General features: G+C 36.1%; 12 protein-coding genes across 15 annotated transcripts; 6 read left to right on the top strand and 6 right to left on the bottom strand.

Moving 5' to 3' along the window:
• Positions 1-10,266: 10,266 nt before the first annotated feature.
• LOC133872471 (protein DETOXIFICATION 53) lies at positions 10,267-14,486 on the bottom strand. Its single transcript, XM_062309977.1, has 3 exons — positions 14,360-14,486; positions 13,907-14,101; positions 10,267-11,846 (listed from the first exon to the last, which is right to left on the bottom strand). Exons 2-3 carry the CDS (start codon positions 14,078-14,080, stop codon positions 10,443-10,445), a joined length of 1,578 nt encoding a protein of 525 aa, XP_062165961.1. The 5' UTR covers positions 14,081-14,101; positions 14,360-14,486; the 3' UTR covers positions 10,267-10,442.
• Positions 14,487-23,233: 8,747 nt separating this feature from the next.
• On the top strand, positions 23,234-25,267 carry LOC133873456 (uncharacterized). The gene is made up of 3 exons (XM_062311155.1): positions 23,234-23,673; positions 23,865-24,326; positions 24,958-25,267. The coding sequence occupies exons 1-3, from the start codon at positions 23,234-23,236 to the stop codon at positions 25,265-25,267; spliced, it is 1,212 nt and encodes a 403-aa protein (XP_062167139.1).
• A 10,130-nt stretch (positions 25,268-35,397) lies between these two features.
• Positions 35,398-36,033, top strand: LOC133873455 (uncharacterized). Its single transcript, XM_062311154.1, has one exon. It carries the CDS (start codon positions 35,398-35,400, stop codon positions 36,031-36,033), a length of 636 nt encoding a protein of 211 aa, XP_062167138.1.
• Positions 36,034-45,770: 9,737 nt separating this feature from the next.
• Positions 45,771-46,115, bottom strand: LOC133873453 (auxin-responsive protein SAUR19-like). The gene has a single exon (XM_062311153.1). It carries the CDS (start codon positions 46,113-46,115, stop codon positions 45,771-45,773), a length of 345 nt encoding a protein of 114 aa, XP_062167137.1.
• Positions 46,116-48,013: 1,898 nt separating this feature from the next.
• LOC133872227 (uncharacterized) lies at positions 48,014-52,318 on the bottom strand. The gene is made up of 9 exons (XM_062309674.1): positions 52,128-52,318; positions 51,949-52,011; positions 51,799-51,854; positions 51,608-51,701; positions 51,028-51,088; positions 49,631-49,712; positions 48,891-48,946; positions 48,665-48,728; positions 48,014-48,489 (listed from the first exon to the last, which is right to left on the bottom strand). The coding sequence occupies exons 1-9, from the start codon at positions 52,263-52,265 to the stop codon at positions 48,426-48,428; spliced, it is 678 nt and encodes a 225-aa protein (XP_062165658.1). The 5' UTR covers positions 52,266-52,318; the 3' UTR covers positions 48,014-48,425.
• Positions 52,319-54,258: 1,940 nt separating this feature from the next.
• On the top strand, positions 54,259-61,133 carry LOC133872675 (uncharacterized). Its single transcript, XM_062310252.1, has 9 exons — positions 54,259-54,871; positions 56,111-56,296; positions 57,133-57,225; positions 57,802-57,984; positions 58,060-58,162; positions 58,242-58,427; positions 58,708-59,945; positions 60,133-60,593; positions 60,686-61,133. The coding sequence occupies exons 1-9, from the start codon at positions 54,683-54,685 to the stop codon at positions 60,744-60,746; spliced, it is 2,700 nt and encodes an 899-aa protein (XP_062166236.1). The 5' UTR covers positions 54,259-54,682; the 3' UTR covers positions 60,747-61,133.
• Positions 61,134-65,256: 4,123 nt separating this feature from the next.
• LOC133872744 (probable serine/threonine-protein kinase WNK5) lies at positions 65,257-70,028 on the top strand. Of its 2 annotated transcripts, none has more exons than XM_062310336.1 (7): positions 65,257-66,088; positions 67,348-67,613; positions 67,736-67,959; positions 68,259-68,416; positions 68,522-68,825; positions 69,012-69,368; positions 69,460-70,028. In XM_062310336.1, exons 1-7 carry the CDS (start codon positions 65,999-66,001, stop codon positions 69,807-69,809), a joined length of 1,749 nt encoding a protein of 582 aa, XP_062166320.1. In that variant the 5' UTR covers positions 65,257-65,998; the 3' UTR covers positions 69,810-70,028. The 2 variants fall into 2 exon arrangements, with proteins under 2 accessions (XP_062166320.1, XP_062166319.1); XM_062310335.1 differs by having other exon boundaries at positions 65,258-66,088; positions 69,457-70,028.
• A 1,223-nt stretch (positions 70,029-71,251) lies between these two features.
• LOC133874002 (uncharacterized) lies at positions 71,252-77,252 on the top strand. Of its 3 annotated transcripts, XM_062311823.1 has the most exons (4): positions 71,256-71,852; positions 73,993-74,314; positions 74,820-74,955; positions 77,134-77,252. In XM_062311823.1, coding segments are annotated over exons 1-4 (918 nt in total). In that variant the 5' UTR covers positions 71,256-71,394; the 3' UTR covers positions 77,136-77,252. The 3 variants fall into 3 exon arrangements, with proteins under 3 accessions (XP_062167806.1, XP_062167807.1, XP_062167804.1); XM_062311822.1 differs by lacking the exon at positions 77,134-77,252 and having other exon boundaries at positions 71,252-71,837; positions 74,820-75,189; XM_062311820.1 differs by lacking the exon at positions 77,134-77,252 and having other exon boundaries at positions 74,820-75,189.
• Positions 77,253-84,350: 7,098 nt separating this feature from the next.
• LOC133873090 (transcription repressor OFP1) lies at positions 84,351-85,623 on the bottom strand. The gene has a single exon (XM_062310811.1). It carries the CDS (start codon positions 85,481-85,483, stop codon positions 84,422-84,424), a length of 1,062 nt encoding a protein of 353 aa, XP_062166795.1. The 5' UTR covers positions 85,484-85,623; the 3' UTR covers positions 84,351-84,421.
• A 13,101-nt stretch (positions 85,624-98,724) lies between these two features.
• On the bottom strand, positions 98,725-101,060 carry LOC133872597 (U-box domain-containing protein 16). The gene has a single exon (XM_062310152.1). It carries the CDS (start codon positions 100,896-100,898, stop codon positions 98,841-98,843), a length of 2,058 nt encoding a protein of 685 aa, XP_062166136.1. The 5' UTR covers positions 100,899-101,060; the 3' UTR covers positions 98,725-98,840.
• Positions 101,061-118,153: 17,093 nt separating this feature from the next.
• On the top strand, positions 118,154-119,860 carry LOC133872553 (CBL-interacting serine/threonine-protein kinase 14-like). The gene has a single exon (XM_062310111.1). It carries the CDS (start codon positions 118,424-118,426, stop codon positions 119,732-119,734), a length of 1,311 nt encoding a protein of 436 aa, XP_062166095.1. The 5' UTR covers positions 118,154-118,423; the 3' UTR covers positions 119,735-119,860.
• Positions 119,861-126,235: 6,375 nt separating this feature from the next.
• On the bottom strand, positions 126,236-128,294 carry LOC133872381 (adenine/guanine permease AZG1-like). The gene has a single exon (XM_062309879.1). It carries the CDS (start codon positions 128,147-128,149, stop codon positions 126,413-126,415), a length of 1,737 nt encoding a protein of 578 aa, XP_062165863.1. The 5' UTR covers positions 128,150-128,294; the 3' UTR covers positions 126,236-126,412.
• Between the last annotated feature and the right edge of the window lie 8,997 nt (positions 128,295-137,291).

Raw genomic sequence — 137,291 nt, 5'->3', positions numbered from 1 at the left:
ACATTTTGGGTGTTCGATTTTTTAAAATTTAAATTTAACTATAATTTACTGTGTAAATTTTGAAGTAAAATAAAATTCAAAAAGATGTTTGGATAGTTTAATTTCCTGAGACAAAATTAAAAAAAAATTTGATAAAATCTTATTTGTTTTTAAAAAATTACAAATACCAATAAAATTTGTTTTTAAAAAAACAATGCACTCAAACCTTCAACTTAGTCTATTAAAGTCACATGTATCAAAAGAATAATGTGATTTAGTAAATTATTACACAAATGTCATTTAACTTGATAATTTGGTAGTAAAAATTAACATTTGTAGCAAAAATAAAAAATTAAAAGCTGATTTTTACTATCAAATTATTGAAGTTATATGAGAGTCGAATATAAGTATACTATATAGCATTACTTTTAGAGAAAAATTCTTATCATATTTTTGTAATAAGTTCAGCTCTGTTTATTAATGTGTTTTAATTTTTTTTAATTTTTTTTTTAAAGTCTTTTAATATTACCTCAAGGTAAAAAGTGTTTTACATTATTTGTTAACATTTTATTTTAAAAATAACAAATTTAACAAATGGGGCCAATTTTCAACCTCCAAGATTTTTCAACATTGAACTTCTTTTGACCATAGTTTTGGCTTTCTCTTATTTTTTATTTTTATAGATGGCTTTCTCTTATTTTTTTAATATCCATACCCTAACCTTGCGCCTGGGATGGTAATATCAGCTCATTTGTTTTTTTTTACTAGGGTGAAAACAACTTGAGTAATTAGTTAATTGTTTCCTGGTCCTTAGTTTGACCGATGGGGTAAATAAAAACAGAATGTACAACAGAGCGAAAATACAGGCAGATAATAATTGTCTGTAATTGTTATCCGTTATTTACATGTGCTTGTCCGTATGTGATTATTAAAATCAATTCTTTACATATATGGATAGCGATTTTAAGATATGGAAATACGTTTAATAATTACATTTGCATTTCCTTTATGTATAATATATATTTAATTAAATTCACTAAAACGATACCATTTCAAAATTTGGTAAGTTTATGACCTTTAGATTATATTAGGTTTTTTTTCAATATCATCTCAAAGTTGTATCTCACTACATTTATTTTTCTTTTCTTTTTTTTCATTTATTTGAGTAATCAAAATCTCGATTACTCTATAAGACAATGATCATTTATGGTTGATAATTGTGAATTGTGTAACAAGTAAAATCTTAATTTATTTAGGTTTGCACATAATAATAACAGCATTATTTAACACTGCACATAGATTTAGATAGTAATTTAAAACACTCATTACCTCATTTGATTACCGCAATAATCGTGTGAATGTGTATATATGGATGCGAATACTTAAAAGCTATAAATGCATTATGTGGATGCAGATGCGGATATTGTAGCAATCGCATCCATATTTTCACCCCAAAATTGTACAATAAATTTGAAGTTCAATTTCACCCCTCATATTCTTCTGTATTTTTATTTATTTATTTTTTTCTTGACCCCTCATATTCAACATTGAGTTGCTTTGACTATTGTTTTAATAACCATACCATTAGATTATAACTATGGCACGATGTACTCCACTATGTGACTTGGTGAAAACAACTTTAGTAATTACTATTATATATTATTATTATTATAAGTAATACAGAGCAAGAACAACTAAAAAAGGGGGTCCCAACTTTAGTAATTAATATGAATTGTCTTCTGACCTTTAATTTTGACCAATGTGGAGTGAATGGACTGCGGCTTTGGCCAAAAACAGGATTTGGTTTAGCAGCCGTAAAAAAAAACAAAAACAAAAACAATTTTTTTATTTTTTAGTTTTAGTTTTTTTTTCCAATAGTTTAGATTTAATTTTAAAATTTTTATAAAAAAGAGAATGAGAATGCAATATGAAACATTAAAAAAATTACAGAATATCTAAATCCAAACAACTAGATAACAAGTGCTTAAGGAATTAAGCCTTTGTATATTTGCTAATGGTTTTAAGAGATTATTATTATTATTATTATTATTTTTGAAAAAAGTGTTTTAATGTGACGTAAAGATGAAAATAGTTTTTAAGTAATTTGTATTTTTTTTCTTGCTTGTTAATATTTTTGCTTTAACATAAGAAAGCAAACGAAACAATGAAAAAATAAATGTTATCAAACAAAGCCTGAAAATATTTAAAATACTACAATTTTATTATAATTTTTTTTTAAAAAAAATCATGTGACAATTTACATGAGTGTGAATTAACACTCTATAAGTAAAAAATTAGAGATCAACATTTGACTTATAGAACTAATTATTTTTAATCAATAATCTATGCCATTAATTTAATTGGTAGGAAGGGTATGGCAAAAAAACTGCAAAAGTTGGTGGTGCCAAACCGAAGGAAATAAAAAGTAATTCTTGCTTTTTGAAAGGAAATAAAACAAAAAATAGGACAAAGCAAAATGAAGAACGAAAAAATGTTATCAAATAAAGCCCAAAAATATTTGGAATAATATAAGTTTTTATTATAATTTTCATATAAATTAAAGTGACTTTTTACATTAATGTCAATTAACACTCTACGAGTGAAAAAAATTAGAGAACAAAATTTAACTTTGAAAATTATAATGGGTAAGTAACTAAGTATCACATCGTCAATAATATGTGTCATTAATTTAATTTGAAGGAGAAAGAAAAAGAAAAAGAAGTAATTCTTGCTTTTTGACAAGAAATAAATATCAGAACTTTTAGGAAGAAGTGTGGCTTATGCCACGTGACCATATTGCATAGGTGGAAAAGTTGAAGAGTAGGTTAATACTGGGGACCACCTATGTAGGGTTCATTGTCGTGTTCCACTGATTTTTCCGATCTTTAAGTAGATATATTTGTGGTGACCCTAGAAGGCTAGAAGGCTAGAAGTTCCGTCGCCATCTGAATAAGACTTGAGGGGTGAATCTTTTGACATTCAGATGATACGTGTGACGACCTCCATTAATGCACACTCACACTATTCACCACCAAAGACTTTTATAGAGTTATTTCTCATAAATAATAATAATAATAATTAAAAAACAAAAACAAAAAAAAACCCAATCTCTCTTAAAACCTTAAAGTTCTCTCTCCAACACGTGTCACGTGACCCTTTGCAAACTTTCATACTCAACAGTCGACCTACAATTGCAACACGCAAACCACATCGAAACGTCAAACCTCAACAATATATACAATATTTACGCTTTTATATATCTTCAAACCACAAACTATAGCCTCAAACAACAACATATATGATCATACGAACAACATCACATAACCATAATCCACAATAAAACACTTCAAATTTGAAATTTAAAAAAATAAGGTTGTAAAAAGTTTTAAAGTTAAATATATTTTAACCCCCTCAACTATGAGCCGACGACCTTTTTTTTATATGGTGCGCCTTTCTTTTCATTTGACAACTAGCATCATGAAGCCTACTTTAGCTATTTCACATTTGCTCGTATTCTTCTACTATCGTTTCGGTATGTCTAAGTGGAAGATAAATGCTACTCTTTCATTTTTTTAGTGTTTTTTCATTCATTTTTATCTCCGGAGACCAGAGTCTTACATATTTAATGCTAAATTTTTTGAAAAAATATGGGGGGAGATAGATCGGAAAATGTTAGGAAATTAAGGGACGGCATTTCTCAAGTTGAAAATGAATGTTTTGGCCTAGAATCTCTGTCCAACCCTTTTTTTTAAATAAAAAAAATAAATAAAATTGTCTTCCTTTTAATTGTTAATATTATAATTATTTTAATGGTCAATATTAGAATATAAATTTTATATTTTCTATCGACTTTAACTTTTAAGATAATTGGTCATCTAACATAACATTAAGACAAAAGTCATAAGTTTAAATTTTAAATTCATTTTAAATTTTTGTATTAAGTCTCACTTGTTGATGAAGAGTTTGAGTCTAAGTACGTACGTACGATGAAAAATTTTAAAATATAAATTAAATTATTAAATTTATAATTTATAATTTCCTCTCGAGTATCAACCTAAACTTTTCATACAACTAATGATTTGACAGTAAAAGTTGATTAGTCTCCATCCACCCGGCCACTTAATTGCTTCTTTTTCTTCTTCTTCTTCTTCTTCTTTTTTTTTTTTTTTTTTCCATGATTGAGCTCATACTAAAAAGTATTGTCCCTTTATATTAGCTAGTGAAAATAAATGCGCATATCATTATGTGACATTTCATAATTAGTCTAAAATTAATCAAAAGGGGAGCAACATATCATTCGCACATAAATGTCTTATAATTTGGTAATAACATATTTATAGTGGATATTTACAATTTTACGTTCTAAGAAGTTCGATATTATTATTTATTTCAAAAACTTAAAGGAAGAAAAAAAATGAACTTCAAATAATTCAACTGTTATTTATCTAATAAATTCACGTTAATCAAATTTAATCATATAATCTATATTTTAATAAAATTGATATAAACGATAATTTGTGTACTGAAGCCTTCATATACTTTTTAAATTATAATTCTTTGATATGTTTTTCTTTGCTGATTTAATAATTTGGAAGATCAAAATTGAACTTTGTTGATTAGAATGGCCAACAAATTTGGAAGATATGATACATTATTACTTCAAAACACAATTCTTGATCACCTTTACTCACGTGGCACCTTTTAATTTAATTTAATTTTTTTTAAAAAAAAGAAATTAAAATTAGCTAGGGGACCACCTCACCATATATATAAACAAGGCGGTCAAAAATTGTATTTTAAAATGACAAAAGATCATATCTTCCTTGTAGAATAGAATAATATTAGAAGAAGAAAGATTGAGAAACTTGATAGTTGTCAGGACGACAGGGTATCAATTACCTTCATTCTACACAATTTCTCAAATGAAGTGGATGAGACCCAGGTTAACTTTATGGCGCTGATTAAATCATTGGTGTTCAAGAGTTTTATAATTAGGATTTAGTCCATAATTAGTCACATGGGTTAATTAGGTCTTAAGCAATACACCCATAGAAAGTTCATAATTTACGAAACACCATCATCTCTCAATTTCAAGTGAAATAAATAATAACTATTTGATGGTTCAAAATAAATTAAATTTGAATTAATAATTTTTTATATCAACTCGCTTAACCCACATGTCACTCGCACAACTTGTATAAATATATATATATATATATTTTTTTTAAAAAAACCATTAAAAAATTAAAACCCTAAAGCATAAATTTGAGTAGACATGTAATATTATTTTCTTTTATTGCTACATGCTTGTTTATGTAGATGATCTTTATTGAACTATAATATTATTTTGATCAGATATTATGTTGAGAAGTTAAATTATGTTTATTAATTACAATTATGATTAATTGGATATCGATTGTCATGAACCTAATTGTGTGCGTCTATAATTGACACAATTTATGCTTACAAAAAATAAAATTATGTTAATCAGGCATTACCAAGCACGTTGGTCAATTTAACTCATTTATAATAAATAGGTCGAAACGGTTTGAAATGAATTGTTTTTGGGTTAACCCAATATGACATGTTTATTAAACAGACTATGTGAATTGAGTCATGTTATCCATTTATTTAAATGGGTGATCATATCAAAGTTGAGAGTTTTGTTGAATTTGATTAATGGGTCAAATTCGGCTTAACCCATGTAATATTATATCAATGACTTAACAGGATACTATTCCGCAATTTTCATTTGCTCTAAATGTTTTGAAAAACTTGCAAGCACTGCTTCCCAGGCGTTTCTAACCTTCTTCTAACTTTACCTTTGGTCTGAAAGTTGGAAGGGGTTCTGAGTCCTGACCTGACCTTAAAAAGGAAAGGAGTGAATTTCAAAAAAAAAAAAAAAAAAAGGAAAGGAGTGAATGGTTATCGCTTTGGTGGTCGTGCCGGATACTTGATGCTCGGCTCCCGCATGGCTTGGGAGTAGCGTAACTGCCAAATTGGTCTGAGGCCAACACCTTTGCTTTCTGTACTGGGCTATCTGCATGTGGCTAAGGTCCGTTCGAGCCAGAGCCATGCTACAAGCCTACTTACGTACAGTTGGTGTTGGACTCGAGTCGATCGACCCCATCTCGCTTAAATACTTTTCTAAATTAAGAAGGAAGCCACGTGTGCGGGGCGACAAATGATGATAAAAGTAATTATGTGGCTCTCCGATTGCGGTGGGATAAGGTGGTTGGTTCGGAAGCGACTAGACGCACGGCTAAGTCTTGAGGAGGAGACGCCGGGTGGTTGCTATCTAGTGGAAGACATGTCGGCAAACCTACTTCTGATGTGACCATGAGTCATGACCATCCCGGCAGAGAAAACGTGGGCCTTTGTTTATTTAAGCAAATTATATATGTCTAGTTGCATGGTTTGTTCGATCAGGGAAAAAAATATATAAATAAATGAAAGGTAATTGGGTCCCAGAAAGAAAGGAGGTCGTGCAGCTGAAGTGGCTCAGAGCCGGGGTTGATGGGGGAAGCTGGTACAAAGGCACCAGAGAATATTTTATAAGCAGAGAGTACTTTATACGTGAGTGCTGATTTGAGAATTGAGATCAATGGGATTCAACCTGATCCCATTAACTTGGCTTGCTTTCTAGTGGGAGAATCTCTCTCTCACTTCTTCTACGGGGGAACTGGGAAGAGTTTCCTTTTTTCTTTTTTCTTTTTCTTCAGACCCTCCATCACTTCCTTTTTAAGTGACTGGCAAGGGAGGAGGAGGAAAGAGTGATCTTTCATCTTCTCCACCTTTCTATTTATTTATTTATAAAAAAAAAAAAAAAAATTGGGCTGGACCATTCTATACCCATTTTCAATTATTTGTTTTTTTTTTTTTTTTTTTTTTTTCTCAAGCACTGTATTTTCTGTTTTAGGCTTTTTTTGTTTGGGCGCCCTCATTCTCTTGTTTTTTTAAGTTTAATGTTGCATTAAAAAAAAAAAAAATCGATCCCACTAATATTTTTTTTAATAATGTTAGGATATAGGGAGTTTTCCAATTTATGCTCCGTTTGTTTCGGCGTAAAATGATTTCCGGAAAATGATTTCGGTATTTTACGGTGTTTGGTAGGGGCGAAAATAACGGTCAACGAAAATCATTTTCGGTTTGACCGTAAAACCTTCTTTAATTTTTGGAAAACGATTTACGGTTTTTAAAACCGTAAATCGTTTTCCAAAATTATATTCTTCGTCCTTGCACGCACGTTTGATATCTGACTGTCCAAATCCTACAATAGTCAGTCGTTCGAAAATAGGCAGCACCGGTATCCGGCATCATCAAGTCACTGGAATAATGCCGGCGTCGAAATCCGACCACCGGAATCCTGCCGGCTGCCGGAATCCTGTTGCCGGAATACCGCCAGCCACCGGAATCCGGCTGCCGGAATCCGGTTGCCGGAATACTGCCGGCTGCCGGAATCCGGCCATGGACAGAAACCTGCCGAAACCCGGCCTGATCTGACCGGATCCGGCCGGATCTGGCCGAAATGGCCGGGATCCGGCCGGATCTGACCGGATCCGTCCACTGACCCCGCAGGATCCGGCCAGAATGCCCGGAATCCGGCGGGATTTGACTGGATCCGGCTACTAATCCGGCCGGATCTGGCCCAAATGGCCGGAATCCGGCGGGATCTGACCGGATCCGGCCACTGATCCTGCCGAGATCCGGCCAAAATGACCGGATCAGGCCGGATCTGACCGGTCCAGGAGGTGTCCTGCCGGAATCCGGCAATTTTGGCCGGATCCGGCCAAACATGTTCGCCGGATTCCGGCGACGGCGACCGGTCGTCGCCGGATTCCGGCGACAGTTGCATTTTCCCTTTTCGTAATTTTTTCGTGCGAACCAAACGCCGAAAAATATTTTCGAGAAAATAATTTCTTTTGAAATTGATTTCGTCGAAAATATTTTACGACGGAAACTATTTTACGTCGAAACAAACGGAGCATTAGTTTTGATTTGATTTCCTTCTTTTTAGTATTTATCACAGTTTTGTATTTCGATTTGATTAATTTCTTTTTGTATTTTCTCTACCTACCTACTCCAATTCCCCTAAAGTATGTTCATCAAGTTGAATAAGAGTTAAATGTACTCCTTTGGGATTCTTTCTTAGCGGTGGATGTAAGCCTATAAAGCTGAATCACCCTAAATCCTTGGTCTCTCTTTTCCTTCCGCGCGCTATTTTGTGATATATTCTCTTTAATTTTACATTAATTTATACATAGTATCAAAGCCGCTTTTATGTGGCCTTCAGTAAACTTCTTCTTTGGGCTTTGCCTCTCTCTCTCTCTCTCTCTCTCTCTCTCTCTCGGCGTTTTGTCTAATCATCTCGCAGCGATTCCAAGTGTTGTTTTGAGTCGGTGACCACACCAATCAAAAGCTCAGAAGCTAACCTATCTAATGCTACCGGAATCAGTCCAATATGAGCTTCTACAAGCTCTCATTAGCCACGTAAAGACTATGGGCTCGTTTGGATGTGTAATTTTTTTTTTATTATTATATTTTACTATTCTTTATTATATTTAAAATTATTGAATATTAAATAAATTTGTTTTTTGAAATGAGAAGTTGAGATAAAATTGAAAAAAGTTGAATAAAATTTGATTAGAATTTGAATTTAAAAAACCTACTCAAATATGTTTTTAAAAAATAATCAAAAACAAAATGCTACCTAAACATGCCCTTAACTTTTCAGAATTTTTAGGCCTCATTTGTTAAAAAGTAAAAAAAAATCTACCCAAACATATTTTTTTAAAATATAATAAAAAAATAGAATGCTACCCAAACACATCCTATGTCATTTCAGCCATGAGCCCCACGTGCTGCTGCCGTCGCTGTAAGTTCTTTCCTAACCGTCTCCCTCGAAGTCAAGCATGTGAGCCTCACAACCCTCTCGCTATGAGATTTAACAACTAGAGCACCTAAGTGGAGAATATTTTTATCCTGCCCAAAGAAGAGTGAGTGGGAGTAAGAGGAGGGATCTATAATTGTAAGGGATCCATGTCCTATAAACTTATGAACTCTACTACCAAGAAATTTGACTAATTGGACGGTTGATAGCACACATGATGTTTAAAAAGCATTAACGATTCGAGTTTGAACTTATCACCGAGCAAGAAAATCTGTTTAAGCTCAATTCATTTTTTTTTTGAATGAACTCGAATTTATTCACGAGCTACTCAATTAACTTATTCATTTATATTATATATAAATGACATGATTGTTTTTTTTTTTTTTTTTGCAAATTCATACTAATTATTAGTTATTTAATTAATATTAAGATTTATTATTTGAGTAATTAGATAAATCAACTCGAATCTTAAACAATCTAATATTGAGTTTATATGTATATATTCATCATACATACACACACAGTCATAAATTCACTCATATACACACAAACACACATATATCTATATCAAGACTTACAATTATAATAATTCAAAGTATATCTATTATATTACGAAGATAATTTATTTTTATCTTTTTGAATACTTAACATGTTTTAATTACAAACATAAAAAATAATATTATGCAAATAATAAAAATGAAGTTATACGAACTTATATGAATTGTTGTTCAAGCCATGTTTGTTTAATAAACGAAATGATCCCGAGCCTCTTTGTGAATACCTTAACCATAACAACAACCCGTATGATGTATTAAAAATAAAAAAAAAACCCTGCCAAACATAACTCAATATTACAGTCGTGGGTTAAATGTTAAATGTTACAAAAACCTTCAGCCAAAAGAATGCTCGGTTGAATAGGAAAAAAAGAAAAAAAAAAGAAAAAAGAAAAAGAAAAAGGAATGATCGGTTGACGGTTCTACAATGTGTCCAAAAATGTTTGTGAGATGGCCAGCCCTCGTATGAGAAAATTTCCAAACCAATCCCCTAGGCCCGAAGCAGCATCCTTGGGCTTCTTTTTAGGGCCCGAAGCATCCATCCTAAAGCATGACTTTGCGGGCTTGGACGATTTTCCATTGCTTCTTTTTCACGGCCGCTTGAAGGGCTAATCCGGATAAACTGTAGTGATCAGAAGGGTGCCGCCGTGCCGGTGTGGGATGAGATGGAGACTAAACTGCCATAAAATTGGTTTGTGAAGGAAAAATGCACGGCGAAAATATTAAAGGGAAAGAAATCAAAGGCTGTGTGTGTGTGTGTGTGTGTGTTTTATCAGATTGGAGGGAAAGCATTTTGTGCTGGCTCTGATCGGATCCGTATACAAAGATGAACAGATAGAACTATGAAGTGAAAGAATTTGCTTCCTAGACAACGAATTAAGTAGCATTTGATGATACAAAACAGATGGGGTTTAATTTTTGGTTACTGTTCAATGTCAAGAATGTATACAACCCTGAGTTTCTTGACCAAGGTATATAATTTTGTACTCAAGTTATGTATCGTATAATATCGTTGAGACTCAGATATCAGTAGTCAGTAGGCCGCTTTCCAAATCATCCCTCTCTGTCTTCCCTTCTGCAGCATGAGTCAGCTCCTCAGCCTTTTTACTTTGGTGCTTCCAATCTGTTTGAAACAATGTGTAGCCCATCATAGACAAGCAAGAAAACTGTGCTGCTAGCAGCCCAAACCATATACCTAGGAAGCCAATCTTGAAAACGAAAGAAGTGACAATAACCACCGGCAATCCAACGAGGTAAAATGCATACAAATTTATCCGGGCACCCAGTTTAGGACGCGCTGTGCCTGTTAAGACACCGCACGCAACTGTTTGGGGAGAGTTGCCGAGTTCGCATAAACCCAATACTGGAAGAGCAGCTGAAACCAATTCGAGAATATGTGATTCGTCTGTGAACAACTTCCCCCACACTGATCTCAACGCCGTCATGAAGATGAAGGATGCGAATCCAAAAGCAAATGCAACAGTAAGTCCAATGATTGCTGTCGATTGCGCACGGGTTGGCTGACCAGCGCCCAAGGCGTGGCCGACGCGGGTTGTTAAGCCTGCGCTTAAAGAGATTGGAACAATATATAGCAAGCCTGTTGTCTGAATAAGGATGCCCATTGCCGCCAAACTAGCCTGCGGATTACTAAACAATCCGCAGAGAAACAGCATTATTTCATACCACCACCACTCCAAGCACACTGAAACAGCGCTAGGCAGTGCTAAGCTTAGCAATGGCCCCCAGCCTCGAAAGGCTGAGATTATCGTCAATCCATGCCAAGGTTTTAGAGGTTTTTTTGATACAGCCAGATATATTATCAAGCCCAAGTTTAAGTTAAACGTGTTAAAAGCAAAACCCAATGCAATACCTTTGACACCTAATTTCAAATACGTGACAAAAAAGTAGTTAATCGGAAGGTGAAGGATGGCGGCGACGGTGGCAGCCATTGTCAGTGGGGTGGTTAAGCCTTGGGTTCTTAAGAAGCTCCTTAGGGGGTAGAGGTGAGCTTGAGCTAGCAATTCAGGAATGGAGAAAGCCATATAAACCTTAGCAACTTTTGTGATGTCCGGGTCCTGACCCAACCATTGAAAGATGGGATCAATGTTCAGCCACAAGAGTGAAATGGGTATGGAAACAAGGAGGAGGAGACACAGCGTTTTCTGAAAGGTTTGGCTGAGCACCGACCATCTCTTGGCTCCATAGGCTTGGCAACAGATTGGGTCCATCCCCGTTGACAGTCCCCTGAGGATTGAGTTGCCGGTGATATTTCCGAACCCAATCGCCAGTGAGCCTCCGGCTAGTTCTGCTTTTCCAAGACGACCCAAGAAGAGCATGGAAATAACCGACCTCGAATATATAAGCATGGTTGTCATCACGATGGGCCCTGCAATCTTCCCCAATGCTTGTACTTCTTCTCCCATCTGCATCCATGGATCGACATTGTTAATGTATAACAAAAATTGCAAATCCTTCCGAAGTTTACAGGCCAAAAATATTTCCATGGGAAACTTTAATTAGATTGCCTTTCTTCTAGGAACAAGTCACAAGATCTATTTATTTATTTATTATTATTATTATTTCAGTTTATTGAGTTTGGTTCAAAGGAATTTGACAGGCGAAGTACATAACTGATAACGCGTGGCTCTATTAGTAACGTGTACAAATATATACATGTTAAGTGCACAAGTTCACTATAAGCAGCAAGAGTGTGCACAAGTTCAGTAGAAATACAGAATGCATGGCTTCATTAGAAACGTGTACAAATACATATAGAGTGCTGTTACGGTACTACAGTTATTATTATAAATCTCTTACAAATTAACGTTGTAGTTCACGTAGCACTCACGTAGAGTACTACATTAGGCGCAAGCAATTAAATTTGTCACTCATGTTACAGCTTTTTCAATGTCTCTCAAACTTTAAATATTTGTAATTCGGGTATTCGATGTATGAGGTCCGTTCAGTTCACCCTTCTAAAAAGTTTTTTTTTTTTTTTTTTTTTTTTTTAATAAAAAAATTATTTTATAAATAAGAATATTTTCAGTCAGCGGCAGGAGAACTGCAGAAGCACCAGCACCAGCACAAGGTAGCCCCCCAACATTTAAGGTCAGACCATGTGAGCATGGAATCACCAAAGCTGCAAACAAGCTTGGTGGCTTATGTAGGTCCCATGTCTCAACACCCCCACGATTCGCTCTAAAAGATGAAATTTGTACTTTTCCCTACTAGTAGTACAAAGGCAATTTGCATTCATCTGAAAAGGGCCACACACAGAGCAAGTTGCTGAGCAGTGAAGTGCAAATAAGTGTGCCAACTTTGGTGAAGTATCCGACAAACTTAATGACATTTTCAACAATTTTGTTGAGAGGATGGACCGTAATTTGGATAGTAAATGTGATAAAGTTCTTATAAAGTTTACTTATTCGAACAAGTTTTGAACATATTGTCTACTTATCTGGACGGATGAGTCTCATAAAAACTCTCTGAATTCAAACAGTTAATTACTGAAAATTTGAATCCTCAATAATTTTGTACTAGTATATTTTATTCTCTACAAAAATACAGCCAAATGGGGGTAGCATAACTACTTCTCGCCATTTAGGGTGGTTTGGCCAAAAGGGTGGCTCGGCCATTGCCTTCAATTCTTTTTTTATTGTTTTAATTAGGTGGTGGGAGGGAAGTAAAGTAATTCATATGATTCTTTTGAATATTTTGGAAGATGTTTGTGGCTGCCTTTAATTTGATGGCCACTTAACCATTAGTTGTCTTTACTCAAAAGGTCAAAACCATACCTAATAATGTACGATCAAGATTATTATAAGTAATATTATTTCCTTATTTTAATACTCCCTTAATTAAGTTGGATTAAGGTTTTGAATTTATATAGTCTATTCTAAAATATGTTGGTACCGGTACTATTGAGATCTTCAGAATTATAACAGTATCCTACCGTTGTACTGTGTAGATTTTCTCAAATTTTAATTATTTAATTAAATAATTTATTTTTTAATTACCATATCCTGTAATTTGGACGAAAATGGATTCACATGCAAGAATTCAGACATGCCGTTTGCAAAAAACAATACAATTTCAATAGTGGAGCTACACTACACATGCTCAGTACTCCTCATGCATTCCCACCATATATATATATATATATATATATATTTTTAATTACATATGTTTTGGGTTTCATAATTTTTGTTGTATTCCCATTTTAAAATAAATCTGTATTAATTGTTAGTAATTCAAATAAATATTTTAAATTTAGTGTCAAATTAAATTGCTAGAAGCTCTATGATCCTTAACAAAACAGAAAGCTTATCCTCGTTTTCGTAATTCATCATATATTTTGAACGCAAAAGTCAAAAGCATTCGATCACTTAATTAGGAAAGAATATATCGTATTCAATCTATATATCATTAACGATGCATGATATTTTGGCTTCCTAATGGAAGAAGAGACGGAGAGATGAGTTACCTCTCTGAGCGGCATCGTCCGGAGAAGCCCAGTAAGCGGTAGCTGGCGCCGGAGAAACCCACTTCCGAATGTGCCTTCGCTTCTCTCTCTCATTGCGTCCTCATTGCAGCCTCCCTCCTTGGAAACCAAAGGGTCGCCATTTATAATTCCTCGAGATTCAGTAGTGACGCACATGTTATATACCCGAAAACAAACCTAAAAGAGAAAGTGGGAAAATTAACCGAGCGGGGTAGCTGCTGCAAATCGAATGGCCTGGGGCCGAGACTAAACAACTGAATTGACAAAGAAACACCCAGACGAAAACTTTAGGAACCAAATCCGAGCTTTTATACATGTAGCTTTATGTACATAAAAGTAGGTGTTTTTGAAGATGATGCGTATGATTGCGTATACTGAGAGATTTTTATTCTAGTTTGTTCTTAAAGATTTCATTTCACATAAAATAATCCAAACCTTAATCTTTACAAAGCCCACAAACCGTGTTGGGTCTCTTGTTGGTCGGCCATGGCACTGGAAGTGTTATTGCAGAGGAGAAGGACGGATTAATGGCAATTCGAAAAGATAAGCATCAACTTCACTTTTATAGGCCTTGATGATCAGTTGTGTGTGTGTGTGTATATATATATATATATATTATTTTTTTTTTTAATTTTTTTTTTTTTTATACTGTTCCTTATGTAATAGTTTAAGCAAACTTGTCTTATGTAATGTACGTCAATTTGCGATCAGTCACGGAAAAGGAAATTAGTAAATTAGTGGAGATAGCATTATGTTAATGCATGGTTAATGAAATTTAATTAAACATTTCTATTCCTTGGAGGGTTTGGGGAAGATCCAATAAAAATATGATATTAATTATGGATGCCTTCTTCATCTTTAATTATACTCAAGTAGATCATATATATCATGCTTTATATTTGAGTGGGAGTTGGTTAGATGTGTCTTAAAATTAAATACAAGGGCTTTGGGTTTGCTCGTGTTTTAGCATAATATACTCATGTGGTTAGTTAATTGCAGAAACCAAGTTCTATATTCTTTATCTTAGAGCATCAAAGTACAGTAGCTTTCTTTAAGTGTTTTTTTTTTTTTTTTTAAAACAATTTTAATAAAAAGAAAATCAAACTACTTTTTATTTATTTATTCAAATAAACTCTATAATATATAGTTTCTCGATCTTATCCTTTTCCTATGCCCTTTAAATATTTTTGAGTAATACTACATATCATCCCTTTATCCTCCCAAAATTGATGTGGCTCTTAAAATCACCATTGGATCAAAATTCAATAATGATCTATCATAAATTCAATGGTGATTTAAAGAGCCACATCAATTTTGGGGGGACAAAAGGAGGACAAAATGATGATATGTAGCATTACTCAATATTTTTTCAAACAAATGTTAGGGTAAAGAGAAAGGAAAAAGAAAGCATTTTTTTTAATAAATTAAATAGACTATTGATTCCCTCGGGGTTCCCTTGTTTTAGGGAATACCAAAGGAATATGTTGCAGTGGGTTTTTTTAAGAATTTTTCCTATATTTAGGAAATGAAATGAGATTGATGGAGTATGTTGCTGGTACTCGATTTTAGAGAAAAGGCCAAATTATCATGCTTAAATACATACATTTTGGCTTTAATTCAATTTTTAATGTGAAATTTGCATATATTTCGAACTCTTGACTTAGAGTAGTCACAATGGCTTATTTATTTTAGACTTTATGTAAAATAGCAACCAAAAGCCTAAAACACTTTTACTCCATTTTAATATTTTCTTTGTCCCACTTACATTTAATTTATCAGATTTTCCTTATTTTTAACCTTACATTTTTATTTTATTTTATTTTATTTTTGACTTTGAACTTGAATTTTTTCTTTTTGAGAAATGATTTTTTTTTTTTCATCAAGTGTACATTTGTTGTACATCTCTGTACAATATATATATTTTTGCAAATCATCAATTGAATTTGTAAGACCCATTAATGGTTTACAAAAGAGATAGACAACAAATGTATAAGGAATAGATGTACAGGTCTCTTTTGAAATTATGTGAATATTAGTTGACAAAAAAAGAATTTATAGAGTTCAATTATAGAATTGGATTATTAATTGAGAAATGTACATCATAAGTACTTGTTTGGTTTGACGGATTTAAAACGTATGATTTGAAAAAATACAAAATTCAAAACGTAGTTAATGAAACTATGATTTTTTAAAATGTAGTTAAATATTTAGTAAAATTGCAATTCGATCTTTAATGTGTACGTTTTTAAAAACATATTCATTTAAAAAATGATATTACATAGTTATTAGGAGTGCAAGTTGAGAGAGAAAGAAAGGGAAGTCACATGATTTACCCCCACAAAAGGAGTACCGTGGCTTTGCTCCATTTTAGGGTTCTTATGCTAGGCTGTTTCTTCGTATGTTGCACCATCTACGAAAAATATATATCTCCTAATTAAACAATCATACCTTCTTCTTCTTCTTCTTCTTCTTTTTATTTATTTTTTATTTATTTTTTCACTTATTATTCTAAAAGAGAGATCGAACATAATCATTTGATATAAGGTGGTTGGAATCAAAGGTACAATCTAAACTGATGGGAATGATTCTCCCACACACGCATTAAAAACGGGGTTACTTTGGCCTTTTCCACTGGACCATGTGAACCTTTCTTTCCCCGACAAAAGTAGTGTTATAATATATTAAGGTAATTAATATTTACACGAGAGTTCGAAGCATACAAGGAAGTGCTCGTGCAAATATAGTATAGAATACATATATCGAAATATAAAATTAATTTTTTACTCATCTCATTAAATCAAAATTACCTAATTGTGTAAACTATTAGAGCAATTCTTGGGACATTTTTCTCATAGGAACCAACGACCCTAACAGTTATCAAACGATTGAAATTGGATGAGGCCCTCTTGGTGCGAGAATGACATGCATACCTGTAAAATAGAAAAGCTGGTAGAAGGTTTAATTTCGGTTGGAATCGTAGACACTCAAATGTTTAAATTAGCATATTTGTTTATGGAGTGAAGCAGAATATAAAGAGAATGATTTTTTGTTATTAAGAGAATTGACCAGCTTGGAAAGACAGAGAGAGAGAGAGAGAGAGAGAGAGAGAGAGAGAGAGAGAGAGAGAGAGAGAGAGAGAGAGAAAGAGGAAAAGTCTTATTGTGCTGGGGTCCTTTCTTCCTATTTAACTATTTAAAGGGTCTTGTATCTTACCCATACATGTTGAAGATTAAGTGGGGTCCACGGTGGGAATGGTTGGTCACTCCCACCAAATCATCAGGGTTAGTCGCACCACCTCTTTGAGTTTTCAAGAGTGGTCGTGATCACGTCCCATGGGCGAGATTCGGGAGTTGTGACCACTCCACTTTTTGATCTAGTGCGGGATAGACCACACCATATTAGTTGTTCGAAACCAAGTTTGGCGTCCACGTCCACCCCCCGAAGTGGTTGGGGGTGGTGCCGATCAAAGTAGAGGGATCTAAGTTGTGCAATAAAAAAAACATATTGGTCAACTAACATGGCAGTATCATGTTGCACTGCCATAACAGCACGAAGACTAGTACATAAGTAGGCTTAAATGTTTTTTCTTTTTTTTGTTGTAGAAAAGCTCTGATACCATGCAGAAAACTATGTAAAAAAGTTCTAATACGATATATGTAGAAATATATATAAAATATAAAATAATAAAATATGAAAGAGAAAGAAAAAAGAGTGGAAGCATAATGAGACTTATGGGCTACATCTTGTATATTCACGATATTAAACAATATTACATAACTCTTTATTTATAGAAAGACGATGAGTAGTAAGCAAGAAACTCTAGACCAAATAAGTAGGAAATAAACTTACGAATGAAGTAGAATAAGGGAAATATAAAATATTCTAACAAACGGGAAAATACCGATAAACCTAATTAGAGAATATGTTCTACATATTCTAAGATATTCTAACAACTATCATAATAAAACTGATTATTTGCAGGCAAACAATTCAATTCTACTTACAATTAAGGATCAAAAGTTTGCCTACATTGCGATTTAAAAAAATAACGATTAATGATGGAACTTTCCTTTTGCCAATAGGGCAATATTACGTACCCAATTTTATTACCTCTTTAGATAAAGCCATTGTTAATGTGTTTCTTGCCTAACAGCTCATTTTGTTACTAAATTTATTTGAAATTTTTGGTCATGAACCACACTTGCTAGACTGCTCGAGCTTGAGCCTTTCCGGTCATTCTTTTTCTTTTCTTTCTTATTTTTCCCCCCTTATGGAATTATTTGTTTTTCTTTGTCCCTTTAGGTTGCTTTTTTCTTTTTCTTTCTTCTTTCTTCTTCTTCTTCTTTTTTTTTTTTTTTTTTTTTTAAAAAAAATAAAAATAAAAATTATTCAAAGACTATCCATGGTAGCTATTGCACCACAGGTTTAGAATCTATTATAATTAGGGATAATTATACTTAACCCCCCTAATTTATCCACGGTGTGGCGATTTACCCCCCAATGTACCAAAATTAGTACATGACCCCCCCGAACTTGCCAACGTGTGGCAAAATCAACCTTCCGTCCAATCGACCGTTTGTTTGGACGGAAAGTTGGTCACGTGCAAGTCACGTGACTGTTTAAGATAGAGACCCTCCCCAAGTCACGTGACTTGCACGTGACCGACTTTCCGTCCAAACGAACGGTCGATTGGACGGAAGGTTGATTTTGCCACACGTTAGCAAGTTCGGGGGGGTCATGTACCAATTTTGGTACATTGGGGGGTAAATCGCCACACCGTGGATAAATCAGGGGGGTTAAGTGTAATTATCCCTTATAATTAAGTACCCAAAAATAGTTTTTCAGGCAATGGCCTCTCTGGCCATAATTAGCTTAAGAGGGCTCGTCTCAAATCGGTATTATAGATAGGCTAAGCCCACAGAACCGGGCACAATGGTGTTGATAAGGCAACGCCCACAAAACATCCCAACCACAAAGAATTGGACTCAATCTGTTGAGGAAATTCTCTCAAGCACTGTTCAAAATAAAAAGGAAAAGTATTAGTGAAATAGGACTTCGGGACTGATTGACCAGTCAGAGGTCGAGACAGCAGTCGTTGGAGAAAGGGACAAAAAACATTAATAGCCAAAGATCGCTTCATTTATTGGAATCTTAGTAATTAATTGCCTGCCGTCATTAGGTTTGAAGAATAAGTACAATAGGGAGTGGATGATTGGATCCCCGACTCCGACTTGCTTCCAAATATAGGACAAGACATCAAAGGCAACATCAGATCTCCGCTACCGAAGTAACTTTTATGGAAAGGAATTAAGAAGATCCAAAATATCCGCAGACCTAAATGAAGGTACGGGAATACAGGTGATAAATTAAAAACACGTTTATGGAGGTAACAAAATAAAAATAAAAATAAAGGCTCACAAGCTTTCTCCTCTCTCTCTCTCTCTCCCTCTCTCCTAAGAACATTTGGAGCTGATTCCTCGTTAACTTGACCGTCGGAGGAGGTGCCGCCGGGACAACCCTGATGCACCTTTGTTTTGCAGGTCCCTGGAAGGAAGTTCAGCTTGGAGGTTTCGTTACACAAAACAACCACCCGCGAAAGTTTAGTCCGTAGCTGACACATCATCGTGAAAAATCCGACATCAACAATTGGCGCCGTCTGTGGGAACGACATGGTTATGTGTTCCTTGAAGAAATAGAGTAAAAACCCTAGATGGTGAGTACACGGTTAACTCGAAGAGGGATGGTAGAGGAAGGCGCTCGTGAAGTAGCAGGAACTTCGTATGATCCTTAGGTGGAGATAATTCGCTTGAATGAGAGAATAGCACAATCGGAAAAAGATTTGCAAGACCGAGATCAAACTGAGCAGCAAAAAACTGAAGAAGATCTTCTTCGCGATGGCCATATGAGCGCCAGAAATGAGGGTAGGCGCGTAGAGGAGATGGTAGAAGGCGAAAGCAGTGCTGATGGAGATGTGGAGCTCGCCAACTTGATAAGAGAAAATGAGAAGGAGAAGAAAGAATGGGTGGAAAAACAAACCAAACTAGAGCAACAGTATAACTACTTAATAGGTTCTACACAGTCGCGAGCTAAAGGGAAAGCCTCATTGGCTGACAGCTTATTTTCAACTACGACGTCTCCGTTTACAGAACAGATAATGTCATGCCGACTTCCAGATAAGTTCAAAATGCCTGAAATACCTGTTTACACTGGATTAGGCGACCCGATTGAGCATTTGGCAAGTTTCTGCGGGCATATAGTTTTGCATGCCACACCAGACTAAGTGGCATGCCAAGCCTTCCCCCTCACCTTGATGGGAGGAGCTTGGGAATGGTTTAGAACACTACAATCCCGCTCAGTTACGAGCTTTGAGAGTTTAGCTAAGAAGTTTGCGTCTCAATTTATGGCAGGTATTGTCCGGAAGAAACCAGCGCAGCAGTTGATGTATGATGAATGCCAAATATTGCATATGTGGACCCCTTAATTTGCATTTGTTAAACCTTAGTTTTGTTATTTTCTGATATTTTTTATTAGTTTTAGTATTTTAGTATCTTGCAGGACTTTGAGAGAAAATAACGGTTTCTACATGAAATTTGCAAAGTTGAAGAGAATTATATTTTGTGTTTTGTCTAGTGGAAGACACACATGCATCATAGGTGGACAAAGTGGGACACAAGTCTCCAAGGAAATTTCCAGTTCTACACGTAATTAATTTCCAGCACCCAATTCATGCAACTCATGCACAAACCAGCACCGAACGGGAAAAGAACGTGGACTTTGAAAGGCAGCAGCTGGAGCACCGAGAGATACATGATTTGTCTCCTATTTCTAAGCCGTGCATGAAGAGATTTCTTTCCATATATACCTGGGCACCGAATCGTGATTCTCAAAGTTGCGAGGCACCGAATTAGCACATGTTATTCTTTCTAGACCTGGGCAGATTCCTTCCATGCTAAAGAACTGAACACACACGGATATTTCCCATGCATGCACCGAAATTCTAAAGACCAATCCCATGCAGCACCAAAGCACACGTTGACATCTCCTTTCTAAAGCTGTACATGCATAAATTCTTTCCAAAACAGGTAGCAAGGCAGCGCCGAATGTAGGTTATTTCCATGCAAAGGCAGCAACGTGGAATGCGTATTTTCAGCCAAGACCTGTTTCTTTCCATAGCCGTGCATGTGTTCTTTCCAGAAATAGAAGCAGCTGAACAGCAACACACGTCTTAATCAAAAGGGACAGACCTGATTTCTTTCCACCTGAACAGCATCGACTCATTTGATTCTTTCCCAATCAGGAGAGTAACACGTCTCGTGCGGTAGAATTTTCCATAACAGATCAAGACCTACTCCAAGCAGGACACATACATTATTTTACAAGGCAAGAAAACATGATTCTTTCCAATTAAACCAAGCAGCCGAGACCCTACTTAGCACTATATATATGAGTCTTTTCTCTTGAGAAAAAGGTGTGTGAGGCTAGAGAATAATTTTGGTGTCTTCTTGCAACAATTTTTCTTGTAAGTTCTTTTAATTTTTAATGTTTTCAATTCAAGTTAGCATGTTATTTTTAGCCATGAAAGGCTAAACCTTCAACTAAGGTTGAGGATGAAGCCTCACTTATGATTAGCAACAATATTCTCATGTAATGCAATATTTTCCAATTTTAATGAGTTTAATTTTCAATTGTTTTACTTCAATTTAATTTTGTGGAATGATTCTTGGATATCTTTTGTGATTCAAGGATATATTTGATGATTTAAGATAGTTTCATAGAATTGATTGTGCTTGGTTTTCTTTGTTTAAAAAAAATTGGATATCCCTTGTGATTTATTCTACGGATACAATTGATGTTTTGATTTAAATTGGATATATTGCTGTGATTTACGGATACACTTGATGATTTAATTTAAATTGGATTTTTTTATGATTTGTGTAAAGAATGGATACATGGGATGGTTTTGATTAATTATTTGAAGCAAAAGTAAAACATACTTAAGATTTTATTATGAGAACTTTGAAAAATATTATTGATCATGAGAATATGTTGCTATGAGTTTGTGAGTGCGGATTCTGATACCTTAGTGCCTTTTTTATTTGATTACATTAACTCTAGTTAATTTTATTTATGCTTTTAATTTTTATTCACAAAAACAATCTCTTAATTTTTGGAACTAGGTTAGGATTAAATTAATTTAGATTTAAATTTTGTTTGCAAAAACGCAATCCCCTGTGGATATGATCTCGCACTTGCACATACACTATATTGCAAACGATTCGTGCGCTTGCGAGTATTAAAATTTGCACATCAATGTCTATCAAGCAAGGCCCACAAGAGTCCTTGAGAAGTTATTCGTTGCGTTTTAATTAAGAGAGGTTGGCCGCAGAAAGTCAAAGTGAGCAGTTTATTCACTGTGCTATATACCAAGGCATTAGAAAGGATGGGGCTTTCATGGCAGATTTGGCAAGAAGGCCGGCGGAGGGATTGCAGGAGTTCCTAGATCGAGCAGAAGAATTTGTAAATCAAGAGGAGACTCTTTGGGCATTCCGAGGAACTGAGGAAGTCTCAAGGAAGAACCCGATGATGGAAAAGAAGTCAAAGCAAAGAGGGGTCCCAATCGGGAAGGGAGTTATGGAGTGCTGACCAGTTAAAAGAGTGGAGGATTATAACTGGACTCTTATTAACGCCTCTGGGAAGGAAGTTCTTATGTAAATTAAGAAAGACCCAGATTACAAAGACCCACCTCCAATAAAGGGAAAGCCGCTCCCCCATAACCTTTATAAATACTGTCACTATCATGGCTCCTATGGTCATTGGACCAATTCTTGTGTAGCTTTGAGAGAAATGATTGAAAGGTACATTGCAGATGGTAAGCTGACTCGCTTCTTAGGGGAGCAGAAAGACTAGACAGGTGGACCCCCAGTGGGCCGAATACCCAGGAACCGTGATTCGTCTGGAGGCGGAGCGCGTTCAGATCATCGACCATACTATCGAGAAAGGAGATCGACCCAGATGCCGAGGACAGACTTACAAGCTAGGGAAATGGTCCAACGTGAGTGGAGTAGCAGCAAGGGATGCCCGGACAATACGAGAGATTTCCCTGAAATCTAGACCATTGCAGGGGGCTTTGGAGGGGGAGGCGAAACTCATTCAGCTCGTAAATCTTATGCGAAGGAGATGAGAGAGGCGTCCATCTATGCAGTCAGGAGACCGTTCAATACCGCAAGGCGTGAGAAGTTAGTTATTGGATTCTCGGACGAAGACTATGAAGGCATCTACCTTCCCCACTCGGATGCCCTCGTGGTAACGATGGTAATAGCTAATCATAAAATACATCGAGTTTTAGTGGATAATGGCAGTTCGGCTGATATTCTATATAAACCCGCTTTTGATTTGATGAAAATTGACAAAGAGAAGGTTCTTGCGGTTCAATATCCTTTAGTAGGGTTTGCAGGAGAGCAGGTGATGCCGTTGGGATCAATTGAATTACAAGTCACGATGGGCACACCCCTTACACAAAAGACAATTCCGGTAAGGTTCCTCGTCGTCGATAGATCCTCGGCATACAATGCAATCTTTAGTAGGACTGCGCAGGCAAAATTGAAAGCAGTAACGTCGATACCCCACCTTTGTGTGAAGTTTCCAACTGAAGATGGGGTTGGAGTCGTCCGAGGAGAACAAAGAGCAGCTCGGGAGTGTTATAACACTTCCCTAAAGAACTTCCCCGAGTGCGCATGTCTCGAGGAAGGGTCAAGATCAAATAATAAATAGCAATTACAAATTGGGGGCCCGGTCGGAGATTTTGAAGAGGTGGAGATCGGACCCAGGCCCGAAAGGTTTGAGTCGGTTCTCGACTTCCAACAACAGAAAGGGAAAGGTTAGTGGAATTTCTACAAGATCATATTGATGTTTTTGCTTGGGAACATGATGAAATGCATAGGATAGACCTTTCTATTATAGAGCATCGATTGAATGTTGATCTGAGTTGTAGGCCGGTGAAGCAACGGCGCAGAACCTTTGCCCCGGAGAGGAATCAGGCGATTCCCGACGAGGTACCGAAGTTGATGAAGGCTGGATTTATTAGGGAGGTTGATTATTCGAAATGGTTGGTGAATGTTGTACTGGTGAAGAATGCTAATGGAAAGTGGAGGATGTGCGTGGACTTCACTGACCTCAATAAAGCTTGTCCGAAAGATTGTTTCCCTCTGTCCAGAATAGATCAGCTTGTGGACTCGACCGCAAGACGTGAAGTGCTGAGCTTCATGGATGCATTCTCTGGTTACAATCAGATATATATGGCTAAATCTGATCAGGAGAAGACATCATTTATAGTCGATCGTGGGCTCTATTATTACACAATGATGCCCTTCGGGTTAAAAAACGCTGGGGCCACCTACCGAAGGTTAGTAAACAGAATGTTCCGAGCACAAATTGGACGCAATATGGAGGTCTATGTTTACGATATGCTTGTTAAAAGCTTGGAGGTCATGTTACAGATTTAGCAGAAACATTTGAGACTCTAAGAAGGTACCAGATGAAGTTGAATCCTTAAAAATGTGTTTTTGGTGTCGACTCCAGGAAATTTTTGGGATTCATGGTGTCACAGAGGGGGATTGAAGCAAATCCCGACAAAGTTAAGGCCATTCTAGAGATGCAACCTCCACGGATAATGAAATAGTTACAGCAGTTGACTGGGAGATTAGCAGCCTTAAACCGATTTCTTTCCCGATCCTCAGACAAATGTCTTCCTTTCTTTAAAATTTTAAAGAAAGCTTTCAGTTGGACAAAAGAATGCGAAAGAGCTTTCGAGGAATTAAAGAATTATTTGGCTAACCCCCCGCTCTTGAGTCGACTAGTAGAAGGGGAAATCCTGTATTTATATCTGGCAGTATCTCGATCTGCAGTCAGTTCAGTACTGGTAAGGGAGGAGTCAGGAAAGTAGAAGCCTATATACTTCACTAGCAAAGTTTTGTATGGGGTAGAGGAGCGCTATCCGCGCATTGAGAAATTGTCATTTGCTTTAGTTATTTCAGCTCGAAGATTGATGCCTTATTTTCAAGCACATGCAATAAGGGTATTGGCGGAATACCCCTCAGAAAGATACTCCAGAAGCTGGACCTGTCGGGGAGGCTTGTTAATTGGGCGGTAGAGTTGGGACAGTTTGATATTGAATTCCATCCCCGGATAGCAATAAAGGGGCAGGTTTTGGCGGATTTCTTAGTTGAGATGAATGGCGACGCGGAAGCCACGGAACTTCCCAGAGCATTGACCTGGATCGCCTATGTGGATGGCTCATCAGCAAGTGGGCAAAGTGGAGCAGGGGGTCGTGCTCTGAGGTCCTAACTAGGAGAAATTCGAATACGCTATCAAATTCGAGTTCGTCGCCACCACAATGAAGCTGAGTATGAAGCAGTACTTTCGGCGTTAACGATGGCACGAGAAATGGGGATAACGAACATAGAGATTCAGAGTGATTCACAAATTATCATTGGACAGATAAATGGCAGCTTTGCAGCACAAGGGGTATTGACTAAGATTATTTTGATAGAGTGGTATTGACTAAGATTCCTAGGGAGAAAAATAGTATAGAAGATGCTTTGTCGAGAATTGGCCGCTCCAGTTAATAATTACAAGACTCTGGTCAAGACACAGCCGACATTGTCTGCGACTACCGAAATGATGCAAGTAGATGAGATAGAGCCAAAGTGGGCTATTGGGATTATACGATACTTAAAATGTGGTGAACTCCCCCCAATTAAAGAAAAGGCCTGAGAGATTACAAGATGCTTGCCGCGTTATGTGCTAATCGGGGGAGTCTTGTACAGACGGGGATACTCTTTTCCTTTACTAAAGTGTTTGTCAAAAGCAGATGCTAGTTACGTCTTGAGGGAAATTCATGAAGAGGTGTGTGGAAATCATTCGGGAGCCAAAATGTTGCTAAAAAAAGTTATAAGGGCCGGGTATTATTGGCCGACTATGAATAAAGACGCAGCTGATGTAGTAAGGACCTGCGATGCTTGTCAAAGGTTTGCTTGTATCATGAAGAATCCTCTGGAGTATCTGCACCCGATCACATCACGGTGGCCATTTGCGAAATGGGGAGTGGATATAGTGGGCCCGATGCCACCTAGGAAGGGCAACAAGAAGTTCGTGGTGGTTGTTGTTGACTATTTCACTAAATGGGCCGAAGCAGAGGCACTTGCCGCGATAACGATTGATAATGTCACCAAGTTTCTTTGGAAGTCAATTGTGTGTAGGTTCGGTATACCGCATGCTTTGGTAACTGACAATGGGAAACAATTTGATTGTGCACATTTTCAGAAATGGTGTTCTGAACTTCGCATACGAAACAGTTATTCGACTCCTGCCTTTCCTCAATCCAATGGTCAAGTTGAAGCAACTAATAAGACATTGGTGCAGATTTTGAAGAAGAAGCTTGGCCAGAAGAAAGGACCTTGGGTAAAATACCTCCCTGAAGTACTATGGTCATATAGGACCACTGTTAGGACCCCTACAGGGGAAACCCCATTTGCTTTGACTTATGGTATGGAAGCTGTGATACCAGCCGAAGTAGGTTCGCCGAGCTTCAGAGTGGCTCGTTATAACCCTGGATTGAATGAAGAAGGGATAAATTTGAGCCTGGATTTATTACAAGAGCGTCGCAAAGATGCCCGCGTAGTGTGGACTGCTTATCAACGCCGAGTAGCCAGATATTTTGATAAAAAAGTTAAGTTCAAGGAATTTAAGATTGGTGATTGGGTATTAAGGAAGGTCAATTTGATAACTCTAGAACCTGTTGGTCGTAAGCTGGCCCAGAGATGGGAGGGACCTTACAGGATCGTTAGTACCAGCAAAAATGGCGCCTATCACTTAGTTACAAAGGAAGGAAAACCAGTGCCAAGAGCATGGAATGTAGAACATCTTAAAAAATATTACTTCTAACTCCTTGATGTTGTAGTATACTTTTGCTGTAGTAAGACAATATGTATAAATGGAATATTTTGCTTGGCATTGAAATGTCCGATCTCGGACAAGGACACCCCTCCTGCTGAGGACAGAGGGATGATAAGGAACCCACCCTTAAAAAAGGATTTATGGGGGAACGTCCGATCTCGGACAGGCACACCCCTCTTGCTGAGGACATGGGGGTGATAAGGAACCCACCCTTAAAAAGGGATTTATGGGAGAACGTCCGATCTCAGACAAGCACACCCCTACTGCTGAGGACAGTGGGATGATAAGGAACCCACCCTTAAAAAGAGATTTATGGGGGAACGTCCGATCTCGGATAGGCACACCCCTCCTGTTGAGGATAAAGGGGTAATAAGGAACCCACCCTTAAAAAGGGATTTATAGGGGAACGTCCTATCTCGGAAAAGGACACCCCTCCTGCTGAGGACAGGGGAGTGATAAGGAACCCACCCTTAAAAAGGGATTTATGGGGGAACTTCTGATCTCGGACAGGCACACCCCTTTTGCTGAGGACATGGGGTGATAAGGAACCCATCCTTAAAAAGGGATTTGTGGGGGAACGTCCGATCTAGGACAGGCACACCCCTCCTGCTGAGGACATGGGTGTGATACGGAACCCACCCTTTAAAACGGATTTCTCAGCGAACGTCCGATCTCGCCGGGGACCTATAAGAAGACCTCCGCCTGTGCCTTGGCTTAACTATTAATACAGCAAATCCCTTCAGTCCTCACTCAGACTGGACGCATTTGGGGGGGATAAGGCACTAGTTTGTCCAGAAAACATATGTTTGGGGAGGTAAATTTGGAAAGCAGAAAAACATATTAAGCTCCCAAGGGATTATATTCGGAGGAACCAGTGACAAGGAAGCATAATTTGGTTGTAAGTAATCCTTCTGCAGGATTTGCACGAGTCTTCCGAGGAACGAAAAACGCCTTCTGGATTCTCAGAAAAAGGTAAAAAGTGAAAAACGTCACTCTACATAGGAAATTGGTTTGGTGAAAATTGATGGGTTCGATCACTTGGAAATTATGTAAAAGAACCGAGATGGTTCATGAAACTTCGAAGATTATGAGATATGGAAAGTCTTTAACGCCTTCTTCTTCTCACATAGGGAGAATAGTAAGAGATTATGCACGTTCCGAAATTCTTGAGTTATCGCATGTGGCAATTGGGGCCTATTAATTGAAATCGGAAGGTGGTGGTCTGATGGTAGGTGTCTGACTAGTGAATGTTGGTTGCTCCCGGATGAGCGATTAAAAGGAATGAAAAAAGAGAAAAGAGGGTGAAGAGGCATCAGATTACAAAATTTATATTTTCAATTTGAGATAAAGTTCAATCAGAATGTCGCCAAAACGGTAAGAAAAGTAAATAGAAAACATCTACATATATGTATATGTATGTGTGTTACAAAGCATCAAGATCAGGTTACATCAACATTGGTATGGGAAGTTCCGATATTATAAAGACAGACCATGCAGGGTCAGAGGCTGATTTGAACGGTTGGGTTCCCATCCTTCCAGCATGGTTCCCAAGCCGAGGATGTTGGAGGAATTCCCAGATGGTGCTAAGTCAAGAAGGTTCGCTGACGCGCATCCCCTCTGCCAGTGTCTCCATCGGGAAATTCCGTAGGGAGCGCAGGCCTGCTTGTTGTGCATGAGAAGTGCCAGGGAATAAGGCCCAGGACGCTGCAATGTTCCTAACAGAAACAAGGCCCTTCCGGCGTAAAGCCGGAGGTCGCACCTCCCTTCGTAGTTAAAGCCGGAGATCGCACACCCAATTGAAGTGAAGTGAGGAATTGATGATCCAGGACCTAGTACCTTAGGGCCGGCACCGTTGTTGGCAAACTTGCAAATGAGTCGAGCCATAGAAATTGTTTGCAGATGAGTTAGAATAATGTGCAGGAGTGGGAATTTGAAGAATGAGCGAAATAGGAGGATTGGAAAGTTGGATGCGTTTTGGAGAAAAATGTGTCAATATATAGGCGAAAATCCATTAATGCATGCGCGATTTTCATGGCAACCGGTGCGCCTAACTCCTGGAAAGTCGAAACGGCAATAAATTTTTGGCTGATTGTCATAAATGTCCCAAATTTGTGCAGAACGACTTTTGAGGGAGACATTTGGCGTGAAATAAAGTGAGTAAGACAAAGGATGGGAATGCCCTTGACTGGGCTGAGATAGGAAAGTTATGTACCACTTTTCGAAAAAAAAAGAAAAAAAAAAGAAAAAGAAGAAGAGATTAATTTCCATTTCGGAAAGGACAACAAACTGAAACCCCTCATTTCTTGAAGAATGGGCAATATTGAGATCATACTTATAACATGCAAGAGTTACAAAAGGACCTATGAAGAGACCATATTGAATGGAAATTATTACAAGATAGATATCCTGCCAAAAAGAAAAAAGAAAGAAGTCAAGTTTTGCTAGGAGGACTCTTGAGGCCGGTGTCCGGGGTCTTACTTGAAGAAGACACCTCTTCTCTCTTATGTTTAGTACCGCTCTCCCCTTGAGAGGAACCCACTACGAATTCTTCGGGTGCGGATTTGGAATCAAGCTTCACAAGCATAAAATGCTGGGAGACCTTCTCTCTCCAGTCGGTCACGTGAGGAAATTGGCCAACTCCTAATCTAGCCAAGGTTTCAAGTGCTCCGGAATCTAGATGGAACCGATGTCAAGATCTTTGAAGGAATCATCGCTAGGCGAAGCACTCCTGGCCACACCCCGATAGTGCTTGAAGCCCCAATTATAACCTACGACCCATGATGAATCTCGGAGTTCAGCTACTTGGGAGAGCTCTTTAGTGAGTTCGACGACTTAGAGGTGAAGCTCTTCAATTCTTTCTACGGCCTCCCTCTTCTATTCAATCGCACTATCTTGGAGGCTGATGGCCCACTTTTTCTCATCGATGGCTTGCTCGAGCCTCGATACAGCCTGATCCCTAGCTGTGAGCGCACGCCCTTCTCGGATAGTGCTTGATCTCTCTCCTCCAAGGACCTCTCTTTGTCGGCAGTGGCCTTGTCCCTCTCTGCTTGAGCGAATAGGAGATCGAATTTCAATGTTGAGTTTTCAGATTGCAAAGACTGAATAGTCGCTCTCAGAGAGCATGCGGATTGGAGCTCGACTTCTAATTTGGCCTTTAACTTAGCCTTTTCAAATAGTGAAACCTTTAGCTAGGTTTAGGCTGCAGCCGCCTTTTATCCAGAAGCTCTATATCCTTGACCATTCTCTTGCCACTGTCCAAGACACTCTGTAATGTACTCTGTTTGAGTTCTGACAGCTTATGCAACTTGATGCTCTGTTTCTCAAATTCAGCGAGAGCCCGACCTTGTTCTCTTAGTGCATCCTCAAGCTCATTGATCCGAGCTTGGAAGGCCCTAGTAGGGTCAGGCTGGTTTTGCTCAAAGTCTTCAAAGTTCATCCAGGATGTGGCTATGTTGACAGCGAACTAGACAATAAAATATACACACGTAAATATATGAGTAAGACCAAGAATTAAATTGAAACAAGGTAGAACAAAGATTTGAAGATATCCGAAGGCCCATCTACTTAGAAAAACCGAATTTAGTATTTGGATAATTTTTCCGGTCTGATTCTAGGCGTACTCTCTCGTCGGGACTTGGCCGAACTCTACGGAGTGCCCCTGGGGAATAATGGAGTTAAGAGCTTCCAACGGGCAGCCCAACATCTCCTCCGTCTTGAAATTTGCTCGAGATTTAATATAAGGAGTGGAACTGGAGGGAGGTGGAATAAAAGTCCTGGGGTTGAGGCATGGACCTACTCGGGTATGAGACCCTGGATCTGTGGGTAAGGGAGAAATTGAGGAGACCCTTTCGAGAGCCTCCCTGTCAGAAGCTACCTTCGCTTGCATCTGGGCAAATTCGATTGAGAAATTGTCATGGCCTTCCTCGTGGGGAGAAGGAGCTAGGGGTTTTTCGCGAACTGCCTCTTCTTCTCCTGTGCTGTCAGTAATATGGATCAGTTCAGGCTCCGCCGTAATTATAGGAGGGCCTTGTGGTTGTAGCAGAGAGTCAAAAATTGGAGGAGGAATAATTGCAGAGGTAGTTTGTTGTGTTGGCGGGGCAAAGGCCTTAGCCATTGCCAAAATCCGACTAATCATGGAATAGCTGTCACGGTCTACACGTAGCTTTTTATACGCAGGGACTTCATCCTTGCCAGAAATGACCCCCTTTCCTTTATGCTTATGGGGTATTGCTTCAGGCCGAAGAACTAGACTCCGCTCGGATGTAGGGAACGACTCCGGAGGAAATTAAGAAGTAAGGGGATCCCTGACCCCTTCGGCGAGGGTAGCGATAACTTCTTCCTCGACAAAATCTTCAAAGGAAGGAGGAGGAGATCGATGGCTCCGAACAAGAGGAAAGGCCCCTTCATTGGGATCCGGAGGGAAGACTATCACAGTAGGAGAAGATTCTTCGTTGCCTCCTTTGGCTGAGGCTAGTGCAGCCTCGTCAATTTCTCTCATGATGCTGTCATCGAAATCATCTGATGACTCTTCATCTTGTACCTCTGGAGTGGTTTCGGAGGGCGGAAGGGTTGTGGTTGTTCGCTCAAAAACTCTAGAAGCTCTTGTCTTCCTCGACGGAAGTTTGGAAAACCCTCCGGAAGTACCGCTTTGCGCTGTCCCTTTTCGTGTGGCCTTTTTGGGAGCATTGCCAGGAATAGGCCGACCGGTAGTCAGGGTCCACCCGGGAATCGAAACTCCTTTCTTATCGAAGGCCACTTTGTGTTATGGAAGTCAATAACCGAAACAGTCATTCAAGCTTTGTATCGAGATGAGATTCTCAAAATCAATAGTTGCTCGGACCGATCGTACTGAAAAGGAGAGCATCTCGTTGACCTCCTTGATTTTGGGAACACTTAACCTAGGAAGGATTCTTAAATCATCCACCAAGGGCCTCCAATCCCTAGGAACTTTTTGTTCATCAGTGAGGACCGTGTCGGCGGGACATTCCCACTCCCCGGACACTCGAAATATCTATTGTCTCCAGCCCTTATTGTTCTCGTACTTGCGTTGGTAGAGGTAAATAAAAATCGAATCTTGACGGACCCGGAGTTCCATATCCCCATCTTTAATTGAAGGGTGATAAATGCTAAAGAATTGGGCCGCATCCATTTCTGCCCCAAGCACTTGGCGCCACAAAATAGATGAGGCAATGACAGATCTCCAACCGTTGGACGTGATTTGGCTAGGAGCAGCCCCTAGAAAAGTGCAAACTTCCCGGACGATCTTCGAAAACGGAAGCTTGACCCTGGCCATGAACATCCTTTCGGTCAAAGTCACCTCGCCTCCGGTAATCCCCAACAAACCAGGCTCTTAAAAAAAGAGATTGACAGAAGGGCCGATATCATAATCCCTTCTGAGGATTGCCTCATGACACGATAGCCAAGTTGATTCTTCCCTGTCCTCCGGAGGCACTAAGCGAGTGACCTCAGATTCCGGGTCTGAAGGAGGAACGATGGCTAGAGGAATGGGTTCATTAGCGACACCAAAGCGATTGCCGATGGATGATTCACTTCCGCGGGTGATGGCCATGAGATGGTTCTAGAAAAAGGAGATAACTTGGTAGAATCGAAGAATGAGGATTTTAGGAAGTGATACGGGATCACAACCGATGGAAGATATTTATAGCTGAAGTGACAGGTCTTGGAAGTCGAGAAGACGCATGGTTTCACGATTAATAGACAACAATCTAATTGTCGTCGACGTGCTAATTAGGAGGCGCACTAAGGCTAGCATTAATTTATTATAAAATTCTTTTGCCAGAAAATGAAATGAGGTGTTCGCGGTTAACACAAATGAAGCTTAAAAGACATTCTCTTTGGGTCACCAGAGTGAAATTTTTATTAATCAGAATAACATTTACATTCAGCTGAAATAAGGGGGAGGCCTCCAGAAGTCCGAACAATTGGCTCGGGAAGCTTGATTAAGCCCACGGCCATGCTAGCGGCAAGGAGGACACTGGAAAAAAAATGATGTCCCAGGAAAGTCTAGACCTTCATGAACTGTAGCCTAGGAGAACGGTACCAACCCATAACATAGGGACCTGGAAGGCATCAGAAGAAGAGGAGCAGAAGACGGTGTGCGTTGGGATGCATAAAGCCGAAGGTTGCATGCCCACATGAGGTCCCCCTGTATGCTCAAAGCGCCATAATCGAATATCTCCGGACCAGTCAAAATTGGGGCACGCCATGGGAGATGTGTGATCCAGAGAGGAAGTCCAAAATAAAGATTCATAAGTAAGGGTGACTTGAGTTCGAGAAAACAAGTTAGAAGGAGTCTAGACGAAGGAGAATTAGCAAGGAACACTTTTTTAGAATTCTCTTTACCTTTAACAGAAGGTAAGAGAATTAGAGGGTAATTGTTGAGGAAATTCCCTCAAGCACTGTTCAAAATAAAAAGGAAAAGTATTAGTGAAATAGGACTTTGGAATTGATGGACCAGTCAGAGGTCAAGACGGCAGTCATTGGAGAAAGGGACAAAAAATATTAATAGCCAAAGATCGCTTCAGTTATTGGAATCTTGGTAATTAATTGCCTGCCGTCATTAGGTTTGAAGAATAAGTACAATAGGGAGTGGATGATTGGATCCCCGACTTCGACTTGCTTCCAAATATAGGACAAGATGTCAAAGGCAACATCAGATCTCCGCTACCGAAGTAACTTTTATGGAAACGAATTAAGAAGAAGATCCAAAATATCCGCATACCATAAATGAAGGTACGGGAATACAGGTGATAAATAAAAAAACACGTTTATGGAGGTAACAAAAAAAAAAAAAAAAAGAGGCTCACAAGCTTTCTCTCTCTGTCTCTCTCTTTCTCTCTCTCTCCTAAGAACATTTGGAACCGATTCCTCGCTAACTTGACCATCGGAGGAGGCGTCGTCGGGACAACCCCGACGCACCTTTGTTTTGCAGGTCCCTAGAAGGAAGTTCAGCCTGGAGGTTTCGTTACACAAAACAACCACCGGCGAAAGTTTAGTCCGTAGCTGACACGTCATCGTGAAAAATCCGACATCAACACAATCAATTAAGAAGTACACATCATTCTTATCAAAATAATTTATGAATACTATAAGTTCATCACCTTAATTAGTTTAATTCTAACTTAAATATCGAAGTGTTTCACCTACGAAATCATTTTCTTCCTTAATCTTTGTTAGGAAATTATACTTTGAAATCATCGGACCGGGCCTTTGATGATAGACCGGTCCTATAGAGGAAAAGGATCAGCCCAGGCCCATTGACTGATGGGGTTTAATATGCCCGGGAATCCCTTTTTCGGGTTCATTTGTGCCGAGGATATAATGAAGCCATGGTCGAGTAGTAGAATATCCGATCAAGATGTTCGGAGAGGAAGAGGAGTTCATTTATGGCGAGCCATCCTCATTTATTAAGGATGATATCAGCCAGTCCAATCATGGCCGGTTACAGAAAGAATGGCAGCACCTCGTGCCACTGCTCAGACCAGTTCATCATGCTAGTGGTCAGAATACCATAAATAATTGCTGCACATGTCACATCCTACGCATACTTGCTCCGCCAGCGATAAAAAACTCACACGTGCGAATCCATAAAAGGAAGACAGTATAAATAATCTTCATAAATGGGTAACTCCTAACGTGATAGAAGCATTAATGATATTTTTTCTCTCTCTCTTTTGGCTCACCAGAAAAACGACATCTGACTTAACCGTTGAAGGAGGCGCCGCCGACCAACCCCTGGCGTGTCTTTTCTTGTTTTGCAGGTCAAAGCTCATTGACACATCCAACCTCTTCGGACCTTCATAGCAAAGAGTACAATTCAACGATCGACACGTTATCACCCGGAAACTGTACCAATAATATTTTGCAGGCTCATTTGATTAGAGAGTGAGCGAGCGAACAAGTGGTTCTTCACATTCATTCTTTTATTTTTGGATAAGTTCATTCTATGCAGGTTGCTTAGAAAAGAAGGTTCATAAATTCTACATGTTCTGCCGGTGAGACAAGTACGAGAAATGTTTTTAATAGCCTTTGCAATAAAAACAGGAAAACAGTCATCTATTAAAAACATTCTTTTATGTCCCCTGTTACCCCCGGATAAGATCATTTGGAATGGCACATCTTCAGGTTTATTTTCGGTTAAGAGTGCTTACCATTTGGCGTTAGAATTGTCAAGAAATAAGTTTGGGAAGTGCTCTTCTTTTCCGGGCAGTCATGTTTTCTAGAAGAAAATTTGGGCCATAAATGTTCCTAATGCTTCAAAAATTTTCTTGTGGAGAGCTTGTCAGAACATTTTACCAACTAAACAGAATCTGTTAAGAAAAGGTGTGGGTGTTGATGATTTATGTCCTTGTTGTATGTTAGAAATGGAGTCAGTGGTTTATGTATTATGGTGTTGTCCGGCCGCTCAAGACGTGTGGGGTTGTGGGTTTGCTCTTTTTCAAAAATGCCCCTCCTTTTTTCCGGACTTTCCAGAGCTTATTTCCTACTTATTGTCTAAGATGAATGCTGATTTGATGAGTTTATCTGTGCTTATTTTCCATAGAATCTGGCTGCGGAGAAATAGGCTAATATTTGAAGGGCAATTCTCTTCTCCCCTGAAGGTTTTCTCTGAGGCATCTTCTTTGTTTGATGACTTCAAAAGGTTCAATTCAAAGGATTCTATGGGGCTGGTTTCCTGTCCGGTTCGGCCTGATCTTGGCAAGCTATGGAAACCGCCAGCTACTGGTTCTCTTAAAATCAACTGGGATGCTTCTTTAAATGTTAATTCTGATTTGGTTGGTATGGGGTGTGTGATTAGAAATGGGGAGGGAATCGTTTTGGCTGCTAAATGCTGTTTTTGTAAGGCAGTGGTGGATCCAGTGTGTGCTGAAGCCATGGCTGCCTTGGCAGCTCTGGATTTTTGTTGTGATCTAGGTGTGGACAGCATTGAATGTGAAGGAGATTCATTGCAGATCATCAAAGCCGTTTCTTCCTCGGGTCATTCTTTGGACAGAATTGGACATTTTCTAGATGCTCTCAAACTTAAGGCAGCTTCACTATCAACTTGCAAATGGAATCACTGCTTAAGGGAGGCTAATGAAGTGGCTCATCTTCTAGCTAGAAGAGCTTCTTTAAGATGTTTCTCTCATGTATGAGTTGAGTCTATGCCTTTGTTTATAGCCTTAGCTTCTTTTAGAGACTTTAAGGGTCTTTAGACTGTAATGGTCTTTTATTAATGAGAAGTTTTCCCTTTGTTCAAAAAAAAAAAAAAAAAAAAAAGTACGAGAAATGGTTGGGGTGTAGGGACCCCATTGACAAAGCAGACCACAAGTGAAAAGAGGAATAATATTTATGCTTTCCCGGTTTCCCCAGTCTTTGTCCTCTTCAACTAACTTTTCTAAAATTCTGATTTAAAATCTAAAACTTTGATAATACTAACAAATTCAAAATGGTGATCGAGTGGAGCAGTCCTAATTATTATTATTATTTTTTTTTGACCTTTTGAACTGAACCTTCTTTCTTAATGTCAAATCATGTGATTAAGCTGGGCATGCGCACTGTGGCGGCAAATGAGGCGCACGAGGCGAAGGAAGTAGTTGTAACGATTTAAAAAACAAAACAAAAAAAAACCTACATCCATTTGCACTATTACCTCAAAAGATTCGGACTAGTCAATTTAAAGTCTTTTTAAAATTTTTTATAAAGCTCAGTTTTACCTAGTAACACTAAGTCATGTGATTTTGAAGCATTGCATAACGTGACCCTGAAGAGAACGTCAAAAGTTTTAGGGAGGGGTTTGCAATATTCCGAACTCATATTGAGAAGAGATAAATATGTCACATAAAGTGAGTGGTTTATATAAATATTTATGGGTACTAAGTTTCACATTACCTATTTACTAGATGAAACTAAGTTTTATAAGAAATTATAAAAGAACTCTAAATTGATTAATCTTTTAGGAGTGATAGTGCAGATGTGACTAACGATTTTCTATAAAATTAAAGAAGAAGCTTGTTGGTAGCGGAGGAAGCAAGTGGACAACAAAAAAAGACTGTTTCTTTACCGTTGGCGCTCGAAAAGAGTAAAGCTTACTACGAAGAAAAGTTTTATGGAGAGGGAAGAGAGAGTAGAGCTCTCTTTTGAAAGTTTTAGGTGATAGTCCCATCCCATCCCATCCCATCCCATTCCATGTGGTTGGTCTTTAATTTGGTAATTTAATTAAGGATATTATATCGATCAAGCCAATAAATGCCTTCTTGGACTCTTTACACTTTGGAGTGATAGCTTTAATTTGGTTCTAAATATTGGAATCATTATGTTGGCATAACTTTTCCGTTTTGGCAAAAGTGCCAAAGTGGTGCTTAGGACTGCGTTGTCTGTGCGTGTTCTGAAGCTCTAAACAAAGAGTGATGCTATATGCATGTACCATTCTTATCTGATTTTTATTTTACAATGCGAAAGTGGTCACGACCACCACCATATCAAAGAGAGATATATATATTGAATGCGACAACTAGCTACCAAAACAAGCGTCAGGAATGATGCAACCGCCTCAGAAAGTTCTATTGTATGTCTCGTACGTGGTCAGCCAGCCAGCCAGCCAGCCATGAAAGAGGCTGGACAAATTTGTGGAAGCTAGGAAGGGGGGCCAACGTGAAACAGTTACGTGGAGATCGAGTAAGGAATAGGAGTGATATATATGTGTGCGCGTGTGAAGAAGCTATGTATAAACAAATCAAAGTAATGGGGGACCAAGTACGTACGAATCAAGTTTTTGCAGTTTTTTCAATATAATCAACTTTTTCGTTTTTAATGGTTTTTGCAGCTCCAATTATTTGTGGTGGCGAAGCAAATTGATAGGTCGCCGTGCTCATGATGTCCCCTTTTTCCCCACACAAGCATCTGAGTCAATGTTAGGTTCAGAAGTCTCAGATTATTGAATGTCTTCGAAGCGACAGATTTCAGTACATCTTTGTCATTTGGTCCTCTGCTCTTGCTACATCATAAGCAACGACATGGATATACTTTCACTTACTGTCCAATAAGAAGCTGATGCCGCTGCTTAATTATACTCTCAGCATGCAGTTGCTAATTAATAACAACTTAATGCTGCTGCTTAATTATGATTTATGTTGTCATTGATATATGATATATATACACAATTTCTTAAAATTTTATGGAAGCATATTCTATGAAATTTGATCTGTGGATCGATGAAGAATATTGATGATAAGACAGCTAACAGCAAATTAATGCCTTTTCATATTCCATTTCTTCTAAATATGTGTTGTACGGATTGAAATATATATATATATATATATATTGTATAATACTTAAAGCATTCATATTGGCTTGTATAAAATTTTATCTAGAATAACTAATGAAAATCTACTTTTGTTAGTTTAACTAACCACTTTTTAACACCTTCCTCAATTAGCTTATTTAAACTTTTTATCTATTTTATTAAAATAATCAATTTTAATTTTAATCACATCTTCACCGCAAAATTTGCCGAACAGGACCAGGAAAATAACCATAACATTCGAGCCCCTCTGTTCAGTTCGATCCCAAGGGTTTCTTAGCGGATTGGAGGCATGATGGTGATCCGTGCTCATGGCGAGCCATCTCTTGTTCTCCGACAACAAGCTCACTAGAACACTTGGCTCTCTTACTCTCTTGCCTTGCAAAGATCTCTCTATTCTTGACCTCTCCTACAATCTCGTTTGGGGAGATACCCACTCGCTTCGTGAGTGACTCACCTGCTTCTCTTCTTTATCTGGATTTCTCCCACAACAATTTCTAGCTTCTCCACCCTTGATTTCGGCCGCTGCCCCAACCTCACTTCACTCTCTCTAGCTAACATCGCCCTTTTTTGCGACAACTTCTAGTTGAGCCTACAAGAGTGCCAAAAAATTCGCCGAACAGGAAAGCAAGGCCAAATCAAAGAAAAAAAAAAAGAAAAAAAAAAAGAAAAAAAGAAAAAGAAAAAAGGAGAAGGGTATGAGAGAGAGAGAGAGAGAGAGAGAGAGACACGCAAAGAATGACGAGAGAAAGAGGAAAACATGTGAAAGAAAGTGAGAGAAAGAAGAATAAAATAACGATAGATGTGTGAATAGTGTAACGCCTCATGTGGCGTTGCATTGTTCACAAATGCAAGCCAAATGTATTTTAGGTTTGCTTTAGAATCTGATGGAGCAAGATTTTAGGAGTTTTGTTACCTATTCTAGCAAAAAGTGAGTTTTACATAACCCACTGTAAATGCTCTTATAGTGATTCGGTCACATTGCAAAGGAGCAGAGGAAGAGGCTGTAGTGGATGTATAGAAGGTTAGGCAATTGTGTTGAAAATGAGATGCTATTTTTTTTTAGGTGATGTGGTAGCAGACGACTTTCAGCTACCCCTAGTAGTAGCCAACGGCGGCCGTCGATGACTTCAATGAACTCTGGTGGTGGCAGAGAATGAATTGTGGGAGAGAAAGAGAGAGTGTGTGCGAGAAGGAGAAATTCAAACTCGAAAAATGGTTTATGGTTTTAAAAAAGATAAACCATTTTACAAGGATTAATTAAAGAAGGTTTTTTTGGTCAACTGAAAATGTTTTCGATTTATGCTCCGTTTGTTTCGGCGTAAAATGATTTCTGGAAAATGATTTCAGTATTTTTCGGTGTTTGGTAGGAGTGAAAATAATAGTCAACTGAAAAATGATTTCTGTTTGATAAAAAATGCTTAGTAAATTTCGGAAAATGATTTACACTTTTTAAAAGTGTAAATCAAGTGTAAATCATTTTCCGAAGACGCCAGACACAGTCAATCTATTTTAAACGGCACAGTCGACCTTCACGTTCAAGCAGCCGACCATCATCGAAATATTGCCGGTATCGGAATCCAACATCCGGTTAATGTCGTCGGAATCTGGCAACGGAATCCGGCCACCTTCGCCAGAATCCGGTCAGCCAGATTCCGGCGACCAATTTGACCGGAATCCGGCCATCTGGCCGGATCTGGCCAGAGATCCGAATTCCGGCCGGTTGGCCGGACGGATCTGGCCAGATCCGGCCAGCCTGCCGAGATCCGGCCTTTTGTGCCGGAATCCGGCTATCCCAGATTCCGACGAAACTGTCCGGATTCTGGCCTTTATCTCGAATTCTGGCTATATTAGCCGGAATCAGGTAAAAATAGTCAGAATCTTGTTGATCAGTGACCGAATCTCGTCATCGATGATTTTTATATTATTTTACATTAATATTTTTATATTGTGAATAAAAATTGATTTTTATAAGTTAATATGATTGAATAAAAATATAAAAAAATATTTGCGATTTTCCGTACGCGCCAAACACCGGAAAATGCTTTCGACGGAAAATGGTTTCCTGAAAAATGACTTCCCTGAAACCATCTTACGATAGAAACCATTTTACGTCGAAACAAACGGAGCATTAATCACGATATTCGATGGTACCAAATACTAAAAAAATAAGTTTAACGTTTTTCAAAAAATATTATTTGAGAAAGGATATTAATGATCGATTATGGTGAATTCGAAGGGGGAAAAAGAGAGTAGAGATCCTTCAAATGCTATACAAATATTTCTATAATAACCTTTGAATGTTGGTTATTTTTCAATTGGAGAGTTATTGGTCGAGAAAGGATATATATTAACGACAAATATAAAAACTAAAGAACTACATAAAGTTAATCCTTACTAACAGGTATAAATTAATGTTAGCGATAGTTATCATTTCCTCCCTGAACAAATAAAATAAATTAGTGATTAGCACATACTCAAGTAACCGTGGTCCTTACTCTAGCCCTTTCAAGTGAAATGTGTTCTTACTAAACCCAAAACTAATTAAGCATATATAGGTATATACAGAGGAGGTAGATTCCTGCAACAAATATTCCTCCAATAATTGGCAGCAGTTATAACTATTTGTTGCACTTCCTTTACACTTTACCATTTGCGTTGAATATATACGTGTGAGTGAAAAATAATTAAATTTCATATTTGAATCATATCATAAGAATAAGTGGTTATATAGTATAACAAAATTAGGGCCAAACCCATTAGCTTATATGTTTGAATATGGTCTCATTCAAAGACCTCCCTTGGGAATTAATCTTTCCAACAGCTAGCGGTATCAGAGCCGATGGTTCGGTAAGGCGAGTATTGAACACAACATCCGTATGGCAGACTCGATTAGAAAAAAAAAAAATGGTTGCAGATGCGTCCAATAACGTAAGCTTTTGAGTTGAGTATTGTCTTAATATATTTTATTATAGTGTCCTCAAAGAACTCCGGCCCTTGAAAATAAATCTTTTTAATGATGGTATCAGAGCCGATGGTACGTAGACTCCCACGAGATTCTAACCCTAGCTGCTTGTACTACTTTAATGTGCTGATCAATGCCCTGCCTGCACTTTTAGATGTCTTTATCCTTGTATTTCCCTCTAATGGCGTTAACAAATTAAAGCATGCAAAGAACTGCCCAGGAAAAAGATAAAATGCAAAGAACAGGATGGCCGTACATAGGCGTGCTACCTTAATCCTGTGTCCACATGATCAGACAGTACGAAGATGCCAAATTTAAACTAACCAAAGCACACTCGATCATATGCATTCTTGCTGTTCGAAACTTTAGACCCCACTTATTAAATTGGAACTATATATAGAATTTATATATGCTTCTTTTTTCTTAGACTTAATTTATAATGGAGCTAGCTATATCATTCGATTTGTCCCTCTTTCATTTTTCATGACCTTAACACTCAAGTCCTACGTTGAAAAAATAAATAATTCATATAAAGAATTTTAAATTAACTCGTCTTTTTGAAGTGATAACGTTTTTCTTTAGGCCACTCAATCACATTTTATTTTATGCCCGGTTTCATATTGGTTCAGAAGAAGCTCGATCAGCCTATATATGTTTTGTGACAAGCTAGATGAAGCATCATTGTTGCCCTCGAAAAAGGTTGAAAACACATTATTTTTAAATCGCCATTGTTTTTTCCCAAAGAAAAGCATTATGGGTCGGTGCTTGAAATATTGTTCATTGCATATGTCCACTAACTAAAATACATTATCACATGAAATATAAAAACACTTCGTTGTTCGATCACATGATTAGGCTACGAAAACGGAAGAGTATTTGACATGATTAGGTTTTTCGTAAATTACGACGTTATTATAATTTTCTTTTTCCTCGATCGGAATAATAATGTTCTCTCACGTTGGTTTATATATATAATAATAATATATTGAAGACTCCGGACAGAAACTTTTTTAATCAGTAACTAGCTCGTAAAGGGATGTTTATGGTACGCGTTGTTAGTGGCTCTGTAATGATTCATATGAACCTTTGATTACGAAATTGTGCACCCCAAGATCCAGCAGAACAACAATATTATAAATAATCTTCTTTTATTTTTATACCATATCCTTAATTACCCTTTAAAGTCATTAGGGCAATAAATTATTCTTGTTGCTAAGTTTTTTTATTCGGAAAAGTACCATGAATCTCCATAGTGGTCGGGGACCAAGCAAGGTTTGAGTTGGGTCCAGCTTTAGTTGAAATTGAACTCGTAAGAATACGTATTTTAATCCCAACGAGTCCAGTTTTACCTGAAATCTCAATAAAACTTTATGAAAAAGTACAGTTTTGGGGCCTCCCATGTGCGATCAGAAATGTGATACACCTCTTTTAAACGTGATAAAGTTGTGAACTTTAGCTAATGGGTGCGTGAACTCACTACTAAAGTGACTACTTTGCAGTGGATCCTTACATACGGTACGGTATTTAATTTTATCCATAATTATTGTTACAATTATTATTAATTAGAACTATACTATATATTTTTTTTAAAAAAAATATTAATGATAATAATATCCAAACTTCAAATTTTCGACATACAGAATATTTTCAGCGATTTCAAGGAGTTTTAAAATAGTAATATTTTCTAATAATAAACTTATCAAATTTAATCTATTGAACTCGATTCTATCATTTACATAAAATGAACTCATGATATTTTTTTAAGAAATTGTTTTTGGTGCACACATCAAAACAGATTTATTTTTCTTTTCTGGTCCGATTAACCACTGAGAAAATATTCTAGAACCCTCATATATTCTTCTTCTTTTTTCGATTTTGCCTTTTAGACTTCTGTTTTTAATTAGGCCATTTTAAGACCACAATGATTTTAAATTTAAGACTTTAGTCTGGGCTTACTGTGACAACCCAAAATGAAGTTACCTAGTCCAATTGCAATCTGGTGCCCAAATCAAAGGGCTTAATGGGCTTAACCTACAGTTTTAGAATTTGATCTATTGGGCTGATAACTTACTAATAAAACCAAGAAATTCATTTGAAACATATTGATATTACATTTCTAATAAACTAAACTTTCTTCACAATAATGTCAAAAGTGCCTTTCAAAAATAATAATAATAATAATAATAATGTCAAAAGTGCTACGCTAATTAAGAGAAAAAGAAACTTGTAACTTAGACCGGTACGTGAAATTCTCCGAACTATGGGCGTTGTTTGGCAAGTGCATTACCCGAATGGAGTAGTGCCTTTGATTTTTTATTTTTTTATTTTTTTTCCACTTTTTCACATTTTCCAATAACAATCAACATTAAAACATTCTAATTTTTTTCACTTTTTATATCACATTTATAATTTTTTATTACTATTCAAATAAAAAAATTCACTACAATACAAATTTTTTTCATTTTTCTATACAAACATAACCATGAACCATGTAGACGAGCAGCAGGAGTTGGAATAGGATTAGGACTAGGTTTCCCTGTTATGGTAGAAGTTTAAATCGACTCTTCTCTAGCAGTTGTGTTGCCTATATATCCAATTAACTTTCTGTCTCCCACTTTCTCGTTAGGGTACGTTAGAAAACTTTGTCACAAACAATCTCAGGCTTCATCGATCAAATTCTCAAGTTTCTAACTATCATGTTTCTATCAATCGTGTTTCTAACAATCATTTTTTAATAATTTTTTTTTTTTTTTTTTTTTATGCTCTTGCTGATCGAAAAGTTAGAAGAAATAGAAAAATAGGAAGAAGAGGGAGAAGAAGAAGATTATTTCTTTCCAGAAGATTTATTTATGTCTATCATCTCGAAGATCGATTTCTTTTTTTCTGTCTTGTTCTCTCTGTTTCTGGATGATTTTTTATGGCGCAAGTTCTTTAGTTCAAATAGGGAGAATCTTGCTTAATTATTTCCATGTAGGCTTCACAGATCGAGGAAGGGAGGGGATGGCCAGTGCTATTGAATATTAATGAATATAGCTAGCTCTTCCCCTCTTTTGAAAATTTTATTTGTTGTAGTATATAAATATTAATCTTGGCCGGCCCTTGCTTAGGAAAAAAAGGCTTAGCCCATGGCCCTTGGGCCCTATTATAACAAAAATGTTTTTTTTTTTTTTTTTTGAAGGGACAAAAATATTTTTTTTTACCCAAACCTTAAATCACTCAAATTTATTATTAAAAAAATTAGGCATGAGCAATAGCTTGAAAATTAAAATATAAGGCGAAATTGGAGGCGGGGCCAATGGTGGGGGCATTGGAGAGGCTGAAGGTGGAGGCTGTGGAACGAGGACAACGAGCATAGAGAAAGAAACAAAAATTGAAGAGGAAGAAAAAGAAAGATATAGATAAAGAAGAGTGGAAAGAAAAGGAACAAGGATAAAAAAAGGAGATGAGTAAACCTGCAGAAAGACCAGAGGGGAACTCTCACGGGGCGAGCAGCTGGATCACCCTTGGGAGATGGAAAAAGACAGTGATTGTTGAAATATGTCCGCGAACATTTATGTACCTAAGTAGGGCGGGGTCGGTAAGAATATAAAAGACATGAAATTAGGGATAAAATCATCTCAAATTATTTGTCTGAATTTGAAAAAAATTAGGTAGATAATTGTGAGATGAGTAATGTTTCTTACACAACTTTTGTACAACTCTAACAACATTTTTTATGCCACATAGACAAAGTAATCAAGAGTTGTATTTTAAAGTAGCAAAAGATCATATTTCAATTAGATAAGTTGTTGGGCGCGTGCCCAGTTTTTATTTGATCAAATATTTGTGTCAACTCAATCAATTTACATTAGTAGTTTGATGGTCTACTCAATACGATTTGTTTATTAAACGGATCATACGATTCGTATCGTAGTATCCATGCATTTAGTTAAATAGGCTGTGTTAGAGTTAAAGGATTTGACACGAGTAATTAAATAAATTATACTTGTATCGACCCATATAGTTGTATCCTTTCTATACAACACGAATCCAAGCTGGCAACTTATAAACCCGAATGGTTATCACTCCGTACAGGGAGACAGTTTATATATATACTCATAGACAAATAAATAGGTAGTCTGGATTGGATATTGTTGTTGCTGTATGGTTATCCTTTTATGTGACATGCAATGTCGTTATCATATTGAATTAAGTAATAATGCAACTTAATTTAGATTCTTAAAAGAATCTGACAATTAAGGTTGATTGATAAGAATAGTGACAATGACAAGTTTTTGCGATCAACATGGCGGAGGAGAAAAAATAAAAAGCAAGAAGAAGCCAGTCAGCCACCTTGTCAGATTGCTTTTAAATTTTTAATAAAACTTAAATAAAAAAGAAAAAGAAAAATAAGAGTTCTTTCTAGCTTCTATATCAACGACCTAACATCCATCCCGCATCAACGACCAAATATGCTTTTAAAAAAAAAAAAAAAAAAAAAAAAAAGACCAAATATGAAAAACATGTTATTTAGGGGGCATGCAATCATCGTCCTGCTTTTTAACTACATGCCTCTCAAATTTGTCATTAACCGACCGTGAACCGTCTGTCTAGATCAACAATTACGCGGTCGTGAAGCAAAATCTTCATGCATGAGTCGTCGAGCAGTCGCGCTTCTCGGCAGCAACAAGATCCCGCACCCACTCAAACATCTGTGTGGAGCAAGACAACGTGATCGGCCCTTTTCTCTGAGCCAAAATCTCCTCCTCAAACTGATTAAGCAACGCTTGAAACATCGTGGAAGACAAATATGTGATGGGAACCATGTATCGTCTACGCTCTTCATCCACATCCACTGATAGTAAGAACCCACTGGGGACAAGCTTTTCTTCCTCCTTTTTCTCGATGATCATGGCGTCTGAGTCTCTGCTACAGTACTTCAACCCTAGCTTTGCCTTGACCCAACCAAGTCTTTCTCGAATCTTAGCCATCGATGATCGATCTATATCACCCGATCGAAGACGAAGACAAACTTGCAATCTATCTTAATTAGAATATTGTACGTGTATTTAGTAAGGAAGAATACAAGATGTTCGATCGAGTAGGACTAGGATTAGGTTTCCGTGTCATAGTAGTAGTGTTAATTAGATTAAGAATAGGTGTCTCAATGCCCACGTGTAAAATCACAACTTTCTAATTAAATCAAAGCTTATTCTTATGTTTATGCCTAGTCATAAATAAATCATTTGACAGTTAATTTTCTAGTACGTACGTACGTTTGTACGTACAACAATGTTTTAATTGGACGCCTGCGACGATAACAACGCGGCCAATCAAGAAAACTCTTCAAACCTAATTTTGTAGTAATCCCAACAGAACTAGAATACGTACGTTGTCCGCCAATCAAATAAGACTCCTACTTCCACTCAGATTAGACATGGTTGAAGTACTATTTAGGAAACCAGTAAGGTTCATATATAATTAATCAAGTCTCATTCTATCCCAGTATTCCATCTCTCGATGGTTCTCGTTAGCTAGGGTTCTTTTAAAAGCTTTGTCAGAGTCTCGATCAGGATTCAAACAATCATGCATTCTGTCAACTGGCTGTTCAAGTACTTAAATGGAATCCGTTCCAAGAATCGTTATGAACGGCTCACAAAGGCTGAGAACGCGGAGGCCGTTCGAGTTCCGAGAGGTCACGTACCACTATATGTGGGCAAAGAGGAGAAGAGGTACGAAGTTCCGGTGAAATATCTCTCCCTCTGGTCATTCAAAGAACTGTTCGCCGAGTCACAGCCTAACAAACTTGATATTTATAATGACAGCCCAATCGTGCTTGCGTACAGTACTGAGTTCTTCAATCGGTTACTTGGGGAGGCCAAAGTAGACTGCCGAATTAAGTTGTGCATGTTGATACCCTATCAGCTGTCATTTTATTCTTTTATTTCTTTCGGTAGCGTAACCTTTTGTTCTTTGTTTAATTGTTTGATTCGGTTGTTTTGGGGTTTTCAACTCTAATGTAAATTATTGGATCACAGTTCATAGAATTATTGGTTGATATGATCCATTTGTTCATGTTGGTTGAAGATTAATCATTTACTTTATAAGTTCATTTCTTTAATTTGGAGTGGGGAGGTAATTCAGTTGCAAGAATCAAAACCCCAATTCTTCTTTGCTTTTCTTTTTAGCTCGTTTCTTCTTTTTTTTTTCTTCTTTTTTTTTTGAAAAAAGAAAAAAGAAAAAGAGATGCACCTAAGCAATTTTTGGTTCTATGGCATCCATGAAGGTTCTTGGCTTTCAACTTAAATGCTGAATAAAATATTATCTGTCACTTTCACTTATGTCATCTCTTTTAACTTTTGGGTAAATATTTATCCCCGGAAATGAAGAGCTTATTTGGAAGCACACAATTTTCAACCTAATTTCGAACAAATCATATATATATATATATATATATATATATATATTTTCATTTTCTCTATAAACAAAATTAATGGATGAACTACGAGCCTACGATGAATAAGCTCAATCTCTTCGCTATTTTTTGTGTATTGTGACAATAGCTCCTGTGAATTATATATGCTATCACGTGGGCAGAGATGGTAGAATTTCTTATTAAAAGGTGTCGAAACATTAATAAAGGGTTAAGTCTAATTTTAATAAAGGTTACATTTAGTTTTTAGGGTTAAATAGTTCAGAGGTATTTGTGGTTATGCCCTAAATTTGTAAACTTGTTGATTTTGTGATACAAGTTGCCGATTGTGCAACAACCATCAGAAGATAAAGAGAGAGGAGAGGCCCCCAGAAAGATGTTCACAGCATAATGGCTTGACGAAAATTTTTGTTCCTTAGTAGACATAAACTTATATTATATTCATATATAGAAATCTGCCAAGAAAAAAAAATTGCTGCATACTATTAAACCCCTCGAGTGGGTAAATGTTCTTGAGGTACTGTTAAAGACTACACGTCGAATACAATCATTAGGCCAGTTAGAAGAAGTTGTAGAAAACCCAACTCTCTTTATTCAAAAAACAAAAAGAAGAAAACCTAACTCTCAACGACTAAATTGTCTACTGTCCACACTCCTGTGGATTTCAATTTCATGACTTGCTGGATTTGACATATAAATGTTTCGACATCAAGTGATATTGATCCTTGAGCAAAAAGAAAATTCTTGCACGGAAACGACTGCTGTTTGTGGGTTTGAGGGAAGATACCTTCCCCAAGAAATCTCAAGAACTTCTATAAGATTTATATTTGCACATATGGATGGTGTATTGACTCCTTTGGGGTTCACATTATTCAACCTTTGCCACTCCTCCTGCAGGCATGCTGCTTTCTGCAACAGTTTCCCTTACAAACCTGGAAAGAACAGAAGATACCCATTCTCAGGGAAATCGATGAAAGAGAAAAAAATCATAAGAATGATACTACTATGCTACCACAAATCTTTGTAGGCTAGCCCTTAAATTTAAGTCAAGTTGACTAGTTGACAGTAGAGTGACTGGCTTCATCATAATGGGAGCAAAAAGAATACCTTGCTAATTTTTCCCGTGACGATTGCAAGACGTAGATTGAGAGAATAAATGACAGCATAAGTCCTGATTTACGCATAAAGATGTTTAGTAGCAATAGTGAGAATAAAGGACCCGAGAGTCAAAGGACCCTTGATTGAGTTTACTCCCTCTAAAAATCATATATTCTGGCAATTCATTTTTTTTGCTAACACCAGACCTAATTCCTAATTGAGAATAAGTTTTTACCTGATCCAAACAAAACATAGAATCCAGAAGTAACATCTATCTCTGAATGCTCCTTCCTGTAATATATCAGAATACAGCCTTAAATTAAGTTTGTTATAATTTGCAGGAAACAAAAAGCCGGACTTCCAAAATGTTCATTGTACACTTGGTAAAAAGCATGATCAAGCAATGTATATGCCCTTTATTAAAAAAAAAAAGAAAAAAAAAAAAAGAAAGAAGAAAAACTTAATCCAACACTAAAGCAGATCCAACCAAGACTTTGCACCTTTCAACATATCCAAGAGTGTTTTGAAAACAACATTCACGCCTCACTGTAGTACAAAATAAAATAAAATAAAATGATCCACCAAAAGAAGGTGAGCATAGCCAAACAATTCCGCCCAATAAGAATGTCAATTACGGAATAGCAAAACTTAGGATTACATTAGCTAGAAAAATCTGATGCTAGTCAAGAATACAGCAAATAAGAACAAAGCGACAAGTCCACATTGCCATGCCATCAGAGCACATCTACATAGAATCCACTGTTGGTCAGTTAGCGGTAGGGCAGGTATAAGAACCTACCCATCAGACACTCAACAAATCAATCTAGGATTTTCATATTGTTACAGCACCATCAGGAACTGTTCGGCAAAACAGAGATAATGGTAACCACTAAAAACAAGAGCAACAAAATGAACCCGGTAACCAATACATATAATGTTTAAAACTTTAAAACATGTAACTCCCAGCAAACTGACCATGTATATCGAACAAGCACATGCTTTGGCCAATGTCCAAGATCCCAGAACTGCTTACGAATGTCTGGATGGATTTCAACATCTGTTAAAGACAGATATTTAAGATACAGGATTAAATTCCTTAAAAATCAGCAAAATGAATTAAAATTTTCTCAAAACACATAGGACCAACTATCCAGTGGGCACTTGTTGAGGCTTTTCATGGTATTCTAAAGTCAAGATAATAAAATATTTGTCTAAAATTCATAGCAAGGACGCCACAGTTCACAATTAAGTATCTGAACATCAATCTTGTCAGCAATATTTCTTCTATCACATACCAAGCATATCATCCACTAATTCTTAAAACATGATCTAACTGTCATAAGTTTAAGTTATGCTCTCTTATCCACTATAGAATAACTAGGACAAAAAAGCAACAACATGGGACAGTAATCCAAAATAGCTCTAGGCAAAGTTTCTTGGATAACATACAGGGAATTTCCTGAATGTAAGTTATTCAACGTGCTTACCAAAAAAAGAAATTGTTCAACATCCAACACAGTTGTCTAGAAGACTTGATAAGGTAATGAGAATTATAAAGGACAAAATCCCAAGGCAATCAAAAAATTCACAAGTTCCAGTAAGATACAAGAGATGTAAAAGTACTTTGAAATTTAAATAAGAGCCAATGACTGTCCCCTTTCACTGTCCAGGCAAAGCATTTGATTTTTGACTGAATTTAAGCCCCATAAAACCATGGCAGAAGAGCAAAGCGGTGTTCACATGGCTGAGGCCAAAATATTTATGCAAAGCTTGTATCGGGTACTAAGCTCTATATAGAAACAAACAGAAACAACATGTGATTCTCAACAAATTTCTAGGCCAACTGACAAGAATGACAATATAAGCTAACACCAACCATGCTTCCTCATCCTCAAAAGCTAAAAAATGTGTAATTAAATCTAAGAAAGTCAGACTATAGATAGCAAAATTTAGAACATCAACTAATTAATGCATATCATCTAGACATTATTTCCCGAGCCCTAGAATGTTATTTGCTTTGTTTGGGTGTCAAAGATACTCTCCTCCCCCCCAACCCCCCCCCCCAAAAAAAAAAAAAAAACTTAAAATCAAGTTCGTCCCTTTTTCACCTTAGGATCTAAAATCTTGGGCTGTAGCACTTATTCCAGAATTTCGCACCAGGACATTGTTTCTCAAGCTCTAGAATGGCATTTCATCCGTTTGAGTCGTAAATGGGAAACAAATTGGATTGAACAAATAATATAAATAAATAGGAGGGGATACTTCTGTTTCCCGTATGAGATTCTGTCTTCATCTTTTAACAAACCAATATAGAGGAAGACATCAATTATTCAGGAACTTTCTTGATAAGTAACTTATGTGGAAATGCATACAGTGGTGAGGCATATCCAAAACTTTGGCAGTGACACCATGCAAATCGCTTCCCGAGTACCTCTGCATAGCATTCAAGTTAATATGTAGCAGGAATTAGTAACCAGTCAATTAAATTGACAGAAAAGTGCTTGTATTTTCCACTGATTGGAATCCTCTGGATTTCCTAGGTAAATTGTTTTTAAAATTTTAAAATTATCTTTAGTTAAATGGTTCAGATTTTTTCATTTCTGCATGGACAAAGTTTTTCTCCAAATGGAGTTGAGGGAATTTCTTCCAACCTAATCTGTTAAACTACAAGTGACATGTGCCTAAAATCCATGTGATTCGCATTGCATTTTTTAAAATCACAAGCATTTTGCACTCATGTCAGTTTAATAGATTGGGTTTGAGAAATTTTCTCCAACCCAAACCACCTCAAGGATCCTTAATTTTTCCTCAATTCATTGTATCTCACTATGTTGTATGCTGAACCATTTAATTGGAAATAACAGTTAGGATTTATCCTAGAAAATCTATATTAGATGCTCAAAAGATGAATGATTATGAGAACTGCTAATTTTAACTAAAGGCAATTCTTACCAAATGCACATCAATCATCGGAACCTCAGAACTCTTACGATTTATCACAAGAAGCCATGGAATCAGAAACTTTTCTCTTCCAACTTGAAACGATCTGCACACGAATAAATGTTCTTACGAATTCGTATTCTCACACCGCTTAAGAACCAACAACCAACAAATCTCCAAAATAACCTAAAAAATCTCCTCACATTTTGTACGGATCAGCTCCCGTGTAACCAACGGGCTTTGGTATCGGAATCAACGCCTACGCAGTACACAGATCAACAAGATCAATATTTAAGAAAAGAAAAGAAAATAAAAGAAAAAGAAAACCCTAAATGATGAAACTCAAACGGCACCTCGCGATTAACAGCAAAGGTGGGGCAATGTCGACCAATCACATCTTGCCACACAGTTCTAGACTGAAATCAACAATACATTGATTCAATGATCAACAAATTATATCATTAATCTAATATCACACACATATGTGTGTATGCAGAGGGTTGGAGATTGATAGGGCTTTAGGAGTACGAACAGAGTGGTATTGACCCATCTGGCTCATGGGGACGATGTCTCCGGGCCTGTAAGCGAGAGAGATCGACGGCAGCGACAGACACAGTGAGAGTAACAACACCAACGAAGACACCATTGCTTGTCGTCCATTTGCGCCCATTCTCTGCAATTTCTCGCCCTATACCTCTTTTCCCCAACTGCCCTTACAAATGTAGCCTAAGCTACCCGTTTGAACCAGCTCCGAGTGTCTGTGGACCGGGCCGGGCTACCCAAACTTGGGCCTAGTTATAATTTTTCCTTTGAAGAAGAAAATTGTGAATTTATTTGGTCAGCCACTCAGCATCGATTGAGAATTTGAGACGGTGTGAAATAGATATAAATTTTTCACAAATCGGTTTGTAAGATATTTTATACCATTCATATATAAGATTAACAAATATCCTTTGACATGTGAGAAGCACGTGTTGTTTTAATAGCATGCATTTCTTACATTTTTTTTAATAGCATTAATAAAAAAAATATGTGCTTCTCACATGTTTAAATGTCATATATCAGTCTTATATGTAGATTGTATAAAATTTTCAATAAACTGATTTGTAGGAAATTTATGTTCGAGTGAAATACCGTACCTACTGCATCATTTGCAATATCTCCAACCTAAGCCATTCATTTTAGCCAAAAATTATAATAATAAAAAATTGATATTCTCTGTTTCGTTATCCTTATTCGGATAAGATATGTTATTTGTACAACTTTTATACAACAATTACACAACAATACTGATGTGTCTAATATTTTTTTTAAAAATATATATAATAATGTTGGACACATCAACATTATTATGTAAAATTGTAATATGTTTGGGATTGCCAACCATCTTCGGCTTGTTTTAAAGAGTTACTAAACTACTCCTGTGATTCAATGGGCGGTCAGACCACCCTTATTGTTTTTTTTAAAGCGGCCAAACCATTTTTGTGGCAAAAAAATAAAGGTTTTTGTCACTCAAAAAGAGTGATTATAGGACTGATGAGAGCCGCAACGGATAGAAAAAGAGAGAATAAGATTTGGCTGACGTGGAAAGATCTGATCATTCATTGAAATAAACAATAATTAGAGGAGGTATTGAAAATCAATCTCAATCTAGTCGACATACAAAGGAAGATTCAACTACTACCATCAAGGTGTTAAAAGTGTTTGTTTTGCTTGGATATGTCCATTTACGTATGAGTTTTTGTCACTTTGGCTCATCTTTTGGCTAAATGAGATTCACCCTGCCTGCACCTCTTAACTTTTTGGGTTTTGTCCTTTCCTTGCACCTATTTGTTATTTTATTTTATTTTCTTTCTGCCCAAATTTGCAAATTTCACTCTTTATGAAATATTCAAAAATATTTAATAAAATTCGGGCTGAAATTTGGACAGCCTAATTAATGATCCTTGTCCAAAAGCCCGAGAGGGAAGGTTTAACTAAAGGTACACGAGTGGTTATGATTAACGGTTATTGGTTAAAATCGTTAACCGCAACTTGGGCTTTGTGCCAGTTTTTTTTTTTTTTTTTTTTTGGTGGACATAATTTTTGGACCTTTTGGTACAAAATTAACAAATTTAAATACAAATCCAAAATATCTATTAAAAAAAATTACAAATCCAAAACTAAAAAAAAATATATATATATATATATTTATATTAAGCTGAGGCGGTTAGCGGTTACTAACTGCCTCCGCCTACCCTTAAAACCGCTTTTTTAATTTGGGCTTTGTATCCTTTTTTTTTTTTTATCGACAGAATTTTTGGACCTTTTGTTACAAAATTAACAAATTTAAAATATCTCTTAAAAAAAAATACAAATACAAATCCAAATCCAAATAAACAAATATAAACAAATTTTCAATATATATATATATATATATATTAAGCGGGGGCGGTTAGCGGTTACTAATCGTCTTTGCTTACCCCTAAAATCTCTAATGGCCTTTGCCCAAGTAGTTTAATCACTTTTAAAAACGGTTATGCGGTTACCGGTTAATAATTAAAAGCTTATAGCGGGTTAACCGCCCCTTTTTACATGCCTAGGTTTAAGTTTAACACGTGGCCTCAAAAGGGAAAGGGTAAATTCTGAAACGAAAAGTAGAGGATTAGCGAAGAACATCAGAGTGCAAAGAGGCCGTGGGAACGGAAGGAAAAGAAGGAAAGGAAGAAAGGGACACCTGGGACTTGGGATAAACTTGCATATTTATGCTCACAAGTTTCCCTCAAATCGACAAAAAATCCCACTCTTCAACTTCTACCAGCACTTTGGTTCTTTCTTTTCCCACCACCATCAGCACCTGGTTTTAACTCTGTCTCTATCGCCCGTCGCTTTGTCACTTCCGTCCGTACCCGTCCGATTGCCCGAAGATCAAATCTCACTCCAGATCAACAACCTTGATTCGCATTCGATTCGGCCTTGAACTCGAACACGTGATGGTTGCACCGTCGATTTGTGCACCGGCGGGTTCTGGAGCCTTCGGTGGGGGGTCGCGCCTGTGAGGGAATTTCGCTCTTGTATTCTGTCACTTCGGGGAATTTGGTAAATTTCATGGGCGATCTTAGGGATTGGTGGCCTGAACCGAATCAAACGGCAATTGGTGCCGAGTTCTTGCAACGAGCCGAGGAAGCGACGCAGGGGGTCATAGCCCAGGTACAGCCGACCGTTGTATCTGAAAATAGGAGGAAAGCGGTTATTGATTACGTTCAGAGGCTCATTAGAACTCGTCTTGGTTGTGAGGTGAGCAACCTATACACACATATACCTACGTGTACATATACTCATATATATATATATGTTTGTATGTATAAAAGTTGTTTATATATTCATATGATCTTATATAAAACTTCTTTTGGTGTGAAATTTTGGGGATAATTTGGAGTTGAGCTATTTAAGTGAATAATTTATTACAGATAATGGTAATTGTTCAAATTTGATACTTGAATTAGACTACTAAGAATTACTTAGATTAATATTGTAACTGCAATCACTTTTTGTAATTGATTTTTGGATTCCGGCAATGTGTGCTCGGTTCAGTTATCCAGAAGAGAGAAACCAATTAAGAATGAGTTTTGAGTTGTGAGCGCTTTTAGATAGCAAGATTAACGAATTTTCTCCGAGTGGTCATGGAATTGTAGCGTTTGAGGAGTTGAAGTGTGTATGAAATGATTAAGAACTTGCGAATTGAATCGATGCCTAGAGTGGACGGCTTTTCTATTTATCTATTGCAAAAGATGTAAAAGTGCTGTCTAACAGAAATTAGCCGGACTGACATGGTCGTACCTTTTCAATTGAAAGACTCTTTTCCATTTGATTATAAACCTGTACCCTTTGTTGAAGCAAAGTTTGATGCTGTTCAAGATGTCAAAGAAGATGAGCAAGAGGGATATGTCTAAGTGTCATGATTTGGGGTATGTTTCTTGTTTATTGATATTTCAAAGAAGATAGGGACAAAGTGACGAGATGTTATTCCCCATATTGTAGTAATAATTCTATGCTAAGGTCATATGGTATACTGCTTCCACAAATCACCTGTCATGTGATTTTGTGTAATGGGTGGTTGTGAGTGTCGCATGGTATGACTGTCATATGCAATAATTTTCCCCTTTGTTGGGAGTTAGATGAAATTATTGGGATGGGTTTAATTTCTTTATTAATCGTCATTTGTCCTAGATGTGGGTTTTGAGGTGGGGGGAACCAATTCTGATCTTAATGAGTCGATAATGATCTTTACATCATTTTTGGGTATTTATTTAAGCCACTTGCATGCTTCTGAATCTCTCCATTTGTCCTCCTCTTTTCTTTTCTTTTTTTCTTTTTTTTCATCTCCTTCCTGGGCACGCCTCTTTTTCTTTATATATTATTTTTTTTGGGATCCAATTATAAATATTGAAATTCATGGAATGAGCCTTGATTTGAGTGAAACCTATTTAATATTAGATAAAATGTAGATTACTGTCTAACTCATGTTTGTTGCAGGTATTTCCATTTGGGTCTGTACCATTAAAGACCTATCTGCCTGATGGAGATATTGATTTGACTGCCTTTGGTGCTCTCAATGTCGAGGAGGCTTTGGCCAGCGAAGTTTGTTCGGTCCTTGAAAGAGAAGATCACAACAGGGCTGCCGAGTTTGAAGTAAAGGATGTCCAATTGATTCGGGCAGAGGTTTCTAGCCTATAATCCATATCTTTCTTTTCTAATTAAATAGTTTTTGCCTAAAGTATGGGACATGCAAATTTCTAATAATATAATTCTGTTTTTAATTTCTATTTACACTTTTGTGTATATAGAGTTAACATTCTTAATTTTTCCAAGTGGTAAGCAATGAAGATCTGTGCAATATTACGTTTAGTTTTCATTTTATAGACTGAGGGCGTTCGCTTGTTTGTATCTAGAAGTGAACATTCTTAATTGCACCAAGTGGTAAGCGAAGAAAATGTGTGCAATATTATGTTTAGTTTCATTTTATAGCGTGAAGGCTTTGTGGTAAAAAAGTTATGGTTTGATTGTGAAAGTGACTTGACACCTTGCTGTTTTACGTTTGTGAATAAAATTTGTCATAATTTGCATCATCATCATCATTGTCATTTGGTCTTGGGTAATTGATAAGAAGAGTGGTTCTTGCAAGGTCCCCCCTCTCTTTCTCTCTCGCTCTTAAGGGGAAAATAATGATAAATCTAGGTGTTACAGACCAGTTTAGGTTATTTAGCCTGTAGACTTATTGTGCATTAGAATCTCTTTTTGTAGATACTGTGTGATAAATCTCTTTCTGCTTAAGCTGATTACCAACTCCACCGTCCATGATTTGGTGGTTGGTTTGTGTAGTATGCATGCTTGCATATCCTTTTACTTTCATAATTTGCTCCTTTTATAATATACGCTGTGTTTCATGTATGATTTTTAAATGACGCATTGTTTTTCTTCTTGGAAGTTACATCACCGATTACTCTTCCACTGGTTTTAATGTTTGGCAATTTGAGTGTTGGGTTTTCTGTTGGCAGGTTAAGCTTGTAAAATGTCTTGTACAGAATATTGTGGTTGATATTTCCTTCAATCAGTTAGGAGGGCTCAGTACGCTATGCTTTCTTGAGCAGGTAGCCTTCTCTATAAATTCCTTAATGTAAATGAAGATTGATTTCTTGCATATTGAATGGATGCTTGACTATATGTAGTTAACAAGTTATACATGAATGCATTTATGGGAAGCTGCACTTTTGTCAGATATATATCTCTGTTTTACTTCTGAAAAGCTTAAGGATTTATAGCTTTAAGATCATGAAGCCACTTCATTTCAGGTGAAGCAATATATAGAATATTAATATTGTTGTATTAATTCTTTTTTTTTTAATGCAGAGTGGAGTTTGGACATTTTATGTATCTATTGTTATATTTATCAATGTTCTTCTTTGGTTTTCCTTTCCTTTAGTTATATTTTTACTGGTAGATCTGGGGACAGTACCCTCATATCTTTTTTCTAATGGTTCACAGTTTTCATGCTCATTTGGATCTGACTTACTAACATCTGCAGGATAGTTTACAAATCATGTTATAAAAACTATCTACACTAACCAGATGTGGACCTCTTCTATGTTTTCCTTTGGTCATCTTGAGTTTGTGGGATCAGGTTCTGCTTTTGGATTTTAACGTCCCTATTTCTGCTGAGTGTACAGACTGATCGTCTGATTGGCAAAGATAATCTATTTAAACGTAGTATTATACTGATTAAGGCTTGGTGCTACTATGAGAGCCGTATTCTGGGTGCTCATCACGGCTTGATTTCTACATATGCTTTGGAGACTTTGGTTCTATATATCTTCCATCTTTTCCATGCATCCCTAAATGGTCCTCTAGCGGTGAGTGCTTGCAGGACTTAGCATTGGTATGCTACTCAAATGTATCATATTAACTTAACCAGATTTTCTTTTTAGGTTTTATATAAATTTTTGGACTACTTTAGCAAATTTGACTGGGACAACTACTGCATCAGCTTGAATGGTCCAGTTCGAATATCCTCACTGCCAGAACTCGTGGGTGAGCAACATCTTTTAGCATGTGTGGCACACTCTATTGGTTTAGATCTCTCTTAGTCATTGTTTGGTCCTTTTTGCAGCTGAGACACCTGAAAACGATGGTGGTGATCTATTGCTCAGTAATGAATATCTCAAGGGATGTTTGGAAATGTTTTCAGTTCCCTCAAGGGGGTATGAGACAAATTCAAGGACATTCCCCCCAAAGCATCTTAATATAGTTGATCCGCTGAAAGAAAATAACAACCTTGGCCGCAGTGTGAGCAAAGGTAGAAGTCCCTTTCCTTTAGTGAGGCGGGGCCTCTTCTTCTATATCTCATCCCATGTAACTGAAATATTTGAGGTTTTTCATTGTTTTAGTCTTGTAATGATATGTGAGTTCAAAATTGTTGAATTTCCAAATTGTAGGAAGTTTCTCTTTTCGTTTCCTTTTTGTTTTTTGGAAGTTTCATGAAACAATTGACATTTTTTGGGCTCCAAATAATGCTGCACTAAAAGTGTTTTCAGTTACTTTTGTGGATTTATAGTAACCTGGATTAACTTCTGTAGGAAACTTTTACCGAATAAGGAGTGCTTTCACATATGGTGCTCGAAAGCTTGGGCGTATCCTCTCCCAGCCAGAAGAAAACATTGATGATGAAATTCGTCAGTTTTTCTCAAACACATTGGATAGGCATGGAAACGGGCAGAGGCCTGATGTTCAGGATCCTGGCCCGATGTCTGGACATGATGTATTTGGCAGCGCATCGTCATTTTCTAGTACAGATTCACAAGAAGATCAGACGATTAATGAATCAGAATATTCCTGTTTAAATGGCAAGACAGGGGAATGTAGGTTGGGTTATGAGGGACCAACACATGGTGGATTCACTAATACCAAGACATCAGGGACCAGTATGAGCTTTGGCAGAGCTGTGGATGAATCAAAAAGAAGCTCTGTGAATGTGTCAGCCTCAACCATGTTGGTGGAAGCTGACGAATCTGCAAATAAGATTACTGTTTCAGAATACCGTCTTTCTGGGGATGTGAAAGACCTTGCCACCTCTGGAATTCAAGGTCTTATGATCTCAAATGATGCATCTAAATCTCCCCTTTCGAGTTGTGAGGATAGAATATCCCCTTTGGGTAAAGCGCATCATGCACCTCATCTCTATTTCTCTCACACATTCAGCGGAAATGGGGATGGAAATTCAGATAAAAAACAGCCAGAAAACTCTGGTTATACCAAGAAGAAAGATTTGTCTGGGCTTCTGCAAGCACCTCCCGAGGAGAAGGCCTTTATAGCGCATGGTGATCAGGATGAGAACCACTCGGTTAGTGATAATGACTGTCTGTCGCCTGTTGGATTGAAGCACTGCCCTTCACGTTTGAGTTCAGTTGCTTTGTCCTCAGAAGATCTTTATCCTAATTATCGTGGTTATTGGATATTAAATGGCACTTCTGGAAATCCTGAAGCATTGAAATCTTTGTCAGATCTCAGTGGGGACCACGAGAGTCACGTTAACAGTTTGCGTTGTGGTAGGTGTTGCTATGAGTCTGCCTTGAGTACACCTGTTACTTCCATGTCTCCAACATTGTTCTCACAGTTCCATGGCAGGAAGCCATGGGATGCAATACGACAGTCTGTGCAGCTGAACGGGAATGTGTTTTCCCAGGGGAACACCAATGGTGTTGTCCCAAGGTCAGGCTTCTACGCCTTGAACTCACCAATATTACCTGGTGGTGCTGTATTTGGTATGGAAGAGATGCCAAAGCCACGAGGAACAGGGACATATATTCCGAACACGGTATACTTACTCTGAGCCTCTGGATTTTTTATTTTTTGGTATTTGGATATTATGTGGAAACCTTGAAATGTTTGTGGCGTTTTGTCTTGGTCGATCTTGGTGTCTGTATGCAGCTTCGTTTTTCCTTCAGTTGTTCAGGTGGCTGGTCTCATTATCTTAAAGTGCTTTTACACATAAATTTTTGCAGAACCATTACCGGGACAGGCCCTTGACTCCAAGGGGAAGAAATCAAGCACCAGTAAGGTCTCCTCGTAACAATGGCCGTGCCATGTCAACCCCTGAGTCAAATTGGTCTGAGAGAAGTCCTCGGAACAATGGTCATGCCATGCCAACCCCTGAGTCAAATTGGTCTGAGAGAAGCAGCCGGGAGTTGGCACAAGCACAATTCCCTGTTTATGGTAGCGGAAAGTCTGGGTCTTCAGACCAACCCTCTGGTTCCCCTGGAAGGAAGGTATATTCTAATGCCAATGGTTCAGCTCATCCGTCTGAGAAAGTTGTTGAATTTGGGCATCTGCCAGTGGAGGGATCTTTGCCAGAAAGGAGCTGGCAACAAAACTCTGGCGCAGCACTTGCTCAAAACTCAAGCGGAAGCCTTCCATCTCCAGGGATGCTAAGCCCAAAGCCTGTATTGGGTACGAATCAAGATAGGTATGGGAATATCACCATTCATGTCAATTTTTATTCGGCCCTTGTTGACATATATGGGACTCTTTTTTAAGTTTTTTTGTTTGGACATGTAGGATTGGGGTACAATCATACCGTTTGAAAGATGAAGATGACTTCCCACCTTTATCTGGCTGACTGCGGTGGGAAGTATGAATGAGTAGAACAGTTAATACTAACAAAGGCAACTTATGCCCGAGCTTCAACCTACAAGGAAGCTCAAGAAATGGAGTCCATTTTTTTCCTGTTTGTGGTTCGAAGGCATTTTTGTACATTCTACTTTTTTTTGTAACTTCCAATCGTGATAGCTGTGTTTTACAGAGATGTTGATATATAGGATGTTTGAGATGTGGTTTCATCTCAGCATTTGTTTTTCTTCTTCACCCCTTGTAGGTAAAACAGTACAAAAACAAAAATATTGTTGTTGCTGATGTCTGGTGTAACTCATATAGAAATTACTTTCTGCAGCTGTAATGATGTAACTTTTTGGGTATTATCCTATTCGAAAGGTTCTTCGTGCCTCCATTCTTTCTGCATTACCGTGTCTGCCTTTTTCAAGTGCGATTTAAGATATTTCTGCTTGTGGCATCATTGTTGCACCCTGTGTTGGACTCTTGATTGTAAGTTGCAGGCACTGAAAATAGAAGGATTGGGTATTGGATAATAATTTAGGGCTTGCAAAATGGATAATCGTGTCGGGTTTGGGTCAACCTGATTGACCCGCTAACCCGTTTAGGCTAACTCGAATTCGACACAATTAACTAATTGGGTTGAAACAAGAAACACGAACACAACACGATTATAAGCTAGATTATCCGACACGACACGATTAACCTGTTCAGTTAATGGGTTGTGTCGACATGACTTAATTGTTTTTTAATTTTTAATTTATTTTTTTAAGTAAAAAAAAAAAAAAGGGTTTTGAATTTTGATTAAGAATATATGAGCCAATAATGGGGTATTTGACTTAAACTAAGATTCCTTAGCACCAAGTCACCAACTACCTGCTGTAAGTTACTATCATTCTAGCATCAAATCACGAGAATAGTGCCTCATTCTGATATTTCAAAAATAAACGGGTTGGCAGGTTGACTCGTTTATAAACGTGTCATAAACTGATCAACCTGTTTAGCCTAAATTCAGACTCTATAACTTTGTGTCATATTTGTGTCGAATTCGCAGATCGTATCAAAAATTGTCGAACCCTAAATAGTATGGTCAACTTCTCGTGGGAGAAGCTTTGCCCCTTTTGTACATCTTGGTAATGGGGTGAACTGTTGGGGTGATATGGTGGCAGGAAGAAACAATTGTGGTCACAGGCTGGAACATGTGATGGAGACCCCAACATTCTTCACTAGGGGCCCGCTCAAAAGTTGCACCAGTGAAGATGATAAGTGTTTCTTGAGCTGCCATTGTACAATCTCTTGCTGGTAAACTTGCTATTCAGATTAAAATTTACAGCTGCCTTGGTATTGTGTTTATATTTTCCCAACAAACTTATAGTCTTAAATGATGAATCCCATGTGGCAATCCGTGTTTCTGTGTTGGGTCTGGATTGTCTTGAGGCATGAATATAAGATTATATGGATCAATTATAATCTTACTGATTTAATTAAACGAGTCAGACTCTTTAATTTGAACTTGCTAATTTAGTGTTGGGTTGGTATTGAGTTTGCGAGTTGTGTTAAAAATTGTCAGTCTCCTCCTAGTTTAGAATGAGACTTGATATTTTTTAAGAACTCAAAAGTTTGAATGTTTTATTTTTTTTAAAAAAATAATAATAATAATAATTTAAATCAAAAATTTTCTGAACATATTAGATTCCATGGAAACATCCTAAAACTCCGACCTTTTAAGTAGGAAATTTTGATATTCGTGTCTTATCTTTGTAAGAATTATTAACTTGATTCTTAAAGTCTACCTTTACTAAAAGAAATCAAATAGAATTATTGTTAAATTAATATTTATTATAAAAGTTTAAGTTGATAGGAAGATGTGAATTTAATTATTTAATTTATATTCTGATATTCTTTTATACATGTACGCTCAAATTTTTTCTAAATAAATAAGGCTCAACATGTAAAATATAATGAGAATGAATTATAGAGTCGGGATTCGAACTAATAACTTCTACTCTAATACCATATTAAACTTATCAGATAAAAAATAAAAAATTTAATTATTTAATTAATATTTTAATATATGTTTATCAATGTTTAAAGGTATTTTTGTAGTTAAAAAAATATATATATATATCAATTTTGGTCAAATTATTGACTTTGCTGCTATTAAATTAGTATTGTGTGAGATTATTTAAACAATTGATATAAACTCAAACCGTAAGCATATCTAGATAAAAATAATATCAATTCGATCATGACATTTTCAGTTTTTTTTTTTTTTTTTTTTTTTAAAAAAAAAAAAAAATTAAATAAACATTTAAAGAGTTATTGATTCAAAGTTTGAAATTCTAAGCAGCTAAACAAGCTCTTAATTTGTCTTGGTTAGGTTTTTTAAGAGTCAGTTTTGCTCTAAACTTGGTTAGATCAGATCTAATCTATAAATTGATATTTTTAGATTATGTGATTTGTATATGCATTTTTAAACAGATATAAGTTTAATGGAGTGAGTTGTGTGAATTAAAATTCTAATTTAGAAAAAAACTTTATCATTTTCAAATTATGTAAAGGGATAATGGTAACATTAAAATAAAAAATAAAAAAGAAAATACTGAATGCGCCAAATGGGATGATGTGGACACAAACCATCCATCATGGGGCATGGCGAACTTGTCTGTCTCTACTTAATTAACCTCAATTGTTGCCCACTAAATGCGTTAAAAATGAAAAATAATTTCAATTCTTAACAAGTCAATGACATCAACATACAACCCCTATGTTTAGACCAATGATGTTGCATTTTTTTTATTTTATTTTATCGTTGAATATTAAATAGGGGCGACACGTATATAGAGAGAGAGAAAAAAAAAAAAAAAAAAAAATCAGTGGTGAGAGACTTTTCCAAAGCTTTTTCTTTTTGTATATTTTTGGCAACTAAAAGCTTTGTATAATATTATCATATAAAAATATGAATGAATGGCTGTAGTTCAACAGAAAGGTATGTGTATCCGAAACTGACATAGATAAGTAGATAATATTTAGGAACGTAAGACAACTCTCTCATAGAAAAATAAACTTGGAAAAGTATTTTCTGATAATTTTGAGAAAAGTCCATTACATTATATTTGACCTTAAAAGATAAGAGCCGTGCATAAAACAACCCTATTGTTATGTTTAGACTTTAGACCAAGGACTCAACTAGGTTGGGGGCTTCCAATTGTCTTTTATCATTTTTTTCATCAATTTCAATTTTGCTCTTATAAGTTTAATTTGGTAAACATAGCATCTAGTCGAATTGGTTAAAATGTGTACATGTGAGTTTGATTGATTGGTTGATTGAGTTTTATATTAGGAAATAGCTTTGGATTGTGCCAAGTACTATTGTACAAATACCGGTGTTTTTAATTACTGATGTGACCGTCTCACCTTCCATCCTACATAACACAAGTTTTGTCACGAGGAAATAGTCATAAAGTGACTCTTAAATTTTTGAAATGAGATGGTATGCTAACATATTGTGTTCAAAATCTTATTTATTTATTTAAAAAAAAAAAAAAAAAACATATATCCTAACCAATTATATGGTAAAAGAAATCACCAAAAAAAAAAAAACCAAAAGAGAATAATTGAATGAAGTAATGACTTGATTGTATGTATAAAACAATATATATATATATATATATATAGGTTTCCCTAATCTAATATTCTTATAGGATGTTATATATATGTGAATTATTTTTGCATTTGCATATGTCAAGTGTTGAATCTTAATTGAAAAATGTGAGACCTGAAAGATCTTAATTAATTTGAAGATGCATGCATGCAATAATAAACCGGTAAACGCATTAAAGAATGGGCGAATTAAGTATGCTTCGAATTGAAGACCTGGCTAGCTTCTGAGCTCAGCCAGCAAAGCTGATCAACTACCACAAGCTCAGTCTCTCCCTTCCCCATACAGACATGGAGTGATTATGTTATTAAATATAACCAACGCCGTTAACTCCATTCACTTGAAATTTATTCAAAAAACCAACGCCGTTAACTTCTATTCACTTGAAATTCGCATCTAGTAATTTGGGTGAAACAACTAGAATTTATCTGTCTGATCAGCAAATAGATACAATTTTTTTTTTTTTTTTCACATTTTTTTCTTTGAATTACTAACAATTCAAACAATAAAATTATTAAAAAATCTCCGTCCAACACGGCCGTTGTTTGTAGTTTGGATTTCATCAAAACCCATTAGCCAAGAACGGATTTATGGGCCGGTATATATAGGCCATACCCTCTCCAATTCCTAAAAGTAATTTTTTTTTTTAGATTTTTTTTTTTTTAAAAAAAAAAAAAATAGCATATTGACCCTTTAATAACAAAATTTTGTATCCCTTAATTAACTCTGTACATAAAAGTTTCTACTCCATTCCTGCCCTCAGCTCCGTTATCTTCTGGACCCGTATGGGCCCCCTTATGATATTAACCATCAACACCACCTCTTCTTCCTAACCCGGCCACTTTTGTTTTTGCAACCAAACATCTCTCAGAAACTTCTCTCTCTCTCTCTCTCTCTCTCTCTCTCAATCTTTCCCTTCGAATTCTGTCTGTGTCTCTGTCTGAAATCTAATTTCGGGATTGCTCTCAGTACATCCACAAATGGTACTGTCAAAGCGTGGCCACAGGTTCTTCAAATTTAGAACCCAAGTAATTTCAACCCAAAATCCCATATACACTCATTTCATTTTCTGAAAAGCTTTTTACGATTCATTTTCGTCCGCAAACATCTTCTCATCAGTTTCCTCTCGACAACAACCTTAGCCCCCACGACAGTCTTTTTCTTCCTTGGCTGACGAGAAAACAGTCTCTCTTCCTAGTTCCCCACCACATCCACTCAATTCTTTACAGTAATTTCCTAGTTTTATTCCTGTCAGGAAAAAAAAAATTAAAATCTAGGATATAGATTATATATATCCTTCACGCTCTCTGTCTCTTTCTTTCTCCATCAGACAAATGGTTCCTGATTACTACGAGTTCTCACGTGGGGTTGTGGAGATGGCTTGGATTATGCTAAGTGTTGATTACTCGAGGCTTTTCTGGTTATTGTTCGGAGTCTTCTCCTACGAAAACCATGAGGGAAAGCCTCGAATCATCTAGCACGCAGTACTTGCAGCTTCTTTCATCTTTTTTGTCTAAAAATATTATTTTATAATTAATATATAAACCAAGTATCGATCGTAGAAGAAACAAAAGAAAAAGCTAGCGGTTGATTTCTCAGCTATGTACAACGCACGGCTAGGAGGATTCGTTGATGGAGCCAAGGCTCAGCTTGGATACGTTGAAACTGATCCATCTGGTCGCTATGGCCGAGTAAGTAATTAATATCATTCTGAATTTCTTTTTTGGATAAAATACATAGAATTTTATTTTATTTCTTTTTTCTTGGTTTTTCACAATTTATATCATCTTCCCATCTGTGCCTGTTCTAGAAAACATATGCATGCACGGGAATTTACCTTATTCAAGAAAGATTAACGTATGACTTGTGCAGTGCTGCTCTAGATCGATCGAAGACATATTTGCAATTTTTTTTTTTTTTTTTTTTTTGTGTTAAAATATTAATAATTAAATTTATCTTTTGCTATTGGTTTAAGTTTTGGATTTATGTTGGTTTCTTTTTTTTTAATTATCAATAAATGATCTTATGGGTTAAAACTTCATAAGATTATTAATATCTAAATATTTATCTCATAAATATTGTTGGTTCATTTGGATGGCATGATGATGCCCGCAACAAACGCGACCTTTTTTACACCAACCCTGTCCTGCCAATGGGCTGAAGAGTCCACACCACTATTCATGGCGAGTGACATTGGCTTCTTTACCAAACAAAGAGAAAAAAAAAAAAATAGGAACACAAAAAGGTCTATTAGGGTTGTTGCATTGAGACAATGCGATTTTGTGAAAAGTAAAGCGAAAACAATTTAAGGAGAATTTATGTTGTCGGACGGATTTGTTAGAATATTAATTAAAAGATTAAATTTGTTATTTTTTTAATCAACTTAAACTTATGAGATTATTTGTGATTTAACATGGTATTGATCTATCAGAACAAAAAATCACGAGTTTGAACTTTGTCTGAGTTGTCTCTATAATTCACGTACTATTTCAGTTGAATATTTTTGTGTTGGAGTTCACTTATTCAGAGGAAGTTTGAGCATATCTGTGAGGAAGAATGTCATAATATTAATTAAATGATAAAGTATGCGTTTGATATTGCGATTTCGCAAATAAAAATGGCGATTTTAAATCAAATCGCAGAAAATGAATCGTTTGAGATTGCGTTTTAAAAAAATTGTAATTGAACACTTAAAAAATATGTGTTTTCAAATCGCAGGCAATGTGTGCTTTCTTGAAAACACCCAATTTTAAATGCTAAACTGTGATTTTGAATGCCAAATTGCGTTTTAAATGCCAAACGCTTTACCATACAGTGACTTTAATTACTAGTTATTCGATCTTTTTGGAATTTCTTTTTGGAGTCATTGTACAAATTGATTATGCAATTTATAATTAAGTGAATCAATTAATAGGGCCTAAACTGTTAATATATATTTGCGTGAATGCAGTTCAGGGAAATTCTTGGGAAAGGAGCAGTGAAGACGGTGTATAGGGCATTTGACGAGGTTCTTGGAATAGAGGTGGCGTGGAACAAAGTTGAACTCAAGGAAATCTTTCATTCACCGGAGGAATTGCAGCGGCTTTACTCGGAGGTTCACCTTCTCAAGAACCTCGATCATGACTCCATCATGCGATTCTATGCTTCTTGGGTTGATGTTAATCGAACATCTTTTAACTTCGTCAGCGAAATTTTTACCTCCGGAACACTTAGAGAGTAATTAATTTTTATTAATTGTTTCGTTTTAATTAATATATAGGACAAAAATAATAGAGTTTTAATTTAATTATGACGGTTAAATGTTAATTACAATGGGACGTGATACAATATACATGCAGGTACAGGCAGAAATATCAGCGAGTAGATATTCGAGCAGTCAAGAGCTGGGCCCGCCAAATCCTGCGTGGTCTTGCTTATATGCACGGCCATGATCCTCCTGTCATACACAGAGACCTCAAATGCGACAATATCTTCATCAATGGCCATATTGGACAAGTCAAAATTGGTGATCTGGGCCTTGCAGCCATCCTTCGTGGGTCCCAACATGCCCACAGTGTCATAGGCAATCTCTCCCTCCCTCCCTAATATTGGATCATGATCCTTTGCAATTGCCTGGCCTGTTTCGATTCAATTGTAATGCAAAATTAGGTAGACAATTGAGATAAGTTTCCGATATGCCTTATATATGTCGTCGAGTAGGTTTCGAACAGCCTAAACATATGCTCCAACAGATCGATAAGCTCCATCATGGGCATCTTACAATTGTAGTCGAACAGACAGCAATCGGCCGGGACAAAGTGGTTTTGATTTCCGGCCATAATTGTTAATCTAGCTAATTTGTTTGTCTAATTTTAATATCAGGTACACCGGAATTTATGGCACCAGAATTGTACGAGGAGGAATACAATGAACTAGTAGACATATATTCTTTCGGCATGTGTGTGTTAGAGATGCTGACTTCTGAGTATCCCTATAGCGAGTGCTCCAACCCGGCCCAAATATACAAGAAAGTTACTTCGGTAAGCTTAGGCCTTCACTGCCGTACGTAATTTCCTACATTAACTGCATGAGAATTAAGAAAGAAAAGGTCTCCGTTTTTATATTAAATTCTTCTGATTTACTAGGGAAAGTTGCCCAATGCGTTCTATCGAATTCAAGACATGGAAGCTCGGCGATTTGTTGGGAAATGCTTAGAGACTGCTTCAAAGAGGTTGCCGGCCGGAGAACTTTTGTTGGATCCTTTTCTAGCGTCTGATGAAGGTGGATTGTTGCCCATCCCATGTCCGAAGTCAATGTCCAATAGAAAAGTGGTGGAGTCGCCGCCTTCGTTGCCTGATCCTACAAGGAGCACAGATATGACAATCACGGGAACCTTGGACCCGGAAGAGGATACCATTTTCATCAAAGTGCAAATTTCTGAAAAGGACAGTATGTGAAAGCCTCTCTCTTCCATGTGCATCCGGATTTTTAATCCGAATCGGGATTCGCTGCAATTGTTTGTCCCGATTTAGGATTTTTTCTAGAAATAAATAAATCTCTTTTGGCATATTCTGGTTTATGTTTGTTGCCGTTTTCATTTTTCAAACGGGTAACATTTTCTATATAATATTTCAGGCCATGCTAGGAACATATACTTTCCCTTCGATATTGTGCACGACACAGCAATTGACGTAGCGATTGAGATGGTTAAAGAATTGGAAATCAGCGACTGGGAGCCACTGGAGATAGCTGGGATGATAGAGGAAGAGATATCTTCTCTGGTTCCAACTTGGAAGGATTGGGGCTCATCCCAATGCCATAATCAGCACAGCTTTAGCTATGAAGAAGAAGAAGATGATGATGGCACCCACCATCCTTTCTACTCATCCTCTTCCTGTTCTTCCTCTGTATCTTGTCTCCCAGCTTTCAGCTCTTCCAATAAGAGCCATAATCGTGGGAACAACGCGGCCTCTGGCAGTGATTGGCTTCAAGGTACGTACATGTTAATTCTTCTGGTATTTTTCACTCAAAATCAGTAAAAAGTACATCTCAGATTTGATAACTTTGAATTGTAATGCAGAAGATTTGTTTGGCAATGACGATGCAAGTTCTCAGAGCTCTCTGAACTCCTTCAAGTATTCCAATCTAAGTTACTGCTCGGGCAATGAAGATGATCATGATTTGAGTATTATCAGAGGAGGAGAACCCATCTGTAATATTGCGAAGGCCCGAAAGTCTACAAGGTTCTGCCCTGAAGACAGAAGAAAGTATGGCTCAAATCTGCCTCCGAAGCTAACTAGGATGCGGTCACTTGTGGACGTACGTAGCCAGTTGTTGCACCGATCTCTGGTGGAGGAGATAAACAAGAGGCGATTGTTCAATACCGTTGGAGCCATTGAGAACATTGGGTTTCAGGAACCAGGCGAGATTTAAGGCGAGGTTTCTGTTTAAGTGGTTTGAGTCTCCCGTTAATTTGTAAGTTGATGGAGACTCTCGCGTTCCTTTTGGTACGTTTTAAGCATGAATGCTTGTATGTATATATAGATTGTGAACTTCAAGAGTGTGCACTTCTTATTTTGGACAATTGGACCCAAAAAAATTGACATCAAACTTAATGATGAGGTAAAATGAAGAGATTTGAATGTTCTGCTATATATTTAGGGGGAAGCTAATTGCAATCATATATTATTGACTTTTGGTCATGATTCGTTTGGGATTTGAACCATAAATTGTTAAAAGCTTGGTCCTTAAACAAGAATTAAACTTCGTTTGGGCTTCCTTGCTGACATGGTTTCTTGTTTCAGCCAAAGTGCAGCAAGTGTGTGTAATCCAAGTTTTCTTCTTTCATGGTTTCTTGTTTCAAGCATCGAATTTTTCTGGGATCTCTCCCTTTTCGCTTTTTTCCAAACCCAACCGGCCGGATCACTGTTACTCTTCCATCTTCTAGCATCTTCCCTAATGCATTCTCTCTCTCATGAACAAGTTCGGGCCATAACAATCACTTACAAAAAAAAAAAAAATCCCAACCAGATCTGTTCAAAAACAAAAAAAACAAAAAACAAAAAACCACCAGATCTACGAAACCCCATTGGATTTATTGAAGGTTGAACCACCCCACCTATTCCACCGGACGCCACCGCCAGAATCCGCCCAAAGTGGAGTAGAAATCGTCATTTCTTTAATTTGTTAAAAATGATTGAGTGTTTTCATGTCTATTATATTTTTTGATTTTTGATGATTTGTCTGCTTATAATTAGTTGCATTAGTTGCTGTAAAATGAGGAGTTTAAAACACATCCTTATAAAATATATTATATATATATATAGGGGACTGATCTCTGCACAATAAAGTTGTGCACAACCATTCACATTGGTAGGACCCATGTGAGTGGGACTTTGTGCAAGGGGCTTTTCCAATATATATATGAAAAATTATCAAAACACTCACAATGCACAACACCAAGGCACATTGGAGTGGAGCCCACACATTGGATCCCACCAAATGTGCTTTGGTGTTGTGCCATTATTGATTCCTGCACTACACAATCACAACAAGTACACAACAACCCATCACATGAGGATGGGCCCCAGTGTAAGATCCAACATCATGTGAAGGGTTGTTGTACAGTTGTTGTGTTGGTGTTGTAAATCTAACATTTTTCATATATATATATATATATATATATATATATATATATATATATATATCTTAAACACGTGTAAATTTAATTCTCATTCCACATGCTTCCCTACCCAACAGATCATAGGTCCCATTTGAGCAGCCTAAATCGAGTAGAGCAAGAGATAAACCTTATATAACAAGATTTCATCAACAACTATAAACATACACTAACAACGTAGTTAAGGTAGACGTGCGTGCTACGCCTAACGTGCATTACGAATTTACGACCACCACCACCCGGTCCCACTCTCCAGCCCTGCATTTTCTTTCTCGCTTTCTCCTCCTCTTCCTTTTTTTTTTCCTTTCCAGCTTCCAACATTTACAAACGTGGGCTGCCATGGCTACTATGCGCACGAGGAACACGTTAGCCCCACCTCCGTCTCCCATCCCCACCGCCGCCGGATCACGCTCCGCGGCCAACCAGACCTTTACCGAGTACCTCGAGCACTCGCTGCGACCTCCCAACCTCGCATTGCCGGCAACCACACGTCATCCGATTCCGTCCGATGTCGATCTCAGATCGCTCGCGTCCCGAGGCCGCGACTCTATCGATCGGATCCTCCAGTCGGCCAGGCATTACGGCGTGTTTCGGATCAGCGGCCACGGGATTTCGGGCGAGGAGTTAAGGTCTTTGGTGGAAGAAGCCGAGCCGGTCTTCCGAAATTCGGACGCTCCGAATTTGGTGAAGCGGAACGGGAATCGGAAGGAGATTTTGTGGGCTCGTTCTCGGAACGAAAGATTGGAATCGGCGCCAAAGTTTATCGGGTCAGAAACCGAAAGGTATCGGAACTTCAGGTAGACTCGCAACTTTGAATTACATGTAATATATATCGGATACCATAATTTGTTAAGTTGGGCCTACCTACACCTAGTCCAAACTTGTTGAAGTTTGGGCCTGAAATCTTCTAATCACATAAATCATAAATGTTAATGGTTTTAAAATATTAAACCACTATTTTTAATCAAATGATTTAGATCTTGTCCTTAGTAGGGGTGGGCACAGGTCGGGGCGGGTCGGGTATTGGCCATTTTCACACCCGAACCTGCACATTACAGATTGTAAAAACTCAACTTGTGGCCCGGCTACAATGAGTAGTATCCGCTGGGTCTCAAGTTAGGCAGGGCGGGTTGAACGAGGTGGGGCGGGGCGGGGCGGGTATTTTGTGTGTACCTCTACCTAGACAAAAATTAGAATCCTTGGCCTAAATCTGATTCAGGCCAAGGTTTCTACTTCTGTCTAGGTGTTATGTCGGTGGGTACCTTAGAATAAACCAAATGACAAAAGCTAATGCGAAAAAAAAAATGAAAGGAAAGAAAGATTGAGAGAAAAGAAAATACGTACGAGGGTTTCATGGCAGGCGTTCTAGCAGAGACAGGCTTCGAGCTCGGGGTTGCGCATGCTGGTGACCTGCATCACGCCGTACCCGATCACCCCCAGAACGATGCCGCATATGGTGGCAAAGGCAAGGAAGAAGAGCTTGGACTCCTTTGTCCTCCACACTAGCCACCTCCAACATCATGCTCTTCTCAAACAGTATCAACATTCAATCTCTGTAATTCTTTTCGTCTCTCTTCCTGTACAAAGAAGGCAAATCCATTTATAGGAGCGAGTAGTTTATGGTGTTTTTAGGTCTTAGTGTTAGATGTGCGGGATGGAGCAGGGCCGGTACTCGATATTTTAAAAATGTTATACCTGTGACCCCCCTCGCCCTGCACGGATAATTTGATTTTGTATCCAAATCTACAATTTTAAGCCTAAAATTCGCTTTCGTAGGGCAGGATGGACGGGTTGGGTAGTGCGGGGTTTGGGCGGATCTAGCCTACTCCTAGTCACTAGAAAACTCAAATGCTATTGTGATAATATTTGAACTATTTAATTAACAAGAGCGGTTAGAATTATAAGATTTTAACATAGAGGTATTCTGACAAATTATGGTACAATGTTTGAATGTTTGATTTTTAAAATTTGAATTCAACTATTGTTTAGTGTGCGAATTTTGATGCAAAATAAGATGTTTGGATGATTGATAAAGTTTAAATTGTAATTGAAATTATGTTTGGGTGATACTTGTATGAGAGTATTTTTTTTACGGAAAACCATGGTAAGAAATAATTGGAGGTATGAAAAGTTGTATAGAATGATTGGAGTTATGAAAATGAATGTAGAATAATGATTGAAATAAATTGTTTAATGTAAATAAATATGAATAAATTATAAATAAATAATTTGCTATAACACCAATTCCAATGCTGAGAAAATGCAAAAAAAATGGGCATCTACATCCTCACAGGCTCCGGCACTGTTGCCAACGTCACCCTCCGCCAACCCTCCCCAACTCTAGGCGCCACCGTCACCTTCCATGGTCGATTCGATATCCTTCAACAACACCTCCTTCCACCGGATTTCAGCTAAGGACGAGGTCCATAACTCGGGGATGGATTTTTTTTTTCCAGCCATTTTTTTTGGACATTTCAAGACTGTTTCACGCATCTGACACGTATGATGAAACAAAAGCTGGGCATCTGACTTGCGTTGGAATTGAAAAAGTGCCTTGGAATTTTGGTTTTCACGCTTGAAATTTGGTGTGAATTTAGGTTAGCATCGGGTTTAAAAGACTCAAAACTGTAGCAAGTAGAGTTTGTTTGTTTGCTTGCTTGTTTGTTTGTTTTTTTTTTTTTTTTTTTTTTTTTTTTTTTTTTTTTTTTTTTATGCATCCAAACATATCATTTAATATTTTAATTTAAAAATAAAATATGTAGAGCACTACATCTTTTACTACAATTCCGTTACAAACGCCTATGGCAATTGTGTAATGTGATACAACTTTACACATGTAAATTTAATTAGAAATTTGTAATTAAAATTGTACCCGTATCAGCACTCTAATTTAAATAATCCACATTAGTACTAATTATCTATCGTCCTTATTTGCAGGCAAATTATGGAGAACGTGGCGAGCAAACTTGATGCAGTAGGGAGACAGTTGATTCGAATTTTCATAGAAGATGTGGATAAGAAATTTTGGGATGGAATCCAAGAGAAGGAGACTGTTCTTGCCTTACACAGATACGATCACAATACTCTCCTCATGGAACAAAATTCACTGTTGCCAAATGAGAAAAACGAATATGATGGTGCTCTAACCCTCCACCTTCCTGCCCAGCATTCTCAATTTTATGTTCAATCCAAGAGAGGTTCTTTGTCTTTTGAACAAGGCCCAGACACAATTGTTGTCACTGTCGGAAAACAGCTAGAGGTAATTTGGTGTCTTTTTAAATTGGTTCTTCAATTTAGTCTATTAAACTCACATTTATTTTTAGAACATGTTCTCAACTAGGAGAAAACTTTATTTTTTTCTGGCTGCTACAGTGTCTAGGAATGGCAATTCAAATTTGCATGTCGGATTAATTAGGATCGTGTCTACGCAATTAATCAAACCTATTTAATTAAACCGGTCAGACTCCTCAAACCTAACCTATTAATTTCTTGTTGAATTCGAGAATTGTGTAAAAATTGCCGGCCCTAAATTAATGTGAAATATCAATGTAATTAAGAAAATGATGCCCCATAAAAATTATTGTTGGCAACAACGGGGATGGGCTTTCCAGAGTGTACGTGACCGAGGGGTTAAAAGAAAGTCCATATTTTAGATACACCAAATTAAGCCCAATTTCCATCTGAAACAGAAACCCACTGCATTCACAAACGTCAATGTGACTCGTGAGAACAGTTTTAACCAAACTTTGACTTTGTGACAACAGGAATGGAGTCTGGGCGAATTCAAAAGTGTCTCCGGGCAGATGATCGTTCCACCAGATATCCAAGGAATCCCAGCCTCTTACTTCGTAGAGCTCAAGTATTCGTCTTCAACTATATATCAGAGTTTTGACAAAAACTGTAAGACAATTTCCATAGCTGACCAGATCCTGCTTGCACTCGTCATTACACTTCTATACAAAGTTTTTGTCTATGCATTTTCATGATTTACACAAACATAAGTACGTATGTGTTGATATGACTAGTGTTCAAGAAGTTTTCTTGTTGTCTTTTTTAGATAAGTCTCCTGGTAATTATATACAAAGTTTGTCTTGCTGCTTGATAAAGAATAACAAAAATTTCTTCACTGTTGTATTATTCTGCTCGTGCAGTGAATTGCAAATATTATTTATGAAAATTGTATTGAGACAAGAGTTATAATAACTAAAAATGCAATAGTTATAAGATAGTTTGTGTAAATTAAACTTATTGTTATTAATGTAGAAGTAGAAAGATATGTAACATTTAGATCAAAGTCCTATATACAATCAAATAATCAAAAAAAAATATGTAGCAAAAAAAAAGCTTTGATATGTGAACGTAGGTAATGAGCCGAAACACTTTAATTCTATGTATTTATTTGATACTTTCATCTCTTCAGATTATTATATGATTCTATATGGTCTCAGAGCTTATCGTCCGAATCATTCCATATTTATATATATATATATATAATCCAGTTCTTTTTTTAAGATTTTACGCAATTAGTGCCAATCACTGAATGAGTTGCCAATGTACTACTTATTTAGCTGATTTGAATGGGATGCAACTCATACAAATGCCTGTTAATATTATATTCGTCGTGGAATCAAATGTGTGATGAACTTTCTCTTTCTAGGGTTGGATAGATGTCAGATGATAGTGCAAAGGGTCCCATCTTGGGTGGTGAAAAGACTATAGTAGAATAATTTTAGGCTTCTACTTCCCCGAAATGTTGCCATTGATTGGACTTTCAAACACGACTAGGATCTCCTACAATTTCGATTGGGATATTCTACAATTATCTGTCACATGAGAGTTACGAGGTGGCCTTTCTTGGGGAGGTGACTCCTCTCACAGCTTGCTCAAAGAAGAGGATTAGGCGTAATAACATGAATCCCAATTCTAAAAGACTTGTTACTTCAACCATGGATGGAAGGAATCGAGCGAGCATATGACAAGAAAACAAGGATAAAAAAAAGGTGGCAGGTTGATTGCATTTAAATTCAATTCTTCGTTAGGTACGTTGGTGGCTTGGTGCTTTCAGTTTTTTTTTTTTTAGGTCAAGTTAGTCTACGAAAAGGATCAAATTTTCAGTAATTTGCTACTCTAATAGGAGATAACAAATATAAAAAAGTCTTCATAAAATTTTGAAATAATTGTACTACTGGTTCTTAGGGTTGGCCTAAATTACGAATCATTTTTTGTGGCCCTCCTTGTGGTAAACTATAATTACGAATTACTCTCTAAACCTGTTTTCCGTCCACCAAAATTGCACCACTGGTCATTTTTCCAATTAATTGTACCACATCACTAAAATTGCACCATTGGGTATACTGAATGATTCGTAATTGCATCATTAGTTCTTAGGGTTGACCTAAATTACGAATCATTCATTGTGGCCTTCCTTGTAGTAAACTATAATTACGAATCACTCTCTGAACCTGTTTTTCATCCATCAAAATTGCACCATTGATCCTTTTTCCAGTTAATTGTACCATGTCACTAAAATTGCACCATTAAATATGACGTAATAAACTAACGAAATTTATTAACTTAATAGACGGATTATTCAAAACTTATTCAGACATATAAACTATACTATCAATTGGGACAACCAAATTATTGGAATCATAGTCCATTTGAAAGCTCATTATTGGAAGCTCATTACTTGTGATATTTCTAACCCTGACAGTTTCATCTCACCCCTTTTAGAAGATCGAGAGAGATGATGTTTTTTGGTTGAGATGTCGCAGTTGAGGGCCCACGTGAATCTAATGATAAAACCTTGATAGATTTCTCACACTTGAATGAGATTGTAAATGTACATGCACATCAAGTACCTTGTATCACGGGTAAGAAAATGAGAGTCCCATCATAATCCCTGCAGGATCCTGGCTGAAACATTTGTTGTATAATTAACTCATGTTTACTGTTCCTTCTCCCTTCCCCAATCTTGCGTTAAAAAAAAAAATTTCATACTTTTTTTTGAATTATTGAATTTATTAATTTAAAAAAATTTAACTGCTAATAGTCTGGATCTACTCCATCTCCTCGCAGAGGAGTGGGTGGAGGCCGCGATGAAGCAGCAAGGATCCTACTCCTGTGCCTCCACCTCCTCCAGCAGGTGCGTGGCCCTTACTCGACAAACGAAAGCAAGTTATTGCAAATAGTATGTAAGAAATGGAACATAAATTTTTTACAAACTAATTTCTAAAAGCGATATGTGTCAATTGCATGTGAGAAATACATGTTTTTTTAACCATGTGTTTCTCACATGCTTTTTTAATAATTTAAAGAACGCGTCACTTCTGGAAACCGATTTGTATGAGTTTCCTATAAACTGATTTGTAAAAAAAATTGTGTTCAATGAAACGTGGTAATTTATTATGATTAGCCAAAGTTAAGGCTGTAAAAACTCAGTTAATAATTTAGACAAAAAAATATTAACAGAAGATTTAATTTAATTTTTTTTTAAAAAAAAAAAAGATAAAAGTTTAGTGAGTGATTTTTTTTTAAAGATATAAAATTGATCGAGGGACTAATTTTTGTTTCTCGTAAAATATAAACATTTTATTTTAATAACACGTCCTATATGCAACTGTTACAAATCGCAATCTTAATTTCAAAACGTCTACCAATTAAAATTTAAAAAACTATACCCTAAAAGTATCATAAAAAATAATATATATATATATATATATATATATATATATATATATATATATATATATATATATATATATATATATATATATATATTATGCCAAAAGAATGAGCAACTTATTTGAATAACACGTCCCATCGGGTAACTATTATAAACCACAATCTTGCAAAAAGTCTTCCATTAGTAAATAACAAAATTTGATTGGGGCCTATCTAAGATTCTAAATGCTCTGCATCCGACATCATTTGAAACAACAAAAAATATGTGATACAGTTCATCCCTTAAGTGGAAACAGACTGAAAATCTTCAAGTGGTTATTGGGTCCTTATCAAACGGGAGCAATGGAATAAAGTCACTGTTTTCTGCCTATAAAACTAGCCAGTAAAACCACTTAAAACTAATGTTTTCACTCAATATAATATTTTCAAGCAATTTTAATTTTCTTGTTCTAATTGCTTATCTACGTAAAAGAGGGTTGTGGGGCGCGCTATTTGTATAGAGTAGCCTAAAGTTCGATAACAGTTGAGTTTTTCAACCTGCTATTTGTGGGACGGTCCAAATTGCAACCAATTAAAAAGAATTCCAATCTCTTCAAACATGAAATAAAGTTCTCTAAGTGTTTCGATATCATTTGCACATGCTTGATTTTCTCAAAGAAACGTGGGTTTTGACTGTCTTTGTACATGAAAAAAAAAAAAAAAAAAATACTTGAATAGAAAAGATAAAGTATGCATGAACTTAATGAATGTAGTAGTATTATATTGGTTAATTCCCTGTACTTAGGGTATTTAAATTGCTAACAATACAGACAAACTTATAAACAAGTAAATCTTAACCGCTCAAAATAAGTGACCCTGCAACACTAATATATATTGGAACGGTGCCTAACAATCTAGACATAATCTTAATTCCTGATAAGAGTCCATGCATGGACAAACATAAATAATATGACAGTAATAATAGTTCGAGCACATTTGTTAGTTAAATTAACCACTTTTAATTTAGTGTCCATAAACATTTCAATTGGTCTCGCATTCTATCTTCAATCCCGACCAAAAGTAGCGAAGCTTCCCTTTGTAGCTCTTTTTCCATTAATTTGATTAAATATATATATATATATAGGCACCGGAAAGTCACCGACGCTTGTCGCATCGGCTTGTCTTCTTTGTAGAGTACATGTTACGGGGGCAAAATATAAGAAGGAAAAAAAGACATGCGCACATGAGCCACCGTATTACGGTTTACAATCACAAAAGTCCAAATTTAAGATTTCCCAAGATTTTTGTCTCCCACACGTGCACTTATCCCCTGACTTCTCACATCAAGTGAAACCTATCACCTCGCGAGTTAAATGTTTTTTTCTCAAATTTCTTGCCATCTTCAATGATTTCAAGCGAAAGATTTTCATTGTTCTTAATGTTCTCATGAGTTTATTATCACTACGTAAAAATTAGGTTAAAAGTGAAGTTTTCTCCTGTGTGTCTCTGAAAATTCTTGAATTAATACTTCTGATCATGAAAATATAACAATGACAAATTAAACAACCATTATACTCAATAAAACAAGTTTAGGTTAACAATGTATGACACATATACCAATAATCTCAACACAATTAGCGTACACAATCAAAAAAAAAAAAAAAAAAACTTGGGAAGGTGTATAATCAATATATATATAATTAGTGTTTATAAGATATAAAAATTGTCTTAATCAAGTCGTATTAATTAAGTATTTGTGTCAATTCAATGTAATACATTAAACTGGTCAAAACGGGTTGTATTAACTATAATCCAACACGATTTATTTATTAAACAAGTTATTGTTACTTGTTTTATTAAACAAGTCGTATCAAGATTGTTAGATTTGACATTATTAATTAAAATGAATTGTATTCATATCAATCCGTATTGTTGTAGGCCTACGACAAGAACCCGAATTCTCACCTCGATCTACAAGTATATCATGCATATATATCCCACAAGAACATTCAACTTTTTTTATACTCTCCTACTCATCGTCGACCGTTTGCTTTACATGTTAAAAATCTTAAACTGTTTAAATAATGATTTAGTGAAAGCACTAATCACAGCTACATTATTACTTTAAAATATTAATTAATTAATTAATTTGAAACTATCCTAAAATTATTTGTAAATCTCAATCTTACATAATGAGAAATTAGTGCGATAGGGACTGCTAGTAGAATATCTTTACTTATATTTTCACTACTTATTTTATATAAATATATAATTCATCTCTCTAGATGTGAAACTGAAGTGTTGCAATGAAATGCAATAGAATAGTTTGATTGCAACGAGTAAGAAGCATAGAGTCCTGGCCTGCTTATACACGTGTAAGATTTAGCAAAACGCATGTTGTACAATTATTGAAAGGTAGCTTAGTTATAGGGTCGACCTAGCCGGCTAGCCCCAGCCACATGCATGCATGGGCGCTGCTTTGGTGCTTACCAGCCTCATATGATATAATACAAAACTCTGGGGGTGACACAGATGACAATGGCGACGAAGCAAAAACCAGAATCTTCGGATTTTATGTTTTGTTTTGTCATTGACGCTTCTCAGGTTGTCTTCTTTTTGACTTAGTCTCTCCTTGCGGCTCGCCGACACAACCTGCAAAAAATTAAACCCCCAATCCAATCTTCCCTTCTTCTTTTATTTTTTCTTTGACGTCCTTTTTGATTCGTTGTTACCATTTTGCCACGTATATATTGTTTCTGGGTTGGGTTCGAGGGCTAAATCACAACCAGACAAAGCATCTTGCGCCACGCCACCATCTTGCTCATCTAATTAATGGTGGGTTCTGTCTGACGTGGTTAATGAATATCGGTGGTTTAAATTATTAAAAAATGTTAAAAAAATAATTTTAACATAATTATTACATAACTCCAAAGCACAATAAGATGTGACCTATGTGTAGGCCACTTGAATATATAAATGCATCAGGTGACGTGGCACTTAAGGGCGCATTAGGATCCTCTCCTGTTAATTTAAGAGATGAGCCAATTATTTATACACGGAAACATTTTTGTAATTTCACACAATTTGAAATTACAAGTTGAAGCTCTTGGTACATGTGTATATTATAAATGAAGTTATCTTTAGTATATAGGCTGGTTTTTTCTACGTAATATTTGAAGGAGATGCGTTAATTAGTTGTTGTTGAAGAGCTTCATGTGGAACCTCCACACTTCATCAGCATTCGCCATTTTGTGGAAACTATCAAGCAAGAGCTGTAATGTTTTAGATCGTCAAGAGTTGTCCACTGCCATAGAGAATCTAATAGTGTTGCTCATTTTCTTGCCAAGGATGCATCCTCAAAGTGTATTGATGATGCAAGGTTGGAGGAGATCGATGCCTAGTTTTCTTTATGTTGTTGTTTGAAGGAATCTTATTATCCCTAGACCGTGATTTAATTTTAGTATATCTTTTTCAATGAAGAAGATATTGAATTGTTCAAAAATAAAAATAAAATAATTTTTTCGGCTTTAAATTGTCGTAGGCAATGTTTCTTTAAGGATGCGTGCACACTACATCTCGTAAAAATTCTTTTAAAAAAAAGAAAGTGCTGATTTAGAAAGAAATGTACACAAAAAACTTCCAAAGTTGTTGCATGGTTGTTAAGCGTTTCCTGATAATCAAATCATATTAATTTGTTGTGTTCTTGTTCTAGAGCATACCAACAATAATTGTGGTTCAAGTCTAATCCATATATTATATAATTTATATTATATAATACACTAGAAAACGAAAAGCTAGCTAACCCATTGTTGCAATATTTAAATCCATTTCCCTCCCGGTATATATGTTGTTCATGTTTCTTCCTGATCGAAAGCTGCTTCCATGTTTGTTTTATTGTTTGTTTGTTTGTTTCCATGTGAGTTTTTTTTGTTTTGGTTGACTCTGTATCGGAACACGAACATTGAGAAGACCAAAAGTATTGAAATTTTATGTGTTAATTATTGCGTTTAATTTGCCGTCGATTATTCTCAAGTTGAGTCGTAAAAATCTTATAACTAATGAAAGCAGTAATATATATTCTAACAGCACTCAATTTAATTAGGTCACCAAAGTTAAAGAGTGTCGTTAATTACCTCGTAATTCTTTATGATTGGGCCGTGAGATTTGTTCCATACGCTAACATATATATAACACGCCCTGTTCTTGGGATTGGTTTACGGCGAGTTTGAAGTCGTTGCGAGGGAAAAAGACAAAATATTATAATTAATGGGATCCAAAACAAAGATTAGAATAATTACTTTTTTAAAAAAATAAAAATAAAAAATTACTTCTCATCTCCAAAGGTTAACGAAGTAGAAAAAAATAAATTTAATCATTTAATCAATACTTTAATATTCTCCTTCACACTCGTAGATTCAAACTCACTTTTAATAAATGAAACTCAACATGTGAAATATTTAATTGAAATGAGAGTGTAAATGAAAAAAACCAACTTTGAACTCAGGACATTTATTTTGATACCATGTTAAATTATCAATTTTTTCAAAAGCTTAAGGTAATAGAAATGGCAAAATTTAATTAATACTTTAACACTTTTAATCAATCCCAATATTACTTTTTTAGAAGCTTAGTTTTAAGAGTGGAAAATGTTTAAGGTACTACGACTGTTTATAAAATAATGTGGAAATAATGCGGCAAATTATATAACACTTCAATTATTTAGTAAACACGTCAATTTGTTTAAAACTTATAAAAAAGAAAAGAAAAAAAATCTTCTAATAAGGTTTCGTTTATAAAGAAATGAAATATTTACAAGAGCAAGTAAGCGGTATATTTTTAACACTTTATTGGCAAGTCTAAAAAACTTAACACGTAATTAAAATGAGGAACGCTAGAACTTTTTTTAGTGTCTTTTTATACTGATATGTCACCATTTTTATTTTAATAAAAACAAAATAAAGAAATCAAGTTGTAGGTTTTTTTTTATTAAAAATATGGTAGTATATCAGCATAAAATAACTCTAAAAAGAGGTTTAATTCATAAGTCAATGAAAATCAATAGCTGACACCGCAAAGTTAGGGAGCATTTGGAATAAGCTTCATTGCATTAAGAAAATGAAAAAGTTTTTAATTTTATTTGGTAGGTGTGCCAAGCTTGCCACCTCCTTGTCCCGCAAAGCGACGACACTTGGTTCAGTGTTTTCTTGTCAATTGCCATGGATTAGCTCAAACTGTTAATTGCCACATAATTTAAGGCAATCAAAGACTTTTACTTTTGCTTGCATAAGGTACAACAGCTGATATTGAAGGCCATCTAGAGTATGGCCACAATATATTGCTCCATTTATTAATGCTTTTTAGACGCATATTTTTTTTAAAAATAAAAAATAAAAAATTTGTGTTGACATGACGTAAATGTGAAGGTAATATAAAATGTTTTTAAGTGTTTTTGTATTTTAGGTTATTTATTAATATTTTTGTTTTATAAACAGAAAATAAAAAGAAGAAAAAAAATTATTTTTTATTTATTTACTAAACAAGAGTAATCTTACTCTTTTAAATGATTTTTTTTATTTTTTTTTATTTTTTATATATGTTCACTTAAAACATATTACATCAATTTATGTGAAATAAAATGTGATAAATATCTGTGACGAGCATAATTACTATCAATAAAGCCAAGGAAGTCCTCATGCTTTTAGTACACATTCTGAGCTTTGGAAATTTGGTATTGCTTTTGAGGTCTTCGAAGTAACTTTAATATAACTTTAGGCAGAGTTATTAATTTTGAAACCACCTTTTAACAGTGCAAGGCTTTTGCCGTTTCACACTATTTGTAGAGATTCAAAATTTTCACCTTTCAAGGTTTTGAATTTACAGCTTTTCCACTATCTCTCTCTCTCTCTCTCTCTCTCTGATGGAGAGAACAGAAAGCTGAACATACTACCCGGAGACTTCTCTATGTTTCTGTTGCCGAAACTGAATCGTGTCCTGAAAGAGTATCTTCTTTTCTTCTTTTGGATTTTTTCTAGGAAGAAGGCAAAGGAAAAAACAAACCCTCCATAAAGGACCAAATTTAGTTGTGGAAATATATGTGTAAAATAAAGGAACCCATACCTCCAAAAGTGACGTCCCATTTTCTTTTTCAGCCTCTTTCACAGTACTTACTAGGCATGGTAAAAATTTGGTGGGGATGGAGTGGGGTGAGGTGGGGTGGGGTAAGGCTTCCGGTTCTTAGAATTGAGATTCTAGCCATTTTTTATATGTCCGAATTGCTAGATAAATGATTGTGAAAGAGCTTCTGTATACGAGGTCTACCTGTCGGGCAAGTCGTTGAACAATCAAAATAATATTTGAACACGTGGATTCTATTATCTGCTTGAATTCTAACAATTCAACTGCTATAGCTGATAGCCGTAATTATACAATCATAAATCTATGAAAATAGCTTCGATTAGATGAAAAAAAGAACAGTGCATGTTTTGCAGAAGTTGCAATGATTTTAAGTTCAATTTAAGCTAACTATCACCTTTTTGAAGTCAACTCCCATAAGATTATTAGTAGTTTGATGTGCAATGCATTGCTCTAAGCCACGGAAAATTAGAACTTGATGATCAGAATATTTGATCGAATACTCAACTAAGAACTAAAAGTTTTATTTGAATATGTACTAAATAAGTAACAAAATGACTGAAGACACAGATCACTTCACTTTAATGTCAGTCAGATTAAACCAGATTTGCTTGAACACCTTGATAATGAGGTCGTGGTATTCATCTGAATTCAAAGAGAGATAACAGGCAAGAAGGTCTTCAAGGTCCTTTGATGCCCTGATGTTGTTCTCCACAATCATCTCCACCATTGACTCCCTGAAATCCCTCTGAGGGTCAAACGACGACTTCACCACCGCAAAGCTATCGGAAATGCTCCTCCGGGAACTCGACGAGACACTTCTCCGATTGTGTGGCTGAACAAGCTTCCTACCCGCAACTCTCGGGGAATTGATTCTAAGCCTGACTCCCGGAGAACTCACAGAAAACCTCCTTACAGGACTAGTCTTCTGCTCTTTCCCAGCAATTTTATCTTCCTTGACAATCTTGACTGATAGAGAGCTTCTCCTATACTTGGATGGCTCTTTTGATTCTTTCTTTTCCATAGCGGGCTTGGTTATAATAGGAGGAAGTTCAAGCTCGGAAAAGGAATCAAACCCATCAAGCTTCTCAACCTTACTAGCAAAAGACTTGTTATCCACGTCGATAACAATGTCATCGGCATCGGGATTGAGTTTGCAGCCACAAACCATTGCATCAAAAGATTCAGTGGCAAGAATACGGTCGGACCTGAATTCAGGCTCGTGAAATTGTGTCTCTGGTGAGCTATCCAAAGGAGAAGATGATGAGTACTCTGGTGGGGAATCTGATTTGGTACAGACAGAGTCAAACGTGGCTCGGCAGCTACAACCGGCAGAAACAGAGGAGGTTACGGTTCTTTTCTTGAGTCTTTGTTTGGAGGATTTTCTTGGTGGGTCAGGGAAATTTTGGTTTGGGGAAGGGATAATAAGCTCCCTCGTGAAGTAGTAGGATTTTCTTGGATGACATTGGTGGGGTTGCTTTGGTTTGGATGGCTGCGTTGAAGCTGATGTTTGGTGTTTTTTCTTCTTGGAGGGAGTGGTGGTGCTGTGGTTTCTGGCTCTGCCCATATCCTTGAGCTTGTAAAACCAGGCATTGGGCATCATATCTGATAACTTGAACTTATAATTACCCATCAAAACTCTCCCTCTCCCTCTCCGTGTATGGAAAAAACAAAGCTTCTGAGAGTCCCTTGTGAATTGTGATTCTCTCTCTCTCTCTCATGCGTGAGAGATGGAAAGGAAGAAGGTAACTCTATCACCGTCTCTGCTTTTGGACAGAGAGAGAGAGGGAATAAATAAATAGAGAGTGAGGCTTTTGGAATTTGAGGAATTAATGGGGTCCACAAAGGAAGAAAAAGTTGGCATAAAGGAAAAGGAGTGGGCCACGTAGGGTCAACTGCAAAATGGCTTTCCTCTTTTTGTCTTTTTTTTTTTTTTGTTTTTTAACAAAGTTTGGGTTAGCTACATTAGTCTTGCATTTACATCATTTTCAACTAATTTTCTCTTCATTTTAGTTGAAAAAAAAAAAAAAATCACATTTTCTACCTTTAGTTAAGGCTAAATTAGCTAGCTAGATACAATTATATTTTCACCCAAATTTACATCTTGCCTAATCAAAATAACATTTAATTAGCTTGCTGGGAATGATAATTATAGTGTCCACCCAATCTACAATTGAGGTTGCAATGTATTCATTTCACGACCTAAAATGACAAAAATATTGACTTTTTTTTCTGAATTTTTTTATATTATGGAGAATATTTTTTGTTATTTTGAATTGTAAAATTGGGAGACATTGCTAAAATAATAGTAGTTAGAGCATCCACGTCAAACTCGGCATTTCAAATGTTTAACCAAATTTTGGTGAAACCTCTGAAAACCACCTCTACATCAAGCTCTTCATCCTTTCACCAAAATAAGTTATGTCAGAATCCATCTCCAAATTTGGCTCCAGATTTCTTCAGGCTATTTGTTTTTTAATAATTTTTTTTTTCCTTTCCCGCTTCTCCCCTTTCTTCCTCGGCGCCCCTTTCCTTTTCTAAGAATTTGGGCTTGACAAGGTTGACGACAAAGATGCAGAGAACACCGAGAACGCCGGAATGACGATAACCCAGACAACGCCAGAACGCCGAGAACGCCAAAACGCCTGAAAGCCGAGAACCCAGACAACGCCGAGAAAGCCGGAACGCTGAGAACCTAGACAATCTTCCGTTTAACCTCGAATTTCCCTTCCCAAATGTGAGTTTCATAAATTGTTTTCAATTGATTTAAGGTTTCGATTCATTTTTAAAAAAAAAAAAATGATTCAGGGTTTGAAATTGTGGGTTTCGATTCATCTTGTGTTTGAGCTCGAATTGGCTTGACCGATCTAGTGATTTTGGTATTGTGTTGATGTTTGGTTGATTTTGATATTGTGTTGATGTTTGGCTGATTTTGAGATTTCGATTCTTTGGTAGCCGATTGTGGTAGGATTTTTTTGGTAGGAAATTTTGATGTTCATATAATTAAATTGGTTAGTGTTCAAACAAATAAAAAACAATATATAATTAAAATAGAGAAATATTTAGAGAGTTTGATGTAAAAAGTGTTTCAAAAGTGAGAGATAAAATCAAAAAAGTAGATTGTTTAGGTTAAATTTGGATAAAATTTTGAAAAGCTTAATGTGGATGCTCTTAGATCGAGGAGAGTAAATATAGTTTCTTTTAAACTTTTCTTCCAAACTAGGGTGGACGATATTCATCTAACCTAGTCTACTAAACTGATATATATATATATATTCCCATATCTATTTATAATAAATTTCATATTAATAGATTAATTTATTTGAAGAAATTTACTCCAACCTAATTAGGTGAAATTTTTTTATTTTTTATTTTTAGGGGAGAGGTTGGAGAAGGGTTTGTTTTCCACGATTAATTACCTACCCCAACAGAAATTTGGTCTCTCCTAATGATTACCTGCATTTGTTTACTTGTTAATCCATCGTTACTTGTAAATGAATCTCTTAGAGAAAATTTTATTCTTCTTGTCTGATTATTCTATTCAAACTTGTTTTCCATGAGCTGCTGGTTTCTCTACATTCGACGGCTAATACGAAGCGTCTCCCATGTTCCAAACCGTTTTCTTTACGTGGCTTACATGCATTGTCGGAACCTCAACGAGGGGCCCGACTGAATGGGTCCTTGGCCTTACGGCCATTTCTTGTAAAACTTCCAAATGGGCAGCTTCCTCCCTGGTTATCACGATGGTGCTTTTCTGGCACCTTACATATGTATAGCCAGAATTCTTGTTAACTAGCGGCATATGCTATTTATGCGCATGCATGTGTTCGATCTATAGAATTCGGTTAGTCGGAAACTGCACTCCAGGCCAACAGAACGTTCAATGAGGAAAACAAGCACAAGTAACTTTGTCGGGTGTGCCGGCCAGCCGAGTAAAATTCCGTTGTTTAAGTCAGTATTTACATACAAGGAAGAGAAACTCGAAATGTTGTTTACCGGGACTAGTACGCATGTTGTCTAGAGCCTGATTGAACCTAATTAAGGGTGCGTTTGGGATTGCGATTTTGTAGACAATAAGTGCGATTTTAAACCAAATCGCAGAACATTGATCGTTTAGGAACTGCATTTTTAAAAATTGCGGTTTGAAAACGCAAAAAATCTGTTTTTTCAAATCGCAGATAAGATGGTGCTTTTTTGAAAACGCAGAATTTTAAAGGTAAATTCACGATTTTAAAGGTCAAACTGCGATTTTGCCAAACGCTTAACTGCGTTTTTAAAAATTAAATCGTACTTTTTGAAATCGCAAACCCAAACGAACTCTAACTTACTTGTAATGTTGCTTGTGAGATGGGCCCTTATTAGGTCTATCTCGAGTTTGGTGAAGTACGTTGATTGCAAGCATTCAGTTTTCTGTATTGGGAATATTAGGGGATAGTTTATCAGCATAAATGTACAGTGTACTAAGAACAAAAACACAGAAACCTGAAGATACGTTAATTTGGGTGTGCAAGTTCGTTGCAAATGTGACTCAGCAAGGTCCAAACTTTAAGATATCTATAACACACATGCATATAAGTACAATTTTTTCTTTCTTTTTAGTGCTTTGGTGGTATTGCCTTTTCTCTTTTTCTGTTCTGCATCTGAATGTACATGGGCTGGATTTGGAGATCTTCATTTGTGAGCTCACACTCTGTTTAACAAAGGGCACCAAACAGCAAATCCAATCAAGAGATGCCAACAATTTTGCTGCCAGGATTCTGAGAGAGCTTTCATGAAACCTATCTATTGTAATAAATTTCGAGCAACCTACTTACTTGTTTGGATAGGCGGATTTAGCAATTCACACACCAAATTACATCCCAATTTTTTTTGGGGTTGCAACTCCGTGTAGATGTACAAGGGATTTTGAGTGCCAATAGGGATTTCTTCAGAGGATAATGTGTTGCAGTTGAAATTTAATTTCCTGCAACCTTTAACGTATCATAAGAAAGATTCATGTATCTTACGAAAGCACAAAACGAATCTGCGAAAAGACACATGAAAATGTACCATTAATCTATGAAATAATGATTAATACATTCAAGAATGTAGTGAGCGGCCCCAGTATGCACACGAACAAATTGCTTGAGACATTATCGTATATGGTAAAATCCAGAAGAGTATATAGTACGTCCCTTCTAGTCAACTGGCCATTCCCTTACTCTGGCCTTTCGAAAAGAACACAACACTCTGGTACTTGGGTCCGTACGTCTCCGTCTCCAACCATTAATTACAGAGAGGGGACCGACGTTACAATTTGTCGTGCCTAAAACGTGTAGTAATTTATGATATTTGTTTGTATTCTTGAACCAACAAATGTTTTGGCCTTTGGGTAACTTGACCATGCATCCTGCTTCTGTAGGCTTGCTTGCCTAGCTAATTTGGACTTCTCGGCTTTTTAGCATATCGTGTACCAATCTGTACCCAAGCCTTTAAGAAAAGGCTGGTTTGGTAGGAAACAGTAATATCACGTTTGGATGAAAGTGTACTATACTCATAATTTTTTTCATGAATTATATACTCGAACACAAAATTAGTAGTGTAGAGTTTTGAAATTTGACCTGGTTAATTAAATTATTGTATTAGGTTTGACTAATATAATCTTATATTAATGTCTAAACACGACTCGAACTCAACATTCATGTAACATTTAAAGGTTATATTTTTTTACACGATTCGTAAATTTGATACGAACCCAATAAGAAATTAACAGGTCAGGTTAGGGTTGACCTATATAGTCCTATATTTATACCTCTGATGCAAGAGCAGATACTGAATCTATAGTTGAGTTGTGAGATACTGAATTAATAGCATTGAAATATCTTAATAAAAAAATATCTGCACAAGAATATAAAGAGTCGTGCACAATATTTAGGGATTAGTTTAGAATAATGTATTTTATGCTCCGTTTGTTTCGACGTAAAATCGTTTCCGTCGTAAAATGGTTTCAGGGAAGTCATTTTTCAGGAAACCATTTTCCGTCGAAAGCATTTTCCGGTGTTTGGCGCGTACGGAAAATCGCAAATATTTTTTTATATTTTTATTCAATCATATTAACTTATAAAAATTAATTTTTATTCACAACATAAAAATATTAATGTAAAATGATATAAAAATCATCGATGACGAGATTCGGTCACTGACCGATAAGATTCTGACCATTTTTACCTGATTCCGGCAATTTCGCCGGAATCCGGCACAAAAGGCCAGATTCCAGCCATCTGGCCAGAGAGGCCGGATCCCAGCCGGCCGTTCTGGCCAAGGTCGGCGGGGAACCAGCCTATCTGGCCAGGGCCAGCCGGGATTCGGCCTCTCTGGCCAGATCCGACCAGCTGGCCGATATCCGGCTCTCTGGCCGGAATCTGGCCTTTCTGGCCAGATTCGGTCAGATGGCCAAAATCCGGCCGGTCTGGTCAGATCCGGCCAAATGGCCGGATTCCGATCAGATTGGTCGCCGGAATCTAGTTGACCGGATTCCGGCGAAGGTAGCCAGATTCCGGCGACATTAACCGGATGTTGTCGGATTCCGATACCAGCAATCTTTCGATGGTGGTCGGCTGCTTGAACGTGAAGGTCGACTGTGCCGTTTAAAATAGATCGACTGCATCTAGCGTCTTCGGAAAACGAAAGTAATCAAATTTAGCCTATATAAAGGCAGGTCTATTATTTTGGAACTAAGTTTTGAAATATCAATTAAATACCAATCTTTCAAAGTTATTTTTTTTGTTTATTTATTTGAGGCAACAATGATCTTTCACTTCCCTATTTGTTATTTTCTCTATTTATGAATTCCCTTTTCAATCTTCAATTCTTAGTTTCTGCTGTTATTATATACTGTCAGAACAATTTTAGTTTCGTCAATTTTTGTGTCTCTTAAAGAATGATGTAACTTTTAAAATGACCAAAATCACTATTAAATTTTAATTAAATTATGATTTTAAAAGTAAAAATAATATATATATATATATATATATATATATATATATATATATATATATATATATATATATATATATATATATATATATATTTTACCTTCTAAACTTAATCTTTGGAATTTCCTCCTTTCACCATCATTCCCCGAGTCCATGCGTTTTATAGTTTGTAGTAGTTGGTAGTAGACCGGTGGCATCTCCTCCGGCCGATCCGGTTGGGGATTCTATTTCCGTCGTCGATGATTGTTTCAATTTATTTGTAATGATCACCGGTCATGATGGTGCCTCGACATTAAATGTACTTCAACGTTTAATAATCTTTAATTATTATTTTTTCAAATTTTTTTAAGAAAAATATAACTATTTATATAATTCATTCTGTGGGCTCTGTCACTGTGCAGTGTTCACATGTTTTAGCCTACTGTAGAGTTTACGGTGTGTTTGGCAACGGAAATTCGGAAAGATAATACGATTCTAATTCTATTTTTTAAAAAAATAAATTATATTTTATTCAACTTTTTTTAAAACAAATCATATTTTATTTAACTTTTTTTTAAAAGTTAAACCTCGAAATTCATAAACAGAATAAAAATTTAATTCTAATTTTAAAAATTTAACACTCAAAAGCACCGTTACACCCTAAAACAGTTTAGCCAAAAATGCCGTAACAAAACACAATTTACAAAATCTGTACCCCGTTTATGGAGAGAATCCTATTCTCTTAAGGTATAATTACCAACAAAATCAATGAATTGTTAATTCAAAATTAACAGATCTCATCTTTATTCTTTGGGATAATTGCACCGTTGGTCCTTGAAGTTAGCTATAATTATTTTTCACTACTTGTAGTTCAAAAAGTTTATGGGAGGTCTTCGTGGTAAATAATAATTATAAATCAGTTCCCGAACACATTTTTCATCCAAAAGTTAACAGATTTCGTTAGTCAGTCACGTCACACCCAATAGGAAGGCGACATGTGTCCATTAGAATAAAAATATATAAAATACTAAAAAATTAAAATAAATATATTTGTTTTAAAAAATATATATTTATATTTTTACTATATTTTATATTTTTTTGTAGTGGACACTTGTCGACTTTCTATTGAGTGTGACATGACTGACTACCGGAATTTGTTAACTTAGTAGATGAAAAATTGTCCAGGGAGTGATTCGTAATTATTGTTTACCACAAGGACCTCTCATGAACTTTTTGAATCACAGGAAATGAAAAATTATTATGGCCAACCCCAAAGACCAACAGTGCAATTATCCCTTATTCTTTTAGTACATCACTTGCCAACAAAAAATTCCTCCATACTACTTTTTCTTTTTCTTTTTCTATTTTTTTTTTTATTTAATTCGCATAAGCCTTGTAGCGGCCGGCTAGGTTTTATAATTCTTTTCTTTTTGATAAATAATATCTTATTAAACAAATTTAAGGGTTAAATAAAACCTAATTCTTTGCTTTTTGATAAATAATATCTTATTAAACAAATTTAAGGGTTAAATACCTCATAGGTACATATGGTTACGTCTTAAATGAAAAAGTTGTCTTGGTTCAAAAAGTGTCACTGGCGTTACTTGTCATTAATTAAAAATCCCAGTTAGTACTTCCGTCTGGCCTCCATTCATTTTTATAACGGCCGTCCATGTCACCCTTCTTAAAATGCTGGTACCTATCTCAAATCCTACATGGCGGTGTATCACAAATGATATACATGCTTTTACTGCCACGTATGACGAAGAAATTATTAAAAAATTACATTTAAAAAAAAAGGGAGGGGAGGGAATTAGGTAAAAAATATTAGGGGTGGCCATTTTGGCTATGGGAACTTGAGCCACCCCTTATGACTAGCTAGGGGGTGGCTGAACTGCCCCAAGTGCGTTGGGGATGGCTGCGAGCCACCCCCATGGGCTGGTGGTGGCTCTTGCAAGCCACCCCTAAATTCCTATTTTCTATTTTTTTTTTTTAAAAAAAAAATTAGTTTTATATATTTATATTTTAAATATATTTATAATTTTTATTAAAAGTGACATGTATTGCCATCTTAATGGCGCTGCCGTAACACTTAACGGAATCTTTAAAAATATTTAACAAAATTTAATTCTAGAGAGCAATTTGTAAATTAAGCCACCTACATTAACCTTTTAATTAATTTTGATATCACACGAGCAATTTGTAAATTAGTCTCCCCCTCTCTCTCTCTCTCTCTCTCTCACACACTTTCACCTTCGTCTTTCAGTCTTCCCGCGCCCTGAAGACCGAAGCCCACAACTGTTGTCTAGCGTTACTCTCGGCCCACTCGTTACTGGCTCCACCTCGCAAGCTCGCACCCCTCTCTCTTTTCCTTCATATATGATATGCTCGCAGTTCCCTCCGTCCTCCAGGTTCGATTGGGTCCTAAGCTAATTATATTTTTGTTATTTTCTCTCTATTCTAAATCTTGATTTTGTTGGCGTACGTCAGAGAAATCCTCCACCGCAAATTTCAGAAAGAAAAAGCTTAGAACGAAAATATTATGTGTATTGGATTATAGTGATCAAGGGTTGAGATTGCATATATGCGTGATAGTATTGGATTTCTGCCTAGAGATGTTTACTTGGAGTAATTTTGTGTAGGTAATATTTGTTTAACTTGCAATACATAGAAGAATAATGAAAACCATTTTAGACACACAATAAATTAACGATAATTCCAATTGATGACTGAAATTCTAGTGCCTTTCTATCCATCTAGTATTCTTTCCCCATCTTTTTAACTCTTTGCAGTTTAGTAAATAATGATTTTGACCTTTTCATGCTTTACGTAGATAGTCTCGATCGTATAATATTATTCTACATTTTCTCATATTACCACAGCTAGTCTGAATTAACCTCTCCTGAGATCGTAACACACTTCTTTCCAGCTATATATTGATTACTACATCAGCATGATCAATTTCTAATGCTTTATCTAGATTTCATTTTTTATGACTCTAGAATTTTTGTTGGCAGCATATATATCTAATTACGTACCTCATCCTATTATTTGTAATGTTGGTGAGATCAAATGTCACCTTTTGGCCAATAAGAACAAGATGATGGAGGGTGTCTGGGGTGAAGTTGTGAGTTTGAGCTCATTGGATGTGTTTGTGACTTACTATATTAAAATAGTGCTAATGAATTGTTGATGATATAATAACATTAAATTACAAAAGAGATATATAGCTGATTTTGTTTTGCATTTTCTTAATCCTTACAAGTGGTTATGTGTTCTTCTATTTCTCTCAGTGAAACAGGAATATTTTAATGGAAATGTTGCCTAAACTGCATAGTCTTTCTGCTGCAGCTTATAAACTTTGTAGTGACGACTGAAGATGAGGATGTGTCAAACCCTCAATCAGCCCATGCAGAAAAGGGGAGAAGTGGTTGCAGATCGAGCTAATCATGAAGTTGAAGGGCCCGAAAATACCCTGGATCAGGAGGTTCAAACGGGTGTCCAATTTGTTCATTTAGCTCCTTCAACTTCTGTCATGGAAAGACCCATGCATATTTACTATGGCAATGGCTGAAGATGAGGTTCGAGACGCCAGTCAAACTAGGTGTGAGTCCGAAGCATTTTTTTGAGGACGATGTTGAGTCAAGCGTTCAATCAGTCCAAGCAGAAAATAATGAGCCATTGCAGCATTACGTAGCAGATCAAGAGTTGCCGCAGCCTAGGCAACCCTCAACGCTCGTCGTAACACCCTCATGTTTATACTTAGGAATTTGACCAAGGTCTTGAGCCAAAACTTAGGAACCATGTCATTAGGCCTAATAATTAAGCTTAATAAAGATTGGATCAAGCCCTCTAAAGGAGATAATTGAAAATACTTGATTTCATAAATTAAGGATTAATTTATAACATATGCCATATAAAACAATATGAAATAAAACCTTATGATTTTAATGTAACATGACTTATTTTAATTGTGTGCATTAACTATCTTCAAATTATGTTTAATTATAGATGATCCTTAATAATTAAGTGGTCTTGAAATCACAAATCACTCCATGCATAAGACCACCTAGGTAAAAAGAAAAGTGACATTTACATGGAATGGACTAGTTAATAAGAGCAATTTTTCTTCATTTAGAAAAAAAGGCTCATTTTTTACTTCTCCAAAATAAGGAAGATTGTTTATTGCCCCCCCAATTCCTCATCTACACGTCCATCTCCCTCTCATTTCACTCCATCCACTTTTTCATTTTTTCTCGCCTCGATCTCAACTTCTCCAAGAGCACATTCCACTCCTCCATTAGAGAAACCTTTAAGCCCTAGTGTGATTTTGCCTTAAACTTGTAAGTAACTCATTCTCTCCTCTTTCAAGCTACCATTTATGTTGTGCTTTAATTTGTATGTTATATTTTAATTGGATATTTAAAACCATGTATTATCATGCTTCAATCTATATGAGATATTTTGCCTATGTTGTATAAATATTTGTTTAAACCATGAAAATGTGACTAAACTATTTTATTAGGTAACTTAACCCATATATTGTCAAATTTCTTTTATATTATGAAAACATATGTTAAAAAGACCTCATAAAAGCATATGTTGTACCCAAACCTATTTACCTTATGTTTTATTTTTCTTAAATCACATATACCTCATCTTAGATGACCAAGAGTTTTATAAATGACCAAATGTATAAGTTTATGAACACCACCTTGCTATCAAAAAAAACTTCATAATGACCCTTTAATAATATTCTTCATGGAAATGACATAGGATTCATACCAAATGTCCATAGTTGTAAAATGATGTAAAAAAAAATGGTTTTAAAAATGAGTAATGAGTTTGGATTTTAGATTGGGTCATAATCTTTTATAACCAAAAAAAAAAAAAAAAGGTTTTGAATTAAATCTGGAAAATTTAGTTCCATGGAATGTTTGAGTGGGTGTTGATCCAAAATTTCTTATGTAAATAGCTTTAGGTGTGTTTTTGGCCCATCGGCCAAGTAGGTTAAATGAAGAGAACTAGTTTAGACAACCCATTTAATGAGTTTTGGGCCTTAGTGCTTAACCTAGTTAAGAGGATGTCCAAATAGGTCATTTTTTACCCAAGCCCCCATAAAAATAAATAAATAAAAAAAAAATGTTTATTTATTAAAAAAAAAGTTAATTATTTAATTATTTATATAAAAATAAATAAATAAAATAAAATAAAAAATTATTTATTTATTAAAAAAAAAAAGTTAATTATTTAATTATTTATTATTAAAATATATATATATATATATATATATAAATCTTTTAATAGGGGGAAGGGTTAGGAAGGTTGTGTAAAAGACGACACACTCCTAATTAAGGAATTTGAGTAGCTAGCTCTGGGCTAACCCATATGAACTTTATTGTTCAGGTTTTAGCAGATCCTCGCATACCTTACTACAGTAGCGAGGTAAGTGGTACTTCTTACCTCTTCCAAATGTATTTCAATTCTAAGGATTCTCAACTCTTTTTACTATACATTTTATGATGGATTATTTTGAAAGTTTAATTACCCTACAAAGTAATACTTTATAATTATCTTAAATATTTTAATGACATGTATTTGTTATGGAATTTATCTTAATTTGTTAGTGTTTTATATATGTTCTTTTTTTTTTCTTCATCATCATATAGTTTAAAAAGCTCATTGCATTAGAATGATTTATAACTAAGTTGTCACTCAAAAGTGGGTATATATGCTCCGTATCAAAAATGATGATTTCAAATGAGGGGAGCTTCTATTTTAGTGATTTTTCCCAAATGAATAAAAGTTTCCATTTATAGAAAGTTTCTAATCAAGGAAAGTTTCCATTTTAGGAAACTTTCCCAATAAAAAAAGTTTTACAAGACTAAGTGGCACCCATTTTCACGTGATAAGTTAAATAATTATTGAAAGTTTAAGGAAGTAAAGAATGAGCATGTGTAAAGTGAAACCAAATTATGTAAATGAAGGTTTTAAGACACTTGGTCTTAAAAAAAGAAGTACGGTACCGGGTTAGATAGAGTGCACCAAACTGAAGTACAGTTTTAGGAAAGTGTGGCCATAACTAATGTCATGCTGAGTGTACTCAGAAGTTAATTAGCTGACCAGGGCACCCCAAGGCCACAGGTGATGCCCGATCCTCGAAGATTGGATCGCACAACCCCACGTATACAGGGCGTAATAGTATGCAATGCCATAAATGACAAGAGAAAAGAAAAATGTTTTGAGGATAGATAAATGGAGTTTAACTCAAGTAATTACTTTATGTTATATGTTTAAGTCTCACCTTCAAATTTTTAATGTTATTTTGTTTCAAAAGTCACAATCTCAACCGTTTAAACTTGGTTAGGAATATTACTTACTAAGTTTTTCGTTCCCCCTTACTTTTTCACTTTTTTCAGGTTTTGAGGCAGATGGGTAGGTGGCCGGAATGCTTAAGCTTTTGGGGGGTCGTCATATCACCCACTTTGTTACTTTATTGGATTTCTATCTTGTTAAACTATGTGTTATGTTAGTAAGTGCATCGCGCGTGCGCAAAAAAAAGAAAAAAAAAATGATCACTTAACTTGTTAAGTCGTGTTATTTTTTTTTTTTTTTTTTTTTAATGTTAAGAATTTGTGCTTTTGCAAAAAAATATTATTTTCTCATGGTATGCATGGTAGTATTTTACAAGTGCTCTAGCGTCTTAATATATAACCTTGCGCCTTTAAAGCTTTAAGGATAACGAGTTAGGCTCTTTTGGGTCTTAACGTTACACTCGTCCATTCATAGCTGTGACAACTTTTTTTTGTTATTATTATTATGAATATTATTCGTAGTAAACCTTCTGGTGTATGAATGTTTAATGCAAGCAGATGAACAATTGTGTTGGGAGGAGGCTTTTACTTAAATCCAAAGCTGATTTGTTATATGAATATCTTTTCAATACCTTTTCCTTACCCTGGGTTTGACAGACACATTATCCCACTAGCCTAGAAGTTTTAAATTTACAAAATGTTTCTCAATTAATTTTTCCGAACCTGCTTTATTCTCAGTTACTTATTGTTAATTGTTGTTTAATTTTTCTAATTTATTGCTAATTGTTTAGGTATATGACATACAAACCAATATTTAAAAGTGATACGTGTTTTTTAAATTATTAAAAAAAAAAAAAAAAAAAAGTGATAAGCACATATAATTAAAATAAAAAAAAAATGTAAAAATTATACATCATTATTAAAAGTAGGTTTGTAATAAATTTAATACATAAAAATTTGTACGACATTTCTGTTGGAATCAAAAATATGAAAGAAATAGGTGCTTTCACGAGTCTGCCACCCTGTCAATACCTATTTCATAACCACGTATATATCTTTCCCGCTGAGGAAAGAAACCGTTTAGGTTTCATCTGGGAAAAGTCAAATCGTATTCTTTAATTTGGCAATGGTCGTGGAAGGCTGGGGGGCGACGCGCTTAATTGCTTTTGCTTTCGTGCAGCTGCTTCGCAGCAAAAGCAAAATATGAAAGAAGGTGCTCATTGACATCGATCTGTACGTACGTAAGGTTCTTTTCAGACCCACATGATGCCGGCCTACAAACCCCATATTCAGACGCAAATCCAGAGTTTTGTCCGAAGACAATGAGGTTTATATGAAGGAAGTGTTCACATAACCGATGTAAAAGTTTGGAAAAGAAAGCTATTCGATCAAGTCAGTGATGCATACGATCGAGCTAGGAATATAAAAACTCTGATAAGGGTTGGAGCTGCCATTTGCTAATGAGAAATTATGATGATATATATATATTGAGTAATGATACTTTCACCGTTTTACGTTCATTAGTCAAATATAATTACCTTAGAAACCATGATCATCTAACAAAATGTCAAAATGAAAAGCTTTAAGATACAACTTGGAATTAATAATGAAAATCAAACACTCAGAAACATTAATTGATTGTATTATGAACACATACAAAAAGAATGGGTGATTAAAATACAAACGAACAAACCATTAAATGAGAGTTTCTTTCAAAAGAATCTTAATGGAGCACAACTGTTGTTGACGAACTCATCAGATTCGTGGAAGTGGTGTTACCACCCATTACTGCACGACTATCCAAACCAGCAGCCCATTTTCTGAGGATCCTCAAGAGCATAGCGGCCTTCGTTCGTGCCCTCACGGATCCGGTTTGCATTAACTCCCATGTGGCTCTCTCAATCCCCGGAGTGGACGCCAACTCCGCCACCAATTCTAAGCCCCCCTTCCGGCATAAAGTGACGAGCGTAGCTGCCGCGCTTTCTTGGGCTCTCTCCGAACCATCCCTTAATACGACACCCAGTTTCCTAATCGCCTCAAAGGCCGCCGCAATAGCAACTAAGCCGCCCCTCTTCACCACCGTTTCCAGCACGAACACCGCTTCTTCCGGAAACCTGTCCATCAACCCAACTGCCAGCTGCACCACCCCTCCCTCCACCCACCGCCCAACGCTCTCCCTGTCTGCCGTCAAATTCATAATTGCTGCCAGTGCGTCCTTCTTGGAGCTCGTGGGTCCGCTTTCGACCAACTCCATCAATCCCTTGATAACGCGTGTCTTTCTCCCGAGTTTCTTTCTCAGGGACTGTACACACGTGAGGCTGAATATCGTGGCCGCTGCGTTCCCTTTCGCTTCCCACGTTGCACCCGAACGTAGCAACTCGACGACACCGTTTAAGGCTCCGTCTGTCTCGATAATCCTCGTCTTGTTCGCTTCGAGGATAGAGAGGTTAAGGATCGCCGTAACAGCGTTAACCTGGAGGTTAGGGTGCTCCGAACCAACATCCGAGCCTAGGTACCTTACGAGCAAAGGGATAGCACCAGCTTCGGCAATGCAGGCTCGGCTGTCCGAGTCTGTCTTGGCGAGTACACGGAGCTCGTAAACAACGCCGTTCGCGGCCTCCATTGACTGCGACTCGGACAACTTGTTAACCAAAAACATCACCGTCATTCTCGTGGCTTCCAACGCCGCCTTGTTCGTTTTAAAGCCGTTGACTCTCCGGTTAGTCCCATTGGTTTCAAAGGGTATCTTCTCCTCCCGGCACCACATAGCTATGAGATTCTTCAAAGCGAGGTTTGGGATTAAACACGTGTGGGCTAGTGTCTGACCCGTCTTCGGACACGTCGCGTGTCCAGAATCCATCCACAACTTGATGGAGTCCCTATCGTACGTCTGTCCAGTCGCCACGACCACCGGGTCGCGCATCAAGTCCAGGCTGATCGGGCACCGGAAATCTGCCGGAACAACTACCTCCGACGAAGGTTCCCGGCGCGGGGAGTCCGGTTCCGGTGTCGAAGCTCCGAATAGAACGCATTTCGCGTAGCGAACGAGTCCGATCAAGGCGACAATCAACTCGGTCTTGGATTTCTCGTGGCTCTGGCTCTGGACCTCGTCCTCCAGATTCTCGATCTCCTCTCTGCAACTCGAAGCGTCGCGAAGCCCTAGCCTCGAGAAGATCTCGGCAAGCTCGGAGGAATCGGGGACGATCTCGCTTTTGATCCGGTCGAGCATGGCCAGAACCTCGAGTCTAAGCTCGTCGTCTCTCGGATCCACCACGCAGTTCGCATTGGTTCGAGATCTCAGCTGGTTTCTGATCAAAACGACGAGCTCTTCAACGTCGTCGTTCAGATTAGCCTCTTTCAACGGGAAAATATCGAGCAGAGTCGCCAGCTCCAAGGTGAGTTCGTGGAAGCTATTGGCCGCCGATTGATTCTGCAGGAGAAGCCACATCTTGCTTCCGTCGGAGCAGTCCTCGATAAGAGCCTTGACTCTCTGCAAAGCAACGTGGAGTTCATCGAAGCACAGGCTCGCGGAGGGAGAGAGAACAGGGAGAGGATTGCGATGAAGAAACTCTTCGAATAGGACCGAAAGAAGCTTTGCTTTGCCGATTAGCGAAACCGAATTCCGCTTGTGAAGATATCGGAAGGGTTTTGAAGCAGAAATTTCTTGGGTCAAAAGCAGAAGCGATTGGATAAGGTCTCGGTCGGAGAGCTTCAGTGACATGAACGAACGGGCCGATGGTTGCCGCTTTCTTGGCAGGAAAGGTTCCGGAGAAATCGCCATGAATGAATGAATGAATGAAACAGATTCAACGTCGTTCAGATATTGAATTTTGAATTTCTGTAAAACAACGGGCTTTTAAGAGGACACAGTTTTGGCAGGCCGTTTTACAAATTGGCATTGGTGGATAACAGCAAGAAGAGATCAAGTCGACAAAACCGAGACGGCTCTAATAAAACTGTCAACCGCCGGCGTATGATGACCGAAGACAAGTGTTTGGTCAGACCAATATTATAAAAATATCATATAATAATATATGTATATGATCTGGTATGCACTTGTATTATATTACATTTTGTACCCTAAGAAAATTAAAACAAAATCGTGGTCCTGCACCATTAGGTAGAGGGTTGTTATGGACTTGGCTTCTGGTCTTAATCGGCACGCCAATTAAGTATTCATGAATTATGTGCCGTTTCTTGTCTTTTTTGGCTTTTTATATGTATTTTTTTTTTTTTTTCCTTTTTCCCTTGATCAGACCTTTTGGGCTGTATAAGACTTTGTGAAGAGAATATTTTGAAACGTTGTCAATAATAATAATCATAACAATAAGGATTTCGAAGTATGGTTAATCCAATTTACAATGAGTGTTTCACGGAATTGCCGGGTCCTTGGGAAAACAAAAGTATATTAATTAAATTGCTAACATGCTTCAAAGAAACCACCGCTAAAATCGTTGGCATGACGGTTATTTAATTGGATTATTTTTTTTTTAAATAAGGTTGATTATTATTGTCATTTCAGCTCTAGATACTCGAGCTGGGGCTACTCAGATTTCATCTCTCTAGCCACATGAAACGAGGAACAACTATAAAAATAAATAAATAAAAAATTATAAAAGAGAGCAAGGCACCAGATAAAAGGAGATGTTGGGTCTCCCAATAAAACCCTACCTTACTGCCTTTCCAACACTATGTTAATTTAAGCATCGTAATGCCCCCAAATCAAATCAATAACCAACAAATTTGGTGACTATTTTCTTTATTTTGCATGTAAACCCATCACTGATCTGGCTGTCTATAAAATTGCTTCAATATTACTTATCCCATAATATTAAGAGTTACTTTACAAAAGAAAAATAATAAAAAATTTAAGAGTTGCCCTTTCTTTTCTTTTATGAAAAATATATTAAAGAGTTGCTTTTTGTTCTTTAATTCTACTTTGCTTTACTTTTACAACTCATCATTTGTTAAGAAGAGAGAGAAAAAGGAAAAAGCAGCAAAGTGCTCAACGGCACGGCAAGCTACCTGGCTGATCTCCGCGACTCGTTGTGATAAAAAGCTATATATATATATATATATATTTGCAGAATATATTTATTTACTCGCTTTCCTGTTGCATCTTTTATTTCATGCCAGAATATTAATTCATTTATATATAATAACATTTTCACGTTATTCTAATAAGTATGGGCTTGACCACCGCTTGGATAAGATAACATTTCCACGTCTATACTTTCGTCACGCATCAATTCATATATGATGACTTTGTTGAATGTCTTCTTCCATAAGCACGTTTTGCCCACTACTAAACTCAGTGACATTGATTTATCTCCCGTAAAATAGAAACACTAGACACGTTTATACACCTTCAATTTTTGGTTTCTAGGGTTTTTCGGATTTAAAAATTTGTTTTTCAAACGTGTATTTTGTATTGAGAAATGATTTCAAACGTGTATTTCATATTTTTCTCTCACACATCATCCTACGTGGTGTCAATTTTTTTTATTTTAATCTTTATCATTAAAAGTTTTTTGATAAAAAAAAAAAAAAAAATCTGAAAAACCTTTGGCTTACCTGCGCTCCTGCTTATATATATTTTTATTTTTTGAACAAATACAATAATAAATAAAATAGATAAAACACATGTAAGGATAAGATGAGGGGTGTACAAGAGTGTACGGTACCCAGCATTTTTCTATCACAATAACCCAACTCATAATTTTTGAAACAAATGCCAGAGTGATCCTAATGATCTCCATCAAATTCAAAATTCATATGCAAAATGAGAAATGATTCTTTTATATCTTTGTTGTTATTGTACACAATAACGATGAACAATTTGAAATTGAAAAGAGAGAGCAAGAAAAAATCACGACACAGATTTACGTGGTTCGACAATTTGCCCATATTCACAGAAGTGCGACTATATTTCAGTATATGATTTAAGGTTACATGCAGCATAACATGTTTATAAACTCTAATTATACGGACGTATTTTGGAAAGAGTAATGCTTCCTGCACAACAAATGTACACACTTTATACAACAACGTTGACGTTGACGTTGATTTTTTTTTTTTTTTTTGTGCACGAAATATTACACTTTTTTTGTTGCGTGTGAAAATCATTTTCACATCAGCGTTATTGTACAAAGTGTATACATTTATTATGCAGGAAACATTACTTTTTTTAAAAAAATCTCTCCGCCAACTTGCCACTATATTGGTATTCTCGTAATACTCTCTATGCCCCAAGTAATGGTGGAGCCAAATAGAGCCTCCCCCCGGCCAAGGTTTTCTCAATTAAAAAAAAATTAAAATTTTTGCTCATAGAATTTTTTATTTTTTCAGATTTGTCGTTCCCCCAACCCATTTCTTTTTTTTCAATTCTAGCCCCCTAAAGTTGGAAGGCTGGGACCCAAGAGAATACAAGTCACTTGATCCAACAATCTTTCGTACACCTCTTCCATACCTCATTATAAGTAGCGTCATTTTTCATATATATATATAATTTTTTTTTCTTTTTTTAGTTTTAGGCCTTCTAAATTATTTTTTTTCAATTTGACCCTCCAAAGTCTAAAAGTTGGCTCCTTCCTGTATTTAGGGGTAAGATGAGGGGTATACAGCAGATTACACCCAGCATTTCTCTAATGTGATATGCTTTGTACCTTCATGAATGCATGAAGCGAGATTAAGTAATGCTTTTTTCGACAGATGATGATGATATTACCACCGACCATAAGCTTTGCTTACGGTTGGTCTGTGCAACCACTTCCATATTCCATAATTAGAGCGGGACAGTCCGGGCCTCGCAAACATGGAATATATTCCCATTTACCAAACAAACCATTAACTATTTAGCAAACAGGTAGAGGCAGAAAGGCCCCTCCAAAGACCACGTTTTTCCTGCAAAACCAGAGCTTTTGAGATACAACTGCCACCACCAGTTCCATATCCACCTCTCCAAACAAGCGCTCAGTTAGTCAAAAATATGGGTGATATTGAGATATGGTTATAAGATTATATGAATTAATTCTAATCCGAACTATTAATTTTCTAACTCACTAATTTTGTGTTGTGTTTGTGGGTCGTGTCAAAAATAGTCAGTCTTAAATGTAGTGTGTTGAGTTTAGACCGTGTCGAGATATAAGTAAAATACATTTAATAAAACACTTTAAACCTCTTTACCTTAATCATTTAATTTCATATTAGGTTTGTGTCAAATTCGAGGATAATTTCAAAATTTGTCAACCCTACAGCATACTGGCCGGGCGGTATTACGGCCGAAAAGAAAATATTGTACAAATTAGTTTAGGGTTTTAGTTGGTCCTCCTCATAGGCCAACTAAGCCCAAAATACCATAGGCTCCGATCCGTTTGGTCTTATCAGTTTAGCACAATAAATATTCATAGATTGGGTTACGCCCAACTTCATGGCCGCAGCCCAATATAAAGAATTGGGTTATAATGTGAACGAGGCCCTTTTAGTGCTCCTCTTCAGCCAGAGCATCTCATAATTAACATTCCTAATTGCATATCTTATAAATTTTGTTCTGATAATCTAAACTTATGCATTACTGGTATGGTATATATGGAGGTATGGTAAAATTGATTCTAAGAAGCAAAAATCTTAGTTTTGTTTTACCTCTAATCATGTACCAATTACATTGTATAACTGAGTATCATTTATACTTGTCCAAAAATCTTGCATAAAAGAAGGGTTAAAAAAACATCTGAAATAGGTATGACATAAAAATAGCCCAAAAACTGTATTGAGAATATCTCAGGCAATTATTATTTGACTCAACCATAAGAGGATCTATCTCCGGCCGGCCCCCACACCGAAGCCACTTTGATGGTATTTCTCCTATTTTAATTTGCAGGAACGTTATCGCTCAATCCGACCGTGCAAAAACCGCCTACGTCATCAATAATTAATTAAGAGTCCCAGCCCTCTCTTCATGAATATGCCTACTCCACAAATAATTAACCTCCATAATAGAATCTGTGGAATATGGTTTGTGCTCAAATCCAAATTATAATAACTTAAGTACTGATTGGTTTAAACCATGTTTTTTTATTTTGCTCTAAAATTATAGATGGGTTTTCAACTGTCGTAGAAGCACTACCTTTTTTTTTTTTGTCTCGATGTTCGTTTGATAATGACTGCAAAATTAAGTTCAGATCCAATTTAGCCTTTCTAACATATGAGCAGTTGCAAAAATCTTCGATGCGTGCGTGCGTGCATTATAATTGCACACCACAGTTGAAGGTGACAATCATCAATACTTGTAAAGGGAGACGAGCTTATCAAAAAAGTCAATAGTGTGTTATAATAGTTGACCGTGTGAGAAGGTGATTCTTCCTAAAGAGAGAAGGGCTTACCAAAAATTGTGTATTTTATAATAGTTGACTGCGTGCTGAGGTAACGATGAGAAGTACTTAATTGTAAAGAGAGAATAGCTTACCAAAAAAGTGCGTTATAATAGTTGACCACGCGTCGAGATGACGATCAAAAGTACTTCTAAAGAGAGAAGAGCTTAAGAAAAAAGTGTGTTACATGATTAAAGTTACAATAGTTAACTATGTGCCGAGATGATGATCAGAAGTACTTACAAAGAGAATAGAGCTTAGCAAAAGAGTTTGACGGAATAGGCCGATAAAAAATAGCTCTAATAGTACTTAAGTCAGTATAAATCAAAATAAACAACTTAGAGGAAAGCAAAGGTAATTAGCAAAAGAAAGAGATGAAAAAGTCCTATTTTACCTAACTTGCACAACTTTTGTACAATTTTTTTTAAAACCAACCATTAGGTATTTATGACCTACTTGTAGGAAAACAGATCAAATGATTGATCATAAAAAATAAAAAAATAAAAAAATTGTTAACGTTATACAATAATCATTTATCTTTACCTAATAACTACTACATTTTTTAACTAATTTCACGGAGTAATGCTACATATCACCTTGTGTCTCTCAATATTGATGTGTCTCTTAGAATTACCATTAAATTTATAACATATCATTATTAAATTTTGATCCAATAATAATTTTAAAAATCATATCAATTTTAAAAAAACACAAAAAAAAAACATAAAATAATATATAACATTACTCATTTAACGGTAACCATCGGCCACATGTTAGAGCATTCCTAGCAGCTTCCCTTCCATTTCCAGTCATTTTCCTTATATGTAGGGAACAAAAGCACTTTTTACTTCCCAATCAAAAAAACTCCCACAGTAGCTTCCATTTACTTTTCCCTATATCATTAAAATAATATATACATTTTTTTTTTCTTTTACTTTATTCCATAAACCTTTTTTTTCTCTCTCTTTTTTTTCTTTATTTTGCCGTCTTCGTCTTCTTCCTCTCTCGCTCGTCACTCTCGCCTCTCTCGCCTCTCTCGTCTCTTTCTCTCATCTCCGTCTCGCCTCTCTCGTCGTGGGCTACTGGTGGACGCCGGAAGGTGATGGCGCGGTGGCGCATTTGGGATGCCAGGTAAAGGCGCGTTTGGACTGATTGGGGATTTTTTTTTTATGTGTATTTTGGTGATGGTTTCCGGTGGGATAGGGTGTTGTGTTTGAATTGGGTTTTTGTTTGTCATTGATGGTTGATTGGTGGTGATATGGTGGGTTCCGACATAGAAGAGGTTGGAGTCGATGGGTTGTTTGGTTTTGAAGGGTTGAGACCCGTGGGGGGGGTGTCCGGCCGCTGGTACATGTTGGAGAGGAGGATCATCGGCGAGATCGTGGGTCGGTTGTGGAGGTGAGAGCACCGATCTCCTTGGCGGCAAGCGCCGATCTTGAAGTAGAACGGACAGTTGACGTGGTCCAGCTGGTCCTTCTCGGTGCCAAAGATCGATCACCTATCATCACCGGCACAGGGTCTGCCTACGATGTGCGGAGACAATTGTTGTGGGTGGCAGCGCTGATGATCCAGTGGCTTGGGCTCGTCGGTAGGCTGTAATTGACGAAATGAGAGAGAGAGAGAGGGGAGAGTTTTTTTTTATTAAACAATTAAATTAGAAGTGAACAGTGCTTCCCAATGTTTTGGAAAGTACTGTTCACTTTTCAAGAAATAGAAAATTATAAGAAAACTGTTGTAGGATAGTTTTTATAACTTTTTTAAAAATTTTCATAAATTTTAAAGAACAACTCTCCTTTAAAAAAGTTGTTGTAAATGTTCTTATGCTCTCGCATCGAAGACTCCTTGTTGCAATGTTTTTTAAATCCCGACTCTTACATGCAATCGCGCAATTATGGAAACAGTTATCGAGGTGTCAAAGGATATAATCCAATATGTTAGCATGTAGCTAATCTCAGATCCGTTAATTGATGGCGGACCGAATATCGGGTCCACAACCCAATAATATGCAAAACATTTGCGCATGCTTTGGCAACTAGCTAATTATATATATTACACATGGTTTGAACTAATGGAATCGTAAAGAGAAAAAAACACTCAACTTGAAAGTTTCTTCATCACCACGTGCTCTTCAAGATTTCCAGGCCCAGGTTGTTGCACCCTATCCAATGAAAAAATAAAAAATATAAATCAGATTCATTTTTTTTATAGTTTTATTTCCACTACCAGCCAGGACAACTATTGGCACCTCCAAAGGATCAGCATTTCCAATACGTTAACCATTTTTAGTGACCATTATTGCTATTAAAATATTAAATTATTAAATTCATTATTTTTTTGTCCTTTAACATAGCATCGAAGTAAACGTCCTAAGTTTGAATCATGGCTTTACAGTTTAGAATTTTAAATTTCATTTTAGTAAAATATTTTATGCGTTGGACTTTACTTGAATGAGAATATTAAAATACTAATTAATGCTCCGTTTGTTTCGACGTAAAATGATTTCCGTCAGAAAATGATTTCAACGAAATCATTTTCAGAAAAATGATTTTCTCAAAAATATTTTTCGGTATTTGGTTCGCACAAAAAAATTACAAAATGCAAAAATCAGAGTTAGGTAAATGTCGCCGGAATCCGGCAACGTCCGGTCGCCGTTGTCGGATTCCGAAGAGAAAGTTTGACTGGATCCGGCCAAAATGGCCAGATTTCGGCCGGAATCTTCCAGATCAATGGCCAGATCCGTCCAAACCCGACGGGAATTTGGTCTGCCGGTGGCCTGATTCCGGCGCCGGCAGAATTCCGGCGACCGGATGTTGTCGGACTTCGGAGTCGACTAGATCCCGACGACTGACAATTGCTAAATTTTGACGATCGGATATCAAACATGCGTGTAAGGACAAAGAGCTTAATTTCAAAAAACGATTTACGGTTTTAAAAATCGTAAATCATTTTCCGAAAATTAAAAGAAGTTTTTACGGTCAAACCGAAAATAATTTTCGTTGACATTATTTTCGCCCCTACCAAACACCGGAAAATGCTGAAATCATTTTTCAGAAATTATTTTACGCCAAAACAAACAGAGCATAAATGACTATTAAATTCACATTTTTTTATGAATTTAAATTTTTTGAACGACTAATAATTTAACAATTGGTAGATGATTAATAATTTCGTCGTTGTCATCCTTTTTTTTTTTTTAATTTTTTTTTTTTTTTGGCTTTAAGCCATTTGCTCTTTTTGTCATCTAGAAAAATGAAAAAATGACAAAATGTTAGGCAGGTACCGGTGGATCCTGTACCCGGTCTATCATATCATCCAACCAACCTAATAATAGTCAAATAGTTTCATACTAAATTTCCTCGTAAGCCATCTCAATAATTGTCCTCAGATTCTCGTTACGAGGCAATATTACAATGATGGCCGGGGGTAGTTACGGGATGTAGGAAATATTTAAGAAAATCATTAATGCAGGCGTCACAAGTGATAGAGGGTTACCGCAAAATCTATTAGAGAGAGCGAAAGACATCAAGTAAAATTAAACTTTTGTTTTTTTCAAGATTATTCTCTTTGATTTATACTAATTTAATGAGAAATGATCCCTACACTAATTTCTCACAACAGCCCCACAACAAGCTGACGTGGCTGGTAATATTTTATTATTTTTTTTTTAAAAAAAAAAACAAAACAAAACAAAAAAAATAATAAAATATTACCAGCCACGTCAGCTTGTTGTGGAGCTGTTATGAGAAATGAGTGTATGAATCATTTCTCTAATTTAATATACAGAGGGCTATTTATCGGCCCATTTTGATTGATTAGCTTTCTTACTAAACTCTTCTTTCCTTACCTTGACACGCAATCAACTATATATTATAACTGAAGATCGATACTGTGACCAGGGACGGAGGTACATAGGCTGGTATAGGACGTTATGCCCTCTTTAATTTTTTTTTTCAAAAAATAAAATATATTAGCCCAATGACTCTTAACAAATAAATATATATATATATAAAGACCCCTAACATTTGCTCATAATAATTTTTGGCTCCTGTACGTCTTTGATTATATCTCATGAGTCAAGAGGGTCTATGTGAAAGCAGAACGATGAAGAAAATAACAAAAAAACAAAAACAAACAAACATGGTATATATCTATCTTGTCACGGACCGCAGCTACTTGTTTCAGACCCACATGGGTTACAATAAATGTTACATATCATTTTCATGTACGTCAAGGCTCTCAACTTCGTGCTTAGACATGACACACGAAGTGTTTCAATTTATTGGGATATATGGTCATTTATTGAAATGTTATGTTCAATAATTAAGTTATATGGTCGGATGTGGGTCTGCTGTAATCGGTGTCAGGACAGCTTTGATCTGTCTCATTAATCTTGGAACGACCAAGTTTAATGCTCAAATTGAAAAACTCTCGAAAAAGCTTTGTTATAAATGTTATGAGAAATGCTTGGTTGTACACTCTCATCCCACTCCTATCCCACTCTTGTGTACGTGGACCAATAATGTTGTTAAAAAAATAGGGTCCCACTAAATCAAAGTGTTTCTAGCCTTACTTTTGACGACAAAATTTTCTTTCAAGGTTGGAGGACGATCATTCAATATTTTAACTCATAAAATTTTCATGCATCTTTTAAGTATGTGAGAAATATGTAATTCTCACATGTTAAAGAATACATTAAAATTTTATAAACTAAATCAAAAGAAATTCCGTCAATCTAATTTGATAGAAAATTTTATTAATGCACGTGATTTATATATAAACAATTTATTGTTTAAATTACCAGCGAGACGTACATAGAGAGAGAGGGAGAGAGAGAGAGAGAGAGAATAAAATTGGAGAGTACTTGTCGGAAGTCCCAACGACGGATGACTCCGACGCTTAAGTTATAGCAATGGGTTAGTTTATGTCTCCAAGTAAGAGTTAGGAGAGATGAAAGTGATCATATGGGTCTACTTCCCTACCGTCGATCTTAGACAAGAAATACTTGAAAAACATAGAGGGAATAAAATTGGAGGCTTGTCGGAGGTCCCAACGATGGATGACTCCAATGGGTTAGTTTATGTCTCCGAGTAAGAGTTAGGAGAAATGTCATTCGAGTGATTGTATGGGTGTGCTTACCTATATAGGTTGCATGCATCTTCTTGTGTGAAGAGCATGCATATGAATTATGCTCTCGACAAGGTGTCATCGGGTGATTGGGCATGGCTCTAGCTAAGTGTGGCATCAAATTTCGTGTCTCCTAACGAGGCATGCTCTTGGCTAGGTTTTGCTTGCTAAAGGGGTACGACTCTGGCCAATCGTAGTGCCTAAATTCTTGTTTGCCTAGTTTTCACCCAAATGATAGGACAATTGGGACGAAGCAATGGAAAGTTATCCTTATGCACCTCTTCCTAATTGTTACCCTAAGCAATATAAATTGGCATGTCTTTCCTCTCCCATCGGAACTTGTGACTCGGGCTTGACTTCCTCGGCCATGCCCAATGCCCATGTTATCAACTTTAACTGATACTCGGTATATCAAATAATAATAATACTAATTAATTAATTAAAAATAGGTCGGAAAAAATAAAAATAAAGCCGGGAAGAGTCCTCGTTTAAAAGTTTATACAAACGTACGTAGTGACTGGCACCCCTCTGCGAACATCAAAGGAAACAACTTTTTGGATGATTCAATGGACGTGGGCACCATACCGACCTGTCTAAAATACAATTTAGATTCCTCACGCCTACTCCTAATTTCTTAATGTGTTCTTGTTTTTTTTGTTCTTTTCTTTTGAATTCTTCAACGTGTTATTGAAAGAGTAAAGGGTAAAAGTAATCAATAAATCAGAGTTTGCACTATTTTTTTTTTTTTTTCAACGGTTTTAGATATAATTTCACTATCTCTTTCTCATGAAAAAAAAATAAAAATACACATGCATAATTTATTTTAAGGCACCTAATTAAGTCTTCTTTTTTTTTTTCCTGTATCTCAACTTTTTTAGGGTTCTTTTCTTCTGATCTGTCAAAGCAGCCCCACGCAATCCTCAATGCTGGTGACTTGCGCAGCAGAAGGATCATACCCACCCTTAATGATATATACGAGCCATTTTATAATATGGAACCCTTTTCAAGGCCATTGTGAAGTGAAGTTCAATCTGATTTCTCGTGCATGTTACTCTACGTACGTACGTAGTTGAATATTGTATCCTCTTCATCTTTTGGGGATCCATTCATGTCGGAGTGTTGTCAGGGAGATTACCCTTTTTACTACAAGTTTTTTTATGAGCTAAAATTACAAGAAATGTTAATTGTCACGTAACTGAGTATCACGTGACATTTATCAGGTTTACAAAATTACAAATTGACATTGTTGGAAAAATAATCAGTCCCAAAGGCACGTAGGCCTAAAGTAGTATTGGGGGCCGAGCTCATCAGGTCGGTCCGTCCAGATCAGATTTAAGTACATGATCCGTCGTTATCAACAAAAAGACTCTTATGCCAAGTATATCGAGATAAATTCATATCCCATCAAATATGGGATAAGATATCTAATAATATGGTATCAGATGAAGAGGTAGTGTCCTATTTAGTTTGGACTCTACTACCCAATTCAAATTCTATGAAGATAAGGCCTATGAAGATAAGACAAAAGACTCATAATCAAATTATACTCCACGCCCTCCAGCAGTTTTAAAACTGTGGACTGTGAGCCTATAAATAAGACTACAATGTCAGGTATTGGACTCAGGTATATTCTCTAAGTTCTGATTTTTTAAGTACTCCTAAAAATTCAATAATTGTAACTTACTTAGGCATCGGAATGGGGGTACGTCAAGGAAGGCTGGCGAATAACAAGACGACACGTCACCGTACCGGAAACTATACCAACAGGCAGGATAATTCACATAATACCATCCATACCGACTAGTAGAATATGAACATGACCTACAAGAATTTACTAGGAAAAAGATTAAAATAAAAGATTTACTGCCTAAACACTTTCCTTCCCGCTGTCTTATATATACTTCTACTCTTGGATCATGGAAAAGTTGTTGAATGGGGATCGCAGCTGTTACGCAGTTGGTCATACAGTGTATTACAAAATATAAATGTTTATGAAGGGGCAGTAAAAGTTATTAACCCTTGATTTTTCTTTTTTTTTTTTAGCAATTGTTGATTCAAAAGTTAATTTTCACTACAACGTCATTTTATTTGTATGAAAATCATATAACAGTCTACAAAATGGCATTACTCGTTATAATATTCATTATAAAATTAATGATAAGAGGTAATCCATAATGCATTAAAGTTACTTGAAGAAGAATAAAATTAATTGATAAAGTCCATTAAGATTATTATTTCAAGTCCATCTCAAATTTTATATATGTCAATTACCACATATAATTTTAAGTATTTTTTTTTTTTTTATATTATTTTTTGATAAGATGTAACTCGTAATGCATCATTACGTGAAGAAGAAGAAAATTGAAATGCCTCTTTCAAATTCTATAAAGTTGCCATCACTACGTACCCCTCCGTTAAGATTTTTTAATTAAGAAAATGACAACACACACTAAACATTTTCAAGAATTTGGTTCCGAAAAAAGTGTTTTTTAATTCCAGGTTTCGTCAATGTATATCCTCTGAATTATTTTATTATGCCATACCTTTCTGATACTGATTGAATGAATTATTGTTCTCCACATGGTTGGTTGCTACTTGCTGCAAACTGATGACTAATTGCAAAAAATAAAAATAATCAACCATTTTCTCTTTTTTCTATTTTTTTTTTCTTTAATTATTTATTTAATTAAAGTAATACCAAATGAATTGGATAAGGGGAGAATTGACACAGAATTTAAATAGAAGATAATGGTACCCCATCCTAACTGTTCCCTTGAGGTTAATACTTATAAAGTTAGTGCTAGCTTTGTTTGTTAATTTTTATTTTTATTTTTTTTTAAATAAAAATATTAACAAATAATTCAAAATACAAAATTACTTTCACAGATATGTCTCGTTAGAATACTTTTTTTAAACAAAAAAAAAAATTATATTATCTAAAAAGCATTAACAAACAAAGTCATATAACCAAAAAAGAGTTAAAGTCCAGCAGAATTGATAGATATAGTACAATACTTAAACTTGGATAGTTCATTCTAAATAAACCGCCTAGAATACATAAGCACATAAGAATTGTAAACCAGAACTAACCAATGCATTCCAAAAGGGTAACTAATCACCCGTTTTGCTACTTTAAAGGCGGTCGAACTACTCTTTTTTGCAGCAAGAGTGGTTCAATCACCCTCGACTTGGACTTTGGGGTGGCATCTTTGTGGCACAAAAAAAAAAAAAAAAAGTGGTTTAGCCCATCAAGACCTAGCAACTATGGTGATTCGGGTCATTAGGCCACCCACATAGAGCAGAAGGGTTGGTTGCCACCTCTTTATCCACACATATATAAGGAGAATGAGAGAGAGAAGATCTTTTAGCGATGGACCGATGGTGGTAGATTGATAGCGGTAGTTTGACAGTGAGTGTGGAATTACTGTAGTTATGGTGGAGGTAAGGGAACTCCACCGTCCATGAATGGAAAGAGATAGAGATAAAGTTTATAATTTTTAATATGTATTGATGATATAATACATTTTAAACGTCATCGTACCTAGGGATTTAAATCGCAATCTTTAACAAATCATATTTTTTAAATAGAAAATCTTAATATCAAAAACACGTTTTTAAGCCCAAATTAAAATTTATTGCACCTGTTCAATACCTAAAGCATTGCACTGAATATCGAACCCAATCAATAATTGTCTGTTCCAGGACTGATAGGCAGTTGGGGACCACTTCTTTTTACCAGAAAAAAGAAGCCGTCCTGTCTATCCAGATTCACATGGCTCTAACTTTTCCGTTACCACTTACCCTTGTAACAGACAAGGTTGTGGTCATGTTTGTCTTCATTGAGTGACGGGTTGTTGCCAGATTCATTTATGATGACACTGATTTCATTTAACGAGAAGGTAAATGTTAGATGTACTACAACAGCATAACATAGGCACAATATCACCACACATCTTACATAAGGGTGGGGTTTAGTGCGTGGGGCTTATTTTTATGTGAGAGAGTGTTGTGTTCATGTTATACCATGTAATGCAACAATCAAATCCCTAAGAGAAATTTAAATTTTTGTCAACTTTTTACACAATTAAAAATATAATTATTGTGTGTGACAGGAAATTATACGATAGTTGTGATTTTTTTTTTTTTTTTTTTTTTCAAATAACCTATGATTGCCTGTTACATAAGATAATTGTATTTTTATTTGTATGAAAAATTGGCAAGGAATCATCTCTCTTCATTGTCATCTAATGGCGATTGAAAAGCAAAAAAAAAAAAAAAACAAACATGTTTTGTGTGTATAGTCGTCTAGAAATTTATACCCTAACCAAACGCAGGTTGGTGATAATAGAATTCAATTTTCTAATTAATTTGAAAAATACTAAAGCATTAACTGTAGTTTTTTGTTTTTTGGCTCATTCTGTTGGGAAATGTGCATCACCCGACAGTTAAACCGGTAGACAAGACAATGATACATAAGTAGTCGGGAATTAGGATCCTGAGTACAGCAGCATGGTGCACAATTAGGTAACCAAAACCTAAAAAATCTAGGGTTCTGCAGATACGATCCCAATTTCATGCTTGGCAGTGTCAGGTCATCTTACCGACCACCATTAAAGGTGTACCCGTGTACTATTCATGACAAGGTGTTTGAAATCCCAAAAAATCGAGAACAACCATACCTTACAACTATTACATGGACCAAAAAAATAACAGGTCATGAGGTAATTTTTCACACAAGCATAAAAGAGTTTTTGAAGAATATATACATCAATCTAACTTGAACGTCGGAGGAGGATTCCCAATGGAAACCCCGGTGTATCCTTCGTGTTTTGCAGGAAATCGCAACCATACGGAGGAAGCGAAGCCTCTTACGTCACCGCATTGGAAACTGTACCAACACATTCAATGCTGATTTGACACCAATTTTTTAATAAAAAATAAAATACAGCTTGAAACCGGTTCTCCTTCTATTCCTCTTTTATTCTGTGTCAAGTCAGCATAGAAAAATCAAAAAAAGACCACAGTAGATGCTCTAGCATTTCATAATTAATTTAGGGAAACAAATTTTTTACAAATTGATTTGTAGGAAACTCATACAAATCAACCTCTAAAAGCAACGTGTGCCCTTTAAAGTATTAAAAAAGCATTTGCAATGCACATGCAATTAAAAAAATATTTGTTTCTTACATGCAAATAACTCACTTCACTATTAGAAGTTGGTTTATATAAAATTTCATACCAATCAGTTTAAGAAAAATTTCTATCCTTAATTTAGGGTGCATATAGTAGCTTCCTCATGTGTACATAATCGGCCTACCCCATTATAATTTATAGCCACAAACAAAAGAAAATTAATGACTATATCCTTCTCCACCTAAAAAGACAAAAATACAAGAAGGGCCCATCCACTCATGTGCTGCAATTAGCCCCCCTCCCCCAAACAAAAAAAAAAAAAAATGTCCTGCACTTCGGTAAATAAAGAAAAATGTTACATTTATATAAACTTTTACAAATAATACCTTACTAACCATTGTGAAACTTATTTATTAGAAATTATCAAAATAATTAATAAAAATTAATGCTACGGAGCTGCCATCACTCTGAAACAAAACTCTTCTGCCTCTTTGCCTTATTTGCCGAAGCATTTTTCTTCACCGGCGACTTTACGCTCTTTAGCTTTACCACCAATTTTCTCACCGACACCGCCTTCTTCCCCGACTATATGTCCCTTAGTCGACTTTGCCTTCACCAGGTACAAAGTCAACACAATTCCATCCTCAAATTACCAAATAAGTCCAAACCAACAAATCCAATTTTAGCACATCAAGAACTACCCACACGCCCAAACCCATATATTTTCATCATCATTATTTTTTTTTTCTTGGAAAATATACTAATTTTCATAAAAGTAAGAAATACCCACTTGCTGTTAGATTTACGCCCAATCACATCCAGAGCTTAAAAATGGAACAAATTTTTTTGAAGATGGGTAAAATATTTGGCAGATTAAAAAATAATGTTTTCTCTGATCAAATTCCATGAAAGCGGGCGTGGTCCCTCTACGAACAACAGGTCATGAAGTCCCAGTTTTTTTTATATAAAAAAAAAAATACAAAGAAAGACAGAGAGGAATGTATATATAAACCATAGCACAAGAAATCAGGCCCTTCAAGAGGAGGATAAAAAGGTGTAGTGGGTAGGTTCTGACTTGTGAGTCATTTTGCTTGCGACCCATTTGAGATTCAGGGGAGAAGAGCGTAACCAGAAAGGGATTGGGGTCTTTGGATCAGGGGGAGACAAAAGCCAGTCGATTTTCACGAAACAGTGTAGGTTGAGCAAAAGCCAAACGCCATTTGTTTTGCTTTAACGTCAACTTTTTCTACGAGGTAGTTTATGCTAAAAAGAATCTTAACCGTTCATTTTTTTTTGCGGCCGATGAAACTACGACACTAAAGTCGGATCCATTTTAATAAGACTTTTTTTATAAAAATTTAAGTACACATAGCAAAACACTTCAATTAGCAACTAAACAGTTGAATTAGACATTTTCGTTGAACTAAACAGTTGAACAGGTTATAACTGATTTCAAATTATATGAAACTAGGCTATATTAAATTTATGAAAATTAAATATTGAATTAGCCGGTGTTAATTTCAATAGCGAAGAGTCATCTAGTTAGTCAAAAAAAAATTGACCTTTTTCCAATGTAAATAGCCAATAGGGGTGTGCATTAGAGGTGGTCGAGTCGAAAAACCTCCAATTCTTTTATCCAATTCTGTCTTGCCTTCGCCTCTAAAACGTTGGAAGCAAAATCAGACAAAAGCGTGCGTAGGAGATGACAGAGACGAAGAGATCTAAGATCTCCGACGAATTAGAGACTCTCCGTCTTCATCTGAGACAGGGACTCTCTGTCTCACAAAACGCTTCAAGGGCGAAAATTAAGAGACGATATTTAAGAGAACGATTTGAAATGAGAACGAAGGGTTTCGTCTTCCAGGTGGGTGCATGCGGAGAAATACTAGAGAAAGGAAAAGATTAGTCTAAAACCAACTGCACAAGTGAACGTACAGTAAAGAGACTTTCTGAGTTTAAAACCATGAATATTTTAACACCATTTTACCTTATTAACAAATAAACTAAACATAGAATAATGTTGTTTTATTAATTATGTTTAAAAACATCTATTCCCTCCGCGCACTTTCGTAGAAAAGCAAAACAAAATTACGGCTTCCATTCCTCTTGTTGGAACCGGTCCGCACGGATTAAAATTTAAAACCGCGTCCGCGGCAATATGGAAAGTCAAAAAGCGGGTAATTTGTAACAGCGCTAAATGTGAAAGTAAAATGTGAAAGAAAGTCTCGTCAACTACGCTTCCGTACTCCATGCATCGCACGTGTCACTAAAAGTCCTGGGAAGAAAAAAGAAAAGGGAAATCCATCCAGCAAAAACTGCCGTATATGCCCCAGCAAAACTAAAGTAGGACACGTGAACAAATCCTGCCTATATTAAGAGAAAATCAGAAAATAAAAAGATTACTTACGTGTTGAGAGCAACGAAATTAACGCCATTGCTCTGTTTCTGTTATAATCTCCTCTCTTCAACAACCACTATAAATAGCTGTTTTTGCACTTTCTCTTGGGTGTGGTTCTGAAAATTCCTTTCAAGATAAGGCTGTCAATAAACAAAGCTTGAAAGAATCGTATTTCAAATCCCTTTGCTTCTACGTTGCTCTGATTTTGTTGTTTTTTTTGTCTTCTCTATTAAGTGAATGTGTTTTCGATGCGAAGGGTGGAGGTTTCGGAATTGTTAAACGATGGCACAGATCGAGAACGAGTCCGAGGACGCCGAGTCGGAAACGTCGTCGTCGTCGGAGGTGAATCTGTTCGGGAAATACGAGTTGGGGAAGCTGCTGGGGTACGGAGCCTTCGCGAAGGTGTACCACGCGCGGAACGTGCGCACGGGGCTGAGCGTGGCGATCAAGGCCGTGAGCAGGCAAAAGGTTCTCAAAGGCGGGTTCGTGGCGAACATTAAGCGGGAGATCGCTATCATGCACCGGATGCACCATCCGCACATCGTGAAGCTCCACGAGGTCCTCGCCACCAAGACCAAGATCTACTTCGTCATGGAGTTCGCCAAGGGCGGCGAGCTGTTCGGGAAGATCGCCAGGGGGCGGTTCAGCGAGGATCTCAGCCGTCGGTACTTCCAGCAGCTGATCTCCGCCGTCGGATACTGCCACTCGCAAGGTGTATTCCACCGAGACCTCAAGCCTGAGAATCTCCTCCTCGACGAGAACTGGGACCTGAAGGTCTCCGATTTCGGTCTCAGCGCCGTCACGGACCAGGTCCGACCCGACGGGCTGCTCCACACGCTGTGCGGGACGCCCGCCTACGTGGCGCCCGAGATTCTCTCCAAGAAAGGCTACGATGGTGCGAAGGTGGATATCTGGTCATGCGGCGTCATACTGTACGTTTTGAACGCTGGTTACTTGCCGTTCAACGACCCGAATCTCATGGTGATGTACAGGAGGATCTACAAGGGCGAGTTTCGGTGCCCGAAATGGACGTCCCCGGATCTGCGGCGACTCATTATGCGGCTTCTCGACACGAACCCCGAGACAAGGATCACCGTCGATGAGATCGTCGGGGACCCTTGGTTCAGTAAGGGTTACAAGGACGTCAGGTTGCGTGACGAGGACATGGACGGTTTTGATCTGAAGGACGACAAGTGCGTGAAGCACCTGAACGCCTTCGATTTGATCTCGTTATCGTCCGGTTTCGACCTGTCCGGATTGTTCAGTGACTCCGATATTTCGGTCCGTGGGGAGCGGTTTGTATCGGGGGAGACACCAGAAAGGATAATCGAGCGAATCGGCGAGGTGGCCGAGACGGAGAATGTGATGGTGACGAAGAAGGATTGGGGGGCAAAGTTGGAGGGGCAGAATGGAAATTTCATGGTGGTTATAAAGGTTCACCGGTTAACGGATAGTCTGGTGGTCGTTGAGGTTCGGAAGAGTCGGAAGAGGGAGAGCGACGTTGGAGCTGGCCAACAAATTTGGGAAGATAAGTTAAGGCCGCAGCTCGTTGATTTGGTCTATCAACCGCAAGCGCCGGTTCCGGGTGAATAAAAAAGTGACGTGCCGAGTCCATAAAGTGTTGGTGGGGTATGGATTCTGTGTAATTTTATTGTAATTATTATAATCATTTATAATATATTGGACCATTGGTGGAGCAGCCAAAGGGTCCACCACGCATCCATGATCAGCACGAAATCGTGCAGAGAACAACAAAAAGAAAAAGAAAAACAGATCATCGGCATGAATCAACAAAAAGTAACGTGTACATTATAACCTGTCGCACTCATTTTATATTGGGCTGAATTTTAAATATTTATTTTAAGTAAATTACTTAAAACATGTTAGATTAATAGATGTAAAGTGAGTTTAAAGAGTAATTTACTTGCCTGGATCTTCCTTCTCAATGGGCCTCTTGTATATTTTTTTTGCAACTTCGGAATACGTTTAGTAAGCAAAAGAATCGTTTTTACTGAAAGTGAAATGGAACCCATATCATATATTCTATTTCATATCTTTCCAATTTTTAATAAAATGATTTTTTTTTTATTTTTTTTTAATAAAATAGTTATTCCGCACATTAAACTTAACTTAAGTTAAGTATGTAGAATAGCTATTCCATTAAAGAAAAAAAAAATGAATAACTTTTATTAAGAATGGAATAATGTAAAATAGAATAGCATTGATATTAAAGTATATGATAAAGATTTAACACTTGGAATAATCATTTTCTCATGGGCAATAAAAATAACTATTCCAAAGACAATTTCATTTCACGTTCTTTTATTTTCAATAAAAATTATTTGTTTTTCTAATAAAATAGTCATTATGTGTGCCAAACATAACCTCAAGTATTAATTCCCATTTGGCATCTAGAGGCTTAAATATATAAAAGTAGCAGTTTCCCTTGCATATCAATTGTCATTTTTATGTGGAGCTTATTAATTGGAGATTATTAAAACAATTAATAAAAAAAAATGTTACGAGTACCAATGAATAATCTCCGCATCATTTTAGTGAAGTTATCTTTATAAAAGTTTAAGCACATGTAAAATTTGTTTTTAAAATCACTATTAAATTTTGTTTTAAAAAGTCTACTTTAAAAAAAAAAAAAAAAAAAACGATAACATGAAGATACGTATCATTACTATGCAAAACCAGTACTTGCTTGCATTTTCCGCGTCCTTTGCACCCTCGATCCAATAGCATCGGACTCAGTGGCGGAGACAAAGGGGGGCGAGCAGGGGCGCCCGCCCCCCCTAAATGTCTGGAAAAAAAAAATTACAAATATCTGGAAAAAAAAAATTACATTAAAAAGAAGAAAAAAAATGCTGATGTTGATGCCCGCCCCCTGCTGATAATAGAAGAAAAAAAAAATTAAATGGAAAAACCATCTGTCAAAGAAAATTTTATCAAAAAAAAAAAAATTACATTTATCTCTCAATCTTATGAAACTTTAGAACTCCTACATAGAAAAAACCAACTATCAAAAGCCAAGAATACAAATCTTTAAAAAAAACACAAATCTTGTTCTTTGGCCTCCGGCATATCCGCATCTTCCTCGACAATCTCTCGCACCGTAAGCCTTTTACTTTTTCTTTTTCTTTTTTTTTTTATTACTGAGCTGAGAGTGTGACTGTGTGAGACAATGGTTGTTGAGTTGTTGTCTTATTTCATTTGCTTTTTAGTTTTCAGGATAAGGATGAAAATCTGTGACTGACAGGTTGTCTTTGTCTTGCTTTTCATAATTTTTTTTTTAGATACTTTTCAGAATTTCAGTCATTGCAAGTTACAACGTGACTTGTCAACGTGAGTCACAATCACATTTTTTTTTTCTTTTTTTTCTTTTTAAGTTAATTTTCTTTGTTTTGCTTTTCTTTATTACTTACCGTCATTGCAATTTGCAAAAATCTTTCATCTTTATTACTTAATAAATTATAACTTTTATTTTTGTTCAAACTTCCATAGTTGAATTCAGTTTATTTATTTATTCTTTTGACATCACTGTGATTATAAATAATTTTATTGACTCTTATTTTTTATTATAGTTTTTTTATTTATTATTCTGATAAGACCAACATTATCAATTTTTATTTTTTTTATAAGGTTTTCTTTATATTTTGGGAGTGGGCCAACTGGCCAAGTGACAAGTTTCAGTAGAATTTTCGTCACTCTCATGTACGTTATTGGTTATTGTTTGTTCTTTTTATTAAGACATTGTTTGTTGATTTGTTAGATTAATAGCTATCGGAATATGGTAATAATTTTATTATAATATCATTAGAGTATGTGCCATTAGACCATTAGTTGTTTAGTATGAAAAGTCTACATTAAAAAGGAAATTTCTAAAAGCTTCAATTCAGATTTGATACTTGATCATTTTGTTTCTCTAAGGACGTGTAGGATGCAATCTTAGACACATTATATTTTTTGTTTTTTTTTTTTTTGTATTAGTGCCTACATGTTAACTGATATATCAATTTGGCATATATTTATGAAGTTTGATCGATACATTTTTTGTGATACATATATTATATTATAATTTATATTTTGAAGTGTAATTACCATACTTTTATATATTATAATAAAAATATAATATATAAAAAGAACAAAAAAAAATTATTTATCATTATATTTTATTATTTTAATTCCACCCCTACTAAGACAAATTCTTGGCTCCGGCCACCGATCAGACTACTTAGTTTCCTGAAAAAGAAAAACAAAAAAAGTTTGTCATATTAGGCTATCATTGTCCCCTCCTAGATGTAGTTTTTTTATTTTTTGGATAGATTCCCTTAGATGTAGTTGGTGATTAAGGTCAATGGCATTATTGTATTGGCATCTTTTGCAATACAATATTTTATGTTAAAAAAGAAAAAGCGAATGGCAATCCAGTTAATAATGTACCGGTCCATTTGAGAATATAGTTGGATTCTAATTTTCTCCTATTTTTTTTATTTTTTAAAAAATAATTATATTTTATATAATTTTTTAAAATTTTATCTCATAAAGTAAAATTTTAAAATTCACACAATAATTTAAAATTGAATTCAAATTTAAAAAATCAAACGTCCAATCAATCAGGTAAGAATTCATTAGGGGTGGTGTTGTTCCATTCAATAATGTAGGAATGCATTAATGGGAGTTGACAGAGTTGTTGTTGGGTGAGTGGTGCTCAATGACTCCCCTCCCCTCTCCTCACGGTGAAAATTTTTTTGTTGAGCCCAAAAAAAGAAAAAAAAGAAAAAAAAAAAAAGGTGATTTAGACGATGTAAAGTAAAAAAAAATTTTATAGAAAAGTAAAAAAATTTTGTATTGTACTTATTTTTTTATTTAAATAATAAAAAAAAAATTGTTGATGTGATATAAAAAGTAAAAAATGTTAAGAATATTTTGAAGTTAATATTTTTTTTAGAGAGGTAAAAATAAGGAGAGGAAATAGGAGAGGAGTTATTAAACGGGTCTCAATTGGTCCTTATCAAACAAAACTCGTACCCACTTATCAGAAGAAAAATGTAACTACATTCTAAACTGTACGGGCGATAAATAGTAGAACTAACAAGGGCATTCGAGCCAAAATCGAAGATTGTGCGTCAGTAAACTTGTAGTGCTAACGTGACAATCTAATTAACTTTTGAATCAATTTTTATTAAAAACCAAAAAAATAACGATTGATTGAAACTATCACGTTAATATTGTAAAATAATTATGAAATAAAAATATAGTATCCAACATTACTCTTTAGGAAAATTATTTCGACTCTAATAATTGTAAGGGACCCATGCCATAAAGAAGATGCAAACTGACTTTGTTTATTTGTTTGAGTCGTTTGTTTATATTTTGGAGTAATTACTTTTTTTTTTTTTTTTTTTCCATGAACTACTAACTTTTACATAAAGCCCTCACAAACTACCGACTCGACCAAAATAGAGGATTCAACTACTAAACGCAACCATTTTCTCCCCTTCCGTCAGTTAGAGGGTTAAAACAAACGGTCAACGGGTCACGTGCCGTTTTACATGGGGGTATGTTGAAAGATGATGGTAGTTCATGGGGGAAAATAGGAAGAAAATGAAGGTAAAACCGCATGTAACGGTCACGTGACCCGTTGACCGTTTGTTTTAACCCTTTTGACTGACGGAATGGGAGAAAATGATTGTCTTTGGTAGTTGAATGCTCTATTTTAGTCGAGTTGTTAGTTTGTGGGAGCTTTGCACAAAAGTTGGTAATTCATGGGGAGAAAATATAATTACCCCTTATATTTTTGTTTTGATAAGAAAAAATAAAAGACAATAATAATGTTGCTTAACCATTATTATTGATATGCTGTTGGCTTATTATTGACATTATTGTTGATCATTATTGACATTAACCACTTATGTTATGATCACAAAATTGTGACCCACCAACAGTCGCCCCCTCGGGGATTAACATTGCATTGGAGATTGGGATGAGGATTCAAATTGCAATCAATCCGAACAGGCAATGATAGAGGGGGTTTGATGGGTCTTTTTCATCCGGGTATCTTGGGGTGTTGGGCTCACATGTTCAGAAAGGTACATCCTAAAAATTCTTCTGGTTTGGAAAAAGATTAAATAAAGACGGTAAATATTGTTCTCCATTTTTCTGGCTTTGCGTAATTGTAGTCTTGTCTGTTTGGCATCTCAGAAATCTTTTGAGTGGTTATTCTTCAGGAATTGGTCCATTCTGGATGGATTGTGTGGTGAAGATTGGTTGGTAGACGTTCAATGAGGAACCAAGGACTTGGTCCATTGAAGGACTGCCACAAGCACGTCCTAGCAAAGGACATTTCCCAGCGAATTTGTTGTTTGAAGAATGGTTCTTTTGAATTCCATTTGGTTTTTTTTTTCTCAAGTGACACTTGCCGCTGGGATATACTTACTAAGGAAAGAAACTATAATTTTTTCTTATCGGTATCTGATTCTGCTGACATGGCAGTGTCAATTAATTTTATTAACAATGGCTGATTGACTGGACCATGTCTGCGGGGTGAGATAGTGGTGGGTATAGCATTACTTCACTAACAATCCACATATATTGTGTATGAGTAATGCTATATACTACATCTTATTTCACTGAGTTGATGTGACAATGTCAATCAAACCTTTTTTTTCTTCTTTTTAATAAGAACTAATTGACATTGTCATATTAACCCAAAGAAATAAGAGTTAGATAAGGGTGTAGTATATATAGCATCACTCATTCTCTATTTACTCCTCATTTTCTTTTCTTTTTTTAATTGAAAAAAATAAAAAAGAAAAAAGAAAAAGAAAAAAGAAAAAAGGGAGGGGGGTGGGGGTCTTAAGGCAAAAGGAAGCATTTCCTTTTGGGATGTGTGGCATTTCCCCAAAAAATTTAAATTATTATCTTGAAGCTTATCATCTTCATCATAAATTATTTTGCTTGCCCTAACATGACTTTGTTGAAGTATTGATTAAGTAATTAAATTTATCTTTTTGTATCAATTTAAGCTTTTGGGACAAATAGTAATTTAACAGGCCTGGCCCAATAATGAAATCTCCCTAGAAAGCATATGATAAAATGGAGATCAAACAATTTAATTGATTTGAACACCCGAAATACAAGAACTTGGAGAAATGAAGTTTGAACAAATCATGCAACTATATATATATCACATAGAATTTTATTTAAATTCCATATGGTTTTACTTTTTTTTTTATAGAGAGGTGGTTGAGTCAATTACTTTACTAAAAAAACAAACTCATAAAACCACAAATTTATCCTTAATTCTTTTTCTTTAGCCCAAGATTTATCTTTGCTTGAATATGAATATGAATATTCAAACAAGTAGAAAATCATTGTCAATAAATTTTTGACTAATGACTAACCAGCTATAACTTGCTTTACTAGAACCAAAACAGAAAAGAGAATTATATATATGTACTGGTTAAAATTTTCTTTTTATCTTTGGCACTATATTTGACTAGAATTGGATGATTGTGAAATTCTCCACCTTTTTTTAAAAAAAATATTTTCTTCAAATTTCTTTGTATTCCTCTTTTATTGAAATGAAAATTATCTTCTTGTTCCAAAAAAAAAAAAAAAAAAAAAAAAACTTACAACTTACTGACACGTACTAGCATGTGATTAGAGTAATGTCAACTACTTAAAAAAAGAAAAAAAACATATTTTAATCACATGTTAACACGTGCCAATAAGTAATAAAAAAGTTTTAAAGGGTTTGTAGGTCTAAAATTTTGTTAGACTCTAGGCAATGTATCATGTTCTTTTGGGCCTACAAAGGTGTATAATGTAGAACCCATTTACATTGGTAAGAAAATTTCCTGAGAGGTCCCAGCAGATATGGATGAACTAGGCCCAATATTAGTCATGAGCTCGCTCCAAACTGGGCCACTGGCCCATTACATTATGTATGTGTCCTTAATATGAGGTCTGCTTGTGCAAGGCATCGTCCTAAATGGACTGGGAGTGGGAGCTGCCCATTAAAAAAGAACATGCTTCAATCATTTCTTAGGAGCTTGTTCTAAAACTGGGATCCTTTACCATGATCACTAAAAATAATAATAATAATAACCTTAGATACCATTTTGACATAATGTGAGTAAAAGAGTACAAGGAAGGTAAATAAAAACTAAACTAAAATCATATGCAATGAGCATAGATCATCTAATCCTAAAAAATTACTGTACAGTGAAAAAAATAAGATGAGAGAGAGAGAGAGAGATTACCTTAAACTTGAAGAGTTTTAGCATCTACTTGAACGCCATTGCAAAATCCATTTCTCACTTCATTTACCAAATCATCCCCCCTCAATCCCTTGCAAAATCCGAAATTTCCCAAAAGACCCTCTCCCCAATCCCAAAGATGTAACACAATGAAAGTCCCAATTCCACCTACCAACCCATAGGCTATAGAATATGTCAATGGCATCAATATTATGGTCACAAACGCAGGAATGGCCTGCCTCATGTCATCCCACTCAATCTCCACCACAGATCTCATCATCATCACCCCGACTAAGATCAACGGCGGCCCTACTGCCCACGTAGGGATGGACGCCAACAACGGCGTAAAGAAAAACGCCAAAAAGAAGTGCATCCCCACCGTTAACGCCGTCAACCCCGTTCTCCCGCCTTCTCTGATTCCCGTTGATGACTCTATAAATGCCGTCACTGGAGAGGTGCCAAGTAGCGACCCCACCACAATTGATGCAGCATCAGACATAAAAGCAAAATATTGACCCTCAAATTCACCGTTGAGATCAGTGAAACCTGCAAATCTGGCCATTGAATATAGCGTACCGGTGGTGTCGAGGATGTCGACGTATAAGAACGTGGCCAAAGCCTCCCAAAAATGTCCCTTTCCCATAATACCCTTGAAGCTTAGGGCCCCAGCCGTACTCTTAATCACATGCACATCAACTACCTTCTTGAAATATTGGTACCCAGAGTTTCCCAACTCCGTATTGGGAAAAGCAGTTACGGCGGTGTTTCTAAACCAAGATACCGCCGTCACAAAAACTATACCGTAAATCATAGCGCCTTTGATGTTCTTCACGAGGCAATAAGCTATTATGACGAACCCGACAACACCAAGCCAAAATGTCGGGCTCTCCATTCGGTGATTCAAGCAGAGGACATCGGCCGAGACGGAACCTCCAGGTAGTAAGGAAACGGTACCATTGGGTAAAGTTAAAACGGGGGCTAACGCTGCCCGGGAGGATCTCGGGCAGGCTCCGAGTGTGACAAGGGTCGAAGAACTGTATCCGACGAGCCCGATACCCTGGTTGTTCTGTAGCCCAATAAAGGCGAGAAAGAGACCGATACCGGCGGAGGAAGAGACTCGGACCGGTTTGGGGACGAGTTGGGCGAGTTTGGCACGTAAACCGATGGCTGAGATGAAGAGGAAGATTAAACCTTCCATGAAAATGGCTGCTAAGGCAGTTCTGTAGGGTATGTTACCGGAGCCGTGGAACCCCACAACGGTATAAGCAAAATAAGCGTTTGTGCCCATACCGGGAGCCAAAGCCAAGGGTAGGTTAGCGAGAAGACCCATGATGACACAACCTACGAGAGATGAAGCTATGGTGGCTACAATGAGGTCCTTGCGGGTTTTCTCGAGGCAGGCCGAGTATCCGGGGTTTACCGGGGGGAACTTGCAGGAGATGTCGGGATTGATGACTCGGTGACTCGGGGCGGTACAGTTGGAGAGTGGGATGGCAGGGTCGGAGCAGAGTGGGACGCAGTCCGAGACGGAGCATGTGCCTCCCGAGTCGGTGAGGATGCTGGCGTTGACGGCGAGAATGTACGCCATGGTGAGGAACGTGGCCGTACCGGCTCGGAGCTCGGTCGTGAAGGTCGTGTTTCGTTCGGCGAGCTTGAAGCGCTTTCCGACCCGGGTGGTGGCTACGTAGGAGTTCAGCCGTGTCGGGAGTGAGGGTTTCTCGGGTGGTGGTGGAGTTGCCATTTCAAGTATTCAACCAAACTTTTCGGAGAGGGAGAGAGGCTGTATGTGTCTGTGGTTTGGGATACAGAGAAAAGAAGTTACGCAGTGAGCCTTTAGGAATCCAAGCGAGCAGCTATTATTTTCTTCCCAAAGGGATTAGGACAAATTATGTGTCAGAATGTTATAATGATGATTATGGTACGGACTTGGTTGGTCAACATGCACTAATTTGATGAGAAAATCTTATAACTATTTCATATTTATGATACGATATGGCATGGCATGATAAGTAATTCTTAATTCTTTATTTTTTTTAACAATACGTGATTTAAGGATTATCAACCTTGTCGCCTCAACGGTGTGAAATACTTATGAGATAATAATGCTAGTATTGCAGTAAAGCCATATAGTATATCCTATATTTTTTCATGCAATTATCAAATAATATTAACGTGGCATTTTAAATAAATTATTGATTTTTTTTTTCTTTTTACAAGGATTAATATATTGGGTAATTAGGAGGTCTTGTATGATAGAATTATAGGATCTACAATTTCTCTAATTTTATTAATGTAAAGAGTAATATTAGAAATCATATTTTTATCTCACCTTACTGATGTGATAATGTCAATCAACCATTATTTAAAAACAAAAATCAAATTGCCGACCGTTAGTGTTACATCAGCAGGATAAGATGGTGATAAAATAAAAATATAATTTCTAATATTACTCTAGAGTAGATAGGTTGTGAAACTGATTAGGTGCTTTTCAAAATAATTTTGATGCATCTTATATAAATGTTTGTTGGTTTAACTGTTTTAAAACATGCGATTTGAAAAAATAACGATTAATAAAAATAAAATTTTTATTAAAAAATACATAGAAGTGTTTGGTATAATTGTGATTCAATCTTAAAAATACATCCCATACTTGAAGATTAAAAACATCATATTTTTTTAGTCATTTGATGAATACGACTCATAATAAGAGCAAGATTATTATAAAGGCTGTTCATAGAATCATAACGTGGGCCAGGGTTGGGGCCTACTGAGAAGTTTTAGTGAAGCCCTGTATTAAATAGAGAGGAAAAAGCCAGCCTGTTTGTCTGTCATTATGCTTCGGCACCAAGGTTGGGGCCATTCAAATTGGAAGAAGTGATGAAAAGGGCAGTACAAATGATAGATCGTAGAAGTTGCCTCTGTTCACTATAGAAGTTGCCTCTGTAGGAATGATTTGTTGCTCATTACTATTTTATAGTTTGAGATTATGTTTTATATATTGCATTTAAAATTTATTATTTAACTTTATATTGTCACGTTATTTAAAATTTATAGATTATATCACATCATCCGTTAAATACTATAAAATTTAATCTATACCATAAAATAATTCATCGAACTCTATCATGATGAACCGAGGCCCACTACTTGCTTTTTCAAAGTAGCATTGAGTAGACAACTCTTTAAAAAAAAAAATACATTTAGAGGGCGTTTGTGATTAAGACAAAAAGTGATTTTAAACTAAATCGCAAAAAATAAATCGTTTGTAAATTGCGTTTTCAAAAAATTACGATTTGAAAACGTAAATAATTGATTTTTCAAATCATAACCAATGTTCTACTTTTTTGAAAACGCAAAATTTTAAAAGCTAATATATGAATTTTAAAAGTCAAACTGTGATTTTTTTGAAAACACTATTTTTAAATCGTACTTTTTGAAATCGTAAACTCAAACGGACCCTTAAAAATAGTGTTTGTTTCATTAAAATATATGTATTAACGAAAAAATTTTAATGCTAATTTTTCTTTAACTCGTGCTTCACATGTATTAATGCAACGCAAAGGAGTGTAATTAACCCTTAAGGACACAAAGGAGTGTAATTCTCCCTCTTAAAATTCCTCGTGCTCCGTTTGTTATTTTTTATTTTTTTGGAAATATAACATAAAAGGTAGATATAATTTTAAATATTTTGTGTCTTAAAAATAAAAAAGAAACTGGAGAAGAAAAAAGTAGTAGCAATTAAACATGCATATATAGTCGTTAATTAATTAGGGCATGTTCGAAGCTATCGTATTATTGCAGGATAAACTTCTTGTCAATTCCTAAAACTTTCGCAAAAGGTTATGTGATCCAAATTGCCTATTCAAGAATAAAAAGAAAAAAGAATAAAAATGAACTGAAAATGCTGCCCGGAAAAGATAGGAGACAAATTTAAGGAATTTGGGTCCACGCTGTTATATCGTGAGGATTCTGAAAGGTCTTTGAGAAGTAATGGCTCCATTGATATGTTGCTTTACAGTGCGTGCAAAAGCTTGGAAGTGGGGTCGATGCCATTACTTTCTCTCGGTGGAATTCAATGAGTAGGCGAATTAGGTAAAAGTTTGAGTTTCCAGGTATCTTCCTTCGGTTACTTGACTTCGTTGCCATAAAAAGATTCGGATTTGGATCTTTCAAATTATTTGTTCGAATTTGAAAGAATTTTGACAGGTGATTGTGAGAGATCACTTATGAAACCTATCTGACTGAATAAGTAGTTATGCAGGTGGGTCTCATAAATGGTATTTTACAATCAACTGTCAAATTCTCTCAAATTCGAACAAATAATTTGAGAGAATCCTAATCCGATCCAAAAGATCCACCATACCCCTTCCATTATACTTACTGGGTGACACCGTGACACTTTACAAAATTAGTCTTACAATGTTAAGAAGATGACTTATTCATATTGAGTTAGTAAATTATGAAGTGTCATGCATGATATTACTCTAGAATTCTACGTGACTTAAGTTTAATATTAACCGTGTATATATAAGCTCTTGGCACTCGATCTCATTGCGAGCTGATTTTCAATAATGAGTTCTACCTGCGAAGCGTGGTAGTATGTTATAATCTTAAGTGTCTCATATAGCTTAAATATAATCTTAACCTTGTGTATATAAGCTCTTAAGTTAATTTTTAAATGTGAGTTGTATATACTTGAGGTTTGTATCATAAAGACACTCATAAATGTTAAGTTTTACATTGATTTCTTACGTGAACAAAATAGCTATAGTGTTGTTTGGGGCCAACTCAATAGGTACATAGGCCACTTAGGCTATTGCCTAAGACCCCAAATAAAAGAAAAAGAAGAAGAAGAAAAAAAAAAGTCATATGAGTTGTTAAGAAAAGTAGAGATGGTTAGGGTGGAGAAGAAGCCAAATTCTTTTTAACAGTTGTATGAACTATGAAGGTAAAGGAAGGGACGAAAGGATAGAAAGTAGATGGAGGGCCAAAATTCTTTAACAGTTCTCCTTTTCCATTTCTAACTGGATCCCACAATAATTATAACTGGACCAATAAAGCCTGCAGTATATATATCGTCTAGTGGTTTATTAGGAAGAAGTGAAGAGAGAGAAGAGAAAATAAAAAAGAAAAAGAAAGAAAAAGGAGAAGAAACGTCCCAATGCTCTTCGATTGTTCCAATAAGTGTGATCCATTGCATGCGAAAGGACTGGCATGTCAAATCGGAGATGAAATTGGCATTTTAAGTCCCTCAATTAAAAAGTTTGGATAGAAATCTCCTCCGGCCAATCGAATAAATAATTATGAAAGCATTCCGATCGAATTTATCTGTCTAAATAAGTGTTTGAACTGTCCGAACAAGTGAATTGTATAAAAAAGTCTTTCACAATTACAGACCAATTCGATTGAAGCACTGAGACTCCGGTGAACTTAGACTCTGATATATCAAATCCTAGATGAAATGGCATAGTAAGTCCCTTAATTGAAAAGGTCCCTTTAAGTAGGGTAGGACCCTTCTTCGATCAGGATTAGAGATAAATGCAACAACTAGGTTCCTTTAGAATAAGGCTAGGAGTTTTTTTTTTTTCAAGTCATATAGATATATATACACGTGAATCTTAAACTTGCTATAATGCTGGGTATTCTATCTGTCTATTTATTCTTATAGAAGGAAGATGCAATTTGAGTTAAAGTTTATTCGTACAGAACTGATGCAATTATTCTTTGCAGTACCAAAATCATCTCCCTCTCAAACAGGCACACAGTGGATTTAGCCATAAATTAATTATGATAAATGGATAAGTTGCTGTTCGGATTGCTAACATTTCGGACAATAAATACGAGAGAATTTTTATAAAAATCATATGTTTAAGCAAGTCTAACTGTTCGAATAACAAATTATTGAAAATTCGAATCCGTGACAAACTACTGCAGCACTCTATTATTAAAGGCTTAGATAAAGTAAGGTTATTAATTATCATTGGTAGTTATATCCTTGGAATATATTCTCATTTCTTCTCACTAATTTAGAGTCCAGGGATGTAACCAATTTCAATTTTCAAACCATTTTTTCGCATTATTAATTTGTTTGGTTCTCAGCCTGCTCCTTTACTTATTGCTTTCGCCACAAGTGGAGGGCGTCAAATTTGAAAAAAGCAGCACTATTTAGAGCACAATTATAATTGTTTTAAAGAACTTAAAAAGTATTTTTAATATATAAAAAGTTGTGCCAAACAAAAATGAATTAGTTTTCATCAAAAACTTAAAAACACTTCCTTCTTTTTAAACTTTTTTATTTAACAAAGTCCAAAAAGTGCATTTTCCAAAGAAGCTTGAAAACGAAGCTCTTTTATAGACTAATTAAAGATCTATGGGCTAGTTTGGCAACCCATTGTCATTCCCCTCTTATTTTTTTTTTCACTTCTTTCAAAAATATCAAATAAAAAACATTCTAACTTTTTTACATTTTTTATATCACATCAATCATTTTTTATTATTATTCAAATAAAAAAATTCACTACAAAACAAAACTTTTTCACTTTTCTATAAAACATTTCCAAATTTTATATCACATCAATCACTTTTTATTACACAACACACAAATATTCCACAACCCAATCACTTATCAAACAAGCCCTATGTATTTTCTAATACAATCCCAAATAGACTCTCTATAATCTCCTTAGCAAGAAATATATTCTTTATGAAATCTTAAAAGAATCTACAAGAGTAGGTTGTAAATGAACTATTTTGTACGTTTGTGAATAATTTGAGTTCAACTTGTATAAACTTGACTCGAATTTGATTAATTTAATAAACGAATTGAGTTTGAATAAAAATTTAAGCTTACTTATAAAATGAGTCCAACTCATAATCTCCGTTTGGCTCGTATAAGTTTCTATAACTTTATTTTTATAGTAATATTTTTGACTTTTATAACATAAACATTTTAACTAATTTTAAATACTAAAAAATATAAGAGATTAAAGGTCAAATTAATGGAAATAGTGAGTGTGTTGGGTGGGTTTGGCAGAAAGCGCTGTTGACCTTTTTCGAATATACCTGTTGTTGTTTGGTTGAACTTGAAGTAGACTAAATCCAAAGGGTACTGTACGTGTACTTTGGTAATTGATATATGCTGCTCGTCCCCATATGAATAAATAAAGCAGATGGCCGACAAAGGTGCTCGATTTGTTATACAATGAGACAAATATTCATAAATTTGAATTCATCGAAGCCATTATCGTTTTCATGTGTCTGGTTTTGATTATTGTTCGCCATTTTGTCAGCTTGTTTTTGGCCTTCTTCACACCCCACTACTCCGCAACAAAAGAAAAATGGATAATAGCTGTGAACTTATGTGCCCAATAACTCTCCCATACGTAGGATTAAACTTTGATTGTTTTTGACCAAAGACAATAAGATGGGAAAGGTGCGATGATGCCAGCCATTTTAATGCTGTTTTCCGAAGTTAAAAGGGAAAAATACATGGTTGGGATTGGACTTCCTTTTTCGTTCCCCACCCCTAAAAGCAAGCTTCTTCGACAGCTACAATGTGAACTATCACATGTCACTTTATTTTAAATGAAAAAGTAAGTTTATTAGACAATTGTATTACCGGCCGCAAGCATTTTCCAACCATGATTTCGGGTTAATTCCATGCCGTTTGGAAGGAACAAACCCTGCAATCAACCTGACCAAAGGAGAAAACCAAATAAATAAAACTCTGTATGGAATTACCTATAAAGAAAAAATATGTATGCACCAAATTGCATAATTGGTCCGCGCGCCTTTGAGATTTCAAGATGTGTTAGTTTTAGGCCGCCTCAGCTCCCACTGAGTGTTTGAAAAGTAGTGATAGGCAGGGACAACACAGCTGGCCCCTGCCCGTCAGTACTTTTCATTTAAAAATAATTTTTTTATTATAAAAGTCTGCTGGTGGACAGTAAAACGTCCCCCATTTATCAATGCTAATGTTTGAAAGTATCCCGGCAAATTCTTCGGTGACCTCTTCCATTCGCATTAAAAGTGAAGAAGATCCTCCTGTCTAGTGTTTACTCTCTCAATTTTATTTTATGTTTTTTTGAAAAAAGACAAAAAGACAAAAAAAAAAAAAAAAAAAAAAAAAAAAAAAAGGCGCAAGAGGAGGAACCCAACAAGTGTTTTCTTTTTTGGTCTAGTTAAACCTAGTGGTTGGAACCCATAATATTGGGTCACGTGTTTATAGGGCCAAGATGTACAAATGGGCCTCAAAAATTTTGAACAAAGGAATTGCAATTCGCATGGCCATGTGTGGCTTCGGCTTTAGCATCTCCGATTAGCAGAATAATACTTTAATTTTGTAACACAACAACTTAGAACCTTATGTACTGCCTTGTCGTTTACCCAAAATGTAATAAATTAAAAATAATTAGAATACCGGGGGCTAACAAAAAAAAAGTAATAAAACAATATCATATATATATATAATATTCATTTGGTCTTCTCCTTTTAATTTGGGCTAAAGTCAGCCTCAGGCCATACCTATCCTTGGGGAATGGTTTTAGCCGGCAGCAATCTTAGACTTGGTCTTTTTTTTATTTTCTTTTTTTAAAACATTCTTCTTCCTTTTTTAAAAAAAGAAAAAAAAAGAAAGAAGAAAGAAAGATGAAAACAAGAAAAAGGAAACTCCAAGGGGATCCTTTCCCAAGTGAAAATGTTACTATAAAATCTTATTAAAATAGTTGATTTAGTTAAATTGTGGGTGCGATAATTAGTGCTCCTCCTGAACCTTAGCAGGTTACCAATTTTGGTGAGATACTAGTTGTTGAAGCAATTTTTTGGATATCATCGGTCCTGGGAGACGAGAGAAGCCTCTAATACTTAAGTTAGTAATGTATTTTGGGAGAGAAAATTGAATCGAGACGTTGAGAGAAAGAATATGTTACTTGACTTTTCAAGGATGCATGCAGCATCCAACATGCCGTTTTAAACAAAGATTATTGAACGTAGTCTCTAAATGTTTGTCACGTAGCAAGTTACCATCTTTATAATTATTTGAGAAAAGTACACATAACCCCCTCAAACTACCACATCATTGTCAATGTACCCTCAAACTACCAATTGTGTCAATCTCCCCCCTTAAATTATAAGAAAATGTCAATGTCCCCCTAATGATAAAAATGCCCTTCATAAAATTATTAAAATAAAATAAAAACTAAAAAAACTTATTAAAAAAATATAAAATAACAAAAATTTATTCCAAAAAAAACTTTTTTTTAAAAAAATAATAATAATATTTTTCAGTTTTTTTTTTCTTTTAAAAAAAAATTGTTCTTTTTCGTTTTTTTTTAATTTAATAAAAACAGGTTTTTTTAAAAAAAACATTTGTTTTATTTTTAAAAAATAAATAAATAAATTTCAGTTATTTTTTGTTTTTTCGTTTTTTTTTCTTTAAAAAAAAATTGTTCTTTTTTGTTTTTTAATTTAATAAAAACTGGTTTTTTTTTAAAAAATAATAATAAAAAAATTTCAGTTATTTTATGTATTTTCGTTTTTTCATTTTTTTTCTTTAAAAAAAAAAAATTGTTCTTTTTCGTTTTTTAATTTAATAAAAACTGGTTTTTCTTTTTTCTTTTTTTTCATTTGTTTTATTTTTTTAAAAAAATAAATAAATCTCAGTTATTTTTTAGTTTGCTTTTTTTAAAAAAAAATAAAAAAAATTTGTTCTTTTTTTTAAAAAAAAAAATTCGTTTTTTATTTAATTTTTTAAAAAATATTTAATTTTTAGTTTTTTATTTAATTTATTTTTTTTTTAAGTTTTTTTGTTTTAGTTTTAATTTTTTGAATTTATGAGTACATTTTTGTCTTATTCAAAAAAAATTAGGGTTATTTTTGTCTTTTTGTTGGTCTTAGGGGGGACATTGACATTTTTTGGTAGTTTAGGGGGGGGACATTGACACAATTGGTAGTTTAGGGGGTACATTGACAATTAAGTAGTAGTTTAAGGGGGTTATGTGTACTTTTTTCTAATTATTTTCTATGTGGTCGATGAGTGTGAGTGGACATGTGGTAAATTTATTGTACCAACACTCACAATTCAACATCTAATTTATAGAGAGATCTTCCAATCAAAGGTGATGTAACTATGATAGAGTGTTAGAATTAGTGTTAATGTGCTCCTTCCAAATTTCCAATGATTATGTTGACTATCTTGAGATCATATACGCGGTAAATTTAGATTTAGACTTCGTTTGTTTCAGACGTAAAATGATTTATGAAAAATATTTTTCATATATTTTTGTATTTGGTGCGACAGAAAATAATAATCAAACTGAAAACATTTTCGGTTTGACAATAAAATATTCTTTAATTTTTATAAAATGGTTTACATTTTTTTAAGGGTTAAATATTTCATTGGTACCTGAGTTTTAAGTCTTTTTAAATTTAGTACTTGAGCTTTAATTTGTATCATAGGTGGTACTTGAGTTAGGGGTAAAAACCCAGTTACTACCTTTGTATAGGTGGTACTTGACAACGTGGCATTATATAAAAAAAATTAAAAAGAATCTTTAAAAATTAATTAAAAATAAAAAAAAATTGAAAAAAAGCAAAAAAAGAACAGGAGTGGCTGAGCCACCCCCTTTGGCCACCATGGTGGTGGCCGGCCACCCCATGGCAAAAAAAAAATTGTTGGGTTTTGGCCCTTGGGGGTGGCCGAATCACCCCCATGGGCCATGGGGTAGTTTCGCCACCAAGAGCCGAAACCCAACAAATTATATATATATATATATATAGTGCCACATGTCAACCGCAGTTAAAATTTGGACGAAAAATGTAATAGAGGTACTAATTGGGTTTTTACTTCTAACTTATGTACTACCTATGATACAAATTAAAACTCA

Source organism: Alnus glutinosa, chromosome 7 (genome assembly GCF_958979055.1).
Source record: "Alnus glutinosa chromosome 7, dhAlnGlut1.1, whole genome shotgun sequence".
Taxonomy (NCBI): domain Eukaryota; kingdom Viridiplantae; phylum Streptophyta; class Magnoliopsida; order Fagales; family Betulaceae; genus Alnus; species Alnus glutinosa.
The sequence above is the reverse complement of the archived record's forward strand: the minus strand, read 5'-3'. Positions and strand labels throughout refer to the sequence as shown.

Coding starts and splice junctions, on each gene's coding strand:
- LOC133872471 (XM_062309977.1), bottom strand. CDS start 14,080: ATGTGCGTCACTACTGAATCTCGAGGAATTATAAATGGCGACCCTTTG. Junction 11,847..13,906: donor GGACGATGCCGCTCAGAGAG/GTAACTCATCTC, acceptor CCATGGATGCAG/ATGGGAGAAGAAGTACAAGC.
- LOC133873456 (XM_062311155.1), top strand. CDS start 23,234: ATGGTAATAGCTAATCATAAAATACATCGAGTTTTAGTGGATAATGGC. Junction 23,674..23,864: donor TGCGCATGTCTCGAGGAAGG/GTCAAGATCAAA, acceptor TGAAATGCATAG/GATAGACCTTTCTATTATAG. Junction 24,327..24,957: donor GCTGGGGCCACCTACCGAAG/GTTAGTAAACAG, acceptor TAGTTATTTCAG/CTCGAAGATTGATGCCTTAT.
- LOC133873455 (XM_062311154.1), top strand. CDS start 35,398: ATGAATGCTGATTTGATGAGTTTATCTGTGCTTATTTTCCATAGAATC.
- LOC133873453 (XM_062311153.1), bottom strand. CDS start 46,115: ATGGCTAAGATTCGAGAAAGACTTGGTTGGGTCAAGGCAAAGCTAGGG.
- LOC133872227 (XM_062309674.1), bottom strand. CDS start 52,265: ATGGGCGCAAATGGACGACAAGCAATGGTGTCTTCGTTGGTGTTGTTA. Junction 51,702..51,798: donor GGAGCTGATCCGTACAAAAT/GTGAGGAGATTT, acceptor ATTCGTGTGCAG/ATCGTTTCAAGTTGGAAGAG. Junction 49,713..51,027: donor TTTGGATATGCCTCACCACT/GTATGCATTTCC, acceptor TGTCTTTAACAG/ATGTTGAAATCCATCCAGAC.
- LOC133872675 (XM_062310252.1), top strand. CDS start 54,683: ATGGGCGATCTTAGGGATTGGTGGCCTGAACCGAATCAAACGGCAATT. Junction 56,297..57,132: donor TCCAATTGATTCGGGCAGAG/GTTTCTAGCCTA, acceptor TTCTGTTGGCAG/GTTAAGCTTGTAAAATGTCT. Junction 60,594..60,685: donor TTGGGTACGAATCAAGATAG/GTATGGGAATAT, acceptor TTGGACATGTAG/GATTGGGGTACAATCATACC.
- LOC133872744 (XM_062310335.1), top strand. CDS start 65,999: ATGTACAACGCACGGCTAGGAGGATTCGTTGATGGAGCCAAGGCTCAG. Junction 67,960..68,258: donor ACATGCCCACAGTGTCATAG/GCAATCTCTCCC, acceptor TTTTAATATCAG/GTACACCGGAATTTATGGCA. Junction 69,369..69,456: donor TGGCAGTGATTGGCTTCAAG/GTACGTACATGT, acceptor ATTGTAATGCAG/AAGATTTGTTTGGCAATGAC.
- LOC133874002 (XM_062311820.1), top strand. CDS start 71,395: ATGGCTACTATGCGCACGAGGAACACGTTAGCCCCACCTCCGTCTCCC. Junction 71,853..73,992: donor GAAAGGTATCGGAACTTCAG/GTAGACTCGCAA, acceptor CCTTATTTGCAG/GCAAATTATGGAGAACGTGG. Junction 74,315..74,819: donor CTGTCGGAAAACAGCTAGAG/GTAATTTGGTGT, acceptor TTGTGACAACAG/GAATGGAGTCTGGGCGAATT.
- LOC133873090 (XM_062310811.1), bottom strand. CDS start 85,483: ATGGGTAATTATAAGTTCAAGTTATCAGATATGATGCCCAATGCCTGG.
- LOC133872597 (XM_062310152.1), bottom strand. CDS start 100,898: ATGGCGATTTCTCCGGAACCTTTCCTGCCAAGAAAGCGGCAACCATCG.
- LOC133872553 (XM_062310111.1), top strand. CDS start 118,424: ATGGCACAGATCGAGAACGAGTCCGAGGACGCCGAGTCGGAAACGTCG.
- LOC133872381 (XM_062309879.1), bottom strand. CDS start 128,149: ATGGCAACTCCACCACCACCCGAGAAACCCTCACTCCCGACACGGCTG.